The following is a 110,220-nucleotide window of genomic DNA, read 5'->3' as shown; positions in this document are numbered from 1 at the left end:
TAGTATTGAACTTTTTACAGTTCTTTTTCAGCCATGTCAGTTTCACTCTTCTCTTTTTTCACAGGAGCAAAACGAAAAATATTGGAAAAAAAAAAAAAAAAAAAAAAAGAGGAAGCAGTGGAGTGAAAACACAGATGGGAGGCATTTATGCAGCCCCACTGTCCTGTATCTTTAAAAAATCTCTATTTTGCATCTGATGTGTCACGTTGTTGTCATGTTTTTTGTGTCTTCCCTTGAATATTTTCCACCACCCTGTCAGCCGCAGCCGGAGCGGAAAACGTCTCCAGTGTTTTTCAAGTGATACTCTGAGTATTTTTCTTTCCAAAAGAGTGTGTCTGAAAACCCTCACGCCTTCACACTCACACATAGACAGTCATGGGAAAATGTTTATACATTACAACAAGCTCCCACACATACACATGCATACATTTATATATACGCCTAATGCTCATATCCACTTTATTTCAACAGGAATGTCAGAAAAGTCATTCATCAGTGCCACTTGCTTTTTTAAATTAACTCAATTAATCAAAAACAATCATATAAAGCTTTTAACCCATTTGCTCACACTTTTATGTTACAGTTTGTAACGTATTCATGAAACAGCACCAAATGAGTTTCAAACGCAGGACATTGTTTTTGACCCCCATCAAGGATAAACTTACTTGTGTGTGCATCAGTAAACACTCAAACTGGTTTTTCAGTTTTGTATAATCTTCAGGTGAAGTAATTTGCCTATCATCTCACGCAAAACAGCCCTCTTTGTACTGCAGAAAAATAACACATTCATTCATTTCATATCCTTTACAGAGTGGGATTCTTGCCAATAATATATTTTCCTGAAAAAAAAAAAAAATGAATGCAGAAAGAGGTAAAACTGAATTAAAATATAACATACTGTATATTTCATACAATGTGATTGTCTTCCTCTTTTTCCTCTTTTTGGGCTGAAGCCTGGTTTTGTTAAGTGGAGAGCAAGTGTTAAGGGGTGATTTCACTCTAATCGCATCCAAGTCATATGATCAACCATGGTAACTGTGAAGAGGCAGGTCAGGTTAAGCTGTGTCAAGCTCGACGCAGGTTTCTAGGTCAAGACAGGAAGTCAGGCCCGTATTAAAGTCAAGCTTAAAGATACTGGTGAAAAGCTAAATATAAATGCAGGTAACTTATGAACCCCAGGTGGTCATTAATATGAGGTAGATAACCACAGATGTAAATAAAAATCAGTTAAGATGTGCCACTTGTTTATGTTAGGCTGATAACGGAGGTTTTAGCTTGTGAGCCCTTACAGCTCTCTCACACGGGTTATGGATGTATGTGGCGACAAGATCTGTGAGCTGTTAAATTGAAATGTGATTGTTTTTCCCAAATTGTTGCATTTGAAGGATCTCAAAAAGTGTCTGTTTTTTTGTGTATTTTTCCTTTACTCATCTTAAGAGTTTGGATTTATGGGACCCACTGTGCTAATATAGAGTTCTACGTCAGCCTCATAAGGTGTGTAACATCCTTTCTCCACAGATAAAGGCACAGTTTTAGTCAGGTGTACCGCATCAGTATCCACGGGAATTATAACATTGTTCAAGTTATTTTATCAGTGTGTGTTAACGTCGACACATAATTCTTAAACCTTCAGTTTTGCTCTTTGTAAACCATTTTGCAAGTGAATTAAAGTATAAAGCTTTCTATGTATGGCAAAATCAAGGTTGAGATAAATAAATATAAAGCATGCGAACACAATAAATGTTTAAGTCAGACAAGCAAAGTGTAAGTAAAAACAATAAAAGTGCCTTTAAGAATGATGAATAAAGTTTTTAAGATGACTTTCTTTATGATAACTACTAAGTTTAGTGTAATCAATTATATATTTTTTTTGACTGTGTGTGTGTGTGTGTGTCAGTGTGTAGATTTTATTGTGAAAGTTGAGATAGGAAACAGTTGAAAGTGTCGCACAGTGTGCACCTTGACACTGGTCCAGTAGTTTCCCAGACTAACTACCCATCAGCAGACCGCTGTTCAAACAGGAGACATGGGACCGTGGAGTCACCACAACTCTACCCAGGAGGAGGAAGTCGTTTCCGGCTGAAGACGCTGACTGGAGCTTCTACTTCTTCCACCTGCATTTTCTCATTTCTACCCAGTAAAGGACCGGAAGAGAAACAAGTTAAATGACAGCTGAAGTTATCCGTGCTTTTTTGATACCTTGGGCAAAGTGCCACACCTTCGCTTAGCGCCACAGGTAGGAAGAAACTGTAGCTTTGTGACTCGCTTCCATTGAGACCCCGCTCAGAAAAACCCACGTTAAAGAGCAGTAAAAGTGCTGAAGTGTTATTAAACCTTTGTTAACCCGGGTTCAGCGGTTCCTCCCAGCAGCAGGTGGACGTTGAGCTGCCATATGGCGGGTGGCCGCTTCAGACAGCACAGCTTCAGCATGTTGGAGGAATAATTCATGTTGAAGCGGTGCATTAAAATGCTGTTCAGTGACCCCGTTGTTGGCTCATGTTTGAGTAGCTCTGTCAAATTGTGTAGCAGTGATAATGGAGGTGCGAGCTCACACCTGTTGCACATAATGGCAGAGGCTGTTGAAAGGTATATTAGTGAAAAACATAAGTAAATACATATGTTGGATGTACTGTATATGGGCAGGCAGGGCTGAAGCCATTATTTTAGTAATAATGAGATCATCAGGGGCCCCCCGGTGCAAAATGTTGACCAGGAAGCTAAACTGACTTTGCTATTGGTTGTAATATTTTATTTCTTCAAGTTGCCGTTCTGATATACTTTCTCTAGAGTTTATTTCCCAGTATCGAGTTCAAAATGTTACTTCAAAAGACTTATGTTACAATTCAGGTTGGGAAATTGATTGATTTCAGTGTAAAAGTTGAGAGATTTCATTGTAACGTGTCTTAAAACACTTGATTCAAGCTATAAAATACCCATTAATATCAAGGTTTTGATTAAAAAGGGTTGCAGTCAAAGATTATTTTTACTATTTTTTATTGTCATTTAATGTTAGTTATGCTCTTAATGAATTGAGTTTGTCTGTGAAATGACAGAAAGTTGTGGTAAATGTAGTTTCCTAGATCTCAAGGTGACATATTCAAACAGCTGTTTTGTCCGACCAGCGGTCCAGGGCCTACAGATATTCAGTTTACATTGATGTAAGAACAAGACACGCAGGAAATAGTCACTTTTAAGAAGCCGGTACTAGAAAATGGTAAATAATATTTTGCTTAAAAAGTGACTTTAAGGATTAATTGATTGTTAATTGCTATTGAATTAGATTCTACACACACTATAGTCACATTACTGACATATTAGAGCACCATCCATTTGTACTACACCTTTTGTATATTGTTTTATTTCGAATCCTTTCTACCATCACTACCCCACTGGCTTATTGCTCATTCTGTTCAGTCATTTATCTTCATGGTTAAAACTAAAATCTGTTCTGTTGTGTTTACTGTGCGCTGTGACACGAAAGTTGAATTTAGTTGAATTTTCAGTCAAAAAAAAACAGTAGATTGATGAACTGCTTCAGTTCTATTGTATCTGTTGTTCTTCAGCTGTGTATATAGCGAGTGTGTATTTGTGTGAAAGCAAAACTCTGTCATATTTCATCGTCTAAAACACACATGCTGTCAATGCGACACTGTATGGGAACCAAGCTAAAACTTTCCATCACAAACTGAGCATTGTGCACATGGGCAGGTGAGGTTAATGAGTGAGTGGAGGTTATTATTGGGGACATTTGTTCTTAGTTGGGATGGAGTGGAGAGGAGGAGGAGGAGGAGTGGTCTTGCCTGAGTTAACCAGAGCTCAGGTACACGGCCTTGGGCTTTGTTTGCACATCTAACACGTAGCCTCACTGCACCCTGGGTCGCTTAAAGTGACATACAAACGTCTGTCGTGTCTGTCGTTTGTCACACACTCTTAAACATGATGTTAACAGCCATGAAGCAGCTGCTGTCGCACATCAGTGTGTCTCTTAAAACTCCACGATCTCTCTGACCTGCTTTTTAGCTCCAGGCAGGTGGGATTTAAGATTCATGACAGTAGATTTACACAGAATACTCAGCTTGACCCATTTCTATGCCTTTAGTGGCAGACTCCACCCTTGTGGCAGCTTTTTAGACAAAATGAGCCATTAAAAGTGGATGCAAATACTATTTGCCCAAGGTCTAGTTTGCTTTGCAACAGGGCTGCTGCTGCTGGATGACAACACCTGAAACAGGATGTAAACATGAGACTGGGGCTCTGTGCTGTTGTTTTCATCATGGTCTGTACAGTCTGTACACACTGTTATTATTTCAAAGTAAAGGATGTGTTGTTTTGTAATCGTGAAAAGTGAAAAATCCTGTGTTTACTTTTTTAATAAAGTAAAGACACTTTTTTTTTAGTCAGTTAATTGACAAAATAGACAATTTCCAGATCATAATTATTAATTTAATCATTTCTTATGTAAAATAAGTTTCCTGCAGCCATTTTCAGACATATGGAGGGCTGCTTGCATTTCTCCATTTAATATTCTTATAAAACAAATACTGCTGTTTTGCTTGTATGTCAGACCGAGTTATTAATTTTAACATGACACTTAGAGTTATTACTTATGAAGAACATAAGTAATTATTTTCAACAAATATTTGACAGGATGGTCAATTTAAAAACAGATTAGTTGACTTAAATGATGATTACTATCAATTTAATTAAGTCATTTATCAAGCAAAAATGCCAAATATTCTCTGCTCCCAACTTCTTAAATGTCAGAATTTACTGCTTTTCTCTGCTTTATATTATTGTAAACTGAATGTCTTTGGGTTTTTGGGCTGTTGGTCAAACAAAACAAGCAATTAAAAGACGTCAGCTCATCAGGAAAACTGCTGTTTCACAGATTTAATAATTAACATATAAACAGGAAAACATATTTGGGACTGTTTGTCAGACAAAATAGGCAATTTGGAAACTTTCCCTTCGGCTGCGGGAATTGTAGTCTGTATTTTTCACAATCTTCTGACATTTCATAGACTTAAAGATTAAGTGACAAGAAAAAAAATATAGCCAGATTAATCCTTAATGAAATTAATCATTAATTGCAGTTCTTAAGCAGATTAATAACCAGTGAAGCTAACACCACAGAAGTTTGTCAGCCTTTTGAAGTAAATTCATAGTGGAGATATAAGCAATACAGAAATAGTTATTATTATTGATAATCAGAAAATGTATCTGCAACTGCTTGATAATGGACTAATAGTTACAGTTGTTTAATCAAGCAAAAACTACAAATCCTCTCAGGTTCCAGCCTCACATGTGAAGCTTTGCTCCCTCTCTGTGTTGTATATTATATTTAATTGAAAACATTTGGGTTCTGGAGTGTTGGTCGCACAAAACAAGACAAAAAAACAAAAAAACAGATTTTTCTTCAATTTTTGTTTGTGCAGTACTAGCAGGTTAAAGATCAACTTGAAGATGTAGTTTAGTCTCAGCTTTATTTGCCACTGCATCACAGACTCTACATCATTTAAAAGTACACTCTTCTTCTTCTTCTTAGGCTCTTCTCTGGTTTGTTTACTTGCTAAAGTACAATTCGTGGCTCCTGGGTCAGGAAGATCCACAGGAGGAAAAACACCAGCAGGTCTGTTTGCAGTGAGAGAGAGAGAGAGAGAGAGAGAGAGAGAGAGAGAGAGAGAGAGAGAGAGAGAGAGAGAGAGGGAGAGAGAGAGAGGTGGGGAGTGCTATTGATAAGTGTGGGCTGCTGGGTAATAGAGAGGAGACAGGACTTGTTTTCATCAGACAGCTGCCCAAGGCCATCTTGAAAAGGGATGTTTGGACACAGCACATCATATTACACACACACACACACACACACACACACACACACACACACACCCTTCATCTTCATGGTATCATCTGAAATCAGACAAAGTATTTTGACATTTCAGACAGTTATTAGAGCAAATGATCGATAGCGTGTTATGTAATTGGATTATGACTTTATATAAATTGGTCACCCTGGCAACTCACCATGGATACACTTGTCTAATCAAACCAGCCTTCTTCAAGGTCAGCTCATCAAGCACGTGTGTCAAATCAGAAGTTGTAGAGGCTTTTCTTTCTCTGTCTAATGACAAACGTTTAACAGCAGCTCAGTTCACTTTGTGCGAGCCGTAATTGAAAAAAGAAAAAAAAAAGTTACACAATAACGTCACTCAGATGAACAGCTCCAGCTCTTTCATGGGAAGCGTTATCAGGTGTGGAGGGTTATCTCCTCCACTGTATGTGCAGTGGTTATTAAAAGCTGGATAAAGCAGTTGGGTGAGACAGCGTCGTTTTTCTGTCACTGCCCCGACTTTAAAACTGTGTGTTGACATTTCAGCTTGATTTTAAAAGCCTTGCAGCTGATAAGAGGCCTAAATTGACCACCTTATCAAATAATAATACCGAGGGTCACCACGGTCGCTGATGAGTTCACAGAAATTCTATCAATAATTGCTTTGTTTTGGGGGCCACCTTAATGTGCATGAACATGCTGTATTTGAGATAACAGCCAGTTTGAGCTTGAAAAAGTGGTTGCAGATCAAGCTGGATTTACCGGAGGTCACACAAACAAAGCTTGAGCCCTTCTTTATCATGCAGATGACATGAAGAATTCATTAATCTGAATTAGTCTCATTAAAACAGGAATTCCTCCTTAAAAGTGAAGAGTGTGTGGATGTTAGATGGGAAATAGAGTCTCGGTACATCTTGTTTCTGGAAGGTTTGGTGGACCATGGAGGATTAACAAAATGTTTACAGATTGTTCCAGGTATAGATACCAGCATTCGGTCTTTCAAGGCTGGTATTGATCACTGATTTAATGTCATCAGAATCGGATGTTCTCAAACATCTTTGCAGAGTTGTCATTGTCGGAACCTTTCTACTCAAAAATTTATATTTTTTTCCTCTTTACTCATTGTAAAGAGTATTTCAAATGAATTGTTCAGGCAGTGAACATTTATTAGTTCTTTCCTTGATCAACCGTCCAACCCCAACAACATGTATTTATTTTGATCATAGAAAACCACAAAATATTCCTAATTAAGAATGAATAACAAGTGATTTTTGATATTTTTGTTTCAAAAAGTTACTTAAATGATTATCAAAGCTATTGCCAATAATTTTCTGTTAATTGTAATGTTTATGCTTTATACCTAATAAATTATTAGTTATAATATGTTGGCAATCAATCAATCAATCAATCATATACCAGAATTGTCTTCCTGGCCTGTGTGGCTTTCTAAACCATATGAGGTGAAGAAATGGCTGCTTCTCTCTTTCACACACCTGCTGTAACTGCCAAAGTCAACATTTCAGTCACAGTTGTCACCATCAGTCCATCTTATGACAGTGGTGCAGCCCCACACCTCCCACACCTCAACTCCCGCTCTGACCTGCCGCTGTTTTGTTTGCAAAAAAAAAAAAATGGCTGCTTAAATTTTTTAGTTCTGACACGCCTACAGCTACGCAGTGAAAGCAACTCAACAAATGTTTTTGCTTGGAAAACATAACAGTGGTGGGTCAGTGTAGGGCTGCAGGTTTAAGCGTAATTATTTTCATCAGCGATAAACCTGCAGCTCGCTTTCCCTAACAGACTTACCATGTTGTATATACCAGAAAATTAGTGAAAGTTACAACTTCTTAGAATTTCTTTTTCAGTTCAAAACCAAGCAGCAATCCACTGCGACATCACCCATTGGTTTGTGAACTGCTGTTTTAAAGCATTGAGTTTGTAATTTGGCTGTCGCCGTCTTGGTTTTTTGAGACCAGGATCTGTGGTGCTCTGTGCTCTATCCTCCGCCGTGTGTGGTGCAGTCTGTCAATCACAGGGTCTATTTTCCCCTAAATAGGACCATAATTTAAAAAATGAACATGATGTTGTATTGAAGAAGACTTGAAACTAGCAATTGAGGCCATAAACTCATCAGGAAAACGTATACTGGGGTAATAAATCAAGTCAGAGTTGGGGCCATTTTCCCATAGACTTCAATACAATCTAACTTCTTTTTGCAACCAGTGGAGTCGCCCCCTAATGGTCATTAGGTAGAATACAGGTTTAAGGCACTTCAGCGTTGGCTTTACTTTCCAGACCTGCAGTCTGCGTTTTATATACAGTCTATGTTCAAAACAAAAAGATATTCATTTGAAAGCAGCAGCAAATCCATACATTCAAGAAGGTGAAACCAGTAAAGGTTTAACTGATAAATGACTTAAAATGTTTACACTGAATTTAACAATCTTTGCCAATTTATTTTCTTTTGATCAATTAATCCTGTCAGGTCTACATTGGTCCTTGACAGCATCGTATGAGTGATGTTAATTTGTTTTCCTCTGTCTTCATACTCTATATTTATAATTGCAGTTGAGCAAATTGGTGAATTGATTATAGTTTGTTTGCCTGATCAATCAGAACATCCTTAGCTCCAAGCAGTTTTGTGAGTGAGGATGGCTATTTCCAAAAAGTTACCAACATTAGGCAAATTAAAATTGATGTGTACAAAATGGGAAATTTGAACTTGTAATATTTTGTAACACTGTAAGACAGCAGAGGTGACGAAATCTGCTGTAGCTGGAGGACAGAGATAAAGAACTAGAAACAGAAACAACAGACAGAGCGAGGTGGATGTCAGACCAGTTAGCCCACTTTTCTATCACCACACCCTTCACATGTCACCCCCATGAACCTGATCTCCCTTCTCACTGCCCCTGCACACCAATCTGACCGCCCTAGAGCAAGTGTCGAAATATAAATTATGACTTTATACACACAGCTTACATAAGACGACCTTTTCAGAGATCCAGCAGGTGACTGAGCTACGGAGCAACACCAACATCTTGTCTGTAAAAGACTCGACTGCTTTGTTGAAAAGTTCACTAGAGACCCTCCAGAGCAGCATTCATATCTACACCTGAGGCAACAGCTCTCCAAATGTGCCTTAATCACTGTCAGCAGATAGGAGAACGGAGGATTTAATGATCTATTAGCAAGCCTCTAATGTTATTCAAGCTCACCTTACCTGTATTTGGTTTTGTAATGTAGGCATGTGCAGTGTTTACACCAGCAACTCACACCCACAGTTATACAGAAACGGTTGTGGATAAATTGCAGTCGTGCACAACAAAAACAACTGGCATCAGATATGTGAGACGAGCGAAGACAATCTTTCAGGAAGCGACAGAGTCATGATTTGATCTCCAGCTTCACGCCACCTCAATACATGTAAACACTAACTCTCACAGTTTGAAATACCTACACTATGTGTTTGTATATGTCCACGACAAGTTCACGTCTAAACACATGGTAATAATAATTCTGATGTGGAAAGTATCCAGCGACGGTTTGGATTGTCTGCTGGCTCCCGTTGCCCCAAAAAAATAAAAAAACTGATTTGTTGAAGGAATAGTTTGACATTTTACAGAAATAGGTTTCTTTGCTGTCTATTTCTTTAAGCTCAGGTGATAACAAATATCAAACCTTTAGCCTTTAGCCGCGAGCCAGAGATAATTTATTAGTGACAATCAAACTTCATTTTGTAACACCGCTCTATGATCATAAGTGGACTGTGGATTTTTTTTGTTTTTTTGAACTCATTTTCAAGTTTTATCCTCAAGTTATGAACTAAATTAACCTTTAAACCATTGTTTTATTGCCTTTTAAAAGAGTAAAGATCATGGTGTTTCATAGAGGAGGCAGCCAGTCTCAGCAGATACAAAGAGCACCTACCCTAACACCTGAGGACATTTTTACATTTCCATGAAATATAATTCACAAATAGTCACATATCCTTTTTTAAAAAAAACATTATGACATTTTACTAAAAATAGAAATGATCCAGTCTTTAGAAATGTAATCAGATTATAGCTGAGGAGTTAAGGTACCTCCTATCCTTCAAAATAAGATGTCATATAAACAATGTACAGTTTCTCTCTCTATAATTTTGGTCGTTTGGTCGTATTTCAGAGAATGTGCTTCTCTTTCTCAATTGTTGTGTCATTCACTCTGCAAAAGAAACCTCTCATTTATTGCTATGAAAATAACCACCCACACACAATGCACCCTGTTTTCATACAGGTAAAATCAATTTCAGCTGGACACTTTCCAAAGGAAGAATTATTTTAAGCCTTATCTTTCTGGATGAAATTTTCCACCCACAGCAATTGTTCAGAAATGTCCCTGACTGCCAGTTCCATGGGTGTCCCCTGGATTTCAATCCAGTCCACATTTAGAGGACACTCTACAGCAATCTCACTTTTATTGCACCTGTTTCTCCAAGATGAAATGTTTCAATTTCCTCTGAGGAAAACTCCGAAAGCAAAAAAAATGGGAGCCAGGCCAAGCTGCCGGCGCTGAAATATCTCTCCCCTTCAGTAATCGTCCTACGATCTTCCCTACCATAAAAAACAGGAGCAATATATAATATATTGAATGACAGATAGAGCAGATAAAGAACTATTATTGCCAGCCAACAATGGCCAATATCTCAATGAATGATAGTCATTTGATGCACAGATTGAATCCTTGATCTCATTCTGACTTTGGAAAGTCTCCAGGGGAACAACATGATTGGTCATTTGGATGTTCTAATGTGAATCTCAGTCATACACTGCTGCTTACTGTGAAACCTGTGGGAAGATTCACAGGCTGAGTGAAAATGCTCATTACTGGCAGGTTTGCATGGCCCTCATTTTGTCAGGGAAAGGTATGCACGTTGGTACCTCCCTGCCTCCTTTTAACCTTCCCATATCCAAATTATGACCTAATATGTCAGGTGCTTTCAATGAAGTTGTAATGGAGCTCAATTAAACCTACGTAAAAATGATTGCATTCTCTGTCTTGCAGCCAGCACCTACAGCTGTGCATCTCAACTACTTAAACTTCATTTTATGGCTTTTTATGGACCAAACAATCAATTCAGTGGTCAAGGAATAAATGGGCACATTAATCGATAGCAAAAAATATTTTATTTGCGTCCATATAATAAAATGAACAGAAGATGACAGGTAAGGGCTGGGTCCCAAACCAGTCGCAATCCTGAACCCCGCCCGTACCACTGTCTTTAAGACAGGCGGGGTTCAGGTCTTAAGTTTCAGAACTGGGTGGACCATGTCGATGTACTTTACCAAAGACTAATCTCAAAGCTAGCGTGCAGTTTCTTAGCTTTCCCACTTCTCCATGTGTATCTATAGCTATTTAGTCAGCAAACACAGTGTGGCAAAGATGACGGCTGCAAATAGACACACTGGAGCCAGAACACACATCAGCCTGCCTTCTTGGTCATGTTTACCTTGTCATTTTCTTTAAGCACAATTCTTGGGAGTTGTCTTCAACTTTTAGCACTAATGTCACTTAGTTATGAGCACAGTGATGTAACTAGCTAGTTACTCATGGGCTCCTTGTAGCTTGGAGGAGTGTTGTTAGCTGCCCAGGCTAAGATGGCACTGTGTCATCTCTGCCCTGCAGGACTAATTCCCCTCTCACTGTGAGCTGTTTCTGCTGACCAGCGGCAGAATGATTAGCCTGGGGCAGGTAACGCCACAATCACATTGTCAGCACTCAGTCAACCCAGAGCCAGTTTTTTGCCTTGCAAATTTGCAACCCAGCTCCATTCCGATGCAAACCAGCTTTTTCCGACTCAGTCAGCCAGTCATTAGTTGGCTTGTCTGACGTGTGCATCCTCACTGGGTGTTAGATGTCAGCTGAAACACACCAGAAAATGCACACGCACCTTATATATAATCAGAATAAAGCACACACACTGAGAAATAAAAAACATCAGTTTTTTTCATGGTAAACATTTAACTAAACCGATTTCTATTATTCAGTTTTGTTTTAAAAACACAGTATTTCACATAAAATTCTGATTTGAAATGTTAATATTTGCTTTATAGTAAGTTGAAACTGTTGCATGAACAGAAAGGTTTCGCCTGTTAAGATAAAAGTCTGTGTGACATCAGCTAATAAATATGCAGCAATGACTAAAGAGGTAAATGGGTTTTTAACTCTAGATAGGAAGCAGGAAGATTTCCCTAAGTTTCATGTAATTCCACTATGAAGACCACAACTTTATGTAGCTTGCAGCAGTATTATCGTCTCTTTAGGATACAGTTTATTCATATCACAGACTTATGTAACTTATGTACGGTGATTAACAATTCCTGAAGTGTAAAAAGAGTTGTGTGCTGTTCATTTCTCCTATCATAAATTGTCTGCTTCATGGCTATGTCCAGTACTGAAGTAAAACTTGTCTTCCCGCCTTCAGCTTTTCTAAAGTTCATTAAATTCCCATGATTTGACACGAGAGGAAAGTCATGAGATTGACTTCAGGGCTAAATATTTTTGAAAAGGTCATGTTGTGCTGTCTCCTCTTTCACTCTTGTTGGTTCATTCTTATGTAGACATTTTTAGTGTTATCAGCCTCATATGGCCAAACAGCATTTTACAAATGCCAAAAAAAAGCTCAGCTGTACAGTTGTGCAACATAAAGCTCACACTTATGTGTTGTATTTAGAACAAGTAGGTTCTTGTTTTCTTTTGACCATATTTCAGGACTATGAAACTATACATGAGACTAGAGCTGAAGCAGTCAATCTATTAGTTTATCAACATTTACCTGTGACAATTGTGATAATCAGTTAATCATGTTAAGTAAATATGCCAAAAATTCATGGGTTCCAGCCTCTCTAATGTGAATTGTTGCAGCTTTTCTAAAACTTGTGATATTAAATTGAATATTTTTAGGTTTTGGATTGTCGATAGGACAAAACACGTCATTTTCACTTTGCCGGTCAGTAATTCAGCCTTGCCACTTTGGCTGAAACCAAAGCAATGTGCTATAAAACACTAAAAACTCCATAATGTTAGCAGAAGCTAGAGTCACATGATATTTATATGTGGGCTAATCTCTAAGAGTCACCCCTTTCATATTACATGTCAGCGTTTGATCCATTGTTAATATAATATAAATATTGACACAGCCAGGAGGAACTAAAGTTGTTTAGCAGTTAAAACTTCTAATTAAAATGTCTTCAACTCTCATATTAGTATATTTAGTCTTTTTATTTCAAAGAATATGGATTGAGTCATTTAACATAAAGTGTTTATTAATTAATCCACTGTCACAACACTTAATAATCCATGTACTGTCACAGTGTTTTTATCTGAAGTGAAAACATGGTGCCAGGAAGGAAATGAACCTATTCATATTCATAATTAATTCATAACAGTTAAGTCAGAGACAGTTATGTCGAAAGGTTTAGGACCATTTATTGCTACAAACAGATATGCAGTCATTTGGCAGAGGAGGCTCTGAGCTTGAGGATGCTCCTCGAACAAATCTATGCCGCCTGCAAGACTCTGAGGCAAGTACATTAAAAACACCCCCAAGGGTCCAGAGAGCAGAAAGCAGCAGACACATATCACTGAGACGTGGAATATACATAATGCAGAAGGCGAGAGATGCCACCGCACAACAAGAAAACAGGAGGAGGAAGAAGCTGAGTGTGGTGGAGGGAGAATCCAGCAGCAGCACCATGAGCGATCAGAGGATTGAGAGCTGGAGCTTGTCAGATGATTATTGACCTGCTCAAATGTGACTAGTAACTGTAAAAGTCCACTGATAGTGTCCTCAGCGCTCGGCCAGCTCTCCATTAATGTGATGGTTTCCGATGCCCGCTGGGAAATTACCTCCTCTCTTGCTCCCCTCCTGGAAGATAAGGGACACTTCAGCTGGGTGGGTGCTTGGCAGAGCGGCAGTGTGTGAAACAGGGTCCTCTATTTAAAGCACAGCCTGTTGAGCCATGGGGCCTCTCTGCCGCCCTGAATTTCACTTGGCGTGGTATACCCTCTTTAGTTTGTTCATAAGTATCTGTGAATGTGTTGGAGGTCTCGGTGAAAGTGTAGTTGTGGGAGTTGTTTCAGCCAGGTTCCAGTCATGCCCACCTGACAGCACAAGAGATGGTTTTTATGAAGAGAACAGAGGGCACTCAGAGACAAGAGGATGCTACTCTGAGGTTTGCAGCACAACAGCAGACCTGTAAAGGGGTAATTAGATGTCTTGGGATTGCCAAGTCAGGCTTTGTTGCTTTTCCACCAGAAGTACACTCTTTCATGCAAAAAGAAAAAAATTAACCCAATCTGTGATGGTCCTGCTCATAAGATTAGATTATAGCCTTGTTTATAGGCAGCTTGTTATATCATATATCTCACCAGCAGGTCCTCTTCAGATCTGCTTGCTTTTTAAATTGATGCTAACACAAGGAGTACACATCAGGGGTGTGTTTATTGGTCCCATGTGCATTTTTCAAACCAATCCCCCAAGCAAAGCCCACCTGGAGCTCTTAGCCCATTCCCTCCAGGACTTAGCACATATATATATATGAAGTCCCAGAGCATAATTAAAGCTACTTACATCATAGTTGCCTGGCCTAACTGCAGCATGTCCAGGGCTAATAGATACAAATTTGTTAACGAATACTAATGATTGCTGGAGCTACAGCATGTTCATTTTGTCTGGAGACAGCTTATATTTTTCAACAAATCCCACTGATAGAAAGTTTAGTATAGTATTGCCTGTTTATCCAACACCTGTTGTTGCTCATTGCTAAATTGCAAAATAATTGCTAAGTTGCTGAGTTAGCCACATTGCTGCAGAGGATGACTTGTTTTTTTAGGTTGATTGTGCAAAGCAAAGTGCAAACTCTGTAAACTTGTATTATGTTGGGAGTTCAACAAGAATCAAATGTGCACATTTCTTCAACCTTCAACCCTGCCTTAAATATGCAGTAGTCCAGCAAATGGGTATTAGTCCACGGCTGAAAATAGTTCTCATCAAATGCACATTTTACTTTTGTTTATGTAAAGTTTGTGTAAAGTTTAAAACCTGAGATGCCCAGCTGTTTTTAGGTAATGACCTAGTCTTTTTTTTTTTTTTTTTTTAAAGTGAAACCATATATTTGTTAGTCATTTTCAGATTTACATCCTCAGCAGGAACAAATGGACTTGAGTAAGCAAGTCAGAAAGTCCTCAGAGACAGACCCGCTCCCTGCTCATCCTGCTGTTCACATGGGTTTTGTTGACAGGAAGAAAAATAAAATAACACCAGACGCATCATTTTAATGAGGTGTAGCTGTTTGTTATTTGATTTTATGTGAAGACACAGCATTTGTAATGAGGTGTCGCTGCACCTAAAATGTCATGATGTGGTGTCACTAATGAACATGACATTATACTCTCAGTCAGGACTGTAATTCGTCATCTGTTGACAATGTGTGTGAGCACCAGTGTTACTCAGACGTGATTTCCGTCCACATTTTACACTTTTCAAGCTGATTCTTGGTTTATTCTCTTCAAGGTAAAGTAAAGGCAGACAAGGTCAGAGAGTTAAGGTTAAAACTAGAAACTGTTTTGTCTCATGGGCACATATCCTTCCTTTTATCCCACAAAGAGATACTGTGTCCTCTACCTCTGTTGCTCTCTTTCTCCTTCGCTCGCAGACAAAACCCATTCAAGACTCAGTGATTAATTATTTACCCAGGCAATGAAATGCCAAAGCCTAGAGAAACACACCACCAGGAGAGAAAAGGTCACTCCAGTCCTGCACATAGATACACACTCTTCAATACGCACTCACACACAACAGTGATGGATGGCAATAACATCTTTATCGGCGCTTCGGGCAGACAGAGTTTTCATCCTTGTGTCCAAACACTGTCGAGACCAAGGGCAAAGCAAAAACTTGACTGATGAGGTGAAATTTTCAAGAGAGCCCAGAAAAAGCCCTCATTTAAAAACCGCTCACATGTCATGGGTGGTGAACTGTCTGATCAATAGCAGCCTCAGACTCTGTCAAAGTGTATGTGTATCATTGTACAGACCGATGGCTGCGGAGCTAACTCTAACCTTTCCTTGATGAGTGAGCTCAGACACTGATGGGAGAATGTCCTCCGCTGAAAACAACTTGTGCATGTTTTTGAAGTAAAGTTTTGTCACTTTAGATTTGGTCTGTGCTGTGTATTCAAAGGGTGTTTGCGTGATTAAAGTTTAATTGCTTTGTTAATGTCTCTCCACAGCTCGTCAACACAACTGGCCAAATGGGGTGCCGATGCTGCCGGATGATAAAAAGGTATGTGTGACACTCTTTTCTGTTTCATAAGATCCTTCTGGGAAATATTGTTAGGACACAATCTTACAATGACTCGTTTCCAGCAATTTAAAAGGATCAGTTCACGAAAAAAAAAGAAAAAAACATTTTCTCACCTCACATTTTCTCATCACATGTCCAATAAAGAAATGTGGTTTTTCAGTCATAGTACTCACAATATAGAAAAATTAAACCAATGGAAACTGTTGAAAGGCTGTTTTCTCAGCTTATGATCAGTTCAGTCAGGAGACAGTGGCCTAAACAAAAGCCATGCTCATTAATTATATGGCATTTGCTGTGTGAAATAGCTCCTTCACTTCCCCCTGAAGGTTAATGTTTTAGTTCGTAAATTTTTATAATGTTATTAGAGATGTTCTTTATTTCATCTAAGAGGCGTTCGCTATAAAACGCTGATGGAAACACTGTTCAGCAGAACATCCTCAAATTCTGATTAAAGGGAAGGGAAAGAGTAATAGCATTTTGAAATGATGGGTAAAAAAGAAAAAATAAAAACAGGAGAGAAGATCGCTTGTTCAGTAGCTTTACATATACATAACATACAGAAAGAGTTAACTGCACCCAGCTTCCATACTTTAAGCTTTCTCTTTGCTGAATCTTGTGATGTTTAACTTTTTTAGTCATGCTAGCAGCTTGGTCAATAACAGTCCCCTTATATGTATCCTGTCATTCTGATTAATCAGATCATATTATCATCGCTAATTCAGTGTTAGCTGTTCTGTAGTGTAGCTGTGTGATTTATTTATCCCTCAGTATTCCTGTAGCAGTTTTAGCAGCATGACAGCATTTGTTTGCCTTAAACTGCTGAACATTATACTCCACCTCCTCGGTAACAACCTCTCACTGTAGATTTCCTTATCTGCACGTCCACGGTGCCAATTCAAATGTATCCTTGGCCTCATAATGATTTTTTTGTCTCGTTTCATGTAGATAGTGAGAGGTCCGTTTATAATATGTCTGCACTCTCAACCTCACGTGGGCTATTTGTACAAACCGTGAGTCAATATGCCAATAGCTATCACCCTTGGTTACTGTATTTCCTTGCAGGACTGTCTATTCATTAAAGGCCTACAAGACGTCGTTGTCAGGGCTCGATGTCGCTGTGCTTTTTGAGGTGAACAGGGAGACAGAGCAGGGCCGGGAAACGAGATTTTGATTGCAGATTAATGAAAGACCATGCTGAGATTCACATACCAGAGTTGTAATCCTCCTCCACACCATTTTTTTTTTCTTTCCCATGTCAAAGACACATGTGAATGCTTGTGACACACACACACATACCTCCCTAATTGTCTGGAGTGTCACATTTCTGGGCTTAGCGGTGTTTGGGGTTTGGCAGAGTGGGCCTGTAGGTTACTGGGTCAACAGTACGGCCTCACTATCAGCAACAACTCTGCAGAAATCCTTTGCTAATCTCAAGTTTTATTTTATTTTGCTAGCTGGATAGGGGTTGGTTTTACTTTTAAAACAATGTATGGGAACAGGAGAAACTGACAAGTTTAAGGGATCGTCTTGAAAGTGCATATGAAAAAGCCAAGATAGCTTTTCAGGTAGTTGCTCAAAGCTTTCTCATGTTTATCATATATACTTTAAACCCAACTTGAATTTCATCTGGACCTCCTCCCATTATAGACACAGCCACAAGTTATTAAAGAATTTGTGCAATATTATGGCGTAATGCAGTTTCCCACTGTTCCTTCTGGGTACAGTTCAATGAAGAGACATTACTAAGGGCCGTCCCTGTATATCCATGTGCTGGTGTCTAAACGTGCATTTTTTAAAACGACTAAATTATAATTTCTTTGTCTGAGAGCATCATGTGTACTTAAGGAGCAGCCACACGTTGCAGCTTCACACTTCACACTTTTTTTTTTTACTAAGGAGGAAGTTTCCATCCAATTAAGACGACAATGTGCCTTGCATGGAAAAAAAAAAACATTACGATGTTTATCACAGGCCTAATGGTGTTGGTGGCATTAAATCTATAAGCACCACTGCACCCTGCATTGTGGGTTAGAACAGATATAATCAGCTTAAGTCCTAAGTGATTTGGTATTATCGTCACATACTGGAGGTGTGGCAAATCACTGTGTTACCACTGAAGAAATGTTTTCCGATACCTGAATCGCTATCCGACTTAACCTGACACAGTTAACAGTATCTTGTTTGGTGCACCAAATTCGTACATATGCAAAGGATGGCTTCTCCCAGGATGGAGGTGCAAAACAAAACCTCCCAGAAGGGGAATCCCAACAGAGAGAGGAAAGCAGGGACTCCTCAGAATCAGCTGCAACAACTTACATGCAAAGCTACTCTTTTGCTATTAAAATCTGAGCTTAGCACTGGAGAGTTGCTGCTCTTCTCTTTCTGTGTGACTTTTAATGCCAGAGGAGATTTGCATCAGCTGTTTGATGTAAGTCTGATAACCAGTTGAACACTCAGAGAAACCACAGTCCTCGTTTTTTAAAAATTCATTGTACCCAACAGTTAAGACATCTTGTCTGTCTTTTTTTGTCTCTGTCCGGTTCACAAAAAACGAAAAACATAATCATAGCAGCAAGATGTCAATTCGTTTGGGTTTGCTCCTTGAAAATAGCTTGGAGAGAGAGCGGGCGGCCTCCTGTCGTTGATGAAAATACAGTTTCATTTTCTCACACCGCTTTTGTCCAGCTTTATGAATTATTGGTCCCTTTTTCCCCCCCTCTTCTTCTTCTGGCAAAACACCTTGTGTGTCTCTCACTTTTCTGAAAGCGAGACTCAGATTTCACCTTGGCCGCCGGGACACAGTGGCAGTGCTGCCCAGGAGCGAGAGAGATGGAAAACATTCATTTTCTCAGCTTTCCACTGTGAAGGCAGACGGAGGGAAGGATGCAGGGCGAGAAGAGAGGTGTTTAAGTCAGAGGGTGACCGTGTGAGCGTGTGTGAGTGTGTGTGTGTGTGTGTGTGTTAGCTTATGACTATAAATGTGTGGGCAGGTGATGTTTGCATGTGTCTGCTAACCAGGAAGCCTGCTCCTGAAACGATCAATATATAAGAAAGTTATCTTCTTCATTCTCTGGACTTGTGTTCTTGATAAGTGCATGAATACTAAACAGTGGGAAGTAAAGCCAAAAGGGGGTGAGATAACAGAAAGCAAGAGTGAAGAGGACAACTTGAGAAAGAAAGAGGAGGAGGAGGAGGAGGAGGGGGCAAGACAATAGATGGAATAAGCTCGAGGGAAAGCGCTCAAATCAAGGAGAAGTCAAGTGCAAAGGGATAGTAGATTAGAGAGCTGCAACTACATTACAGTGACGCTGAAGGAGAGACAAGGAGGAGGATGTTTTGAAGGGGGAGAGGCACCTGGAGAGGTGCGAGATGGAGGGAGCTCTGCCGAGGGCACGAGGCTAGCAGGGTGGAGGAGAAAACAAAGGAGAAGAGGAAAAGACGGTTGTGAAAAACACGAGGCTCTCGCAGCAGGTGATGTCTGACAGCCTGTTACACTGCTCGCAAAATAAAGCCCCCCTGCCAGCACTCCTAACACCTGTCTAGGTGTGTGTGAGAGCGAGCCATCTTGTACTTATACCCTTGTAAGAAAATCCTCCAAAATGGTGGCATCATACGGTCATTACCGCCTCCAGGGGGGTATTTAAGGTTTAGAGCTCAAATGAGCAGTAATTAGCCTCAGACCTTTATCGACCTCGACTACCCAACAAGGAACTGGGACAACATCGACAAATCTCTGGCAGAGCATATGACAGATTCAACACAAACGAAATACACCACATCTATGCTAAATAACGTATCAGTGTATCACTTTGTCTGATTGAGAAAAGATACTGTTATTATGCTGTTTGAAGCTTTGTCACTCATTTTAATGAGCTGATTAAGGACGTTGTCGCGCTGGCACAACTAGGACTCATTATTTTCAGTGTCTCTTTAAAGAACTAGAATAAAACACAATCTGAATGTGAATTTATCATTTATTTATTTATTTCACTGTCTGACAGTGACAATTGCACATAATCAGCAGCTGATTTGTGTTTTCTCTTCATTTCTCGTTCTCTTCCCATTACCAGAACTATTGTCTGAGCCGTTCCTGTTTGCTGTAATTTGGTGTTTTTTTGCCTCTTCTTGCAGCGGAAACATTTGAAGAATTTTTAACATGTGTGGAGAAAAATCAGTTCAAAGCAATACTGGGGTATTCTTCGGTAGAGGATCTGTAAAAACAAATTTGCAAAAATCTTGTATCATTAACTTCCTCAGTAGAAAAAAATCGCAAAGTGGCTACAGTCTTCAGCATCTTATTTTAGTCTCCTTCAGAGCAAAGGTTTAACAGTTTGGGAAATAGGCTTCTTTCCTTTATTTACAAATATTAAATGAGAAGATTGATACCACTTTCATGTCTGTGCCTTAAGATAGAGCCTGCAGATGGTGAGCCTAGCTAAGTATAAAGGCTTCAAACAGTGGAAAACAAAATCCTATTTACACATTGTATCTTGTTGTATCTCAAATTGTAGACAGAGACAGGCTAGCTCCTCCTGCTTCCAGCCCTTAAGCTAAGCTAGGCTAATTACCTCTCAGCTCCAGATCCGTTATTAAAACACAGACTTAAAAGTGGTATCCATCATCTCAGTAAGAAAGCGTTTTCAAAATGTTAAACTATTCCTTTAAAGGCTTTATTTTCCTTCATTCCTCCTTACTTTCCAGCCTTGTTTGCTGTGACTTCCTGGCTGTTTGCTGGTATTTGACTCCAAATTAGCGCGACACTGAGAAAGTTTTTTTCTTTATGTTTTAATGATTTTCTCATAATGATAATTGGTCATGATCTTTTAAAAAACAAATAAAATAAAATATCTGTTAAAATTATTTGTTGAAGTTTAAAAAAAAAAATACTATTGTTTAATACATTGTTGTCAGTTTTCTTTTATATCAATATCGGTGCCTGTCTCAAAAATCCAGGATCAGTCGGGCTTTACTCAAAATGTGAATAAAGGTCATTGAGAAACCAGTTTCAGGCTACCTAGAGTTTCATGGATGGGCAGCAAGAGTCAACGGTCAAAAGCTGATAATGTGGAATACACCACTAGTTTATATGTCGTTTGTGTTAATATTGTGGATGTAATGTCAGAAAGAGTGTAAGCATGGAAGGTTCTGAGAAGTAGCTCATAATTATACACACATTTGTGTTTGTGTGTGTGTCAGTGTCTGTTCTGTCAGATTCTAACGTCTTTTTTCCCTGTGGTCACAAGTTACAGAAACATCACAACACAGTAAAACAAAACAACACAATAAAAGTCAGTATTTCAGAGTTTGAACCAGAGAGAAGCACAGTCACGGGCCTGCATAAACCTCCACCTCCTCTTTTCTCCCCTCCTGTCAACAACCCTCTGCATAATGTAACGGACATTCACATGAGCAGTGCAAACATTACCACAGCTTGGGCTAGCTGTACTCTGTGTAAACATCAAAGTGCGTGTGTGCCTTAGATGTAACAGTGGCATTTAGAAAGTCGCATCGACTGCACAGGGAAGAATCCTTGTTACCGTCAGTGTACAGTATGTCAGGGTGTTTTTATCGATCGTCGCGGGAACATCTGACTCCTAGAGCTCAGTCAGATAGACAGAAATAGTCCTCTCTGTCTGTCGCCTCACTGATCCAGGAAATGAAATAGTGAAGACAAGTCAAGTGTAACTTTTGAAAGTTAGAAAGATATTGCAAATTCTTCTTTCATTGTGTTTGTCTCTGCAGCAGTTTAAATTTAAAGTATTTAAAAATAATACGTTTTGTGAGGTTGTATTTTCTGAAATACCTTCACCGATGGTTTATTGCATCTAGGCTATAAAATGTCAGCGAAATAGTGAAAAACATGTCTAAGGCTCTTTCCCAGAACCTGTAGTGACCTTTTCAACTTTGTTGTTTGGTCAAATCAACAACCCAAAACCCAAAAAGTCTGAAGCCATGCAGCTCTGTGAGTCTGTACATCACTCTTACAGCTGAGGCGGCTGGGAAGGTCAAAGCTTTAGACAAATCAAAATTAGGAAAAAAGCCAGGATCGCTAAAAATTCAGTAAATTAATGCAAGTTAATGCAATCTCCAAACTTCCTCCATGATTACATTATGTTTAAATTCAGTATAATGTCCGTCTCCACAGCACTAATTCCATCAGTACAGCAATTCATGTCAGACGTGAAGCTACCATGAATTAATCTCAATATTTTCTCTAGATTTTATATTAGAGTAGCCTTTCCTTTACATGTAGGCCTTAAATGTGAAAAAACATCAGGTACGGCAAAGAAATGACTGGAGTATGAGCATGGAACCATTATATCTGTTAATATATAATATATGTTAAATAATAACATGACTGTTGTACAGATTCATATGTTCCCATGTTTGTGTTTCATTTTTTTATTTGGCCTTTGTTTGTGCTTTTTGCAGTAGAAATGACGCCCTGTCTGTTTGTCTCACAGCTACATCTACGACCCCTCAGTGGCGGTGGATGTGAGGAAGCCTGACTCTGCAGGCAGCTCGCTCTACCACCCCCACCACCTCTCAGACGGGCCCCCTGGCAGTGACCCTCTCAGCGGCCACAATAAGCAGAAGCAGGGCTTCCACAACCTGGGCTACAGCAAGTCCAACGACAGCACTCTTAAACTAGAGGTGGACAACAACCACGTCAACCACAGGCTGCACGCAGCACCTTCACCTGCAAAGGAGCTGCACCAGCAGGGGAGCGTACCTGCAGAGGGGAGTCTGTACATCATCCAGCCAGAAGGTCTGGGACAAAGATGGGCGATACAGGACAAAACCCCAAGCCAGGTCCCGGTGTACCCCAATATACAGGAGTACGAGAACCAAAGAAGCTACGGTAAGCAGGAACACCGCGTGACAAGGAACGGGTGGGACAACTCCATCAATGAGTATGTGATTAGCAGCGAAAGCCTGTCAGCAGACGAGATTGAGATAGACGAGGGCGTGGGAGGGACGCCAGAGTATCTGTGCGACACTGGGGACGAGGGGAGCATCCTGTCGGTGGACATCCACACCAGCACCACCAGCCTGTCCTCAGCCGACACCAGGGACGAGCTTAGACTGCCAAAGACTCCGGAAGTTTCCACGGTCGAGAGTGGGATCTCGGTGACGAAGAGCGAGGACGAGGAGGAGGCGAGGAACGGGGATGAGGAGGTGCAGAGCGTCACAGACTCGATGGTGGCCGAGGCTCTTGCTGCCCTCGAAGCCGCCACTGCCGGGGAGGACTGTGAGTGACAGCCCGCTGCGCTTTCTCTCGCTTATCACCCAAAACCATTGACTTGGGCTTGAATGCGACTTAACAGAGTGTTCAAAACCGCCATGAAACTTTGCCACAGTTCTGAATAACACCTCTTGTGTTCTGAATCAAAGAACATGGAAAGAATGAAGGAAAACTCTGTTTACAAATAAAAGAACAGATTTATTTTTGAACTTGAAGTCTTGGATTTTTTTTTTATTTTTTTATTTTGGTCACACTGACAGATGATAATGTCTGCCTTTGTGAAAGAGGAAACGTTTCCACTGCTACAAGGTTTGCATGAAGCCGCAAATGAAGAGACATCAGTGTGTAGACTGTGAATAACGCCTGCTGCCATATCAGCCTGTTAGTCCTATTGAATAGTTTATTTAACACTCCACAGTCCTAAAAAGCCTGTTTATGCTCATTCACTGCTTTGCCATGTCCATGCTGTGCTCATACAGGTATTAGTTAACACACTATATGTTGCTTTTATCATATTTTGAGCATAGCAATGTAAATTGTTAGCCAATAGAGTCATTACTTCCTTTGTCAATACACATTCCTTGCTTTATCTTGCTATTTCTTCAGGAATCAAGTTCTTGTTTTATCCAGCAGGTGAAAGAGGAAAGGTCACCGCTTATATTTTTTATACACTACCCAAGTCTTTATTCATATTATATCTTCTTTTGTTATTTATAATATCTGCAATCACATCATTTTAGATTTATTGTGAGAAGAAACTGGACTGGAGAAGAAGAACGTGAAGGAGGATACAGGAAACAGTCCTTACTTATAGCCTATACACTTATTTGTCAGCATTGATTTCATCATGAAACACAATTGATATAATATCTAATTGGATCTATAGAAATTAGTTTACACACGTACACTCACAATTCTAAGTGATTTTTTTGTCAATCCATATGTAATTTTCATGTACAACATTTGTGTGAGTCCATGTAATGTAGTGGAGTATCAGAGGATATATGCACATTTAAAATCCTGAGCAGGTTACCAAAGGATAAAATGGAAACGAGCCACCTGTGCATTTCATTGATACCACCTATTTTCTGCAATCTTTCAAGACCAGCTAAGGTCAAATCACTTTTGACTAAACCACAGAGGGGACATCAATTAACCCCACTAGCTTGTTTTTTTTAAATGGTTTTTCCTGTTTTATAGGTCAGGATTTGTGTTTGTAGTCAGGCCTGTGACTTTAGTTCAGCTCACTTATGTGCCTAATAATGAACTAATTGAGGCTAGACGGTGCAGAAGAAATGACACATATGGCTTTTTTGAATGTGTTCAGAGTGTGTTGATGCTTAAATAAGCTGTTTGCTCAATGAAGTTCTGAATTTGTTCCACTGCGACTCCCACTTCCAGTTTGCCTGCCAAATCATTTCTACCTATTATATTTGTATTGTAAAATAAAAAAATGTACTTTAAAAAAAATGTGAACCGATGTACTACGTGTGCTTGTCTGTTATTATTTATTCTGATGTAGTTTTCAGCCAAGATTTGAAGGTGTGATGCAGAAAAAGTAGTGCTCGTTGTTAGCCCTGGAAGAAGACATGCTAGAGTGCTATTCAAAAAGTTTGCAAGGGAAAAATGTGAGAGCTGCCACAAGCAAAAACTTTATTTGAGTTGTTACTTAGCCTTTTGGAGAGCTGAGGAATAGTTTTTATGTTGCAGTTAGTGTTTTTGGACAAAGTTGATATGTTAGCAAGGGAACATGCTGGTTTAAATGGTGTTGTATATACATGACATGATTGTCTGCCGAGATAGTAAATCTTTAAAATGACAAAAAGGATTATAAATAACTTTCGTAGAGATTCTGTGTTTCTGCAGGACATCACACGCTTGTTTACGAGGGACAGTCAGGGACTTAGGTGTTTAAAACCTCGCCATCGCAGCAGTTACAGCTTCAGCAGGCGGTGCTCAGGACCCCAGGGACTTGGCTAATGAACACCTCAGGGCTTTTCGCTTGAGCCAGGAATATACACACACATGCAAAATACACACACACACACACACACACACACACACACACACACACACAGTGAGCCTTAGAAACCTCCACAACAGGCATGACTGAAAAAAATCCTGATCAGCTGACTGACTTAGGCTCTTCATGGCAGGAGAGGCTGATAATGTGTCTGTCCTCGTGTCTCTCGGCACAGGAGGTGGGACAGAGCCCTGACGATACCAAAATAGGCCTTTCTTGAGACATTTGTCTGTTCATCTCACCCACCCCTTCCATCTTTATCCCTTGCACTTTGCTGTAATTGCTCGCCATGGCTCTCTCAATTATAGTGTGCTCTTTTTAAGACAGAAACTTCTGACTGTTGTTGGACTTTGTTTTTCTAACATGGCAGAGTCATTTGTTTTGCAAGACCTCCAGCTTTTGAAATGTACTGATTTATAATGAAATGCTTGTGTTTTGAACAAATAGCTTGTTTTCATTAGTGAAAACTTACCATCTCTCATGTCTCAGATATTTTCTTGACATTTCACTAAAACCCTTCACAAATTATGCTCAAGTGTTGAGTTTCAAACACCACAGCGAAACTGACATGAAACTGGAGACAATTTCATGTCACATAAGCATGATGTCACACAGTGGGAGAGATTACCGGCCTCCAGGCTTAGCTGTGGCCTGTGAGAGTATGAATACATCCACAGTTTAGTCAAAGCTTTGATCGAAAGTGACTCGGAGCAAGTGAGCAAGAAAGGTATGTGTCTTTCTCAAGGAGGAGGCTGTTGTGGTTTTATTTTTACTTTTCCTCCTCCCCAAAGGACAAGATAACTTCTGGGTACAGCGGGTGGCTGTTTAGTCAGCAGCTTGTAAAGAAGGGAAATCACAAGCTGAAGAAGAAGTTTAAAGATTTTTTTATTTTTATTTTTGGAAGCCACATCACATCGCTGCTCCAAAATCTGTTCTCAAAATGAACACTTTTCCTTATGAAGTTCTGAATGTACACCCTGTGTTTGCAGCCAGCCTCAAGAAAGAAGTCACACCTGCTGCAAAGGCAGCGAGTGAGCGTGTGAGAGCGAGTCATTGTCTTGTGAAATGAGAAAAAGAACATTTCCATATATCCATGCAGTGTGATGACAACAGGATCTGCTGAGGAGTTCCCGCTTCATCAAACCAGTGACTCATCTTTTCATCAATGCAGACAAAACAACAGAGCTGAGCTCAGCTTGTGCGTCACCAGATTACTTTGATCTTTTCAATCAGTTCAGGGATACACAGAAAGGTAGATTATCTACAGATAGAAAGGCAGGGGCTTTATTTTCATGCAAATATAAAAAAGTATGAAGTTGTGGTAATTCAACATACAGGATGAATGTGAAACTATACTTCTTAGGTCACATTAAACCCCAGATCCATGTTGATTTGCAATCAGCTAAAAGTACAAGTTCTGAATCACTGTTGTAGGGGGAAAATCCTCTTTGCTGAAACATGAACTTTTGTCTTTGGACGCATTTATGTTTGGTTTATTGGGACTTACATACACCTTTAAAGGGTTGAAACTTTGTGCCACCCAACTGAGGAGCACAGTCCTTCAATTTATTAGACAGCATTACAGTCATGACCAAATGACCTGTGATACAAACTCCCTTTTGGTAAGCATAAATAGCTGGAAATACAAGTTAAACATATTATTTGTTGAACTGAACATCTTCAGTACATGAGCACATGGCTCTTTTTAGATAAAAACTCAATTTCAACAGGGTCAACTGTCCAGCAGAAAAGAAAAACCCTGGTTTTAGCTGGACAACATTTTTGATTTCCTCTAAACTTCTTTTGTGAGGGGGTTCAGGAGCTTTTAAAGGTTTGAAACATGGTGTCAATCTGAGGATGATCATTTAAATGATAAGGCTGGTGTTATATATTCTTTTTCCTCTGAATTCAATGCAAACACCTAAACGAACAATGTGTTATTTCATCTCCCAACAATGCCCAACTTCCCACCTCTCTGGGGCACTCAGCCCCAAGCCGATTTTCCTTTAACAGCCCTTCAGTGTTTTACGGCCACAAGAAGATGTATGAGGGACCCTTTCAAAATAAACTAAAAAAAAAAAAAAAAAAAAAAAAAAAAAAAAAATCTAAACTTGGGAAAGAAAGACACTCTTTAACCAAAAAGTCTTGCTTGCAGTCTTCAGACCTTCATCAGGGCAAATGTTTGACAAAAAGGAATCTCAGAGCTTGTAATGACATGCAAGTCCACATGGGAAATGTAGTTCTAGTTTCTGAAGTCCACATACAGATGTAACATCACAAAAACTAAATGAAATGAATACAGAAAGCAATTAGGAAACAAAAATTGTTGTAACTGTGAAGCTTCCTGTTTATTTGAACCATTGGAACAACAACTCTGTACTTCATTTCCGACGTAAACGTGCAGTGTGCTCTACACTGTGTCCCAAATTATTATGCAAATGATATTTTTCTCAGATTTTCCTAAATAGTCGATGCAAATGACAGTCAGCATAAGTTACAAGTCATCAACCGTTAGTTTAATGAATTCGAATGTTATTGAACAAACCTCCCAATGATAACAGTATTTTTCAAAAATAAAACACTTAAAATGCACTGTTCCAAATTATTACGCATGACAGAGTTTTATAACATTTTATAGGTTGTTAAGAACTGAAAATGCTCATTTTTTGAATTTGCAGCATTAGGAGGTCATATTTACTGAAATCAAAAGCTATTTCAATCAAAAACATCTTAACAGGTCAAGTTACATTTAAACATAGGACCCCTTATTTGATAGCAGCTTCACAATTCTTGCATCCATTGACCTTGTGAGTTTTTGGAGAGTTTCTGCTTGAATTTCTTCACGGGATGTCAGAATAGCCTCCCAGGGCCGAACAGAAGGTTTACGCATAACTGCAAGCCTCTGGAGGATCCTACACCTTGATGTTCGTGGGACTCCAGAGGCACCAGCAGCTTCAAATATCTGTTTGCTACTTTGTAATGGCATTTCTCTCAATCCGATGTTTTTGTCTGGCACAAACCTTCCTCATTGTGCCTTTATCTGCACGAACCCGTGTGTGCTCTGAATCAGCCACAAATCTCTTAACAGTACGATGATCACGCTTAAGTTTTCGTGAAATATCTAAGGTTTTCATACCTAAGGCATTGAACTATTTCACGCTTTTCGGCAGCAGAGAGATCCTTTTTCTTTCCCATATTGCTTGGAAATGGTTGTCTGCTTAATAATGTGGAACGCCCTTCTTAAGTAGTTTTTCCTTAATTGGGTTCACCTGGCAAACTAATTATCACAGGTGTCTAAGATTGATTTCAGTGATCCAAAGAGCCCTGCGACACAATACCATCCATGAGTTTAAGTGAACAACAAAAAATGTAATCTTTATGTGACACTTAAATACAATTTGCGTAATAATTTGGAACGCGGTGTATTTGGTGTCATTATGTGCTCTGAGATTTCCCTTTCTCAGTCGTGGACTTTCGTGTACAGAGCCTTGGTTTATCAAGATTTCTAGACATAAATAAGCCACTATGTTGGAAGACATGTTCCTTCATTGAAATGAGCATGGGCACCGCAGTTAAAGCAGTAAATACGCCCCAGTACAAAGTAGTCCTCAACAAACACAAGTTTTCTCCTGTTTGAGTAATGTTTGCTAAAACCTGCAGCGCCCTGCAGTTTAAGAAATCGTTTTAAAAATGAAACACCATTATTGTGAAGCTTTTTTTATGTATTTGGATGGACCTAGAAAACTACAATTTAGTCACTTTGATATCTACTATTTAGATTTCCTTATTGCTTTCTGTATTTATATATGTTGTTTGTTTGTTTTTTAGATCTTACATGTGTACTGTATGTACTTCGGGAACCAGAATTGTGACATTTCTCCTCTGACAAACATTTACCATGATGAAGGCCTTTTCCCCTTTTTACCAGGATAAATCCTTCGTTGTTTTTGGTCTTTTCATTGAATGGGTTGATTAAAACCTAATAGAATATCCTTCAATATTTCAATTTATTTGAAAGCATAACAAAACCTCAAAGAAGGAGGACATACTAGGTTTTACTGGACAGTAATATGTGTGTGAGTCAAAAAAAAAAGCATGTATCCTTATATCCCTATATGAAAGGATGAAATGGAGTTAAACCTTTCTGTTGACTATCGCTTTCCATTATATAAGTTACACTTTACTGTTGCTGTCATTCCTCTGACTCACCGTAATCAATTCACCTTGCCCCGCCTCAAGATAACAGCACAAAAGTAGTCTTGCAACGAGCTAACGCTGTGCATTGAATGCAGATGGCGTGTACGCGGGTAGATAAAGAGCACTTGTGTGTCAGATTCCTTCATGTTGTTTTTATTAGGTCCATTAGGCAGCTTGCTGTACGGTCCCTGAGGTGTGTGCTCTCGGTTAACATGTTTGTTTTTCTCAAGGCTTTGTTGGAGTTAATGATGTCACGCTTAATTGTGGCAAACACACACACACACACACACACTCCCTTGTCTCAGAGGAGGAGGTAGAACTGTATTTAAAGATGAAATTTCCATCTAAAACTGGATCAATCTACAGATTCTGGGTTGTTAACCTGAAATTTGTTTATACTTTGAAACATACACTAAGTGCCAAATGTTATTAAGACTTCCTGGAGCCACAGTGACAGTACAAAGGGATTTTCTCTGAATTTATTTCCTGGTTCCTTTCTACGCAGGCTGGATTTCATGGTCAACAAGCTGCCAACCTTGACAAATGTTTTTGAATGATTTGACCTCTTTCATTGTCTTGAAAATCCATTAAACAGTCTTTGCATACATCTTTAAAAAAAAAAAGGAAGAGCCCAAATATCCCTGGAATTTAGCTAATGTTTCGCTCTGGTTAAAAATTAAATATCTTACTTAGAAATTGAATTTGATTTGTTTCTTAACACAATAACGAGCAGCTTTTGCAGTGAATACTAAAATAAGCACCAGAGGCTGCTGGTCATACTAGAACAAATAAGGCTGTAGGGACAAAACAATTTAGTGTATTGAATTACGCAATGGTACTTTTAATTTGTGAAATAATATGCATGCCGTTTCTACTTTCAGAAGTTATATAGTGGCACTTTAACCCTGCCACTTTTAGCTGCCATCTAAGTGTCCAGTGAAGCATAACACATCTTTAGGACAGTGGAATCACACTGTTTGAATTAAAGAAAGGTGGGCGGTGAGGTTTCAGAAGGTCACTGTGTTTACAACCTTGATGTAGTTCAAAAATGTTAAACATTGACCAGTCTTCTTCCCTCTGGTCCCAAATGTTTCCAAAAAAAAAAAAAATTTCACCCCTGAGTCAGAGCTCCGTCCTCTTGGCTGATAGCCAGAAACAAAGATAAGATGTAGGGCACTTAGCCTGGCGTCGGCATGGGAATCCTGTCGCCTGGAGGCCTTAATAATTCAGTGCCTGACATAAATTTACTGCTTATGAAGTCATGCAAAAGAGACACAACCGAGCTTTATTATTATCTATAGCTTTCTTATGTGCATACCTAATTTCCTAGTGGAATTTTTAGTTACTTTAATGTAGTGTGAGAAAAATTGTTGCACCCTTTGTGTTTTTTTTTTCCCAGGTAGAGCTAAAGTAAACACACATACATGCAACAGGAGTCAATATTTGCACCAGGTCCCTCTGCTGCTTATTCACATCCTGCGCTGTCGACCGCATCTTTCTGACAGTTTTAAAACCCCAAAGCCGTCCTGTGTGTGTTTAGAAAAGTCAGGTTTGCTTTGAGCCTTCAGCCATGGGTGGGGTGACATCGCCTTGTGTGCTATTAGGGTTTCTTTTCCACTGCATGTAAATGTTCCCCGTCCCTGTCAACACTTTGAAAGTCAATCCTCCCTCCAGCACAGTCAGGTGACACCAGTGGCAATAAAGTGTCACTCAGAGGCCTTGTTTAATCACGTCCTTGCTGTTGTTCAGAATAGATAGGTGTGTTAATAATTTAATGAAGTAATATTCTAAATTAACAGATTTTCACTGCTTTTCCCTGGTCTCTATGACGTCAGAAACTTGTGCATCCTTTGCATGACTGAACCTGATAAGACTCAAAAGGTCAAGAGGACACAAAGAGTCAAGGATTGTTAATCCCCGGTCTTGCGCATTGGCTCAAAACACCTCTCCATCTCCACCTCATCTCCATTATCTGGAAATAATATGATAGAGGATAGAGGTCGTCAGACTTACCTACTCGCGATGAATAAGACAAATCATCTTTTCATTATGGCACCAAACGAGAGAGGAGGAGAGAAGGACCGAGGAGGGTGCAGAGAGGAAAGAAGGAAATGAGAAAGACTAGAATATGAAGACGGATGGTTCAGTCAAAGGGAGGAGAGGGAGAAGTTACACTGCAGGTCCATGGCTTTTTGTCACTGTAATACACTACTATCTTAAAAATGAATATGATTAATTGACAACAATGAAGTGAATTATTTATGGTTTCATGAGTATTAGTCATCTTTAATTGCTTTATTTTCATTATACAACAATATAAACACAGCAAACTGTCCCAAAATATGAAAAACAGAATGTGGCTGCATGGTTTAAAAAAAAAAAAAAAAAAAAAAAAAAGAACGAGGCACAATGAAATGACATTCACAAATATCACGATGAAACAAAACATGTCTAATATGATACCTGTCGATCACAATGTCTCACCTCACAAGGGTCTTTAAAGGGCGACTCTGGTGGGCTGGTGTCACAGTAACATGAAGTTGCATGAAATAATTTTTAAAAAAGGAAAAAAAAAAGAAAAAAAAAAAGAAAAATCAAAGCAGCAGAAGCCAAGATATCTGTCTCTCTTTGTGACTTGTAAACTAACATTTTATGTATAAAGTTGGTGAGAGTGGCCCTTTAATAAGAATATTAAACTTTGAGTTCACTCTGCTGCTTGATCCCACTATGATGGTGCTCCCTTCGTTTTTTCACACAAGGAAAAAACACTGGGTTCTATGTGCTCTTTGCTTTGGTTAAATTTGGTTTTCTCTTCGTCAAGAAGATCGATATATTTTGGATATTGTCAAGAGTGTTAAGCATAAAAAAATAAATATTCAACTGATTCAATTGATTTGGCTGTTACAGAATACTGTCCTATAGAGAACTAACAGCTAACTATTATGTTCTCATTGTCATTTTCTGCTTGTTTTATATTGAACGGGCTGATTCCTTAAAGAATTCACAGTATTTCTCAACCTGGATTCTGACTGAGGGCCATGTTAACTGTGCACCTGCCAGCTCTGTTGTGGAAATTCAGGCCCCAGTTACACTAGTCATTTCAAGTGTCTTGACTTTTTATTTACACTTAGCCACATGTGTATGTCTCCGTTAGCTAGATAACAATGCTGATTGTAGTGTGTCTTGATTTTCCTGGTCTGCATGCAAATCAGGGACGGCCCTACCTCAGTCTAGACGGCCGTGGAAATGCATCTGAAGTAGATTGATGGAGCATGAAGCGACAAAATGTAAATGGGGTGACATTTACCGTATAATTTCTGACCTGTACTTCTGTTCTAGTAGTTTCAGAGACAAATGATTTAAAATTATTTATGTGAAGTTAAAGCTTTAATTAAAGCCCCAATGAAAGCTTTTAGCCAGACTCACAGACGTGACAAGTTCAAAGTTAACATGACTCAGAGAAGTCGCTTATGAGACTAAGATAAAGGTTGAAAAATACTGAAATTATCCTTTAAAAAGAAATGATGCTTTGTTTAAAGGAAGAATTACAAAAGTTACTAATTTTAATCTGTCACTCACACTCACACTCTCTCTCACTCACACACACACACACACAAACACAAAGATTTAAAGCCAAAACGCACAGTATTTTTGGTGTTAACATTCACATCTCTCTCACTGAATTGCTTCCCACAACAAGTGATTCTTGACACTGTAAACACTAATTAAATGACAGCACCTGTTGTCTGCCCTTCACAATAAAACACACCTATACAAGTAGACCCATGCTTAGAAATGACAGGCACATTTCATTAGAAAAAAAGTTAGGCTTACGTCCTGACAGAAAATCCATAATGGATTAAGTCTTTTGTACAGTATCTGTTCATGACCTCTTAGTACATTGATGATTAATATAAAGGCAGCTCGAGGTAAAATATGATAAATCCAGGCTGAATTAAAAATAAGTAGCTTCGTTTGGCTTTAACAGATGAGGATTCATTCTACATGTGCAGAAGCACAAGAAGAGCAAAGCTGATAGAGACATGACAAGACTGATAAAATGAACAAGCAAAAGCAATTTGCTCTGTGGTTCATTAAGTCAAAAATATTTTCCCCTTTCCTTTAATTTTTATGAATCATCTTCAACCAAAAACATGTTTCTACAACTAATCCAATATAATGTGATACCTCTATGAGTTATATTTTTGTTATATTTTAGCACAGTCTAAAAAAAAAAACAAAAAAACAATTCCAGTCTAAATGTCTGTGTTCAACATCACAAATTAAAGCTGCGACAATCAATATTTCTATATCAACAACTGGTCACATGACGGAAAGGAAAAAGGGGTCATTTGGTGTGACAGACCCACAGAGAATTATAACTCAATTATGCAGCTTCACATAGTGTTTTGCTGTCTTTCAGCTAATTATTTTGGATTCATGATTCACTCTCACAGCTCCAATTTCCATCTGAAGTTCTAATAAACAAACAGCGACAGCAGCAGAGAGACAAAGTTAGCAACTAGCAGGTGAACATAGTGAAGCATTTAGTAGCTAAGCAAGCAGACATTTCTTTTCTATAATTCATTTCCAGGAGTCAGTAGCACCAAACTAGAGCTAAAAGGAGTGAAACTTGGACTTTACATTCATCAGGTGAGGAGAAACTGGACTCCTAATGAATGATAATGTTGCTCTGTGTTTGCGGAACGTCATTAATAGCTTTAATAGAAAACATTCAGTTAGCAGCCTGTGTGTAATTTGCTGTTTGATGTAGAATACTGCACGTTCTTCCATATAGAGGTCAGATTAGAAGATCAACACATGAATTTGAAAAGCAGACACACTGACCTCACAGTGCACACACTCTTGATGCTTAATCACGCTGACGACAGGGAACACTTTGACATCATGTTCACGCCGTTGCAGGAGGGGATTACTGCTGCTTTCCTCTTATCACATGCGACTAATGCTCCGGTCTATTTCCCGGCTCTGTGACTACTATATCAGGTTGTTCCTTCTTCCTGTTTGGGAATGACTACCTACAGTTTTATCTCGGATTGGCTGTACCTGGTTTCTGGGGAGTGTAGCTTTATAAATTAACTGGTTGGTTACATGCAAAATCATATGTGTACATACATGATGAACCACATAGGCATGTTGAGTACTAAGAGCTTAGTTCATAGGGAGAACCCTGGACCAGGGTTCCTTGACAACAAGCAGTTTCCCTGCCTAAAAAGCCCTTGAGCAAGGCACTACTGTAAATCTATTACAGGAGGAAATGGAGTGTATCACAACTAGACACACCTTACCCCCTTGTACTTGTAAAATAACCACTGTCGGTTTCATCAGCAGCATGTTTCACTCCCTGTGGAGCGAGAATGTGGAGAGGCGATTCCCCGACCGACTCTGCCGCTTTCTGTTCCTCCTGCGCTGATGTTTTCATGTCTGTGTTTGAGTTTAAAGTGTCCAGATGTTGCTTCTCTCCTCTCTCTGGGGAGCTGTAAAGTGAGGGGATGAAATGCGGTTAGACACAGATATAGTCAAAAAATGGAGAGGCGCAAGTTGGCTGATAAAAATGTGAAATGTTACCTGGATTTTTATCGGATGTCTTTGTCCAAGTTGTCTGTATGCACCTGGTGGGAAGAAGGAAATAAACTTGATTTGATGCAGAACATAATCAAGAGAGTCTGTTTTCAGCCTGATGGTTATGGTTTCTGCAATCACTCTTCCAGGTGAGAGGATTTGTTCATTTTCTTGGGCTGAAGGCATTTCTCTTTCGCACACAGTCAATACAAGAAAGCTAAAGTCAATATTATGAAATGACACTGATGTTAAATGTGCTCGAGCACTGTAAATGGATTCTATGCATTTGTATTATCTATGAAACATGAGTGTAATGTCTCTCCAGCCTAAAACAAATTTGGTTATGATATTGATTCAGTCAAGCCTGGTGAAGCCAAACAGGCTCGTCCCAAAGTCTGAAGCTAAGACTCTACTCTCTCACATCACCAAGCCTGAATTTCAGGATTTGTTCAGGAATTTTCCGATAACGAGAAAACGAACTGGAACAGATCCCAGAGCGATTTGTTGTGATACAGCAGAAGAAGCATTTTAGAAAACTCTTCTGGAAACTTTCAGTCAATTACAAAACAAATTAGAGTTTTTAACCCTACACAAATATTAGGATACAATTAAATTAAACATTGCAGATGATCTGCTTTACAGGATAAAGCTGGTATTTCTGCTGTTTACAGTACAATCATCACAAGAAAGACAAAACCCTGTGTTAACTTTCACACTGTTGTAGAGTTTACAAACCACTGTGCAGTGTTTCAGCATCTGCCTGACCTTCAGACTCATAGATCTGTTACTCAAACTGGACTTATTGGACAGTTTTTCCTGAAGCAACACCAACACAGCCCCTCTGTGCTGTTTTGAGTCTGAGCAAAACAAATCCCGTTAAAAAGCCTTTGTTATCGCTCGATACACTCCAACTTCCCTACTCTGTGTGTGGCACTCATATGTTTCTACTGAAGATGTAATAATTGATATCTTTATTTTGAAAAAATGAAATGACCTTAAACAACTGGGCACTGTAGTTTTTAGCAACATTATTCAAAGTTTTAAAATATTATGAGCAGGACAGTCTGCTGTTTTTGGGACTGACTTTAAATAAAGTACAGCGCCCATGATGATTGTAATAAAGTATGTTATCCAGTGCTACTAATGTTTCATGTGATTAATAAGACTTTTCCTATTTCAAACCATCTCTCCATTAACGTGATTATTACACACGCACTTCTGATGACAAGTATTTAGGCTGAATGAGTGCTCAATCCCGCAGGACTCACTTTAAAGCAACAGTGGCAGCTTCTCTCCGGTTGTTTTCTGCAAAGGTGTATTTGCAGTTTGCTGTTCTGATGCCAGAGGAAGCTGAGAGGTGATCAGCTACGAGGAACTTCTGTGCTGTGCAACAGCAGCAGCGACAGGAAGAGGCAATTTCTCTGCACACTCTTGTAAACAATAAATGAAAGACCAAGGAGAGACAAGTGGAGGCAGTTCATGGCCACCTGGAGCATTGCAATTTCATAAACCAGAGTTCCTGTGATCTAAAAGCAAAACAGGGCTGGAGGCCAAATATTGCTGCAGTTTTCAGCAGCTCTTTATCGTGGATTTTTAAAAACTCATAATAATTGTAAAATTCACATTAACCTTATTCTACCTAATCATAATAATCAGCTTGTTGAGTGACAACTGTTTTTTTTTTTCCTGACTCAACGGTGCTAAACACTGTTGCTATGAATTAATCCATAAATAAAATATAAAGCCATAACTAGTTTGTGAGATATTTAACTATTTATCAGAGGAGGCATAATGTCACCAAGTGCTGGGATCGTGCACATCATTTAAAAAAGCACAGACCAGCTGCGGAGCTTACACACACACACACACACACACACACACACACACACACACACACACACACACACAAACACACACACAAACACACACACAAACACACACACAAACACATACAACAGGGTGTTGGTGGGGAAGACAAACGGGAGACAGAGACAAAGAAAGAGAGCCAGGTGAAAACGTTTCCAGGACACACACCTGCTGGGACTCAGACGTGGTCCGGCTCTTGGGCTCCGCCTCTGTAGGTGAGGTAGGGACACTCCCGTTGGAGTCTGATATTAACAGAGTCCGCCGCTCCCTCATTGGTTTTTCACACTTTGTCACCCGGAACCTGGGAAGGGACCAAAAATAAATAATAATACAAAGAAAAACACACACACAACACAAGGGTGCTGAATGTTTTTGCAGTGACAGACACAAATGAGGAACAAGGTCTCCTACACCGCAGAGCTGGATCATTAAACAAGCTTCTGCTCTTATGTGAGGACGCAGCAGCAGCTGAAACGACTCAGAAAAATACATACACACAGTGTGTGCACTGCTGAACTCTTTCAACAAGGTTTTAAAAAAGGATAGCAGCGTGAAATATTTTTCTCGGTCAAAATAAAACAGAACTTAGCTGACCAACTACTGCTGTTGTTTTTTTTTGTCAAAACCATATTTATATCTTAAGCAAAATCAATAAACCAGAGAAAATAGTCCTTTAATGAAATGAGTTCATATTTCTGAACATAAACTCAGTGGGTATCAGTGATTCTCATTTGTGCCACAGCTGGGATCTGCTTCTGCCTCTTCTCACTGCTGATAATATACACACCTAAACTTAACACCTCTCAACCGCCTATCCATCCACTCACCATGCACACACACACACACACACACTTGTAATTCCATATTTGTGAGGACACTCATTGACATAATGCATTCCCTAGCCATCACAACTGAGTGCCTAACCCTAACCCTGACCCTAACCCTAACCCTAACCTTAACCTAATTCTAACCATAACTCTAAAACCAAGTCTTAACCCTCAAAATGTGATTTTAAGGTGTCTCAAAAAGTGAGGACTGGCCAAAATGTCCTCAGTTTCCCAAAATGTCCTCACTCTGTTAGTAAAATACTTTTTTTGGTCCTTACTATGTAGCAAGTACAAGTATATACACACACACACACACACACACACACACACACACACACACACACACACACCCCAAAACTTTAATTAAATCAGCAAATGAATATTCGTATCCAGTTCATGCTGACCCTCTGCATGCACGGCCATTCATCAGGGTGCGCAAATGAAAAGCAACCTCTCTGCATCCCAATCAGCTCACAGCAGGACATTAAGGATGAGGAGAACGCTCGCTGCATGATGCAGACCAAGGCTGCACGCTGTCCTGTGTTTGCTAGTGGAAAAAAAAAAAAAAAAAAAAAAAAAAAAAAAAAAAAAGTGGTCTCTTGACTTTAAACATCCAGGGCACAAACTTCATGAGCTGTGACAGATTTCAAACAGTCGCCAGGGTTTAATTGCAAATGTGGTGTTTTATGTTAAACAACTTTGAAATAATGGACAGCCATGGAAAAGCTTTCAGGTCCTTCATATGTACAGAGTAATGAGCAGAAGAAGGTCCATTGTCACTACATTTCTCACAGCACACAAACGTGCTCAGCTGGGAACAGGCCAAGACTACACCGCCCTCACACAGAGACTATTTCCAACAGTACAGACTTTTTAGTCTTGACAGAAGTCTTTTTATAGAAGTGTAAAACAAACTGTGAAAGACCCAAAACATCCTGTGCACAGTTACATCATTAGGACCCACTTTACTAATGATGTTTTGTTCCTCAGACCATCTTCAGGTAAAATTCCATAAAACTTTCTGGAGTGAGAGAAGTTTGAAGTGATTTGTTTGTGTTCCTTGAGGAAGAAATTTCTCTAAAATACCATTTACTGAAGGAAGTAGCTGAGGCCCTGCAATTTTGTACTTAAAATAAAAATGTCATATTTTCAAGGACTCAGCTCTGTCTGATGAAGAAAGCTCTGTATGATGGATATACCAGCATCTGTTTCAAAATAATCAGATTTAATTGTTGATTTCTGCAAACAATTTGTGCAAAAGGGGCAAAGAAACTGGGAGAAATGCTACATTTTAATGAGGACTGATGGGTGGAGAGACTCTGCAGAGAACTGGAGGGGAATAGACTTCATAAGAGTGAACCTTCCACTGAGCTGTGGCTCTGGCACTAACACCTGATGACCAGGCTGACAAAATCATTCTCAAACATGTCACGCTGTAATATTTGAAAGTTTGCTCGCCATTTTCGGACAGTGTTTTCCTGCTGCCTGATGTTGATGGTTCAGATCTCAGTCACAAAAATCAAATGTAAAGGAGCAAAAATGATATTTACATTCAGTGTAAACACACCAAAACACATTGTGTGTGTGTCCTTCAGCTCTAACAAATGTAAGAAAACATTAACAAAGCCAATTGCTTTAATCTAGCATCAACCAGGTCTGATCATCAGCTCTACCTGCTTGTAAATGTCCTTTATTCCATCTGCCAACAGTCTTCTCAATTATTTATAGGTAATCTTTATGCTTTTGTAAAGTTTTATTTATTTATGTTTTTTCAACCTTTTCCTCTTTATTATGTGTGTATTTGTTGACCTCAATGGTGAACGTCTGCTTCCAACTGATGATGAATAAAGTTGAACCGAAGAAATAAAGTAGATTGACACTCATTCTACAAGATGCTCCGAACATGACCCTGAGAAACAGCAAACTCTGGCAGGAAGCTGATAGTTATCACAAGTTACTCTGTTGCCGTCCCTTTCTTTCCAGTTTAGTGTGTTTTTAACAGGGGTCGTTGCCACACACCACAGGTTAACCACTGCAGCCTCTGTGTTCCCAGGCTTCAACCTGACCGTCTGCCTGTGTGTTTTCCAGGTCACTGGTCTGTCAAAGCGCACAGAAAACTCCACCTTCCTAATTCAGTGTGGATTTTTCAGTGGCAATTATTTAGAGTTAATGTTTGATTGTGAATGTTGTGTGTGCACTGATGTCTGATATGCCTGTGGGTTAAACTGTCTAAGGTTTAATTTCGCTCTGATTAATAAACCACCTTGTGTGGTGGGATTCTAAGAAATTCTGGAGATTAAAACATCTTTGTGAAGCAACAATAAACTCTCCTTTTTGTTCTTTCCACCTTGACACACACACAGACACACACACACCTGCCCACCTGCCCACAGCCAGGACTGTCACCTCTCCGTGGTGGCTGCGGCGCTGCTCTACCTTACGCGCCGACGGCTTCCTCATCAGCGGCCATTTCTTCTGGCTGCAGCGGGTGCAGATGTTCTTGTGGCCGCCCGGGCCACCGATGGTGTGCAGGTGGTTGCAGGTGTGCTTGGCGGCACCCGGGGGTGCCCCTGGTGATATGGGAGTCATCGGAGGGGTGGGGGTGCTGGGTGAAGTGGGGGTGAGTGGAGGACTGAGGAAGAAGAACCAGAAGCAAGTGATTCATTTTCTGCTTCAGTAATGACACAATGATTATTATTGTTATTATTATTATTATTACAACACTACAGTACATTATTACACATTCATAATGATATGAGTGTGTAATCAGGCCTATTATTATGAGCAGAGCACAAGCGAAACAATGTAAATTTGCCCCTGAACAATTATTACGCCACAAAGAAAATAAATGCACCATTTATAGGAGAGCAACTGTTACATCATCCAACAACAAAAGATCAAATAAAAGAAAAACTCCTTTTTTTTTTTTTTTATGATCAACTGTCAAAATTGCAGCCAAGTGAGCCCGTTCACTAACTGACCTACATTCAGTCCAAGCATTTCCATTTCACAGAGAATCCAGGCTCATTGAATTCTGCAGCGCTTCCTTTATCACAGCATATCACTGCAGAAATGACACATTAATATTTCATTCTTCAACAGGGCAAAGACAACCGCTGACAAGCTCTTTGAGAATCACCCTGAATGGCAATTATGTTTAAAGTAATAACAGAAGCAATTTTCTGTATTGGAGCGGGTATCAGCTGAGGTGTTGGACACCTGATCAGTGGAGAATTACTTCCTAGACGTCGAACAGTAGCTGTGATATAAAAGCTATCACAATGCAAACCGTTGTCTCCCCACTTTCACACTGTATTTATTTTAGAAATGTACACTAATTGAGGCCAGCTCACTTGTCTGTTTGCTCGGTAGCATCTTTTTCCAAGAGGAGCTGCATGTTTTATGACCCTGGAGAGCTGCTCTTCATATTGTTTACACACAAAAAGTAGAATAAACAGTGTTTCTACTCACTGACAACATATAGTATGCAGTATGTCTGCCTACGCATGAGAGTCAAGGGACAGGAAGCATAATAATGAGTTGTCTCTTTCCGTGTTGAGGAGGTAGCATGGATGTGGACACTCATTGTAAGACAGTGGGAAGAGGGATGTTGCGACACAACTGAACGTTAAACACATGTGAATAACGCAACAGTGACCTCACATTTGTGTTATTCAGGTGTGAGAATAAGGCTGAGTTCAGTGCTGATGATCCGGTTTGAAGCGAGGCTGTTTGATGGGGTGGACGTCAGAGTTCACGGGGAGATTGTCATGTAACAGTGAAGTGTTGCCACAAAGTTGAAGCACTCTATTGTCTAGAATATTATTCTATGCAGAGCTAAAACAATTAAAGTAAAGTAATGGATTACTGAATTGCCAGAGAATTAACTGACAAATATTCTGACATGCAAGTAATTGTTTATCAAATAGAAAAAAATCCAACTCTGGTTTGTTTTATATCATTGTAAATGAATATCTGTGACTTCTGTTGGATCATCCTGTAACTCATCTTCACTGTTTTCTAACATTTCACAAAGCATAATCAATTTGATTTAAAAAAGAAACTATTAATCAATGACAAAAACAATCAGTTTGCTGCAGCTCTAATTATATGTCGTAGCATTAAAGGCCTATTCATGTTTTCTGCATACACAAAGTCAATTACAGGTCAAAAAGTGAAAAGTGTTTGATGCTTTTCTTTGGATGATCTGGTATCAAGTGGTGCAACAACATGCAGCCAATGACAAGGGGAAGCACAGGACTGTTTTTCAAGTTGGTACAAGCCAAAAAGGTTGAGAACCAGTGCTTTTAAACGATGTGTAAGGATATGTATATGTAGAGTGTGAGGATCCCTGATGAGCAGAGGTATGAAGCAGGTTTTTTGGCCCAAAGGAGGATGAAACTGATGTGAACAGATCACGTTGTGGAGAGACAGGAGAGAGGACTGAGGGATGGTGGAGAGGTGGAGGCTGGAGGCAGTGAGCAGAGGGGAAGTTAAGTACTGAATCTGGAGAGGCAGATAGTGAGCTCTGGCCACACTACAGTCACTCTCCTCCCTGTAGCCTCTCTCTCCATCCCTCACTCCTTTCCCTCCTTCCCTCTCTGCCTGTCTGTCTGCCTGCCTCCCACCCTAAATGTCCCATAAATTACCCCCACTGATACCCCTCTCCGCCCCTCCTATTCCTCCATTTCTAAGTGATCCACTGGCAGGCTGCCCAACCTGGCTGAGAGAAACAGAGAAAGATATGAGGAGTAACAGCAAGAGAAAGAGGGAGCAGCCTACTACAGAGAACAATTTGAACAAAATGAACAACAAAGTGAAGGGAGACGGGAGAGAGAACGCCGAGTAGAAATATGTGGAAAAAGAGATTTGGGGGGAGCACTGAGGAAGAGAGACACATGAAAGTGACGCCGGGGAAATGTGTGTGATTGCAGATTTCTGCTGATTTTTTTTCCAGTACATCCAATGTGACTGAGCAGAATACCTCAATGCCTAATCCTTGGCAGAGGCGACGCTCCTACCATTTATCCACACTGTTTCTTCCCAACAAAAGAGAACATCTCTCCTCTGTGTACCTCTCTCCTCTCCTCCCAGAACAATATCTCGCGGGACAAGAAAGATGACAGGAGGAGAGAGAGGGGAAAACATACTCCGCTAACTCGATTTACTTAGACTCCTCCACTGTCACAAGCATCTCCTCCTCCCATCTATCTGCCTCCCTCTCCCCTTATCTCAGCAGTAAAGCTGCACTACACTTGCTCATTTACTCTGCTTGTTGCTCTGTGGAGATGAACAGTAGGATGAATAGTGAAGACGTCTAATCTCAGCTTCAAACCATCTGCTCCTGTTCTTGTGATGCAGGGTCGTTTCGAAAAGGGACAAGCAGGCAGCCTTTGATTTCAGATGTCGACATGAATGACCCACCGAAGTTTCAAGGCCAGATTTTATGCTGTTAAAACAGGATCCTGGTCATCAGATGCAGACGAGCTGCACGTAACAACTGACTGTTCTCTGTTGACCATTAGCTTAGTTACTGTTGCTACCACCTGTCAAGATTTCTGTTCTCGTATGGCTTCAACCACTCGACATCCTAGAAACTTGGGAAATAATTGGTCTTTGATTTTAGACGGAGGTAGAAGACAGGGAAATAAACAAACAGCATCGTTCTTGCATTGCAGTGTAGATCTAGTTGGTTCTAATCATCATCCACCTTTATTTATTTTTCTCTGGGATACGTTGAGCAGTGACCCTTGCTTAAATGACGCTGAGATTATATAAGCAGAGGGAAAACAAAACAGCAGAAAACAGCAAAAATTTTAATAATTATATTTGAAAACATTAAGATCTTATCTCATGTTTTAAGGATGAGAATACGTTGATGTGTTTGCAAACGTAACACTATCATAGACAGCGAGGTTGGCTGGGGTTGCTTTTTGAACCTGACTTGCAACCCCACGTGAAACTGGAGGTAAGGCTCGGTTAGCGTTGCAGGTCAAAAGCTACTTAGCAAAACGTGGTCACAATTAAAGCTGGTGTCACAGCAGATTAAACACTGTTTCCACTCCATACACTTTTCCTCTAAACTGTGTTGATGCCAAGTGTGGTTCTTACTACAGGCTAAAGATTGACAAGAGTGGTGTGCCTAGCGACAGTTGCTAAGCTAAGATCGGACAAACGCTGTTTAGTGAATGTCAGTTATTTTTAATTATCACTTAATCTATCAATTATATCAATTATTATAATAGTATTATAATATTTATCATAATATAATAGTCTGAGTTGATGTATCCAAATTCCTTATTTTTTCTGACCAACAGTGATATGAAACAGAAAAGCAGCAAATCCTCACATTTGAAAATCTAGAGCCAGTAAATATTTTTGCATGATCGGACTCAATCAGTTTTCAAAATAGTTGTTGATAAATCTTTTGGCGATCATTTATTTCAGCCCAAATGTTTCAGGCTTCTGTTGTTCTGAAGCTCTAGATTATAAAATATCAACACTTTCTTTTCCCAGTGTTCCCCTTTGAAGTAGAGACATAGTCACACTCAGTGGTTTCTGGCTAAGACGCCAATGAGGAAACATGCCAACAACTGTGCTCGATATGCTTTAATAATCCCTCAATACAGAGATATGGGGCACAGTGGCATTTCGGGAACAGTCCTCAGCTGCTTGCCCTCAATCAAGCCCTGCCAATGTGCAAAAGTATCAGAAGAAACGTGGCCTGATTGCCTCGACTTTTCACTCCCTGCCCCAACTACACTCAGTTCAGTCACTTCAGGAGTGACACCGACATTCTGTTCGGAGGCTTATGGTGCCATCTAGTGGTTGAGGTTGTTAACAGACTTGGTTTTTGCTCAGTTATTTTAGGTTGAATCAGAGAAAGATTTTTTTTTTTTTTTTTTTTTTTAAATAACAGATGGATTTGGAGGAACTTGATTGTTTTTCCACAGCAATGTCAGAGGACACTTACCCATCAGAATCAATGCTGTTTTCATGAACCATGGCTTTAAGGGCGTCTGAGTTTGCTGAAAAGACAGAGAGAGAGAGAAAGTTACTCACTTACACAGACAGAAGAAAGGAGGAGAGAGAAAGAGAGAGATAGCAGAAGTGTTGGGAATTAGCGGGGAGAATGCTCCAGTGACTGCAAAAGCAAAGCGCTTATTGAAAGATGGCTACAACAGATTACCTCCTTAACACAATTAAACGGCACATCACATGCAGTCGCCGAACACAATTACAGTACACAACAACCTCAGGGGGAATGCACCAAACCAGAATGAACTTTTGTCCAAGCAAACAAACTCCAGAATATGACCCTCAGAAGTTTCATTTCTGGCCCTGGGAGATAAAGTGTTGAGTTTCTTCAGTGCACATCAACAATAACTATCAGCTTCTGCTCCCAGACCAAGAAGCATCGACAGAGCAAACAGGTCAGATATAGATGTTGCTCCCAGAGACAGATTTCCTTAAGGCCTGGTCTTGATGCTGACTTCACCGTGAGCACACAGATAAAGGAATTCGTCCATACCTAAAGAAAAAGGGGGAGGGGAGATGCACTGAGCTGGACGGAGACACAGAGATGACTCATGTAGGTAAACGTAGGAGTTTCATGTTATGATTCCATGTAATCGAGCAGACGCCTGACTCTGCTCCTCTTATCAGCCAGTGTCATCTTCATATCGGAGATATTTTTCGTGAAAACTTGCTTAAGGCCACTGTTTCAGATTGGGTCAATGTCTGGACTTTAAAGGCCCTTAAAGCATATTTTCTCAGCCATGACTGGTGGGGAGAACACTATTTTCTGCCTGTCTGTCTGCCTGTCAGAAAACCCTTTTGGTTATTTCTCATGACAGTTTTTTGTATTTTGTGTTGCAAGTTTGCTTTTCTGACTGGTTTGAGGCACACAATGTTGAGGTTACTTATTTACACCAATCAGGATCTATCAGTAATGACAGCTGTGGGTCTGTTTGCTTATGTTGCAGGCCACTGTCAAATCTGAAGAAACCATATCTACACAGTCCCGGAGAAGATTAGCTGAGTGTAAAATGCTTATGCTTAATAATACCTATGGGTATTTGTTTCAAAACGTTACTTTTATGGTTGCTTATTTGGTAAATATCCAGTGTTGCAGAAAAAAAATGAAAATACAAAACCAAGTTTCCTGGATGTGTGAAGCTTTGAGTTTTTGATGTTACTTCCTCAGAGGTGAAAAGCTTCTTCAACCTCTAAACGACAATGTATTGTGGCTGCAAGACACATATAGCAATCTGAGTTTGGGCAAAATTTACATCTTATTGAAATAATATTAAGAAATATTTTATGTGTGCTACGAAAGAACAGAAACTTATTAACCAACTAACTATCGGTATTCAATGATTTATTTTGTGTAGATGGCAGTCTTCACTCAGCCATAAAGCTGACTACTGCTGCACACTTTCTCTACTCAATTCTTCTTCTTCTGTATATTTACACACATACTGCTGCTGGTAGAAATGTAACATGCACAGATGACCATGTAAACATAAGCAGTGACAAAGCTTTCACAATGTGTCTAGTTTTGAGTGTGAAAATGTTGAAGCACCTGTGTTTAAGGCCATAGCAAAACCTATTTTTACTGTATGTTACTGAAAATACATCATAACCTTATAACACAGAATATTTCCATGACAGGAGTCCTGAACCACGCAATGTCTCCAAACTGACATTGTGACGGTGAGTCACAGTTAACGGACTCCAACTCCAGCTCCAGCTCTGCAAATGTTACTGTTACAACAAAAGCAGTGGTGAGTCAGCTCAGAGTCCGTCTCTGGGGGGATGGGGGGTGGGGTGGACAGAAAAATCAATTTATAACAGTGATGATGGCCAGTTACAGAGACAGGACAATACTGCCTTCATCTGTCATCATGTGTTAGTCATCTGGATAAGATATGAAGGTGATGATGGTTTAGACTGCATTGCTGAAATCAGCTGTTGGGCTTTTTTTTCCCCACAGAGGCAGATTTCAAAATACTGATTCTGCTTCACTGAGTTGGAAAAATAACTGCAGTAGTTCATCTGCTTTCTCAGGTAATAATACCATATCCAGCAACCTGATCCCCATGAAGAACTGCTCAACTAAACTAAGCAAATAAGATAACAATAAAAAGTAAAACTGAAAAATGTAGTATTGAGATATTTTCGTGTGTTGTTGGAGGGTCAGTAGTAACACTTCAGTTCCTTTAATTTCTCTTTTGGAGACATGTTTTATATTCATGTTTTCCTATACTCTCATTCATTATCTGCTTGAAAGGAGGAATTTAGCTTGTTGACAGTGATGTCAATAAACACTTAAAAAGACCTCCTACATTAGTATGTTATAAAGCATTTCTTAAATATTTATGTACTTGTATAGGGTGGGGGGAGGGGGTTAAATTCTCTTTTCTATTGCCTAATCTCATGGTCTCCTGCCTCGTCCCATGTCTGTTTGGTTCCTGTGCTGTTTGAAGTGAAAGTTATTGAAAACAAGTGTTTGTATACAGGCAAACTCTGCACAGTCGGTCCAAGCTTTCCTGTCATGACACAACCCAGCCAAGTGTCAGCCAATACTTTCCTCTTGTTTACTTAACACCTTGAGTAAAACTATTAATCACCTGAAATAATCTAAACTGGAACACAAGAGTGAAACTCTGTGATATCCAAGAGCCGAACCCAACGTAATCCTTTTTTTCCCCCAATACCTCTACATAAATAAATATAAACACATACACTTACACCTTTCAAGAAAAACAGGAATTCCTCTACGTCACGAAAATATCAAAGTACTCTTTTCACCTTTAGACCAAAGTTATGTAACTACAAATAGTGTAGTGTTACCAGTTGTAAGTCTGATTTCAACAGAGCTCCACTGCTGTGGGAGGTCCACTACCACTAAGGTAAATACCATAATCTCCATTGTCAGGAAAAGCATGTGTATTCTTGCCAATCAGCCACTTGGTCTAAGGAGAGTGCTGCAATTTATATCACTTCCAACTCAGAGAAGTTATTTGTTAGTAATGTCACTATTGAATTTACAGGAAAACAGCCAACAAATAAGGATGAAACGTTTGTGTGATTCAGATTGGAAACAGTGACGTAACCGACCACACTGTGTCAACCAGTCACAAATCACAGTCATTCTATTCCACAGTGGCCAGTTTGTCCTGGTAATGAACTTCCACAATGAGCCAAACTCTTCTGAGAAGCATCCCGCATACACAACTACCACTACACAGAAACGGACACACACTTCCTTCCTTAACAGCGGGTTACAATAATAAAGGCTGGATTTGACCGAGGTCAATCGCCCTCACAGTGATGTGTTTAAAGGCCTTTATTGTAAAATGTGAGAAACCGAAACGTTGATGTGTTGTGATGTATCCACAGCCTCTGCGTGGTCATAAAAATAACTGTTCCTTAAATTAGAGAGACATACAACATGTAACCAACAATTAGGTTTATTAAGATAACAAAAGTAGATGATTGTGTCTGTTTGTCATTTAGTATGACGGACACGTACCTTCATTTTTCATTATGTAGTGAACAATCTGTCCGACTGTGTCATTGTTGTCACTGAGGGTGTCATTCAGCTCTGAAAGAACAAAGCACACAAATAAAAACATTTGCTTTAGTATATGATGAATAGCCTTTCAAAATCATAACGTCATCAAGCAGCTTAGATGACTCATTCGTTAATGAACATGACAGGAAAACATACGTACAGTAACAGGTAGAGCAAACATTACAGCAAAAAAATGTGTGTAAATGTTCTCTCTTGTGAAAAACAATCTTCAGGCATGGCCTAAGGACTCCAAAAGCCAGATACCCATAAATCCCATAGATTAAGAGCACTTATTAATATCACAACTTGATGACATTACTCCCCTGGGTTTTACTGTTTAACTGGATCAGACATGCATTTAATTAGTCATGATGGAAATCCACATTAATGGAATTCTTGGCCACTTGAGAGCAGTGAAACAAGCTGTAAAGACAACACTGACATATTTATTTCTCTACAATGCTGACATGGCTAATGTGTGAGCAAACAGTTACCAAACTCATTGAGATATGGAGCAACACTTGTTTTCATTTAGAGTTGTGTGTTTAAGCCTGCAGTTCTACTATTGTTCTACTTTTTGCTCTGTTTTCTTCTCCACCAGCTCCGGAGAGAAATACCTAGCTCTTTAGCTGCTAGATGCCCCAATATGTTCACAGCTAAATGCTGGCTTTGTCTCTCTCTGCTGTTTGGTGTTGAGAAGGTAGTGTACAGTGGGGTTTTTAAAAAGAGCTTTTAAGAGCTTTCTGCTGCGATTTCTGCTGTGTAAAACTAAAACTGTGAGCTGACAGATGCAATAAAAGTTCTGTACAGCTGAGGGGGAAGTACAAAGTTGGGTGATAACTCTCTGTGGATTTGTCACTAAGAGTAACACCTTTCAGATCAGTTATTGGATCCATTGCTACTTCAAAAGAAATTGATTAATGTAGCTTTAAAAAGGTATGAGGCCTTTCTGACAGTGTGACAAACAATAAATGTCCTTTCCTGTTTAATCATAATACACTTATGCATACATGACATCTGTTAATTTCATCCCTAATATAGTCAAAGCATCAGCATCTAATGGTTGAAAAATGTTAACATTGCCCTGTCTGAGATCCTCATGCACAAATCCATAAAAATGTGCGATCATTAAGCGTCTTTTCTCAAAGAATTGAAAATGACCGCTTCCTGGCAGCACACACCCCAGTCAGGCACGTCCAACAGTTTCCTGTTGATTGCTTCCTGAATTTTTCCCCAGCTTCAGATAAACACAATACCCTTAACTCAATGTAAAGAAGCCGCTCACGGCAAATAAATGTCACAAGCAGTGTGGAGGGTAAAAGAGACAGAAAGAGAAAGAAATAAAAGAGGAAACCAGATCATTGAGAAACAAGAGAAGACCGGAACGACTGAATGAATGAGGACAAAACAAACAAGTTTTTTTTCCCCAATACTCTTTTGTGTCAACGTATGAGATAGAAAGGGTTGGGCAGTTTGAGAGAAGACACAAACAGAAACCCAGAAACAACAGGGAAAAACCCTAATGCTCTGATGACGTTTGTGCTGCTGCTGACAGGGAGCACAAACTTAGAAGCCAGATTTACACCTATCCATTTCTCTCCCTCCTACACTTAACATTCAATGGAAGAATCAGGGCCTTGGACAACATGGGAAATAATGGAGATTTTATATGCTGGGAGGAAAACTGTCAAGAGGTCAGTTATATGATAACAGACCAGTGAGAAAGGCAGACAGCAGGGGCTGTGGCCAATCTAGGCAGCATAGTGTAAACAGTTCATTCTTTCCATAACATTTTGGCTGTGACATAGCCCAGGGCAAACCAGTAATGCCAGAAGTTTCACGTCAGCACATGGGGAGTACTAGAAGGAGAGTAGAGTGCACTAACCTCACTCCTCTGTGAGGTCAGACCACGTACTGTGCTTGCCAAAAAAAGTGGCATGACTGTTGCAGAAAGGGGAAATCTTAAGTAAACTGGGTCTGGTTTTCTAGTAAGTTCAGAAAGTCAGCTACGTTCTCTGAGACACCATAACAATTAAGCATTATATCTGCAGCTATAATTACAAACCAAGGAAAATTCAAATAGGCCCTGTGTGAAGAGTATTTTTGTTACACCTCACTTAACACACCCTTATTTGAGTCAGAACATGAGTGATGGGAATGCCAAACATCTTCCTGGTTTCTCTTGGCTCCCATCCACTCCTTAAAAAAACAGATGCCTTCTCTCAATAGAGGAATAAGGCTCAGATAAGATAGTGTCTTTACAAGAAAATGGTAAAAGCAATAATTTCTTATTCAATGGTGCATAAAATAAGCTCTGACCTGTGTAGGTTTTAGCATTTCTAATAATCCTGCACGGAGAAATAGTGACAGCTACAGGATTTTGGCAAAGGAAGGTGTAATCTACATCACACGAGTCTATTCTTATCATCATGTGTCCATGTCCACTGTCCCTGGCAAAACAACTTATTAGAGTCAAGAATGTAGTACGAGCCTGTAAGTACTAGAGAGCAGGTGAGAGCATCACAGTGTTTTTATTGCATGACCTTGACTTTCAAAATCAGTTGACAAGAAAGTGGAAAACCTCATGCAGACCCATGACCAACATGGAAACCAATGCAAAAGAAATCACTTCTGCATTTACTTTTTCCAGTGACTGAAGAGCAACAGCATCAGTCTGACAGAGAGGATTTAGCTCCAGTTAATGTGTAACTTAACTGGAATGTTTTCAATTCATGAGCTGCTGTTGTGAAACAAAGAGGGAGACAAGGTGGAAAGCTAATGCACAGTAATTTACATAAAAGTGAAATTCAACGTACTTTTATTCTGTAATCACTGTACCTCTCTGCATAGTAGTTTTCATTATTAGTTGTGAGGTCAGCCATTCCTGTGCTGATTCAGACCTTCACAATCTCTTCTAAATAAACTAGGATACATATATGGCTGGTTGAGCAATGACTTTGGGTGTGTGCAGTGTATAGATGATTGATGCTATAAAGACAATGACTACCTAGATGTAATAAACAAATAAAGTTAATCATGATGGTGTCAGAAAAATTTCACAGGGTCTGACGTGTCACAGTTAATTTAAACAAGTCTGAGTCTTTGAAATTGCATCAGCTCCCTCCTTTTTCTCAGATTTTCTTACCTCCACCCAGTTCAGGATCCTTTTCTTCTTCGAAAACCTCATCGTCATCCTGGGCTTCAGTGGTGCACCGGTAGCCTTTACTCTTCAGCACATGGCAGATCACCACCCCCAGCAGGCCCAAGAGAAAGAAAACAGGCACCAGGACGAAGGCGGTGTAGTCTGGGTTGACCCCCTCTGCTCCACCTCCACCTTTTCCAGTAACTGTAGTTTGACTCGCTGGAGAAATGAAAGAGGGCAAGAAATGAAGATCATTATGATTACAACGCCCTTGATGGCAACCTGATATCCACAGTGAGACTGAAGGTTCACTTGTGGCCAGAGCTGAGCAGCTGAGAGGATTTAAATGCTATCAGCTGCAACATGACAGAGCATTCACGTTCCCCTCCTGGATCAGTCGAGCCTGCTGCAGTCTCTGCCCTTTAACTGCTCGACCTCGTGCAAGCTGTGTCCTCTCTCGCAGCTCTGAGGACACACTTGGTGTCAGAGGCAGAGGCAAGACAAGAGTTAAAAGACAAGATAAACCAAAAACTGTGCAGAACTTTACGCTGTAGAGCTTTTGACAGTTTTAAGTTTATTTAATTTAAATTCTCTTTTTCATTCATTCAGCTTTCTGAGAGCAAAAGAGAGAGTGTGAGTGCAGGTGAGACTGAGGACTTCAGTAAGTGCAACGCTCCTGCTCCTGATGTGAAGCAGGGTTGGTTATATCTTAGGGGTTGTTATAAGGACCATAAACTTTACTGTGAGCTCCAGCTCCCTCTGCTCCCACTCCCATATGACAACAACCTACACACAGGACTTTAGACCCATCAGGGCGCCACAAGACTGTTGGGAAGGATGGTTGAAGCAACTCCTGCACACACACTATACTCTCAGTTTAACACCTTTAAGACATAGCTTTAGAGCTGTAAGCTACAATTATTTTCATTATCAATTAATGTCCTGAATTTCTTGATTAATCAATTCAATAATCAAATTTTAATGAAACTCCAAATTGGCAAAAAAGGTAATTATTAGGCATCCATCCACTATCAATATGCAAATATTAGAAGCTGGTTCATCGATAAACTAATCTTGGATGAAAACAAACTTTTTGTTAATTCTGTGATGTGTAAAGAAGTAGTGAACCCAAAGATGTTCTGGTCATTATCAGATATGGCAAAGAAAAACAGCAAGTGTTTTGCATTTTTGGTTGAATAGTGACAGAACAATTAATTATCAAAATAATATGAGATTCAATTTCTTATGATCGAGAAAAAAAAGATTAACTGGCTAAATGTTGCAGCTCTACAAAGCTTTTCTTTGCAAAAAATGTAAATGTTTTTAAGATAACAGATGTCCAATTCAACCCATAATTCTGTTGTATGCTTTCCATTTATATGCTTCATATTACAGTTTAGACTAAATATCTTGAAACTGATCAGGTCAAAGGTCAAAGTGGAGACCATGACCTCTGGTCAGCTATAGGCGAAAGCTGCCCTGGCTCCTGCTGTTGGAGCACCACATGAGGCATTCCAGCACAACACACAAGAGGGCTTTTGTCTGCTTTCCTGTTCGCATCAGTGTGTGTGTGTGTGTGTGTTTGTGAGAGAGAGTTTGTGTGTGTCTGAGAGAGAGTGAGTCAGTGAGAGATCAAAAGAGAGACAGAGACAGAACAAAATGGGAGCTAACTGTTTGGACAGAATCTCAGTCATATCAAAAGAAGCTACATCTTCACCACAGAGTACCACAGCACTTTGTGTACAGATGTGTCTGTACACCTAACCATGTGCCTGCTGATGCACACAGGCATTTGTGCGCCTCCATTGTCCCAGTTGTGTCCCAGACTGAACACACTGATAAAGACCATTGTCTGCTCACTGACCGCCCTGTGACCGCCTGTTGTATGTGGATGTGCCTATATCAAGTGAAGACCACACTTCAGGTCATGGTCTCCACTTTGACCTTTGACCTGATCAGTTTCAAGATATTTAGTCTAAACTGTAATATGAAGCATATAAATGGAAAGCCTACAACAGAATTATGGGTTGAAATATATCAAGTGAAGACCACACTGGTTGGCTCCCAGTATAGTCCCATACCTCTCCATACGGCTCAGAGGTAATCATCAGTCAATTAGAGGATTGTATTAAAAGCATGGATAAGACTAGAGATTGGCAAACAAATCTCTTAGCAACCACAGCTGGTGCCATGATGGAGGTCCACAGAGAGAGTTAGTTAGTAGTTATGTGGCTTGGCATGTGTTAATAAATGAACACACTCCAATGTCATATTGACATACACCAGTACTGACAAACTTAAAATAATAGATAGTCTTAGATTTAAAGGTTCACCAAAAATGAGCTGCTGTGGCAACTGTGTTTATTTTCACTTCAGGATGAGGGTTTGAGCAGTGATTCTTGGCATAAGAAAATATCTAATAACAACAGTAAGTCTTCATAACACACTGCGCTACACATGGGGCTGCACAATCCTGAAATTTTTTGGATTAAGATTCAGGGGAAAGTCAAACAAATACTCACTGGGTCAAAGTAAAACATGTTGTGTTACAGTGAACATCAGCTGCACTTAAGACCACACGGTTACTGAACAAACTAGAACCTCCCTCCAAAGTCACTTACACAACCTCGTAACTTTCACCCTGATAAGTGATATTCCCCCTCCTGATTCAAAACTATTTCCACCTTCAGTGTCAAATCCAGCAGCTGAACTATCCTTTGTAGGATCTACCTGAATAGCTCAGCATTACTGTTCCGCTAGTTTAATTTCCTGAAGCTTTATTAGGATTTAGCCTGGGAGAAGCTGTCTGCCTGAAAGTTATCGACATTATTGCTGCAACAGTCTCTTTCGCAGGATGATGTAAAATCAATCTCTGCAAAAAAAAAAAAGAAAAAAAGAAAGAAACATACGAGGGGGATGATTTGTGTTCAGAAACACCTGAAAAAAATAACCTGAGGTCAGTTTAACTGTGTATTGTTTCTTCTCTTTACACCTTTATCCTCCCTTTCTCTTTCCTTTCCTATCCCCTCTCTTCAACATCAGACATACTAACAGGGAACTAATTTATCTATTAATAAAGGCAACATCTTTTTATTTCTGCTTGCTTGTGCTGGAAAATCTGTATTATTCCTGCTCTTGCTTGCACCCACATTTGTACATGGAAACCCTCCATCACCCATCAGTGATTAATGCAGGTGACCAGTGGACCACAAAGCCAAAGGGCATCTCAGAAAAGAGGATGTTATTACTCCTTCACGCTGATATCAGCAGAAAATCTCATTACATAAGGAAACACATTGCATGTTCACAAAACTAAGTTGAGGTTTTTTGTTTTTTTTTTGTTTTTGGGGGGGGGTGGGGGGGGGGGGGTGGGGTTAAGTTTTATTTTAGTTTCCACATCATTTTTAACTATGTGAGTCACTTCTTCAAACTGAGCCTTATATAATGAATGGGAACTTTTCAAACAGGAAATCAGAAATGGCTGAAATACTTTAAATCATTTCATCTCAGTGACTGACTCCACAGCCATACATCGCTCTGTAACATGATCCTTTACTAGATGTAACTGCATTACTCCGCTCCACTTAGTCGTCTTTAGAAGGAGAGAGAGAAAGGAAATGGAAACTGCTCGACATGTCCTCATTCACCACTGTTAGGGTGGTGAATAACATCTCCTTCACTTTTTACAACAAATTCTATGTTGACATTAAACTGTGAGCACAAACTCCAAAATGCCATAGTGTCTTCATGCACATTCATTCTCATAATCTAGTCCTGCTCATGGTGAGTGAGCAGTCCATTTACCCCAGAAGACACAAGACAGAAAGCCCAGAGGGGCTCAACAAGGCCTGACCACAAACGCACATTAGGATGAGAATTTGTGGTCTGCAGCTCTGCAGTGAATATTAATGGTTTACAAAGAGTGTGTGACTGTGGTTTACCCATTTCCTCATGTTCAGGAAATGCTATGCAGCTAGGAAAGCAAATCTAAGACGCACATCCACATATTATTTCAGAAAACACAGACAGTCCTGTCAAACCTTGGTCATTCGTCCATTTAGTCACTCAGCACACTCATCCATTAGTAATCACGTCCTCATTTGGAGTCCGTGATTTCTGGCAGGTATTACAAAGCAGCATAACTCTTGCGATGATAAATCTTTATCACGAATGTCTGCATTTCATTCAGTACAACCCTGCATGTTAGCAAGAATATACTTGTGTAAAAAAAAGTTGCTAAACTGAATCGTCACTACACATCCTGACCAGTGAACAGGAAATAAGGCAATAACAATCCAGACAAAGGGCAGTGGTATCTCAATCACAAAAATCTGAACTGAAGGTGTGTCACATGTAAACAAGTAAAAATCAACTTCATTACTAAAACATGGCAACAGAGGACCTTAAATGGAGCCTGAAACATGTAATGCTGCAGCTTCAGTTGCCCTAGACTTATCAATACCTGACTGGTCAGGAGAAGCACCTGTTTAGCCAAAGTGGAATTACATTAAAAGAAAAATTTACAGACAAATTCTACCTATCAGCAGGTCAGATCCCTATTTGTCTGCTCTGAAGAAATGAGAGAAAAGCGGATATCCAAAATGTACTACTCATCACTACACTGACACATGAATCTTAAATGTGATACCAAACACAGTGCTACCAGTAGGGTAATTTTGCATCATCCTGGAGATGTGAAATAATAACTGTCTTTAGTTTTGAAGTGAGTGTTAACTAAATAAAAACAACACAAGGTAACATCTATGCCTGCTTTAAGTTCTGCCTATGAGCCAGTCTAGAGGAGTGATTCTCAACCTCTTCGGGTTCCGACCCATAAAATTAAGCTATAATGACACAGGCCTGAGGTAAAAAACAAAAAAAAAAAAACCATGACATAAAAATAAGCAAATATAACTTCGTGCAACAGAAATGTTTTTTTTTTTATTTCCTTTCTTATCCCGATAATCATCGAATCATCTTGTAACCCCTCACATTTATCTTGGGACCTCCCAGGTTGCAAGCCACTGACCTTAATGACAGCAATACATGAAGTCGTGAGGAGGGATAAAACTATCCAAGATGTACAGCATTCTTGTACAATACAGACACACACATTATATGAGTGCATTCTAATTTCCAAACCAACGCACTGGATGACTGGATCTAATTCAATGAGAATATTCAGCCTTGGCCTTTTGCAAGCCGCAGACTCCTGTAGACTCTCCACGGCAAAATGGAAACAGGCCCTGCATTTTAAAGGTTATGAAGAAAACCAAAGAGCACAGCACTGGCTGGGACTAAAAGAGAACACTTGCTTGACTGTTTCTTGATGCAGAGACATATACAGTAGTCTGCTTTGACACATAAATGGTCCTGACTGTATTTTAAAAGATACACATGAATATTTTCTTTACAAGGGCTTCAATGGGCTGTGTAAAACTTTCATTGTTGCTCATGAGACATCTTCAGTCTGTGAAAGACATGTTTGAACAGGGTTTATGGGCAAACAGTTTACTCTAAACTGATAAGCAAGCTCATTTTTTCTCCACCATAGTACTACTTTACTCAGGTAGTTAGTTCTACTTATTTATTATATTTATTTTTGAAGTTATTTCATCATTTTCAACATATAACACAATGGTACTAAAGTCTATTAGACAGGCGTGCTGAATGTGAAAGTTACATCTTACCAAAGCATTGTTTAGCTGCTGTGCTGAAGATCAAAGAACTTCACTAATCTAATTTTAGAGATACTGAAACTAATGACAAGTTCCTTTGGTTTGAGAGGCAATTAAAGTTTAAATTTAGCCTCTGAATGATGTCATGAGGTTCACATCTCAGGTTTTACATGTTTCATGAAGGGAAATAAAACTTCTTATGGAGGAAATATACACTGTAATTTCTGGTGTGGGTGAAATTGAGACTTCAGAAGAGATTTCAGAAGAGAGTCATTACATTTAAATAATCCTTTACTATGATGACTCTGATGAAAACCAAAAACTGAAAGACCCTGGTCTGATAATAAAGTTATTCTTTATATTACAAGTGTGGTTTTGAGTTCCTACCTCTTGGAAGCAGGTGAAGATGTGCCAGAAATCCCTACTCTGCATCTATAACATTCATCACACTAACATCTTGAAAAATTAGTAAACAGCTAATACAGTTTCAACTGTAGCCTTCAAATTAATGTTAGAGCCATAACAAGCTAATGAACCTCTGTCTATCCTGGTTATTTCTACTGAAAAACGCTAATATAAAATGTGCCTCCTGGACACACTAACTCATAGTTAGAAGAAATTGCCTCAAGTTTTGGTGTGGATAGGATAATATAGCAACTTTATGTAGCTCAACCCTCAGTTTGTAATGGCATTTTCAAAGCAGGTTGTCAGTCCAGGCTTTTTTTTTAATTGCTTAGTTTGTTTTCTGCAACTTCTACGCGGGTCGTAGATCATGTTGTACTTTTGCTGTCATACAGCATATGTGCACTTTTCTGCGGGAGGTTTGCCTGCAGTTGAATTCCTACAAGCTAAGCTAGCTGCTAGCTACATTTTCCATAAATCGATATCCCGCCGCGGCTGTAAGTTCGTTAGTTATTTATAAAAAAAGAGAGCCAAGAGATGGAAAAATAAATAAATAAATAAATGCGGAATATTAACGACTGTGAATGTTCGGCGGCGACACACCAGTTCACGTCAAAACAGAAATTAATTAAAAAAAAAATTAAAATAAACTTTCAAACTTACGTGTAATGAAGGTTGAGTTGGCCATTGGGGGACGGGACCGCAGCTGGCCGTTAGGCAGCCGGTGACGCTTCTGACAGGCGACCGTTGGGCGTCTGGTCAGGCACTAGCAGCCGCGGTCAAGCTACTCCACCAGGGGGATTTCTCTCCGACACGAACGTATTTCCTGATTCCCAAGAAGCGGATACACCCTCGTCTTAAAGTCACACTGCCTCCAACAAAGAGCAGCGCACAGGAGGGGGAGCAAGAGGAGTCACCGCCCGCTACTTCCCACTTCGCTTTGTGTTGACTTAAAAAAAAAAAAAGGCGGTTTTCACTCTTTTCTTGACATTATAGTTCAAAAAATTGGCCCTCAGGGAAATAAGTATTGGATCTGTCACTGGCTGAATTTTAAGACACAAACACCTGATGTTCTGTCCCACAACTTCCTCCAATTTAAGGAAGTCAGAAATCCTTGTAGCTGGTGACAGGTCAGTAGGTCATAAGTCTGGGTGTCATCAGTGCTTCAGACCCAACATTTCAGAGCCATGTCGACACCAACACCACAAAACCTGCTGTTTATCATTTGAAGAGTGTCTTTCTTTTTGGTTAGACTATTGCAGGGCCCTTTCACTGCACCACACACACTGTTACAACTCAGTTATAACCAATCAACAGTGCATTTTTCACTTTACTGACAACTACCTCCAGCTGACAAGGGACCAAACACAATAAACTCCACACTGGACTGAACCCCACATCCAACCATAAAAAGACAGTTGAACAGGTCAACAACTTCAAATATCTTGGACTCTTGGATTGTTGAAAATGAACACAGCTTTGATCAACACATCACTGACATGCATAAACAATCCCTGCAGAGAGTCCACCTTATATGCAAACTCAAAGTACTTTCTGTTGCCCCTCATCTTCTGTTGTTGCGTTGCAAAAGTATAATTCAACCCATCTATTCATCTATCAAGTTTTTTGGATCATTCTCTAGGTGTCAGTTGCGATATCATACCAAGCACCTGTTATACTTGCTAATAACATGTAATTTCAGACCTGTGTACCACTGAAACACGAGAGTCCAGGCTACATTGGGCTGGAGTGAAATATCTGAATAGGTAGGTCCACCACCTTTCACTTCATCCTAACACATTACTTCAGTTAAAGATGGCAGAGAACAAACTTTCCACCCGGGGGAACTGCAATAAGAAGCAGGATCAAGGACAGCAGGTCTACATGACATTATAATATTCTTTCAAATCATAACATCACAAATACAAAGGTAAACATTTCCATAACATACCATCCTACTGCATCTTCAAATTTAACTAATGGAACAAAACCTACTCTATTTTTAAATATACGGCTAGATTTGTTATGATTATGATCATTATGAAGCAGCTGATCATGTGTCTGTGATATCTAACCATGTATGGTTTTATATCTTAGAAACAGAAGAAACATCAGGATGATGTGGAAACTGGAGACAAGCAGAGCTCCAGCCCACAGAAGAGGTAAAATAACATCTTGTAACTGTATTACTTCATATTATTTTATTATTTGTTTCTTGTGTGATGTTTTATTCAGTTTGTTAGGCATCACAGATATGCACTCACTGTTTTCAGTTATAAATATCTTTAATAAATTAATAAATTAGTCTGAACATTTCACTTGGAAAACTCTCCACCTGGATAGTGTAATAGGTTCAGTCCAGTTTTGATAGAAGTGAAGGGCATTTTGACTGCATTACAAAGTGGATTAATCATCTGTATTTTCTCTTTATCACACAACAGTCTCAACATCGAGGAAAAACCACAAGAAACTGTGGTCCCCGACACTCCAGCCACTTCTGCCACCACAGTCTCTCCTCCAACTGAGACGGGACAGCCCAAAACCAAGAAGACTTCCTGGTGGCGTAGGTGGTTTGGTCGTAAGAAGGTATGTTTAACAGAACTGAATATTATAAATATTAACTTTTAAACAAAATGTTGCAGTTGCTTGTGTTTGTCTCAGTTGTATTTAACAGTTTTGTATTTATGCCCAACAGAAAACCAAACATCAGACTGTGACAGAGGATGTGACTGAAAAACAAAACATCCCATCATCCTCTGCCACAGAAAAGAGGTATGAGTTACTTTTACTGTTTGTCTCTGTTTTAGCTGATCAAACATTATGTTGTTGATTTCATTTCAACAACCAAGATGAAGTAGAATAACCATCTTTGTGTCTATTTATCACCAGCATCATCAAGGAGACAGAGGACGGTGAGGCCGGTAACCAGGAGGAGGCTTCACCCACCCCTCATAATCCAGTTCCAGATGCAACTGAGCTGCAGCTGCAAACTGAAATCAAAGACATAGCAGAAGAAGGAGCCATTCCAACATCTTCTGCCACAGAAGACAGGTATGATATGCTTTTATAGTCTATTAGCATCTCTTCTATTTCATTATTCTCCACTTAACCGTAACTGTAAACTTCATTTTGCCATTGAGTTGAATGTTGTTTTAGCCCCTCTACATCTCTGCTTCATTACTATGACTAGACCATACAGCAGAATGACCATTGTTGTGTCCCTTTACCCCGAGCACCATCTAGGAGACAGAGGACGGGGAGGCCGGTAACCAAGAGGAGGCTTCACCCACCCTTGACAATCCAGTTCCAGCTGCAACTGAGCTGCAGCTGTAAAATGACAACAAAGACGTGGCAGAAGAAGGAACTAGTCCATCATCTTCTGCCACAGAAGACAGGTATGATATACTTTTACTGTCCTTTAGCATCTCTTCAAATCTAATCTGAATCATTATTTTCCACAAAAGGGAACATTTTGCCATTGAGTTGAATGTTGTTTAGCTCCTCTACATCTCCTCTTGGCTTTATTACTATGACTGGACCATACAACAGAATAACGACCTTTGTGTCCCTTTACCACCAGCATCAGCACCATCAAGGAAGCAGAGGGCGGTGAGGCAGGTATCCAGGAGGCTTCACTCACCCCTGACAGTGCAGTTACTGAGAGCAAAGATGTGGCAGAAGAAAGAACCGGTTCATCATCCTCTGCCACAGAAGATAGGTATTATATACTTTTACTGTCTATTAGCATCTCTCCTAAATTGTTTCTTTCCACTTACCCTTAATTGTAAACTTTGCCATTGAGTTGAATGTTGTTTAGCCCCTCTAAATCTCCTCTTGGCTTCATTTCTGTCACTGGACCGTACAGTAGAATAACCACTGTTGTTTCCTTTTATCACCTGCATCAGCGCCATCTATGAGTCTGAGGGTGATGGAGCAGATATCCAGGAGCCTTGACCAACCCCTGACCATGTAGTTTCAGGGAAGACGTGGCAGAAGAAGGAGCCATTCCAACATCTTCTGCCACAGGAAAGAGATATGGGATACTTTTACTGTCTGTTTCTATTCTGGTTGAGTGAACACTATTATATACTATATTATATTGTATTATATTGTAATATATTGTTGTTCTTCACCCCCCTTAGCTTCATTTTTTGTGACTGGATCATACAGTAGAATCAGCATATGTTTCCCATTTATCACCTTATCAGCACAGACAAGGACCATTCAGTAGAATAACCATCTTTATGTCCCTTTATCAGCAGTGTTATCGAGGAGACGGAGGACAGTGAAGCTGGGGTCCAGGAGGAGGCTTCACCCACCCCTCATAATCCAGTTCCAGCTGCAACTGAGCTGCAGCTGCAAACTGAAATCAGAGGTGTAGCAGAAGAAGGAGCCATCCAATCATCTTCTACGACAAGAAAAAGAGGCATGATATACTTTTACTGTCTATTAGCATCTCTTCTAACTCATTATTTTCCACTTATCCTCAGCTGTAAACTTCATCTTGCCACTGATTTCACCCTCAGTTTCATTACTGTGACTGGACCATACAGTTGAATAACCACCTTTGTCCCTTTATTACCAGTGTCAATGCCATCAAGGAGAAGGAAGACAGAGAAGGTGTGGTCCAGGAGGAGGCTTCACCAACCCCTGAAAAGAAGAAGAAGAAGAAACCTTGGTGGCGTCGTTTGCTTTCCTTTCATCGTAAGGTAGGCCCACAGAGTGTTGCTGGTATTACCAGCTGACCAACAGTTCCAGTAACATGTGGCATCTGCATGTCACGGCTGCGTTTAACATTTATTCCTAAAAAAAAAAGGTGATTCCCATCGAGACCAATGTAGGAGCAGAGGAAACGAATGAAACATCGAATGAGAACAGCAGCAACGAGCTCAGTGACACAGAGGTCAGCAATGAAGCTGTAGCTGAGACCACACACCCTGAAGAAAACAACCTCCAGTCTGACTCTCATTCCTGTTGTGGTTAAGGTTCCCCAACCTGGCGCAGACTTGTTACATGAACTCGACTCTGCAAAGCCTCCTGACGCTGACTGATTTTGTCCAGGAGGTCCACAACCAGGAGGAGGTGTGGAGATCTCACCCACACGCCGAGATCATGAGGTACAGCACCTTACACACATTCACACAGAGGCGATAATGCTTTGGTTTGTCTGCTAACGATTCAAATCAACATGAACTAAAAACAGCTAAAAAAAACACCCTCTTCTCTTGACTTCTGCTGTTTCCAGAGCTTTTGTAAAGGTTGGGGTCTGCCGCTTCAGCAACAACAAGGCAGAGAAGAAGAGTGTTCTCGCTTCGTTCAAACACACTGTCGCTGAGTACAACTCAGAATTTGAGGACGATGACCAGAAAGTTAGTAAAATTTTTCAGTTACAATAGACAGCACAGAACCACACAGACCTTTTTAAAACTAGTTTCACATTTTCTTTGAACTTCCACCTCTAACACTTTCTGTTGTGTATGTTTCTGTGCAGGACGCCCATGAGTTCCTCAGCTGTGTGCTGGACATGCTGAGGTCTCTGACGTCTGACTTACAGACAGCAGAAGGCGATATAGGGATCAGGTACACCTGCCCCATCAGTGCTCACATCGCCTTCCAGATGTTGAGCACCAGGACCTGCAAAGGGTATGAATACACTGCTACAGACATTTTTATTCTTAGGCTGAAGAGATTCCTCATGTTGACCATGTATATGAACATTTTCTATGGTATAAGTCCAGGACGTGTTGTCATGGATTCTGTGACTTTTTTTTCATTCAAATGGTCCCTTTCTTCTGCAGATGTGGTATTCAATCAAAAAGGGAGGAGGACCATGTCAACCTATCCTTGGACCTGGTGCCTGGAGGCTCAGTGAGCCATTGTCTGCAGGATTACCTGAAAGCAAGTGTCAAATATCTACTTTGAGTTTAGTTTGATTTCAACCCCAACACACTCCATCCTCACAAAAAATGATTGTTTGTGTCATCCATGAAGAAATTTAAACTAAACCCTGCTTCTTCCTGTTCCCTGCTGCAGGAAAACCGGTTGGATTATCACTGTGAGTGTGGAGCTGAGGAGTCAACACAGCAGAGTTCCTTCTTTACTCTGCCAAAGTGAGTAACATCACATCCATCACAAATGGCCTAAAATCTGACCACAGTGCAGTCAGGTGTCTCCCTCTGTCAGCTTGTGATCTAACTCTCTTCTCCTCCTTTTTCCTGTCAACAGCGTGTTGATCCTCCAGCTCAAAAGATTTAGATTTACCCGCTCGTTCAATGTGAAGAAAGTGACCAGCCCCGTGGTTTTATCGAGGGAGCTGGAGGTGAATCTGAATTCGGGCTGCACCGAACAGGTAAGGATGATGTTCAGTAAAGAAATGGCACATTTTATTTGTTCCACATGGACACTTCTGTACTTTGACACAGAAACCAGCCTGTCAAACATACAGAACCTGGTGTGGTCAAATGTCTGTGCGTGTAGCTAACTGTTGCTAACTGTGCTCTTTTCTAGACTAAGACTTGCTACTCTCTGGTCAGCATCATCAGCCATTTGGGCTCCACAGCTCATTCTGGTTAGTGATTGGTTGTGTGTGACAGACACACATGTTGAAAATTAGTCAAGGTTTATGAATCCACCACCTTTCACCATGTGCCACAAACAAGTGTGTCCTCTCCTCTCAGGCCACTACATCTGTGACGGTGCTTACCGAGAGCCATCAGGAGACTTGACAGACAGTTGGTTGACATACAATGACAAGGACGTCAGTGAGACAACAGGCACCAAGGTCTGTCAGCAAAGGAAGAAATCAGCCTACCTGCTGTTTTATGAAAAACGGGTAAGAGAATATTGCTGTACATATCTGTTTTTGCCAAGTTGCCCCCAGAGCAGGAAAAAAAGAGATATAACATGACTTCAAAACTCTAACACTATTCTCATGTGTGTATTTTCAGCAGTAGAAGAAGAAGGGGATTGAGGGAGCCAAAGCAGGAGGACGGAGCAGGCGATGAATCAGATGGGACATCAGCTGGGACCCCTTGGATGGATGACGCCAGGATCAAGAAGGAGATAGAGCAGGAGACCTGAGGAGGACGGCCTGGAGCAGACTGCCGGAGCCCCTTGGGAGGAGAACAACCATGAAGATAACATGGTTGGAGTGCCCCCCACCCATCCACCCTAACCCCCCTAAACCTAACCCTGCACATACAAATACAGTCCCTCAAGCACAGGCCTGCGACAAGTGTGACCTTGATGTGCTCACAACTGCTCAACACTTCGCACGTTTGTCAAGTTGACTTTTGAGACTTTCGAGTTGGGGACAGTGGCTGATGTCTGACAGGGACAGTCGGCCACTGTCCCAGACTCATCTGTCTCAAAAGTCAACTTGATTACTTGATTAACTAACTAGTGTTGAGCAGTTGTGAGTGCAGCTGGAAGGGAGGGCTTGGATGGTCAAGCTTGCGCTCATCTCAGCCCCGTGCTCGTGGGAAGGCATTTGTGCGTGCAGAGTGGATATTACTATTATATTATTATTTTTACTTTTACAATCAACAGTGAACAGTATATACAGCTGTTCCTGGGCTCTCTGATCCTGTTCAGACCTGGTATTAATAGAATGCATTTGAGATCTGATCATTCAGACCAGATTCAGAAGTGGTCTGGGCCACATGTGGCCACATTCTTTTAGCAGTGTGAACACAAATGTGAAGGACCGCCTACTCTTACCTTATTTTGTGGTAGAGCTGTGTGCAGCGCATTGATTCGCTCAACCCCTTTGCACATCGGACCTGAAGACGCATGTTAATACCAGGTCTGAACTCTTTCTCCTCTCATCCCAACCGGTCGAGGCAGACGGCCGCCCACGCTGAGTCCGGTTCTGTCGGAGGTTTCTTCCTGTTAAAAGGGAGTTTTCCCCCCCCGCTGTCGCCCAGTGCTTGCTCTTTGTGGGAATTGTTGGGTTATAATGGTAATAATGTAAGGTCGTGACAGTACCCTGAAAGTGCCTTGAGATGTAATATATCATGATGTATATTGTGATTTGGTGCCATACAAATTAAATTGAATTGAAATGCTCTTTTGCAAGGATGTTTTTTTTTGCTCAGGCAATGAGTGCTCTTGTCACGTGCATGGGCCTGATTTTATGTGCATGGGTTTGAAGAATACACCATAGGCTACTTGTAGCCAGGCGACGGAGGAGCAACACAGGATGCAGCGTGACAGAGCAGCAAGGACCTGCAACAAATAATAGTGCACCAGAATTTCATGTGCAGCAGAACAGTATTTTTATATTTAAAAAATTTAAAGTGTAGTGGTCCCATGTTGGGTTTGAATAATATTATTTAATAATTGTATTTTAATTTTAATCTATTTTTGTTGTATTGTTCAAAGTATTCGAATGCCAAGTACATTTGCACATATGGGTTTTCCAATACACATGATACACAGTTGCTACTGCAAGTTGCTTGTAGCGTGTACGGTATATTTGTCTCTTAGTCGCCTGACCAGATATACCCTGCTTAATTGTTTGAAGCTACAAACAGTGTGGTAAACAAGTCAGTGCGGTAAACTGGTCTGCATGTCTGCAGCAGGAAGAGGACACAAGCACCTGTCAGTATTTGGTGCCAATTGTGTACAGCAGGCTTTTGGCCAGTTGGCTGTGTGCGGCTCGACCAATGAAATGCTGTGAATGTAAATAAATGAATTATTAAATCATGTTCCAGACCTCCAGGAAAGTCACACACAATGGTGCAGCCCCTTGCAGCTTTTAGGTCAAGGCTCTGGATTTCTAGCATTAGTGGTTCACTCTCACAGCTCCCACTGCCATCTCCCTCAAACAAGCTCAGACGAGCCAAGTGCAACCTACCAACCACAAAATGACGGAGTCCAAGTGAGCTGGTGAAGAAAGTGAAGCCCGCAGATGAGGTCTTGTCGAGAAAATAGCAGTTACTGATTGATAATATATTTGTGCAATGCAGGAAGATCTGAATTCCTGATTATGCACCTATTCCTTAAGCTGCACTTGGATTTACGCCACACTTCAAACATAACTTCTATTTACTGATACCTGTGGCTCATGCTGAAATATGGACACTTTACTTATACTGTTGTTTTGCATCAGACTGTATACATTTTCTTGTTCATATGGTCTTCAGTCAAGACAAATCTGGTCCTCTGGAGTGTGTGTGTGTGTGTGTGTGTGTGTGTGTGTGTTTTTTTTTAATGGCAGTGGTTATTTACACCGAGGCATGTGCCCTACATCTGCTCTGTTTACAGCCACTCAACAACCACCCCGTCTGCCGCGTGCCTTCAGAGAGGGCAAGAAGAACAAATGACGTCACCACACCGAGAGCACGTTGAAATGTGCATGCGGGGCCTTGCCGCAGCCGTAAATACGAGATAAAAAGCGCAGCGCAAAAAATAAATAAAATAAATAAATGCAATCGACAGGATAGGGAGGGTGTACTGTGGCCTTGTCGCCTACAATGTGAAAGTGTGAGTGAAGCCGTTGTAGGCATGACTTTCAGGGAATGAAATTTTGTTGTTTTTAGCAGCATGCTTAAATAATAATTTAAAAAAAACAAAAAAAAACAGCTTCCAGTTGTCATCAGTCACCATGGCTGATTTTCAGTGACCATTTACAACTAGGTGCAGACAGAGTAAGACTGTTTGAAAGTGTAACAGGAACTCTGAACATGTGTATAATGTATAATCACGATGTTACACCCTCACAGCAAATGCCATTGCGGCGCTACTCCGTGTGTTTACGGTCAGCCGGAGTCGGACACGGCGGTGCGGGGACGGGCGCCGCCCTCTCATGTTCCAGTGTGTTTGAAAATGAACTCAGGACCAGACACTCTGCAACGTGACCGCCGAGCCCCGTGCCGATGGCCCCGCCCCCTCCGACCAATCAAAACGCGTCAGGGTTGGGTTTGGGCGGAGCCAGGGTCTCACGGTGACCAATCAGAGCGGCCGCTTCGACAGAACTTTCAAAGACCATGCACCGGCACGTGTGTCCCTGCGTGTAAACTACCGTTGGGGGAGCGAACAAAAAAAAAAAAAAAAAAAAAAATGTCCGGAGAGTGAAAACAGACCGCTAAACAACGACAGTCGACACGAGCAGGATTCACGCTGCTTCTTTTAGGTTTTCGAGTACCTCATCGTGGGATATCGAAGCTGTTTTTTGTCGTTATGAAGCATATCTAAGGTGAGCTGGTCGGGTTTGTGTTGTTAGTCGTGATTTTGGTCGTAGCTGTGCAACTAGCATGTTAGCTGTCACTTCGGGGCTATCTGTGTAGCAGTGTTCAAACCGTGGACATCCCTTTATTTAACTGTTTCCTATTATTGCCACTATATATTACTTCATATAAGCTATAAAGCTATTCGAAATGCTCACGATTTTCAAGTGAAACTTGTGCTTTCTTTTAACCCGTTAGCTGTCCATGAATGTAAACGGACACCGTCACAATAAGAGTGTATACGTGTAACAGGCCATCACAACTAATAAATAAGAGACGATATAAAGATGTTGGCGTTCATCTAGATTTCAAGACCCATTTTTGCTTGAATTACGCGACCGTGTCAGTTTTGGTGTCTGTGGGGTGGACATACAATGTGGATGTTGCACAATGTAGTATCGGGGCTGCAAAATGCCCCACTGTGATATGTTTATACTGTGCTGTTTTTTACGTTATGCTTGCTGACGATGACGTGAAAGATGCTCTGTTTTTTGCAAATTGTCGTGACTGACCATCAAGTGAACCACTGACTTATAATCAGTGCTAACGTGATCCTGGATGCGCAGCCTATTCACAACCCTTAATTTTGTGTTCTGCTTCAACAGGCATGGAAGGCCTGCTCACACATAACTCAGATAATGCATTCATGTTTTCAATACTTAAAAGGCTAAGTAAAGGGTTTATACACTATTAGTAGTGGTTTGACAAGCTCCATTTGATCCATGGTCACCCCACCTCTAATGTTTTAGCATTTTTCCTGAATGATTTGTTTATTATCCACAAGTTTGAAACAAGTTATTGAAGCAACAGCAAATATTTTTACACTTTATTTTTAATTATGCAAGGTAAAACCATAAACTTAAATAAAATGACATAGTTCTTCTATGTTCCTAATGTGCACATAATTTTTCATAGTTTCTCTGAGAGCATCATTACAGCCTTTTTATTCTCATATATAATGTGAGCACAGTGCATTGTTTTGCTGATTTTTTTTCTGCAGAACCTGCACATCTAAAAAAAAAAAAAAGCATTGCACAAGCAAGTGTGGGCCTTTTCTCTTGTGTTTTCAGTTGATCTGGCACCTAGCTAGTGTCAGCCTTGGGGAGACAGGCTGGTATTTGTATCCTAAGTAGAGGGCATTTATCACCCTCTGTGATGTGCAACATGTTGTGGCATTTTTGCGGTTGCACAGATAGCACGTCTGCAGACCTCTTCCAGCATTATAGACGCTCTCTGTGTGGTATGCCATATTTTCTGCCTCAAAGTTAAATGTTCCATACACAACATGGTGCATCAATAACAGACCATGAAAGCTTGAGGGATTCACATGAATCTGCACAGATGGAACCCTGCAGGTTCTTGCAGATATCGCACCCTGTTGAGTGTCAGCGTGTTTGAGAGAAGCTGCACATAAATACCCAAAAACTTCACACAGGCCAAGTGTTGACCAAGTTGAACATTCAAGAAGAGAGGTCAAAGCTAATGTGTGAGCCCTTAAGGCACAGAGACATTTGTGAGTGGGCACAGTAAGGATGACTCCAGAGTATGCATAAGCCAGTCAAGCTTGACAGCTCTGACACCAGCAGTACACATTTTGCATGACTGTCCGAGGAGGTGAGATGGCAGGTCTGTGGCAGAGGTGGTGTGATCCACATTTAAACTATTTGATCACATGTATGTGGGGGACTGAGTCAACACACAAGACAAGTAAACAGTTTATAGTTTCCCTTGCAGCGATACTTAAAACTGAGACCAAGTGATTCAGCAGCAGCGCCTAGTTTTGGCCTTGATGGGTGAAGCAGCAGAGCAGCAACACAATGTTCCCTCTGTTTTGGCTCCAAGAGCATTGTTTGTGCCCTTACTAATCGCAAAAAAGTCGCAGCGTTTCCTACTGAATCTCTATTCTTCTACAAACTGAACTAAATTACCTTAGAATGGTAAAAAAAAACAAAAAACCTGAGGCTAAGAAGGACAGTTTTGGGGATAGGCTTTAGGAAGGGGAGGGAGTGTACGTGTCCTCAATGTTCTCAGCCAACAATAAAACAATCAGTTACCACAGACTGCCAAGAAATAACTAACTGGTGGCTGTTTAAACAAACCTTCTGTTAATGAGGGTTGTCTTGCAATTCAGAATTATTATTTCCAGCTTTGGTTTCAGAGTTTCACGCTCAAAGCTGGAATAGCCTCATCTGGTGGTGACGGTTAAACTGTTGAACACATTTGATTCTATATTTACAGCTGCATTTGTCACAGTGATTGCTCTTATTACTGTGAGCATTTGGTGTTTCAGGGTTTCATTTTATAGAGTATCAAGACTGTTACTCTTGGATATGATTCTGTATTTAGTTTTGCTGGCAGGCTAAACAGATTGCATTCTTTATTTAACTGTTGTCATACACAGTGGGGGTTATTAAATATCTTTCATAATTCCCAAGTTACCACTTAGGGTAGAAAAGTTGGCCTCCATGAAAATAGTGCATCAGGTTGTTTACACCAGAAACTTGATATGCAGTATAAACCAGTGATCCTCATGTTCAATAAATCAGGATTGTTGATTGAGGTTGATATAATTATGTTTTTGTGTTATACCACAGTTGTCAAACATTGTCACACCCTGAAAACTTCTTGGCTTTGCCTCTTAGATCCCCATTAAAAGGCTTTTTTCAGAGCATTTTGTCTCTGTAACTTGATATATTTATGACTGAAACAGGACAGCGGGGCAGGACATGGAGGGATCTGTTAAAGAAACAGGCAGTTTTAGTTGATTGAAAGTCCTGGGCTGCTTAGAAATGTGTGATATTTATGGCTTCATTGGTTGGAATTAGGGTTGGTTGTAGTTTCTTATTTGATACACATATACACACACATACTGTACATATATATATATATATATATATATATATATATATATATATATATATATATATATATATATATATGTGTGTGTGTGTGTGTATATAGACATGAAAAGTAGCTCATCCTACACCATACACTGCAGACTGGATACATGAGCATGCTGGTAGATTTGTTTTTTTTGAAGAGGACAATGGAGAAGAAAAACATAAAAAAGATGCTCATTGCACATTTTCCTATAAGATATAATTTTATTAGGCTGTGCAATTGTGATGTTAAAGCATTTTGAAGGTTTTCAGTAACTGTAGAGGGCCACAAAGGATAGCTGGCGTACTTAAAACTATCAGCACATACATCAGTTTCTTTTATCATTATTTTTCTTTTATAAAAAAAGGTCAATCAAAACAAATCTGTCATATCAGAAAATGCTTAGATTTAAGTTTTAGTTATGCCAACTGGTGGAGCAACACGTGCTTATTACAGAAACGTTTGCTACTAATTTTCTGAACGTTAGGTCTGATCTAGTGGCACATAAGGTCCATTACAACTATGACCACTTTAATTTTCATAAGAAATCTGTATGTTCCCAGTCAGAGATAGTGTTCTCAAAGGTGAACCATCAGATTTTGTGTCCCTACCTGGCTTCCACCATAATGACACACAATATGTTAATCTTTATTGTGGTTGGGTAGTTTTACCCAAAACTATGATCCACTATCCACTGACAATCAAACACTTCAGTGGATGACTGAATAAATAGTGTAGGTATTGGAGCTCACTGGACAGGACTCTGCATGCACTTTGAGTAGTTTTAACCTCCGAGGATGCTTTGACCTCTCCCATTTCCTCCACTTCAATCTGGGTTATTGTTACGTAGGTTTCAGCAACTTGGATTATGTAGAAAGTCCCGCAGCACGGATGTTCATTCAAACCTTCACGTCTGACTGCACCACAACCAGTCTTTGAGAGAGATTTTTTTGATCAGCAAATCTGACAGTGGGTGGAAGGAAGCTTTTATCTCAAAGACCAGATCTGTGTCACCTCAGTGAGAACTGAGTCTTCAACCATGGCAGAGATCGTGTTATACGTAGTGATTTTTTTTTTTTTTTTTTTTATTTATTTATTTTTTTTAAGGCATCCAACACCCCCTTTCCTCAAGGGGGCCCCAAAAATGAATTTGACAAACTGAAATTTTAGAGTAACAACATTAGATCACATTAGTTGAGGCTTAAATTATATTTAAACTTGACCAAATGTCTTAATTAAATGGTGTTTTAGACATAATGTATTATATCTCAGCAAGATAAAGAAGGTAAAGATTGATAGATATATTTTACATATAATATACGCATAACAGTGTAATAAGTTAATACTTTGTAATGTAATGTTCCAAGTACTTTTAGAAGTCATGTGGCGACCCAGCTCGTATAAAACGCGTGTCTCTTTGTCTCATAAATGTACATGATGTACAGTACTCAGTCCTCCCCGGCCGCTGATCTGGAGTCAGCTCTCGGGTTCGCCCCCTCGCCTCGCAGTATTCAGGAGACAAACCTCTAGGCGGAGCTCAGACCAGCGTCTGGCGCGCCGTGTATGAGCAGCCAGCCCAACCTCTGCAGGGCGCGCCGTCTCATTGGTCCAGCGGGCCGACCAATCAGCGGCCGCCGAGGCTTGCGGAAAGCACCGCCGCGTACACGTGCCGTATGTACACAGGAAAGCGGAGCGGGACAGAGCCGCCGAGAGAGCCCCGGACAGCGACGAGAGAGCCCCGGACAGCGACGTATGGAGCCGCAGACATTCCTGCTGCGGACGCTCAGGCCGGTGAGGGGAGGGGGGGCGACGCTTTTTTATTGTGCTCGGATAAAAATACAGACGGTTGTTGTGATGGAGCGGTGCGGAGCCATCCCTCTCTCAAGACAAGCGGGGAAGTTCACACATGTTTACGCACGGAGCCGCGCCACACCTTCCTGCAGTCTCCATCTGCACATTGCAGCAGGGAAGTGTCTCATGTTAGATTGAGTATGTTTCAGGTGACTATTATTGATTTAACTGGTTAATCATTTAGTCTACAAATTAATGTCAGAAATGAATAATAAGTGACCATAACAACAGTCCAGAGTCTGAAGTGATGTCTCACCACCAGTCCAAAACCTCAAATATTCAGAAAACTGACAGACATTCACATCTGAGGAGGTGTTTTTATTTATGTTAATCACCTAATTAATCAACTGACTAGTTGTAACTGCATCATCCAGGCTCAATCAGTGCATGTCATCAACCAAAAGGAGCTGGTTTTCTTTGTCAATAGCAGAGGGTTGTTTATGTAGACTGTAAATTTTTTTTTTTAAAGGTTGACCAGTCGAATTCACATTAATTAAGTACACTGTAATTACAGTCACTGTTAGTCACTTCCTTCTGTGTACAGTATCTGTATCAGATGGACACTTGTTTCTCCTTGCCATCATATCAAGCAGATTTGTGGCCAACTGCTGGAGCAGAGCCTAGCCAGAGTCAAGTGAAGTGCTGCTTCACTGGCAATAACTGGCGGTATGACTTTGCTTAATTCACTGGTGTCTCCCGCGTCTTGTTTACAACCACACTGATGCTTTTGTTGATTTAAGCGTGTTGCGTAGGTAAAGACAAGATTTATTTAGCCCCATTACACGGGGTTATCACTTTAAAAGTCAATGTGATGTTGGCAGCAGACAGTTCTCCAAGTCTATGTATACTGCGGTGCTTGTTGCCGCCAACATCCATGGTTGTCCTGGAGATGGTTCGTAGATTAAAGTGTACTTTTTCTAAGATGTATGAAAATGCCAGTTACTTTTATCCCGATGGCAAAGTGTTTCACCTGGAGCGTAAAATGTGCAGTAAGGTTTACACTAAAGATACAGTCACATTAGCTTTCTGTTCAGCGAAACTGTTCTACATTTAGCCCCAAAAAAGGATATTATCTCATGGTTCTGATGTGGTAATCAATAAATATTGACCTGAGTAGTGCAGCAACTCATGTATTTGCATTATTGATTAATATAGCAATTATGTTCTATGCAAGTTGCATAATCATGCAGTTTATGAAATGTGTATAACCCATATAGTTAGTTTACATGGTATTGATTTAAAACAGAATTAGAGATTGTGTAATATGTTTGCTTAATAAACAGCATATAAGAGTGATGCTGCTGTTTATGGTCTGGAAGTGTAATACTGTGCAAAATAAGGTGATGGCACACCAGTACAATAATGACTGCTGCATTTTCAGATACAGCACATCAGTGTATCTATTGACCAATTGTGCAAATTGGCTGTGCAAAGTTGAATTGAACTGGACCCTGACCTGCAAGTCCACCAGAGCTCACCAGGAGTTTACACCAAAAACAGGAAGTGCAACCTAGAATCTGTCAGTGTTACAGGCACCAATTGAATTAAATGGGAGACAGAGGGGATATTTGCAGGACAGAGGTGTGTTTAAATGTACTTCACCCTTTCTTAAGTGACGCCCCAGCCGAGCAGTACGTGTTTCAGAAACCCAGGTCTGTGTGGTGGTGGCAGAGTGTTCTGCTCCTGTGTCACCCTGACTCTCATGTTCCATGACAAAAACCATGTTAGCAAATCATTTGGCCTTTTTTTTTTTTTTTTTAAATATGTCACCTTCTACAAAAAAATGCCATGGGTTAATAAGGATCCATGCAAATCACTGCTCAGTTAGTCAGACGTATGCTGCAGTACATTCAGAAAGTATTCAGACCCCTTCACCTTTCCCACATTTTGTTATGTTGCAGCTAAATGCTGAAATTGTTTCCCCCTCCTCAGTCCACACTCAAAATCCCATAATGACAAAGCAAAAACAGAGTTTTTTGCAAATCTCTTAAAAAACTGAAAATGAAATGTCACATTGACAAAAGTATTTGGCAGCGATTACAGCCTCCAGTCATCCTGGGTGTGACATGACAAGCTTTACACACCCAGTTTTGGGGATTTTCTGCCATTGTTCTCTGTAGATCCTCTAAAGCTCTGTCAGGTTGGATCAGGGCAGTTGGTGGACAGCCATTTTCAGGTCTCTCCAGAGATGTTCAAGCCTGGGCTCTGGCTGGACCACTCAAGGACATTCACAGAGTTGTCACGAAGCCACTGCTGCGTTGTCTTGGCTGTTTGCTTATATGTCATGGTCCTGTTGGAAGGTGAACATTTGGCCCAGTCAGAGGTCCTTAGTACTGTGGACCAAACATGACCAGTTTCCCTGTCTCTACTGATGAAAAAACACCCTCACAACATGATGCTGCCACCACCATGCTTCACCTTTGCTGATGGTATTGGGCAGGTGATGAGTGGTGTCCGGTTTCCTCCAAACATGACACTTAAAATTGAGGCTAAACAGTTCAGTCTTTGTCTCATCAGCCCAGATAATCTTGTTTCTCACGGTCTGAGAGTCATTTAGATGGATTGTTCCTCTCAGCTCCACACATGATCTCTGAAGCTCAGCCAGAGTGACCATCAGGGTCTTGGTCACCTCTTTCCAAGGCCCTTCTCCCCCGATTGCTCATATATCTTTGAAGAGGTATGTAAATATTCAAAAAGAAGCATGTAGAGTGTTTTCTGTATAGATTATTCTTCAGGCTTTGCCTGTGAAGAGGCAGACAGGAAACAAAGAGGAGAGATGGGGGTATGACATTCAGAAAGGGTCCCAGGTTGTCGAACCCTAGACATTGCAGTTGAGTCATGCCTTTAACCATTCAGCTACCAAGGCACTCCAGCATTAACCATCTTTTGTCCTGCGAGCCTTGTTAGATACTCTTTCCCCACACTAAGATAGACACTGAGTTGCATAATCAGAAATTGGTCTTACTGAGTGCATTTCCTGTGAATAATTCAAGTGGGGGCCAGCATAGTGGATCGTTGGTTACCTCACAGTCATTGGTTCGAACCTGCCCTGGCCGGTTCCTTGTGTGGAGTTCACATGTTCACTGCGTGTGTGTCTGTGTGGGCTTCTGCCTGGTGCTCTGGTTTCCTCCCACAGTCCAAAGACACACAGGTTAGGTGAAGTGGAAATGCTAAATTGCCTGTAGGTGGGACTGCGAGTGTGACTGTTGTGTCTATGTTTTATTCTTGAACTTGGGGATGCACTCCCTAAGCAAATGGCCTACTACAGTTGTCTTAGCAAGTGGGTGGGCCAAGATGGCAAATCCAGGCGTTCTAGTAGCCTGAGCACAGTTCACCACCTCCACCTCCACCCTCCGCTGTGTGTCTTTTCTATCACCCGTGGAAGTATGCATGGATGCCAGCCTGCCTCGACGCCCACTCACGCCCTGCTTGCACATTTCCAGATAATAATTGCTCCTTCCCCCGCCCAATTCACTCGTAGCGCACACACAGTTTGTCATGTGCAAGTGTGCATCATCCATCTGACCAAACATAATGCTGATTAGCATTTCATGGCTTGGAAGGAAGCAGCTTAGTTTCATCATTGCCGCATCACATGAATTTGTCAAACTCAACTCTACCTGCAGCTGATCACCGCTTTCATGTTCCAAGTTTGTTCTAGTCATTTCTGTGTAATGAGTTACATCTGTCATGAGCTGTCCACACCTGTTATCCTCTTGTCAGGACTAATAAGCAATCTCCAGCTGGTGGTGGCTGCTTTGGACCTGGCTACTCAGCCACATTGGGTTATTGCGTCAAGACAGGACGCTGAGGTACGTCAGAGCTGTCAGTGCAGGAACATACTTAAACCTGTCCTGAACAAATTCTGCATCAAAAAGCATCAATGCACACCTACGGGAGAAAGGTAAAGAGGGTTGTGGGACAGCCAGGTGTATAAAAATCGACGGGACTGACGACTGAGGACTGGCCTGTGTTGTCTTCTGGTTGCGTCTGCAGGGCTTAAGGGATTATGGGGTATCTCCCTTACCCAAGGAATAAATAGCACTAGACTTTTACTTGCGTAGGTGGTGGCCATATATATACACTATGAGTTGCTATTGAGAATCAAACCCTAATTTATAGAAGCCTTCTGATGTTAAGCTTTGACCCCTCCTCCTGGTGTTGTGTTTGTTTTGACTGTCCTCTGGGTAAAAGGGGACTAAGCTGTGACGACTAACAAATGTCCCTTGTACTTTCGGCATTAGCACATGTTCTACGGTTCTATATTCAGATGCATACATACGCACTTGCTACATGAAAATAGGAGTAGGAGATTATTGTCAATGTGTGCTCAAGACGAGGTGATTGTTTTTTCTTGATAATCTGGGTAAAAGGCTAACAGATGGGCGCTCAACAACAGCACACTCACACATTCTGACAAGCATACAGTCTGCACCATAAGGCAGGGAAAACATCTCACGGCCATATTTGAATCTTCTTTGAAGGCCAACATGATAAACTGATGATAAGCATTCTTTTTCATTCTTTTCATAGCTGCAGTCCTTGGGAGATACTGGCAAGACCTAGTGTTTTGTAATCCTGCAGCTCGTGTTATTCATTCTCTGTCTCTGTCTATTTCTCTGTCATCTCAGGTGGCCTTTAGCACCTAGAGCAACACATCTCTGAAGAGGCGAGAAGACCAGATACAGAGTGAAGATAATATTTTTTGCTCTCACCAAGAGCTGTTTTTCTCACTCTCTCTCACGATCTCTCATCCCATCTGTTGGAGCACTTACGCCAAGGCTGTTTCATAACCACCGTTTCGGCTCTCGTCTGCACTTCCATGAGTGACATTTCTTCATGAGATAGTTAAGATAATTTGCTGTCTTTTGGAAAAGCAGCCTTTGTTGGAAGATTTCGCAGCCATTCAGACATTTTGAAAAACCTTGAAAGAAGGGCTCACAGCCCAAAACTCTCCCATTTCACAGGTTTTGGCAGGAGATACCATGAATTTCTCACCTTAGTTCTTTTAACTACAAGTCAACAACTATGATTCACCTGTGGATACATAGTCCCACTTAAATTTAACTTGCTCCTGTTTTCTCCTCGGCTGACACCTTAATCCAGCTGTTCCAGCCTCATCCTACTCTAGTATGAGTTATGACAACTCTAAATCAACGGCCAGCAGCAGCACTCGGGGGCGAGTGGCAAGGGCCAACGAGAAAGACAATGACCAGGAAGCACAGTCAGAAGGGTTAAACTCCCCGAAAACCAGCGATGGTCAGCCCAGTGCCAATGTCACGTCCCCCAGCCCGTCCCCCAGCGGAGGGTCAGGATCTGGAGGTTCGACCAGAGACCAAAGGGGGCTCAACTCAGACGATATGGACGGCCTTTCCAGCGGGAACGACTCCGGGGAGAGGGAAAGTGAGGGTGGGATGGAGAGGGAGAACAGGTCACAGGGGCGCCAGTCCACACGCAGCTCCCACAGCTCGTCGAACGGCAAGGACTCCGGCATGATGCTGGAGACCACAGAGAGCAACAAGAGGTAAGAGGAGAAGAAGTCTGCATTTCAGTTTCTGACAATGCTGAAAGAATGGCTTTTTATTTTTTGAATTTATTTTCTTTCTCAAGCAGTCCATAGCATGACGAACACATCAAGTGGTGTTAGGATACAATAGGTAACAATAGGTTTATAGCCCACCACTTTGATTATGCACAACATTACAGGTAGCTGAGCTGTTTCTTAAGAAAACAACCCCACATCTGTCACTAGATGTCATGAGAAGTTCTTATTGGTGGCTTTACTTTGGCAGAACGTTAGTGTGTTTGGCGTAGGTCCCTTTCGCTCAGAGTAAGAAACTGGTTTGAAAATTGGTTTTCAGGGCCTTTTCTTTCCAAAGGCAGTTTTCAAACAACAGCAACTTTTTTTTTAAGGTGTGTTACACCGTTGGAAAATGTAGCAGAAATGCAAGTAAAGAACTGTCTTTTAAACTAAAAAAGGTTGTTCATGCATTGCTTGCTAATGCACCCTGACAGAGTATCAGACATTATTAGCAGTAACTGCTGTCTGCTGTTTATTTTCGACACCCATTTGCGCTCAGGAAATGCACAGGATTGCATTGTTGAGTTCAGCTATGTATACTTCATCTTATATAAGGACATTATAGATAATTATAGACACACATACAATTGTGTTATTAGGTTTCTGTCTTTCTGGGCTGGCCTGCACATGCCACTGCACATGTACAACACAGCAGCAGTGCAGACATACTCATTCCCACGTGTGTGTAAAAATGTTCCTGCTTACCTTTCCCAGTTCCAACTCCCAGAGCCTCTCACCCCCCAGCGGCTCCCTGGCCTACAGCCTGCTGATGACCAGCTCGGAGCACGACCCCCCCTCCACCTCTGGCTGCAGCAGCGACCAGTCAGCGAGGGTCCAGACCCAGAAAGAGCTAATGAAGGCCATCAAGGAGCTGAAGCTCCGCCTGCCATCTGAGCGCAAAGCCAAGGGCCACTCCAGCACTCTAAATGCACTCAAATATGCACTTCAATGTGTCCGACAAGTCCGAGGTGAGGATCTGTTTTTGTTTCTACCTTCTATTTTTAAGCCCAGGAATGTGACAGTGTGTATGTGACAAGCAAAATCTTACCATTTATCTGATTGATTGATTGATTGATTGATTGATTGATTGATTGATTGATTGATTGATTGACTGATTTTAATCCCCTTACCCCTGAATACTCTTTTACAGCCAACAAGGAGTACTACCACCAGTGGAGCGTGGAGGAGTGTCAGGGCTGCAGTCTGGACTTGTCGACCTTCACAATTGAGGAGCTTGATAATATCACCTCAGAATACACCCTCAAAAACACTGTAAGTTTACACAGTTCTTTTCTTCCTCCTGCCTCTCTCTGCAGGTATCTCATTACTGTGCCGACTGAGCCGTGAACATTATCTTTCCATTACTTTTTCTTCCCCTGGGTGTGAAACGCAACTGCATGGAAAGGACACATTGGTTTAGTCACATGGCCTCGAATGCCACTAAGATTAATGAGAAACATGATGCCTGTGATACAAGTACTATACTAATCATTTCCTTGTACATCTTTCAAAATAATGGACTTCAATAACAGCCCATTGATAGAAAAACACTGCAGAGAGTACAATGACAGGCTTAGGCCTCAATTGTGCTCCCTTGCGGACGTGCACATGGACAGCTGCGGACACCACAGACATGTAGTTGTTCTTATTATACCGCCACCTTGTCGAGACCACTTGGATGAGCGCATGCACAGGACACAACAAATTGGAGGGTACAGAGCCCTGTGTTCACCCTCTGATGACAAAATTTATGTCACACAGACCCTCACAGATCCTCACGTACTAGAAGATGTGGAAAGTATAACACCAGCTTTAGATGCATTTGGACTATTTCTTGCCAAGAAAGTTTCTTCTTCTCCCTTTTTTTATCATCCACCATCTTACCATCTTAAATTGGGAAGAATATGGGCAACTTAAATTAAGATTCAGAGATCCAGTCCACCCGGTTCACTTGTGTTTGAAATGTAATGCAAATACACGATACACAGATTATTATTATTAGCTTATTTTCTCAGCGAACGTTTGCTTGGCTCGTGTTCAGAAACACCCTTCCTCACGCTTCTTAATTCAGTAACAGAGATGGATACCACTGAGCTGCCAAATGCAACTGTGCCCAAAAAAAAATCTTTTTTTCTGATTGTTGGAGAAGTCAAAACATGTTTCCCTAAATTGCTGTGCTTCCCTCTCTTGTTTCGCCAGGACACGTTCTCCATGGCCGTGTCTTTCCTGTCAGGGAAGGTTGTGTACATATCGCCGCAGGGCTCATCCCTGTTGCGCTGTAAGCCCGAGTGTCTACAGGGGACTATGTTTTCTGATCTTCTGGCCCCACAGGATGTCAGCACTTTCTACAGCGGCACAGCGCCCTGCCGCCTGCCTTCCTGGGCCTCCTGCATCGGGTCTGGTGAGCTCAGACAAAGAGAAACTGGGAGAGGGTTTGGAAAATTTTCTATGACAAACTCCTCTAATCCAATCAGGGAAAGGTGTAGTCTTGGTTAAATATCATGTTACTGTTTCCTGTATGGACTGACTCTTTCTCACGCTCTTTCCTCTCAGCCTCTCCTCCAGTCGACTGCACCCAGGAGAAGTCCATGTTCTGTCGGATCAGCGCTGACCGCACGCATGGCGGCGAGATGCGCTACTACCCGTTCCGCCTCACGCCGTACCAGCTCACTTTAAAAGACTCAGATGCTGCCGAGCCACAGCCTTGCTGCCTGCTCATCGCAGAGAGGGTCCACTCTGGATATGAAGGTATATAACGCTATACCGTATTGTTTCGTGAGAAAAACAGAGGGGTATACTGACATGTGACATTTTAAGGATGGGGTTATATCACAAACATTTACTAATATATCAACAAAATCAACTCAAAATCACTCCTACATTATAAAAAGTGAAAGAAAAATAAAACTAAGATGATAAGCCTGTCGTGATTTAGCTTTAATTACCTCCCTCCCTTCTGTCTGTCTGTCATGTTTCCTACATTCATACACAGGGCATTTCCTGGTTATCACCTATTTTATGCGCAGCTTAAGATCTTTGTTTTCAGAGCCGTCACACTGTACAATTTTGGGCTGTCAACAGTTTAACATTTGTAAGAGAAACATGAAAAAGTCTTTGGTTCTTAATACAAAACAGTGAGACACATCCACTGTCAGGAATCAAGCACCAAATTCTCAGTGTATCTACAACCAACCAGATGCGAGCTGATGAGGTGCCTCCGCCCTCCAACTTTTGCTTTTTGCATTGCAGGGCTACAGTTTATCACACACTCATTCATCGCACAGTCTGACATGCCCTAAATTGATACCACACAGTCTGACAGATTTCATTAGAGCGATCCTGCACAGTGTGACATGCAATGAACGCACATGATCATTGTCTCAAGGTTATGCAATGGAATATCCCAGCATTCAGTAATAAGTGAGTAATAGTGAGTTAATAATAATAATAATAATAATAATAATAATAATAATAATAATAATAATAATACAGGGGAAAGAAATGATCTGAGTGTTAATGCTTCTCACCATGTTTTTATTGTGGCTGTGCAGCATTGATAATGTTATGTCAGAGTAACCCAGGTATCACATATTCAGTTTGATTATCAGCTCTGTCCTAGTTTCATTATTGAATGTTTTGACTAAAAAAATCTGATTTGATGTATTTTAGTATCAAGATCAGATCCGTCTTGCATGTAGATGTAGCCGCTGTTGCAGACAGACACCATTTGGCTCAACAGGGCTACTCTCCACATGATTAACTATGAACTTTACTCATCATTCCTCACTGCATAATTTAAAACTAGTGAACCATACACTTGAAACTGTGCTGAGCTGTGTGTGTGTGTGTGTGTGTGTTAGACAGAGACAGGAGGCAGCCCCTGTCTCACTGATTTGCGTTGGAATACCATATTCCCCTGAATATGGATCATATCATAGACACCAAGTGGTTGGATGTCAGACTGTCAGCAGAACATCTTCTCATCTGATGCATGTGTGTCCTCTGTGCCTTCCAGCTCCTCGTATCCCTCCAGACAAGAGGATCTTCACCACCAGTCACACTCCCAGCTGCCTCTTCCAGGAGGTGGATGAGAGGTCAGTTGCTCAACCTCTGATGTGATGCTCGCTGCTGTGTTGCCTTCTGGCTGTAGGATATGGATGAAGAGTATCAGATTATCAAACAGATCTTTTTCTACATATATAACACCTCTACTACGACACACACACACTCGCACACTGATGATACATCAGGGGCAGTATCTTGGCCAAGGACACTACGACAAATTCAAATTTTAAAAACATTCAGTGTATACATATTTTTTTTTTTTAGCATTCAATACAATTCAACTATCTGCTATTCAAAAACTATTCAAATTGCTCAAATTCATAAAATTTGAACTTTTTTTTATTTTATTTTCGCAGCCATTATTTGCTTCTATAATAAAAGTGAAAACGTGACTCTTTTATTCACTTTGTTTTATTATTCAGTTGTAAACTGATGTGTTTACAGCTATAAAGCAGTAACAGATACAGTATATAACAGATGCACCATGACTCTCTAACAGTCGTACTCGAACTGTGTTTGCAGGGCAGTGCCGTTGTTGGGCTACCTGCCTCAGGACTTGGTGGGAACCCCCATCCTCCTCTGCGTCCACCCCGAGGACAGGCCCATGATGGTGGCCATACATGAGAAGAGTGAGTCCGTTTAGCACTGAACTCACTGTGACTGCAGCTGCTGTTCACACACGTCATGTACTGAACAATGTCCCGTATTCAGATTTAGTTATAACTGGAAGATCTGGAGTTCTCGGTAGTGTAAGAGAGCAATGGATTCAATGCTATAAGTCCCTGTGGCCTAAGAAAATTTGAGTTATTTCACATAAAAAAATCTTTAATAATTTCCATATAAGTTTCTTTATTCCATGTCAGCTTTCTCACACAATGTCTGCTCTGTTGTCTCTCTTCAGTCTTTCAGTTTGCAGGGCAGCCGTTTGACTATTCACCCATGAGGATGTGTGCCCGGAGTGGGGAGTATGTGACTATCGACACCAGCTGGTCTTCCTTTGTCAACCCCTGGAGTCGGAAGGTGGCGTTCATCGTCGGGCGCCACAAAGTCAGAACGTAAGTTTATTATTTCACAAATGCTGCCAGAGAATTTCCCAGAAAGTATTTGAAATTGAAAAAAAAGAAAAGATAGAGGGAAGTGGTTTTAATTAGTGAAAGGAAAAACATATCTCTTTTTCCTCTCCATCTGTTCCCAGGAGCCCTCTGAACGAGGACGTGTTCACCACGCCACAGGGCTGCGAGAGCCGGGTCACCACACCTGATATTGTCCAGCTGAGCGAGAAGATCCACCGGCTCCTGGTGCAGCCGGTGCACAGTGGCAGCTCTCAGGGCTACAGCTCGCTGGGGTCGAGCGGCTCGCGGGGCTCCCGCCGTTCGCACCAACAGCACCTTAGTGCCTCAGCCACCTCGTCCAGCGACAGCAACGGCCCCGCCATGGACGAGGCTGCTGCCGCCGTTGCTTTACACAAACCTGTGAGTCTGAGCAACAACATTCAACATAAACAACACAGCACTTACAGAATATTTGTAATTTGTTCACAAAACCCAACATAATCTTCTGAGTCTGATGCTGTGATTTTTCCAGATGACGTTCCAGCAGATCTGCAAAGACGTTCACATGGTCAAGACTAACGGACAGCAGGTTTTCATTGAGTCCCGCAACCGGCCACCGCCCAGAAAAAACACCAGCACAGGTAAAAGAATGAGGCCAGTTGACTGACGTTGTCTGGTTATATCTCAGTGTGTGTGTGTTAGAAATCAAAGAGGAATCCATGACCACCATTATCAATTTAAACAGTAGGTGGCACTAATTCTCCGGACTGATGCCATTAAACCATTCAGAAAAAGAGTCGGATAATGTTATTTCTAGAGCACCGGCCAGAGCTCAAACATTGGCAAACTGTAACTGTAGTTCATCATGATTTATTTCCTGCCCATTCCCACTGCACTTTGCAGCATTTTGTCTTTATCTATACACCAACTGCTCCATCAGCAATGCGGAAAATATTTTACTTATATTTTGGCTTTCCTGGTTTTAGCTTTTTTTTTTTTTTTGAAAATGCACATAAAAACTATGATCAAGCACAGACCACCAAGGCCAAGCATACACCAGACTTCAGAGAAAAAAAATGCTAAATAAATAAATGATCTGGATCTGTCTCAAAATTTGATGAGTTCTTCCCTGGCTCATGTCCCATCCCTTCACAAAGTTCAGTGCAAATCGGTTCAATACTTTTTGCGTAATCGTGCTGACTATACACAAACACAGGTGAAAACATAACAAGTGGTTGGAAATACATTCGTTGATAGAAAAACCTGCCTGTTACTGGGGAGTAGTAAACTGCTCATCTCAAGTTTTTCATTCCTCTTCCTCTTTATTCTTCATCCAGGCACAACAAGCATCAGAGCCATCAGCAGCGACCCAATCAGAGGTCTGATAGCAGACATGACAAACCCACCCAAAGCTTTGGTCCCTGCACCACTTGTACAGAAGGAGCCTCCGGCTGGCTACTCCTACCAGCAGATCAACTGTCTGGACAGCATCATTAGGTGTGTGTGTGTGTGTGTGTGTGAAGCCATACACACTAGCTTGTCATTTTTTTGTTCATCACTTTACTCATCCAACACGTTTGTTTCCACGCAGGTACTTGGAGAGCTGCAACATTCCCAACACAGTTAAAAGGAAGTGCGGCTCCTCCTCCTGCACCGCTTCCTCCACGTCTGATGACGACAGACAGCAGGAGGCCAGCGGCAACAACAAAGGTGAATTCAGATTTTATTTTTTTAATTGACTGGATTTCTCTATGGAGGCTTGTAAAGCCTGGATTACTGATAGGCAGGCTTGTTCCTGCATCAGGTCAGTATTCAATAACAAATTTTTGTCGGTGTTTTTGTTCCTGCAGGTGGTTCAGTTAGCATCGTAGGTGAACCACCTACTCTGCCTCTGACCATGGCCACAAAGGCAGAGAGTGTAGCCTCAGTCACGTCCCAGTGTAGCTTCAGCAGCACCATCGTGCATGTGGGAGACAAGAAGCCTCCCGAGTCAGGTGGGCATCATCAACACTCTGTGTCTGTAGTGTGTTATTCAGCAGGTTTGTATGAGTTGTTCGCAGGCCTTCAGAGGCCTTTGATATGGTTAAAAAGTTCAACTTAATATTATTGTTAACCAGCAACATGCTCTGATACTGTTTTCTTATTTCACCTTGAGACTGATCAAATGTGCTTGTAAAAGTCTTTGTTTTTCAGAAACCTGGAGCCACATGATAAAACCACAAACTGCAAATAAACTGATTAACGCCTTTTGTTCTCATCAGAGTTTATCCTGGAAATTTTCATGCCATCTTTTTCAGAGTTTGTTCTTATCTCTACCCAAACACGTCCTCTACTGTTTCCACTTTCTTTCACTGAGACTAACTTTTGCCAGATAATGTTACATAAGAGTGTTGGAATCAGCAACTTAACACAGCACTGTTTTATTTATTTACTTGATAGGAAATCAGTACAAAATACATGTAAACATTCCAGATTATAGCAGAAATGCTAATTTACATCAGTAGTCTGTAGGCAGGTAACAGAAAAACAGAAAACATTACAAGTTACAATACACAAATAAAATTAGAAAGTACACAAATTAAAAGGACACATACATTTCACTGCATACTGAGTTAAAAGTGATCACAGATCAGATCAGACACTTGTCATTTCTTCAAACATTTTCTCTAACACCCTATCATGCTTCTTCCTTATCACAGACATTGTTATGGAGGAGGCTCCGACAACTCCTCCGCTGGCTCCTCCTATGTCGACGCCGATGCCTCCCGCAAGCAGACCCATTACCTCTCCTCGTCCTCCTCCTCCTCCTCTTCCTCCTCCTCCTCCTCCTGCACCACACCTCCCCCCGCCACCTCTCCCTCAAGCTAACCAGCCAGAGAGGGACAGCCGGAGAAGTGGAAGCGTTGGAGGCGGAGGAGGCCGGCTGGGTCTGACAAAGGAGGTGCTATCCGCCCACACGCAGCAGGAGGAGCAGGCCTTCCTCGACCGCTTCAAGGACCTTAGCAAGCTGCGCGTGTTCGATCAGACGGCGTCCTCCACCGTGCGATGCCACACTCCAGCTGCCAACCCCCTGTCACGAGGTGGGGGCGCCCCCCCCTCACACACACACACACACACACACACACACACACACACACACACACACACACACACACACACACACACACTCACTCCCTGGATCCAGTTACTATGCAATATGATCATTTTCTCGTTCCATTGACTTCTGTGATGGATCTGTGACATAAAGAAGCAAAACAAACGTTGCTTGGCGCCAAATGTTGTTACTTTACTGTGTCTCCCCTTCTTTTCCCCCAGGGGTGCGCTGTTCCCGTGACTACCCCGCTGCAGGAAGCAGCACCGGTCACAGACGTGGTCGTGGAGGAAAGAGACTGAGGCACCAGGAGTCATCTGACCAGCACAGCTCTCTGGGCATGAACGGGAGCCACAGAGACCCCAGAACCACCACAGCCCCCATGCCCCTCAACATGCCCCTCAACATGCCTCTCAACATGCCCCTCAACATGCCCCTGGGACCCCCCACAAACTCCTCCTCCTGGCCCTCTGTAGGCTCCCAGGCCAGCATTCCCGCAGCCCCTTTCGCTCCTGGCATGCTTCCGATCTACCCTGTGTACCCACCGCTCGCACAGCCCTTACCCATCCCAGACCCATCACGTTTCCCCCCCACCCAGATGGTTCCCCCCATGATGGCCCTTGTTCTGCCCAACTACATGTTCCCCCAGATGGGAGCACCCATCTCTCAGCCAGGTGCCACCCCCGGACACTTCTACAATCCTAACTTCACGTACCCCGGTGCCACCCCAGCCACTGTCCCCACCGTTGTCTCCAACCCAGTGCCCGTGCCCATCCCCATCCCCGGCACCTGCGCCCCGTCTCGTAGCAGCACCCCGCAGTCCTACAGTCAGACGCCTGCTGACCGCGAGGGTGCAGAGTCCCCCCTCTTCCAGTCCCGATGCTCCTCCCCACTCAACTTGCTGCAGCTGGAGGAATCACCAAGCAACCGGTTAGAGGTTGCCACGGCGCTGGCGGCATCACAGCAAGCCACGCCGTCTGTGCAAGGCGGTGCAGCCGGGGGACAGAGCTCAGCCAATCAGAGGAGCTCTGATAATACTTCCAAGGAGAATGAAAATGTAAGAATAGAGATGTTCAGAATAGCATGTAGTATTTTCAAAATTCCTTATTTCTAGGAAGAATAAAAAAAATATATATTCTCTTCTCCTTTTCCCATTTTCCCATCAGGGCGAAGCTAACGAGTCCAACAACGACGCGATGTCCACCTCCAGCGACCTGCTGGACCTGTTGCTGCAGGAGGACTCCCGCTCCGGCACGGGCTCAAATGCCTCTGGTTCAGGGTTCTCAGGGACGAGGTCCTCGGGTTCAGGCTCCGGCTCCAACGGCTGCAGTTCCTCTGGCACCAGTGGCACCAGTCAGTAGATTAACTTTACCAGACTCTACTGAATCAAATAGATCAAGTGTAGTTTCTAACAAATGATGTAACCTAAATTCATTCCAGTTATTGGCTTTGCATTAAAGGAAACACTCCACTCTCTGGTTGAGATATTGTTTGGAGCACAGACTTCCCAAAGCAGATTGCAAGTAATTCTCAACTTTAAATGTCCTTGTCCACACAGGCAGCAGTCAGGGCAGCCACACCAGCAAGTACTTTGGCAGCATCGACTCATCAGAGAACGACCACTCCCGCAAACAGCCAGCAGGGGGCAGCAGCAGCGCCGGGGGAGACGGTGGTGAGGAGCAGTTCATCAAGTGTGTCCTACAGGACCCCATCTGGCTCCTGATGGCCAACACAGACGACAAGGTCATGATGACCTATCAGCTGCCTGTCAGGTACGACACAGGACCAGACCATCTGAGAAACTTCCATCTGTTCATCAATCATTAAGGAAGATGTTTTTTTCTTCTTTACTCTGAGTACACTTGATTTAAGAAGGAAAAAAAAAGAAAAGAAAAAAATCATCTTGCTTTTTTTATGGTGCAGCAAACAGGGCTCTGAAGTTTATATTTCTTACATTGCATCAGCTGTTTTTCAGGTGCCATCCATGAGGCGTGTTATGACCAAGCAGTTGATGGTCAGAAAAGACAGCAGGTTTACAGTGACCATAATTTTCCTGTGCCTGTATAACAGGGACATGGAGACGGTGCTGCGAGAGGACCGCGAGGCCTTGAGGAGCATGCAGAAACATCAGCCACGCTTCACAGAGGAGCAGAAAAGGGAGCTGAGCCAGGTTCACCCTTGGATCCGCACAGGACGCCTGCCACGGGCCATCAACATCTCTGTGAGTACGCTGCAGCCAAGAAAGGTTCAAAAACAAAACAAAATCCATCAATTAAGCATCAAATACCAACAGATCATGTTTCTCTGTGGTTTCAGGGCTGTACAGGCTGCAAGTCTCCCCCCTCTGTGCCTCCAGCCGCCCCGTTCGATGTGGAGATCCATGAGATGGAGCTGTGCAGCGTGCTGAAGGCTCAGGAGGAGGGCGCGAGCGGGGGCAAGAAAAATCTTGCAGAAACAGCCATGGATGAAGCTCATGCAGAGGACGAAGAAGAAGAGGCGGAAGAGAAAGGAACCAAAACACAGGACAGCAACCAAGAAATGACAGCAGAGGAGCAGAGGGTGACGTCAGATGAGGCGGAGGAAAAGGCGGAGGCTCAGCCGCCTGAGTCTGACATGACTCACTGAGTAGGTGGCCAAAGATAAGGAACTTTATCAGGATCTTTCTACGCTGATATGCAGAAAATGTGCATCTTCCTGGACTTTGTGGCCGTGACATCACTACACAGGGTGTAAGGTGTTAAAACAGGCTCTTAAGGTGCATTTTGATCCAGACAACTGCCATTTGTTGTTGGACAGGTCAGGCAGGGCACTTGGCCAAGTTAATTCTTCACTGAGTCTGACTTTGATGACAGCACGCCAGGCATGTTGTAGGACTGCATATGAAATGTCTTGGGAACCACAGGACATGCACACACACACGCACACACTCAGTTTTAGAGAGTGAATTAGGACGTTTTCTTTTCTCTCTCAGCTGTTCTCATAGTTCTTAGTATATTTATTTAAGTTGTAAAATAATCAGAAAGGACTAAGGTGAATGTGTTTTTAAAAAAAAATTTAAAAATAAATAAAAAAGACGCCTTTACATAAAGATGGATGTTCTTCACCACAGTGTCAGGGGTTCAGCTCATGAGGAAAGAAGGGAGTTTACCTGTGACTTCTCCTCTTGTGGAATGTTTCCCAGGTCGTCCAGGATCCTGATCCCAGTAGATCCAGATTACTATTATTATTATTATTATTATTTTTTTTTTTTTTTTTTTTTTTTTTTTTTTAAATGTAAAATCTTGGCCCCAATGAAAAGATAGAAAATTTCATCTAATAGAGAAAATGTACAGTGAGAAACATGTTATTTTGTAAACATTGTGTATATTTTTATACTTTCATCCACAGCAGAGAGAGGATAATCGCCCAAAAAGAGTATCTGTACTGTAAAAAGTGTATGTGAAAATCCAGGATTGAAAATCATTACCTGTTATGAATTTAGAGACAGAAAAAAAAAACCCAAACAATTAAAAAAAACACACAATCAGATCACAGTCTGAGAGAGACGGTGTTTTCGTGTGACACTACAATCTAGTGCGATGTACAGCTTAATGGTGGGGCAGTGTGGTAAAATCGCCAGGGGACAGAACTGGACTTTTAAGGTGTCTCCTCGGCCGGGCATTAGTTGGTGCATTCGTGTGGTCGCTCCACGGTGAGAAATGAACAATGCCACTCGGAGAAATGATTCTCTCACCTCACAGACAGTATTCCCAACACTGCCAGCACCCTAAGGAGGCTGAGAGGAGGGAGAGCATTTTTTGTGTTTCCAGTGCTCGCTCATGGTGGTAAGTGGCTTTTTGAAAGAGGTGGACGTTAACTCTTTACAAAGTCTATAGAGTTCGGACAGTGTTTACTATCTTCTCTTTTCCTCTGTACCTTACTCTCTGTGGCACTGTTCTGGTCATGTGATATCCTATGCTTTATGGCGTCAGTGGTGTCTGCGACAGTTTCTTAATATTTTTGTGAAATTCTTTGTACAAAAAAAAAAGACAATAAAATTGACTTGAAAGGCCTGTAAATGTGAGGTCTGATTTTTGTGTATTTTTTCCCCCTCCTGCACAGTTTTTAGTTTTGTGATTACATCTCTTCGCAGTCTATTTTTGTCGGGGGCTGTTTTGCAACAGTTGGCCTGGATACTCAGAACTGTCCTGAATGAACTAGAAGCAGAGAGCGGATCAGGGCAGCTGCTCTCCTCACCGAACCACAGTCTCCTTCTGTTCAACTGTGGTTTTTACCCATAGTGGTCACCGCAGCTTAAAAAAGACAAAGGCATGCCCTCGTTCAGACAAACACAAAGTTGACTTCATTGCACAGTATGATTCTAACAATGACGACAGTGAGTGTAAATGTCTGTGAGAGCTGCTCTTAATGAACTAGCTATAAAGCTTATTTTAAGTCACATTATGTATATTAAAAGCATCTCATTTCACAATAGCTGTGGATCCTTCTCTGCCAAAACAAAGTATATTTTGCCGTCTCCGTGCGTCCATATTTACTCCTGTCTGACTTCTATTTTGGTTACTGTACTTTTCATTCTTTCCTGCATTTAAACCGACATCCTTTACCAACCACCCAACGCCCACTGCCATGAATTGGGTGGAAAGGAATTTAATCTTCATAATCAACCTTCACTTTATCTTCAGTAAATTGTGCTCGTGTTTCAAAAACAAGAGTCTAGGGTCATGCTAGTATCTCTGAGAGGTTATTTAGTCGTAAACCAAAGCATTGGACAATTTTTCTTTTAAATTAGTAACAGCTCCAAATATATACACACACACGTTTAAAGTTGGGGACAAATGATATGCAACCTAACACTAGTGTGTGAGCACAAGCAAAGACACCTGTAAATCTGGACAGGCGAGATACATTAGCCACGAATAAGTTAGCACAGTATTGCCAAACTTGTGAATTCATCTTGATGTCATCAAGAGCAGACGTTTTATTTTATTTAAGATAAAAAAAATACTGACATTGCCTTAATAATAATAATAATTTTGATGTTACTTTGTTCTCATTTGCCATTTATCCACCATTTATCGTAGTCTGAAGGTTCGGTGCCTTTCTGCTTTGATAAAATCTGACTTAAAGTTGGCGCTAGAGGAAAAAGTCAGAAGGTTAACCAAGTGAATCAATACATTTCACCCAAAACCACAAGAGGCAGCCTCATGGTGGCTTTAGAGAAGAGTCAGGATCAACATGAAAGTCGAGGCGCTGCCTGAAAGCCAGCTAGCAACTGGCATCCTGACCTGTCTGTGGGAGTGTGACTGAGTGGTTTTTCTCCAGAGTCAGTGCAGTTATAAAGGCCCGGGGTGCACAGTGTTTTTGCTAAGCTGAAACATTTTTTCACTGCCTCTGAAATTCACTTAAGTCTGAACAGACACGCCGTAGAGTTTATCCTCTGGGAACCTTGAATGCCTCTTGAGTATTGTGTCAGTTCCTTTAGTAGATGTTGGGCTATTTCACAGAATAATGACAGCTTTGATGGTGCTAAAGGAAAAAACAGATCCATCCTCTGGGAACCATGAATATCTACTAAAGCTCATGTCAGTCACCCAGTATTTGTTGAGATATTTCTGTTTGAACCAAACATAGAAGCCTTGCCGCCGGCGTGCCTGACAAAAGCCTGGCTTGTAGCGTGGCTGTACAGCGAGGTGGTCGTTACACACACACGCAGCTGCAGAAACACACATTTCCCATATATTCCATTACTCTACCTGTTAAACAACAACACAGAGCGAACACATAAGAAGCACTCTGTCCTCTGAGCTGTATATACATACTGGATATGTTTGGCTCTGAGTCCGTGTACAGTGCAATTAATGTTTTCCCCCTTCACCCGCCTCAAACAACCCTCTGTCCCCTCAATATCACATTCATCCACCTTTTCCTTTCTTCTCCTTCCCTCCACAACACGCCACCTTCTCACCCATCGCACCCACTTCCCACCTCTTCCTCCGCTCCCCTACCCTCCCTCTCCAAACCTTACGTTTCTCCACGCCTCCACTTTGCTTTTCCCCACCTTCCTCCTCTTCTCCTCTCCCTTCTTTCTTAATCTGGTAGGACAGCAGGATGGAGGACAGGGTGTGGACTTTGTGCCTTCTTGTCATTTTGACTGTGGGATGGACGGGGGCTCAGAGTCAGACCAACTTCACCAGGTAAGCTCTGTGGTTTGGATATATCACATATCTCCAGGTATGGGTGTCAGTGTCCCTCTTGTGCATCTGTTTTCTGTCCTACATCCATGTGCACATGTGGCATTTTACGGCCACATCTGTCTGAATCAGCTACTATGTTGTTTTTTTTTTCCCCTCTCCTGGTTGCAGTATTATGATTACGCAAATCGCAGTAGAAATAGAGGGTTGCAGTGCTAGGAAGATGTGGTTGGCATCCCATAAACACACAGACAGGCAGGCGGACACAAATGACAGCATACTGTAATTGATGTAGTGATTTAACTGGGCAAATGTACAGTAGCTTGTCTTTATTTATGTTTTGTTTTTCTTGGGTCAGGACTGGCAGGAAATTCAGAGTTTTGAACTGCGAGTCCACGTTTTAAGTTTATTTTTTGAGATGCTTACAGAATCTGGTGAAAGGGGGAGTTGCGCGCACACACACACACACACACACACACACACACACACACAGACATGGTGTTAATTGAACATGAGACAAACAAATGCCTGTGGGCTGTTCAGCTCCAGAGGATCAGAAGGGAGGGACTCCACCACTGAGATTTTTTGGCCTAAATGTGGCCTTACAGTGCCACAGTAGACACTCGATGCATGCCTGATGGACTACGGTCAATGATCTAAGATCCACAATCCTCAAAGTGTAAAAAAGGATTAATTTAGGCTCTTTCCCCAGCCCACGCAAAGGTGCGACAAAAAATAAACAAATAAATAAACTGATGATAAAATGCAGCAACAAATTTTAAAGAGGAATCTAATTGACGGCAGCCAGCATCCAAATTAAAAACTGGTCTGGGGCTGCCGAGCGCTGCAAAGTTAAAAGTTGAGGTTGGCTCTGCTTTGATCTGTGTTTATCTGAGTATGAAAGAGCGGGTGTGTGTCGCCAAATTCCATGTGCGAGCAGGCTGTTGTGCTGAAGTAAAGTGTGTGTTATGTCTACTGACAGCTTTCTTGTGGTACAGTCATTGTGTGGAGGAAGCTCACAGCACATATACTGTATATCGATGGTCTTCCTGGCTTGGTTTGACTAAGTTTTATTGAAAAACACACACACACACACACACACACACACACAAACCAGGAGAGCTCATTGGGAACCTCCCTGAACTCTGAGAACAGAGACAGACTGTGCTGCTGTGGTTTTCAGCATGTATGTAAACGTGTGTGTGTGTGTGTGTGTGTGTGTGTGTGTGTGTGTGTGTGTGTGTGTGTGTGTGTGTGTGTGTGTGTGTGTGTGTGTGTGTGTGTGTGTGTGTGTGTAGGGTTTTGCCTCAATACTCCTCAGTATAGCTGCATTTTTCTCCCAGTGTAGCATGTCAAGTTAGAAGCTGAACTACAGTCCGATCCCTCTCTCTCTCTCTCTCTCTCTCTCTCTCTCTCTCTCTTTTTCAGGCCTACCTTCCACTGTGGAGGCCACCTGGTCACAGACTCGGGCATTGTGGCCAGTGAAGGCTTCCCCAGTCACTACAAACCCAACAGTAAATGCACCTGGTACATCACTGTGAGTCACTGCACCATTACACTGAGCCCAAAGTGATAGCGATGCACAGTGGCTGCTGTATCACCACATGTCTCCAGTTTGAGTCAGAATTTCTTTTACTGTGTGACTCATCATTCTAGTAGATTATGCATCAAAAACAAAACCTATTTTAGTCACACCATGAGTGAAACGGCCTGTAAACCTACACAGGTCATAATTTTGGCTGAACAGACTTCTTCTCAGCACTGTGAACACAGTGCTTGATTGACATCTCCCTGACTCCCGTTAGCTTTGTTGCACCTGTTAGTATATGGAGTGTGGACCTCATGTAAAATCCCATTATGGGTGTGTCGGGCCTTTTGAGAGAGGAAAGCTGTATCCGGAATCACTACCTATATACTATATGGTGCACTGTAATTATCCTGTACCATTTTATTTGAGAGTCTGAATTTAAAGTGTGTAATTTATTCACTGTACACACACGCACACTGCATTTCAAAATGTTCCCACAATGGAATGAAAAAAGTTCTTTCTGCAAATCCCACAATGCAACATGTTGCATCTTGTAGATGCAAATATTCCCCCTTTTTCTTTTAAAGTAGCTTTAAAGTTTGGAAAATAATCTTATTCTAGACTGTAAGTGACAGTATTACATATAGTTTGTATCAGCTTGATATGATATAATATTGCTTTATGATTGTAGTAATGCCATTCCTTTACAACTTTAAAAGAGTGTGTTGACAAAACAGATCTGTAGGCAGGTGCCATTTGTAAACAAAAATGTGAGGCAAAAATTAACCTCAGGAAGTTCAACAAAAATAATTCTCAGGGTGGTGGCGCAACCAAAAAACCCTCACAGACAACCTCACAGCAACCTACTCTCCCACTACTTCTGTCCCAGTTTCTGGCCTTTTATAGTCTCAACTGGAACATACCATCTGCTCAGGTGACACAAGGTGAGCCAAACCAATACAAATCTTTCAAAGTGCATCGAGTTGCAAACAAAACACAAGTTTCCAATATAAGATTCCTGTTACTGCTGAAAGTTTATTTATACATGCACACTTCCACGTTAATGAATGCAAATTTAAACAGAAGGTCATTTAATGCTGCACAGTTTCACCCTTTCTACCACAACTTGACTGTGCCCTGTCACTAACTGCTCAGAGGACTTGATGTTTTCACTTTCACTAATGAAGCAGAGCACCAATGTCCCAAACAGAACAAACCTGCACCAAATTGTACAAACCCCTAGATGCCAACACCATACATAAATATGTTTTTTTTTTGAATCATGAGAAATTTCTCCAAGATGAGAAATTGACAAAAATGTTGTCAAATGCTCTTTCTTGTAATGTTAAGGAAAGTGATTTAAAAAATTGACCAGATCGGCAGCAAAATACCAATGTTTTATAGGTTCTTCATTGGTCCATGCCCCATCCCTCCATCAAGTTTGGTACAAATCAGCTCAGTACTTTTTGTGTTTTCCTTCTCACAAACAAACAAACAGAAATACTTCCTTTTATACCTCCCAAAAATCAGTCCAACATATCTGGAATCTTTGGAAACGTTGATATTCACTAGAACTTGAAATGAACTTCTGCGGGGTCAGAGTTAGGGTTAGGGTTAGGGTTAGGGCTGAGGAAAACCTGGAAGTTTCTTAATGACTGTTGATCAGTTGCACCTTGTGGTTGCAGAGGCTTGTTGTAAAAAGAGATTTAGCATGTTGCAAAAGGATAGGTAGTGATAATATTGAATCATAATGCACTGCATAATTTGTGGTCATGTGAGATTTAAACTGCCCCCAAAAAAAGGAAAATGCTCCTGATTTCTACAAATACATGTGAAATACATCACATTTTTTAGTACTTTCGAAAAACATCACCTATCCCCTCCTTCAGGTCCCAGAGGGTCATGTGGTCATGCTGTCTTTCCGCCTCTTCGACATGGAGGCTGACCCCACCTGTCGGTACGATTACCTGGACGTCTATAACGGTCACTCCCGCTTGGTGCAGAAGCTGGGCCGCTTCTGTGGGACGTTCAGGCCCGGTGCCCTCATCTCCACCTCCAACACCATGATGTTAGACATGGTGTCAGACGACGCCACCGGTGGAAGAGGCTTTCTGGCTTCGTTTGCTGCAGGGAAGCCACATGTGGAAGGTGTGGAGAAACAAAGAAAGACACACACCATAATGAACCACTGAGGCCTCAGCTACGCAATTTAGTTTTTTTGTATAGTTATAAATGGGAACACTGTGGGTTGTCTCTGTTGGTGTTCTTACATATTTCTATTGTCTGGTGAAAATAACTCAGTTGTGGTGATTTGTAAGTGAAGGCTTACACAATCCTCTTTGTGATAAACAAATCATTACATTCTGTCAGTTCTGCCTAAAACAACAACAACAAAAAAAAATCCATTATCAAGCTAAAAACAAAACTGTTCCTGACATTTTGTAGATGCCAAGCTCTTACCTAACTGCAACATTATACCTCTGTTACAGTACCAGTGTTTGAAATCGGTTAAAGTCTGGTGCATAAGCATTTCCTTTCCTTTTTCTTCTCTGCATCCTCCCTTTATTTTATTTCCCCACAGAGAATCAGTTCTGTGGAGGAAGGCTGACCAAATCGCAGGGCTCTGTCAAGACGCCCAACTGGCCCAACTCTGATTACCCAGCAGGCATCAGCTGCTCCTGGCACATCACCGTAGAGCCAAACAATGTAAGCTGATCATACTGCACTCTCTATTTCATACCAGTCTTGGGCCTAAAATAAGGCATTTCTATATGAATTGAGGTTCAATTTCATACAGTATGAAGCATCAAATCATCATTAGACCTTTTCTACTTAAATTAGACATAAATTTGTGGTTCTGACAGACAAGTCGATTTAATTGGCCATCTGTGTGGGCCTGCACTATAATGGTTTGTAATATCGCTTCAGTTCCAGCAATCACATGGTCACTTAACCAGCTGGGCTCAGTGTTGTGTCGGGATTAAAATCAAGGGGTGACACCAAAGTACTACTGAGGCACCAGTTCATGCACACTCAGTGAGAGCGTCCAGTGAGAATCAGTTATCAGCTTGGCTAACTAACAATAGCTGCAGTAGTATTATAGGATTTACTTTCTTTGCACAAAAAGTTAGAAGAAGTCAAAGTTTAGGTGTAGCTACATGTCTTAAATAAGGTGCTGAAAAGCTGGAGTAGGAAGAGGAATTAAAATAGTAGTGAAGGGGCCCATCACAAGGAAATGTTCTACCTTAGGTCCCTAATGTAGTCTCTATGTGTGTGTGTGTGTGTGAGAGTGACAGCGGCCTTGTGACGAAGTTCAAATGAAAGACTTCATTGAAAGACTGCAGGCGTGTTCATGTGTGCCAAGAGATTGAACGTAAGGAAAGAGAGAGGGAAGCAAAGGGCAGGAGAGGGAGTAAATGCCCTTCTGTATTTCAGAAGTCAGGCCCTTCTCCCTCACCACCACTCTCCCTACGTCTGTACTGTACTGGGTTCAGGAAAATTAGCTCCATGTAACAGCTCACATCCTTCATTCCATGTCATAAATATATTGTTTATATTGCCTTCTTGTTTCCAGGTGATCGAGGTCAAGTTTGTGAAGCTGGACTTGGAGCCTGACACGTACTGTCGCTACGACTATGTGGCGTTGTTTAACGGAGGAGAGAGGGATAACTCAAGAAGAATTGGGAAATTCTGTGGAGACAGGCCACCAGGGTGAGATTACTGATCAGAAATGGATGATCAACAAGGAAATGCTTATGCTAACAGTTGCTTTGAATTCATTCACTCTCAACTTTTCTTTTTTTTTTTTTGTTACATAGAACTATAGTGACCAATGGGAATGAGCTCCTTGTCCAGTTTGTCTCTGACCTCAGTGTGACCTCAGATGGCTTCATGGCCCACTACTCCAGTGTGCCCCGCGGGTCCCGAACACCCACCGCTGGGGGAGACTTCATCTTCAGTCCTCAGACAACGTCCACACCACAAAAGCCAGCCGTGAAGCCAAGCAAACCCATCAAACCAACCCCCAAACCTAGACCTGGTCTCCAGCCTAAGCCCACCAAAAAAACACTGATGAAGAAACCTCCACCACGCAAACCTATCGCCAAGCCTGCAGTCAAACCCACAGCTAAACCCAAACCAGCTAAACCCACACCTAAGGTACCTGTGAAAAAGCCTGCGCCTAAACCCGGAGCTAAACCCACACCCAAACCACCTAAGTTGATCAAGCCATTGCTCAAACCAAACATCAAGGCTAAACCCACGCGTAAACCAGCACTGAAGACCAAGCCCACCTTAAAACCTGCTGTCAAACCAGTAAAGCCAACCCCTAAGAGTGGAGTTAAACCAGCAGTCAAGCCTAAAGCAACACCTAAACCAGGATTAAGCAAGACAGTGACAAAGAAGCCTGTCATGAGCAAGAAACGTGAGTGGAATTTATTGACTTTGAAATTTTATGATCTGCTCTTTGCCTCCATGTATATATTTGTGCACACCTGTAGAAGGATGCACGGTTATGTTCTCAATTATTTGCTCATGTGTTTGTTGCTGTGTGTGTTTAGCTTTACCACTGAACCCACTGTGTACACAAGCTTGTAAGAGGACAGGAACCCTCCAGTCAAGCTTCTGCCCTCATGACTTTGGTGAGCCACAACATCAGCTGCCCCTTTGATCCTCACAAAACTTCCTCTACATCTATTTTGACATCTCTACCTGTCACTTATTTCACCATTTTGTTCTCTTTTCTCTTAGTGAAATTGACTTTTTTTGTGTCGTGATCTCAGCTTTCTTAGCAATGGCTTTTAATTTGAAAAACAAATTCCACTGATCATGTTTGGCCTGACAACATAAGCATAACTGAAATATTTAAACTTTTGGAAATAGTTAAAGATCAGAAGAAGTCTTAACACAGTGCCTGTATAATCACAAAAGTAACACAAATGCCCAAACATCATATCTTTTTTTCCTCAGTGACCACATCTATCCACTTTTTTTAATCTCCTAAAACTTGGTGTCTCTTGCAGTGATTACGGGTAAGATTACATCTCTGACCACTGGTCCAAGGGGCTCAGCAGCAGTTGAGGTGTCCCTGATCAAGGCCTATAAGACAGGACGCCTCAACATCACCAAAACAGGACCCTCCATGTCAGTCACACTGACCTCCACCTGCAAGAGATGCCCCGGACTAAGCAAAGGTACAATACAACACTCTGCATTCTTATTGCACTCTGCGCTCTCAGAGTGCAACAAGTGCAACCTTGCTCTGCTTCATAAATACACATTTACGTGAATACAGAATAAATACAGGGCTAGATATCAAATATCTTTCCTTTTTAAGAACAAACTGAAATGTGTCAAGTATTAAATTTTGCATTAAATGCTTTGCCGGATTCATTGCCACGTTTATTTGATCTTTGATCATTTGATCCTAAGTCAGGAAATCATGAAACTTTGCTAAATCTATTTATTTTTTTATAAATTATATACAGAGCACAAACCATAAGAGTTTAAATGGATGGTGCTCCAGCACATTTCATATCAGTACATATCAATATAAATTTTCTTTAACCTCTTATATCAATATTGAACTGAGCACAAAATACAAGAAAAGAAAGAGCACAAACTCTCAGTGTATGTAGACGATGTGATTCTTTATTTAACCATAAATACCAATCATTAAAGACAGTAATAATAAACTCATATGGCAAGGTGTCTGATTACAAAGTGAATATAAAGTAGGATACAAACTGTAAATAATAACTATTATGTTGGCACAGTACCATACATTTTGATACAATATATGTCCCTTTATATAACCCATCTAGCTCCTCCATTATGGATGAGCATGACCTGCTATTTTATTTTGACATATTTTTTTCTGTCTCTTTTTCAGGCCTGAATTATGTGTTGATGGGAAAAGTTGACACACAGGGCAACGGTCATCTCAGCCCCTCCAGCTTCACTCTCCTCTATAAGCCCATCCACGCCAAAGCACTGGCCAACCTTTCTCGCAAATCATGCTGACATCACAGCCCAACTCACCAACCCTATTAACAGTCTTGACTGTCTCTCTAAAACAATATAACTTTACATAAAGACTGAAAATATTATTAGTGATATCCAAAGATAATTTTTATAAATACACTACAGCTAAAAATCATTCACATTTTAAAAGAGTAAACAAACAACTTTATATTTTGTATTTTGTATGTAAATTATAATATTTCTGTGTTAAAAGATCATCAGTCGATCATCATCATCATCACCATCAATAAACCATGTGATATTGGTGCTTGGAGTGATTTTGATATCTACAATCTATTATTTTTTCAGGGTAAAATATCACATGATCTGCTCTAAGTAAAATATATATCAGACACGCATGAAAACACAGATGAATACTCTTATGTTTATGGTCATTAATTCCACCAACCACACACAATTATGATCTGCTGTGTAAGTTTGTGATAGTTTAACCATCATTTGTTTAACTTTAGTTATCTCTGCAAGGGTCTTCGTGGATCATCATCATCATCGAGCTGTTGTTGCCCACAACAAAACCAGGAGAGAAAGTTCATACATAACAAGACGTAGGTCAAGTTGGTAGTCCAGAAGGCAACCATGTAGAGTGTCTTGTTGCAGTATGGGCTGACTTGTGTTGTGTTCTTGTTGTAGTTGGGCTCATAAATAGAGTAGATCCACACATTGCCTGGGAAAAAAGAAACCCAAGGAGATAGACAGTTAAATCTCACATTTCCGGTTTTTACATTTTATGACCCTCTATAGCATTTTTAATTTTATTTAAGCTCTACCCTTGAAAAATACATTAATAACTAAAACAGGGAAAGCATAAAACATAAGATGTAGTTAAGATGGTATGTCTTATTTAAATCCTGATATATTCATGGAATAATAGTTTAGCCACCAATGTGCAAATTGAAGTGACATTAGCAATTTTCAAAGTTTAGTAAGCATAACAAATGGCTGAACTTGAATTACCTTACACAACACATTTAATGTTTTAACTTCTTGTTATGGTGCATGAAAGTGAAAGAGGAAATACTTAGGATAGGATAGGATTGTTGTTGTCCTCTTACAAACTTTATGACACACTGTGCACATTAGAGCCATTTTTTCACAACTATTTCATAACTGTTTTTTATTAATCCCGCAAGGGAATGCGTGTTCCTAGACCTGGTGGTGTTAAAAAATAAAATTAATCCTCTCTAAACAACCCCCCAAAAAGTCAAATGCTTCCCTCAACAAAAACAAAATAATACATAATCCTCCTTTATAATAATTTGTGTACAGTCCCTTACCAGCAATGAACCAGCAGAAGAAAAAGAGTGAAACCAGGTAGCGAAAGATTATGTTGCACTTCACACAGCACCCGAGCAGCAGGATGACTCCCGTGACCACCAAATACACAGGGATGAGAGGCTGCCTCGGACAGTCTGAGTAAAACACTGCTCCTGTTTGACACAAGGACAAAGTAAAGGAGTATAACTTAACCTGCCTCATCAATTAATTATTTATTACACTCCATTTCATAATTTGTCTTTGGAATCCTTAATTCTGGTTGGCACAGAAAAACTGGATTAAAATCTGGAAAAATTGGATTACATGAATCATCAATCTGAATGACGACAGTAAATCCTTTACTCACTTACCTACTGTCAGTTGAACGATGAGCATGATGAAGAAAATCACCACATTGCTTACTGAGGAAAGACAGAATATATTTATCACACATGACAATTACATTATATACCAGCTGCAGATGTTTTGAGTTTAAGCATGATCACATCTCTCACCTACTATTACTGTTGGATATTCCAGAGTATGTTGAGCGCTGTCACTTTCCGGCATTGTTACTAATAATAAATCTAACCTACAGAGGAGATAGACACATTAGCTGTCTTAGGTACTTTACGATGAGTCTTGACACCGAAAACTGCCAAAGTGTTGACATATCCCTAAAGATGCTCCTCATAAGACAAAAAGCAACTGTGAAACAGAGACACTGCCCGCACACAGGCAGCAAACTTCCCTCAAAGCTCCCTAAAAGCTTTCAGTAGCAAGACTAAGATGGTAACAGTGATGTACAGTATGGCCAAAAGGTAAAAAAAAAAAAAAACACAAAAAAAACTTTTCAATAAAAAAAAGTTGGATTTTAAACACATAACAGAAAAATAGAAAAATACAAAACCTTCTGAAAATGTAAATTGGCAAAAGCAATTCATTAAAAAAATAAAAAAACAACGTGAGTTAGTATAATCTATCAGAGAGGTTATGATATCCCTGTTTATACCTGTTCTGACGAGCTATTGGCTTTATCCTGCTTGAATTGAGAGAAAATAACTTTAACACAAGAACCGAGGTATGCCCAAAGCACGTGGGCATGCTCAAGGCATGACGACGCACGGCCACATGCCCAAGGCATGCCCACAGCCCACATGCCCAGTTCGGCTTTGTATTTCTGTGTTTTTCATTTTGAGGCTTGATTTTTGTTCTCCTCCCATCATAAACAGCAATAAAAATTAAGATGAGTGGGGTAAAGATAAAGTTTAAATTAATCCTGTATTTTTCTGTATTAGTTTGAGACACTATTTAAGAGTCAGTCTTATTTAGTCTGCTATAACCAGGAGCAAATGGTGGCTGTCCAAAGCTTTGGATAGATATCACTGTGTAACTGATAATACTGAGTCATTTCACTGACATTTTAACATCTCAACTTGTTTTACAGTTACATCATGTTTTATTGTGATAAACATTTCAGTGTTTCAGTGGTTTCATGGGATCATCATCTGCTACGACGCATCTGCTGGACCATAAGGCAATGTTTGAGGTGTTAAAAAAAAAAAGAAAAACTTGTGTATCTCTCTGGTTCCCATGTATCGACTTCAAACAAAATCCCCAAAGACTTTTCCACTTCTTTATAAGCAGCTTTCACTTCATGTACTGGCAACCCGTCTCGGCCATAAAACAGATTTCATTTTCCCTTTCAGTATTTCACAGACACAAGTTGTGGCAAAAAAGTGCCAAGTAAACATTCTCCACACCAGTACCACCACACCACCACCAGTCTGATCTGTTGACACGAGGCAGGTTGGGTCCACGGATTCATGCAGCTGATGCCAAATTCTGATTCTACCGTCTGTGTGCCTCAGCAGAAAGTGACATTCACCAGACCAGGCTACATTTTTCCATTTTCAGCAGTCCAGTTTTGGTGAGTCTGGCCCACTGCCACCCCTGATTTCTGCTGTTGTAGCCTCTCCGCCTCAAGTATCAACATGTTGTTCATTCTGAAAGGCTTTTCTGCTCACCTCAGTTGCAAAGAGTGGTTATCTGTGTTACTGTAGCCTTCCTGTCAGCTCCAACCAGTCTGGCCTTTCTACTCTGATTTCTCTTATCAACAAGGGGTTTCTATCTGCAGAACTGCCACTCACTGGATGTTTTTTTTGGTTTTCAGTTCCACACTGTGTAAACTCCCAGGAGATCAGCAGTTTTACAAACTCAAACCAGCTCATTGGTCTGTGGGAACTATGACCCAATCACTTCCTTTTCTATCTCCTTCAAAAACATACTGATAAACCAATTTTCGACCTGATGTTGGCAGTGGAGGAAAAGTCGAGGCATCACCAAAGTCAGTAGGATTCACCATCTGGAAACTATGAAAGTGTGTGTTGTAACAGAAATAATAAACCATGCAATGTTTAATGCGTAAGGTAATTTTTTATATCACACAAACACAAACTCTTCACATTATTAATTCCTGTAGAACAGCTGAGATGAAATGATACACCCCAGTTGAGTTACAACACACAAGGAAACATGCATGAATCACATATTTATATGAGCATGTCCACCATCCACCACCAGTGCAGTAAATATGTTTAGTGCTTTTGTGAAAACAAAGTTTTGCTGAAAAAATGATTTAAATTCCATACATCATACAGCATTTTTTTCCAGTAATATTTACATTTTATTTGTCGCATCACTTACTACACCCACCCATTGGTTTCTTGAAATTAGAGCTAGCTGTAAGTCTACATAGGTTTGTTTGATTAAAAGGAGCATCTTGTGTTTCAGCCCCTCCACTAATGGAGGTTGTTTCTCTCAGAGTAAGATGCAAACAGTTCAATGGGCCACTTCTAAGGATTGTTCACACCTGGCATTAAGACCACAAACGGAAGCTGACAAGGGCAAAACCAGCAGCAGAAGCAACAGAACAGACCAATTTGGATGTAGTTCAGGTTGGTGGTCCAGAAGGCAAACAGGTAGAGCGTCCTGTCGCAGTAAGGATCCACATCTGTTATTGTCTTATTGTAGTTGGGTTCATAGATCGAGTAGATCCACACATTACCTGCAGAAAAAGAAGCCACAATTTTAATAGTTGAGTAGTAGGAACATCTGGTGAACATAGTGGAGCAGCTAACAAGCCAGATTAAAGGGAGGCTATGAAACTCATGTAGCAGGCTACTGTGGCTGTGAGGAAAAATTACAAGTCAGGATTCCATTTTTTAATCTTTGTCACACAACTAGTGAATTGACATAATAAAATGTAGATTAACAGTAGCGAGAGTAGTAAAAAGTCATCATGTGAGGTTCTATCCCCTCAGTGTATCTAAACCCTTATTCTGATCTTGGCTTTCTTCTCGTGCTTTCTTCACAAGATAACGAACCTTCTTCAGGCTCTAAAATGTATTCTAATATAACAATCTGAGTATAAGAAATCATAAAGTGCTTATCTTATAGACATTATACAACCTGAGACTCCCTACTACTTGTGTCTTAGGGGCTCACAAGTCAAAAAGTTTGATGACCATCTTGCTATCACACACTGAAATCTGTTTGTGAAAATGTCAAGAAAGGCATTAGGAGGACATCTAGTGGCTTGTTAACATTATTTCACTGCATAAAGAGAACGCTGACTATAGATGTTGTAGGTTTTCCATAAACAGCAATGAACACACACTCATTTAGTCAGTAGTTTTTAAGTTGAACATTGCTCTGTCATCTTACAACTACCAAACTACCAACCTGCACTTATCTTTGATTTTATTATTCCTTGTAGTGCATTGCTTAGTTTACTACTCTGCTCTTTGAACTTACCAGTGATGAACCAGCACAAGAAGAAGGGAACGCTCAGGCCCATCACAACCTTGCTATAAGGGTTGAAGTTTTTCATGAATGGCAGGCAGGAGAGTCAAATTATCAGCAGATTAAAGGCCCCCATTACTTCCAAGAAGATGGGGATGTAGTGCTGCTTCGGGCAGTCATATTGGTACACTGCTCCTGTTAGACGAATGGACAGAGATAATGAGGTGTACGCCTCATGAAATAATAATGATCATGAATTTCTTGGCTATTAGATGCAAAACAGCTGACTGACATTTCGAAAAATATTTTTCCCACCACAGAAAATTAATTATTATTAACCTCTGAAAAGGCTGAGTACCACAGGTAGAGTAAGGAAGTGCTGAGAGGCAGACTAACACATTGTTGGTTTTTCTATGGGATGGTGAGCAAGAAAAAATATAGAACACCAGCCTTTTTCTTTTAGGCGTTAAAATGATATAACACAATTTGAATACACCTTCATAAAAGTAGCAGGAGTAGTCACTCACCAACGACTATCTGAGTGATGGGTATGATGCAGAGAAATCCTTTGTGACATACTGTTGAAGGAAAGAGCACATTTGTTTGTCAGCAGTGACATACATGGAGTTACTGTACATCTTGTGAGGTTGATTCAAGTGTACATGACCTTTGGAAAAGTTGGGTCTGAAAGGTGACAGTCATGAAAAATGTTCTTCATCAAAGGAAAAGACAAGTGCAAAATAACTCTTAAAACAACCCACACATACTGTAGCAAACCTCCCTCAAACTCAAGGATAGTTTTCTAACAGTTTTCTTGAGGCAAAAGAAGCTTCAATTGGGAAAAGCTTGTTTGCAAAATATCTTTGGCATAAAACAGAACAAATCAAAACTCAAACAATATCAAGACATCATTTGAGTTGAGAAAATTACAGTATTTAAAAAATTCTGCCTCTTATTCATAGGTGAGTAATGAAGTATTGTTATACCTGTCTGTGTGCTGGGTGGACTGCATCTCCTTCGCTGCTGCAACAGAAAGTAAAAGTCTTTCAGAGAAGAACTTGTTGATATATCTAGCTTATATCTAGGTCATTGACAGTTCAATGTTTATGAGGCGTATAAGTGTGTGGGAGGCCTCAACTTCCAGTAAAATGTCTTATAAAATATAAGCCTCTTGCTTCTTTACTGTTTCCTTTCTATCTCAATAGTAAGAATGAGGATGACTCAAATAATTCTGCATTTATTGGTTTGAATGAGACACTGTTAAGTAATTTGGTTGCGAATGAATCAGGAGCTATTAAAAAAAGGCAGGTTGTTGCACTCAATGAAATGCATCATACTAACATGGATGGCTGTAAATATCTTGGATATTTATAGAGAAGACATCTGAAGTTCAGGACGGGAGTTAGTTTGTGGGTTTATCGCAAATATATTATTACTAACATTTAAACATTTTTTTGCATAATAAAATAATGATAAACTTGTGGTTGTTTTCCTCTGCCACTAGACTAGATTACATCCCTGTTTATCCAGAGTCATACTAAATATTAACAATTTGTGTGAAAATTTGTCATCATTTCTGTGTGTCCTGAGTAATGGCTACAAAGTGTTTTGTGAGCTGGTACTGACCTTGACATTTGACCTTTGACCACAAAAATCTCATCAGTTTGTCCTTGAGTCCAAGTGAACGTTTGTACCAAATTTGAAGAAATTCCCTCAAGGAGTTATGGAGAAGTTGTGTTCACACGGCCAAAACCATGTTTTGTGAGGTCATCGTGACCTTGACCTTTGACCACCAAAGTTTAATCAGTTTGTCCTTGAGTCCAAGTGAACATTTGTGTCATATTTGAAGGGATTCCCTTGAGGAGTTCTCAAGATATTGCGTTCACAAGGCCAAAACTGTGTTTTGTGAGGTCACCATGACCTTGACCTTTTACCTTTGACGACCAGTCTAATCAGTTCACCATTGAGTTCAAGTGCCAAACTGGAAGAAGTTCTGTCAAGGGATTACTGAGATATCGTGTCCACAAGAATGAATGGACGGACAGACAAGCCGGACTAATGTCAGCAGCTTCCACCTGTCTTATTCTGTGGACACTCTTCATCACGTTTCCATTCTGGTAGCAGTCCAAGAAGAATTGTTTTAAGAAGAACTGATTTCCTGTTATTTTAATCTGTGTTAGTATGGACCTGAGCTGCATACATGCGGTAAACCTCATCATGTGGTCACACAGGCAGTTTTTAACAACATCCCCAGCTAAGATCTGGCTGCTTTAACACAAATACATTTCATGTTTCAGAGTTCCCATTTCACTCATTTCCATTCATTTCTTTTAATTTCATTTACTTCTAAGGATGACAAAATACAATATATATTTGACTGTCTTATAGCAATGAAACTCATCTGTGGCAGATTGATTTGTAAGTTTAGTGTTACGATTAAATGTTACACAGAGTGCCCACCTGACACAACTTATCAACAAACATGAGTAATAAAGTAAAAAAGTAATAACAGACATTATATCACTTCGTCCTGTTCACTGAATAAAGTTTGAGCCCAATTTCTGGCCCAACATGTAAACAATACATTTCACATCTTTCCTACAAACAGAATAAATCAGCAGAAGTAGAAAAGGCTCAGCAATGAAAAAACATTATTTAGAATCATTGTTAAAATCTATTCCATCGTCCAGTTAAGCATGTATCTGCTGGGGCTGCCAAAAAGGAGGGTGTGCAACTAGAAGTGCCACTACATTACAAGATAGGTGTTAAAATGACGCATATTAGTTTTGCGTTGCACATTATGTATTTAATAAAGAAAGTTCACTCTACTGTGCTTCCCATATGCTCAAGACTGAACCGTGCTTTGGTTTTTCTCAAGCCTTGTTGCACGTGCAACGGAAAAACTAACAGCTCCAGCAGCAAACGTGATGTTTACAGTACAGCGCCACGAGATGCATGCCGTGTCTGGGGAAACCTCTCTAGACGTTGTCATCGGGGTCGGCTCGGCCACACAGGAAGAAGCAGACGAGGACACAGCAGCCGATGAACAGGAACGCACCCAGGAGGATGTAGACCAGAGTGGTGGTCCAGAAGGCAAACAAGTAGACCGTCTTGTTGCAGTACGGATCCACGTTTGTTGTGTTCTTGTTGTAGTTGGGTTTGTAAATAGAGTAGATCCACACATTACCTAGAAAAAAGAAACCTGTTTCTGAGCTTTCACATCAATGATGAATGAACCTTTACAGCCATTTGCACACGTACAATTTGGTCTTTTGTTAAATAAGTTCTTTTGTTTTTTCATGTGTCGTCTTCTGCACAAATGGCTCCTGCTTGGCTTCTTATTGATAAAATGTCCACTGTCTGTGTAGATTATTGTGTGTGAGATTATTTATTAGAGCAGCAGCATTTGTTTAACATCAGTGTCAGTGCAACTATGAAGGACCCAGGCCACAAATATGTGAAGGAATCTCTTGTTTTTTCTGGAAGGCATGCACTTACATTTTTTACCCATATCTCCCTCTTGCTCCTGTGGACGTTGAACTCACTTTAGTCGAACTGGATAGAAGTGACGGCCAAAATAAGGAACAATATAATGCTACAAGGCTAGCGTGTTGAACCTGTGTATCCAGGCTATGGAGTTCTTAGCTCACCAGCATTGTAATTACTCACCCCTGATCTAACTGAGACTAGAGACTGGACCATGTTTTATGCATCTAACATGTATAAGGCTGAGTCCAGACATCAACCTAAGGAGTTTGTGTGCAGCTGTGTAACTGTAAAAAGGTGTGGGGTGTTAGTATTGGCTCTTCAGGAAAATATAAGGTGGATATCTAGTGGTTCAAAAATGTTACTACAGTGTGTTGATTTTCCAGCTGTTGCACTTTAATGGAAGGCAAATTGCAGCCCTGGGAACCTGCAGATGGGAGTGTACCATGAAAGAAATAATGCCTGCTTTCAAGAAATAATGGACAAGGTGGAGACAAAGAGTTGCCTCCATTATTAGTCCATTATTTTCTTTCATTAGGATCCCTTGTAGTGTATTATTACTACCAATGAAAAACAGGAGGCTTTTAATTATTAAAACCATTAAAATCTATTGGTTTTGATTTTTAAAACTGAGTTGAAATCATGGTTAGATTTGGTTCACCAGTGAAACTTAACATGGCCTGAAGCCTTAGTTGTGTTGTTATGGTTACCTGTAGTTTAACATAATCAGTTGCAATTTATAAGTCCACCAGGCCGAAACTAAAGCAGTCTAGTACAATAAATCCTCCTTTCATTAAAGTTATAATATTCAGTTTGTGTCTAGACTGTTTTTAGAGAGGTGTTGATTTACCTGTATGGTCCTTTTGAAGGCTGCAGTTTGTGATGCTGTTGAACTATCTTGCATCATACTGAGAGATGTTAATGTTTAATCTCACTAGTGTAAATTTAGAAAGGTGGTTTGACCAAAACACAAGTCAATGCACTATCATGTTTCCAGTCTGTTGGCTCATTCGCCAGCCCACCGCTATCTGCACTCACCAGCGATGAACCAGCAGAAGAGGAAGAAAGTTGTCAATGAGTTCCAGGTCATGCAGACTTGACTGAGAGGGTTGGAGTTGTCATCTTTGGGCTCCTGAGCGCAGGGCAGGCAGGACAGCACCGCCAGCAGCAGGCCAAAAACTCCCACCACGATCAGATAGATGGGGATGTAGTGCTGCCGTGGACAGTCATGCAGATACACTGACCCTGTTGGACACAGGGGTGATGACGGGAGATCTGCCAGTCAGCGTTTTCAACAATGTGCGAGTGGAGAGAAATGTAGACTTTCTGGTATTTCAAAAGTCAAAACAATTCAGTGAAACCGGCTGCACCACTGCTACAGAAAATTCACACAAAGACTGTGAATTAAATGCCTGTGAATGCGCACGACTCACTCACCAATTGCAATCTGA

The 110,220-nt window shown here is 41.0% G+C and overlaps 8 protein-coding genes across 12 annotated transcripts in view; 5 read left to right on the top strand and 3 right to left on the bottom strand.

The window, feature by feature from the left end:
- The first annotated feature begins 1,967 nt into the window (after positions 1 to 1,967).
- On the top strand, positions 1,968 to 24,902 carry LOC139606950 (uncharacterized). 2 transcript variants are annotated; one of them, XM_071459417.1, is made up of 4 exons: positions 1,968 to 2,236; positions 5,546 to 5,629; positions 16,099 to 16,151; positions 22,637 to 24,902. In XM_071459417.1, exons 3-4 carry the CDS (start codon positions 16,120 to 16,122, stop codon positions 23,430 to 23,432), a joined length of 828 nt encoding a protein of 275 aa, XP_071315518.1. In that variant the 5' UTR covers positions 1,968 to 2,236; positions 5,546 to 5,629; positions 16,099 to 16,119; the 3' UTR covers positions 23,433 to 24,902. The 2 variants fall into 2 exon arrangements, with proteins under 2 accessions (XP_071315518.1, XP_071315517.1); XM_071459416.1 differs by lacking the exon at positions 5,546 to 5,629 and having other exon boundaries at positions 1,969 to 2,236.
- Positions 24,903 to 32,206: 7,304 nt separating this feature from the next.
- Positions 32,207 to 59,463, bottom strand: rell1 (RELT like 1). 2 transcript variants are annotated; one of them, XM_071459394.1, is made up of 8 exons: positions 58,379 to 59,459; positions 51,639 to 51,854; positions 48,452 to 48,523; positions 44,888 to 44,942; positions 40,298 to 40,546; positions 37,256 to 37,388; positions 35,228 to 35,271; positions 32,207 to 35,136 (listed from the first exon to the last, which is right to left on the bottom strand). In XM_071459394.1, exons 1-7 carry the CDS (start codon positions 58,401 to 58,403, stop codon positions 35,236 to 35,238), a joined length of 786 nt encoding a protein of 261 aa, XP_071315495.1. In that variant the 5' UTR covers positions 58,404 to 59,459; the 3' UTR covers positions 32,207 to 35,136; positions 35,228 to 35,235. The 2 variants fall into 2 exon arrangements, 1 of the variants encoding a protein (XP_071315495.1); XR_011684745.1 differs by lacking the exon at positions 32,207 to 35,136 and having other exon boundaries at positions 35,257 to 35,271; positions 40,290 to 40,546; positions 58,379 to 59,463.
- A 67-nt stretch (positions 59,464 to 59,530) lies between these two features.
- LOC139606621 (uncharacterized) lies at positions 59,531 to 62,456 on the top strand. The gene is made up of 10 exons (XM_071458882.1): positions 59,531 to 59,593; positions 59,813 to 59,877; positions 60,157 to 60,301; positions 60,411 to 60,487; positions 60,605 to 60,766; positions 60,959 to 61,110; positions 61,296 to 61,433; positions 61,621 to 61,782; positions 61,978 to 62,141; positions 62,301 to 62,456. Exons 1-8 carry the CDS (start codon positions 59,531 to 59,533, stop codon positions 61,686 to 61,688), a joined length of 870 nt encoding a protein of 289 aa, XP_071314983.1. The 3' UTR covers positions 61,689 to 61,782; positions 61,978 to 62,141; positions 62,301 to 62,456.
- A 255-nt stretch (positions 62,457 to 62,711) lies between these two features.
- On the top strand, positions 62,712 to 66,004 carry LOC139607119 (ubiquitin carboxyl-terminal hydrolase 37-like). Of its 2 annotated transcripts, none has more exons than XM_071459759.1 (9): positions 62,712 to 62,832; positions 62,961 to 63,084; positions 63,207 to 63,358; positions 63,514 to 63,613; positions 63,749 to 63,825; positions 63,941 to 64,064; positions 64,223 to 64,283; positions 64,393 to 64,547; positions 64,666 to 66,004. In XM_071459759.1, exons 1-9 carry the CDS (start codon positions 62,729 to 62,731, stop codon positions 64,666 to 64,668), a joined length of 900 nt encoding a protein of 299 aa, XP_071315860.1. In that variant the 5' UTR covers positions 62,712 to 62,728; the 3' UTR covers positions 64,669 to 66,004. The 2 variants fall into 2 exon arrangements, with proteins under 2 accessions (XP_071315860.1, XP_071315859.1); XM_071459758.1 differs by having other exon boundaries at positions 64,663 to 66,002.
- Positions 66,005 to 67,715: 1,711 nt separating this feature from the next.
- per1b (period circadian clock 1b) lies at positions 67,716 to 90,516 on the top strand. Of its 2 annotated transcripts, none has more exons than XM_071459992.1 (20): positions 67,716 to 67,913; positions 77,307 to 78,199; positions 78,971 to 79,224; positions 79,407 to 79,528; positions 80,456 to 80,657; positions 80,810 to 81,004; positions 82,272 to 82,350; positions 82,844 to 82,950; positions 83,223 to 83,376; positions 83,517 to 83,793; positions 83,906 to 84,014; positions 84,711 to 84,870; positions 84,965 to 85,083; positions 85,224 to 85,367; positions 86,073 to 86,453; positions 86,689 to 87,521; positions 87,631 to 87,817; positions 88,023 to 88,236; positions 88,535 to 88,685; positions 88,781 to 90,516. In XM_071459992.1, exons 2-20 carry the CDS (start codon positions 77,808 to 77,810, stop codon positions 89,087 to 89,089), a joined length of 4,389 nt encoding a protein of 1,462 aa, XP_071316093.1. In that variant the 5' UTR covers positions 67,716 to 67,913; positions 77,307 to 77,807; the 3' UTR covers positions 89,090 to 90,516. The 2 variants fall into 2 exon arrangements, with proteins under 2 accessions (XP_071316093.1, XP_071316095.1); XM_071459994.1 differs by lacking the exon at positions 67,716 to 67,913 and adding an exon at positions 72,299 to 72,615.
- Positions 90,517 to 92,503: 1,987 nt separating this feature from the next.
- Positions 92,504 to 100,478, top strand: pcolceb (procollagen C-endopeptidase enhancer b). Its single transcript, XM_071459997.1, has 9 exons — positions 92,504 to 92,658; positions 94,084 to 94,192; positions 96,073 to 96,331; positions 96,765 to 96,889; positions 97,758 to 97,894; positions 98,002 to 98,606; positions 98,743 to 98,823; positions 99,205 to 99,375; positions 100,074 to 100,478. Exons 1-9 carry the CDS (start codon positions 92,573 to 92,575, stop codon positions 100,202 to 100,204), a joined length of 1,704 nt encoding a protein of 567 aa, XP_071316098.1. The 5' UTR covers positions 92,504 to 92,572; the 3' UTR covers positions 100,205 to 100,478.
- Positions 99,813 to 102,618, bottom strand: LOC139607269 (transmembrane protein 272-like). Its single transcript, XM_071459999.1, has 5 exons — positions 102,492 to 102,618; positions 101,995 to 102,071; positions 101,851 to 101,901; positions 101,500 to 101,652; positions 99,813 to 100,889 (listed from the first exon to the last, which is right to left on the bottom strand). Exons 1-5 carry the CDS (start codon positions 102,581 to 102,583, stop codon positions 100,678 to 100,680), a joined length of 585 nt encoding a protein of 194 aa, XP_071316100.1. The 5' UTR covers positions 102,584 to 102,618; the 3' UTR covers positions 99,813 to 100,677.
- Positions 102,619 to 107,594: 4,976 nt separating this feature from the next.
- Positions 107,595 to 110,220, bottom strand: part of LOC139607270 (transmembrane protein 272) — a 4,621-nt gene continuing 1,995 nt past the window's right edge. The window contains exons 3-5 of the mRNA XM_071460000.1: positions 110,207 to 110,220; positions 109,808 to 110,014; positions 107,595 to 108,470 (exon numbers count right to left, since the gene is read on the bottom strand). The exon at positions 110,207 to 110,220 is cut by the window's right edge and continues 37 nt beyond it. Coding sequence (XP_071316101.1) covers positions 108,262 to 108,470; positions 109,808 to 110,014; positions 110,207 to 110,220 — 430 coding nt within the window. The 3' untranslated portion in view covers positions 107,595 to 108,261. The remainder of the gene's footprint in view (positions 108,471 to 109,807; positions 110,015 to 110,206) is intronic.

The sequence above is a fragment of the Trachinotus anak genome, unplaced genomic scaffold, assembly GCF_046630095.1.
Source record: "Trachinotus anak isolate AG129_WGS33_773 ecotype Australia unplaced genomic scaffold, CSIRO_AGI_Tana_v1 ptg000023l, whole genome shotgun sequence".
Classification (NCBI taxonomy): domain Eukaryota; kingdom Metazoa; phylum Chordata; class Actinopteri; order Carangiformes; family Carangidae; genus Trachinotus; species Trachinotus anak.
This window is presented reverse-complemented; position numbering and strand designations above follow the sequence as displayed.

Excerpts from the sequence above, each read along its gene's own strand:
- LOC139606950 (XM_071459417.1), top strand. The coding sequence starts at position 16,120 with ATGGGGTGCCGATGCTGCCGGATGATAAAAAG. Across the intron at positions 16,152-22,636 it reads TGCTGCCGGATGATAAAAAG|CTACATCTACGACCCCTCAG; the intron begins GTATGTGTGACA and ends TTTGTCTCACAG.
- rell1 (XM_071459394.1), bottom strand. The coding sequence starts at position 58,403 with ATGGCCAACTCAACCTTCATTACAC. Across the intron at positions 51,855-58,378 it reads CAACTCAACCTTCATTACAC|CGAGTCAAACTACAGTTACT; the intron begins GTAAGTTTGAAA and ends TCATTTCTCCAG. Across the intron at positions 48,524-51,638 it reads GGATCCTGAACTGGGTGGAG|AGCTGAATGACACCCTCAGT; the intron begins GTAAGAAAATCT and ends TTGTTCTTTCAG.
- LOC139606621 (XM_071458882.1), top strand. The coding sequence starts at position 59,531 with ATGGCAGAGAACAAACTTTCCACCCGGGGGAACTGCAATAAGAAGCAG. Across the intron at positions 60,302-60,410 it reads GGTGGTTTGGTCGTAAGAAG|AAAACCAAACATCAGACTGT; the intron begins GTATGTTTAACA and ends TATGCCCAACAG. Across the intron at positions 61,434-61,620 it reads TCCTCTGCCACAGAAGATAG|CGCCATCTATGAGTCTGAGG; the intron begins GTATTATATACT and ends CACCTGCATCAG.
- LOC139607119 (XM_071459758.1), top strand. The coding sequence starts at position 62,729 with ATGAACTCGACTCTGCAAAGCCTCCTGACGCTGACTGATTTTGTCCAG. Across the intron at positions 62,833-62,960 it reads CCACACGCCGAGATCATGAG|AGCTTTTGTAAAGGTTGGGG; the intron begins GTACAGCACCTT and ends TGCTGTTTCCAG. Across the intron at positions 63,826-63,940 it reads TCCTTCTTTACTCTGCCAAA|CGTGTTGATCCTCCAGCTCA; the intron begins GTGAGTAACATC and ends TCCTGTCAACAG.
- per1b (XM_071459992.1), top strand. The coding sequence starts at position 77,808 with ATGAGTTATGACAACTCTAAATCAACGGCCAGCAGCAGCACTCGGGGG. Across the intron at positions 82,951-83,222 it reads GGTGGCCATACATGAGAAGA|TCTTTCAGTTTGCAGGGCAG; the intron begins GTGAGTCCGTTT and ends GTCTCTCTTCAG. Across the intron at positions 88,686-88,780 it reads CACGGGCCATCAACATCTCT|GGCTGTACAGGCTGCAAGTC; the intron begins GTGAGTACGCTG and ends CTGTGGTTTCAG.
- pcolceb (XM_071459997.1), top strand. The coding sequence starts at position 92,573 with ATGGAGGACAGGGTGTGGACTTTGTGCCTTCTTGTCATTTTGACTGTG. Across the intron at positions 97,895-98,001 it reads TGTGGAGACAGGCCACCAGG|AACTATAGTGACCAATGGGA; the intron begins GTGAGATTACTG and ends TTTGTTACATAG. Across the intron at positions 98,607-98,742 it reads GCCTGTCATGAGCAAGAAAC|CTTTACCACTGAACCCACTG; the intron begins GTGAGTGGAATT and ends GTGTGTGTTTAG.
- LOC139607269 (XM_071459999.1), bottom strand. The coding sequence starts at position 102,583 with ATGCCCACGTGCTTTGGGCATACCTCGGTTCTTGTGTTAAAGTTATTT. Across the intron at positions 102,072-102,491 it reads CCAATAGCTCGTCAGAACAG|GTTAGATTTATTATTAGTAA; the intron begins GTATAAACAGGG and ends TCTCCTCTGTAG. Across the intron at positions 101,653-101,850 it reads CATCGTTCAACTGACAGTAG|GAGCAGTGTTTTACTCAGAC; the intron begins GTAAGTGAGTAA and ends TGTGTCAAACAG.